General features: G+C 39.3%; 3 protein-coding genes across 29 annotated transcripts in view; 1 reads left to right on the top strand and 2 right to left on the bottom strand.

The window, feature by feature from the left end:
- Nucleotides 1–1,905: 1,905 nt before the first annotated feature.
- Nucleotides 1,906–20,219, top strand: col9a2 (procollagen, type IX, alpha 2). The gene is made up of 32 exons (XM_088404651.1): nt 1,906–2,054; nt 3,394–3,468; nt 4,201–4,236; nt 4,314–4,376; nt 6,285–6,338; nt 6,898–6,933; nt 8,009–8,032; nt 8,111–8,164; nt 8,247–8,300; nt 9,769–9,819; nt 9,889–9,945; nt 10,008–10,061; nt 11,391–11,444; nt 11,537–11,590; nt 12,030–12,083; nt 12,166–12,219; nt 13,129–13,182; nt 13,272–13,325; nt 13,412–13,465; nt 15,110–15,154; nt 15,238–15,291; nt 15,363–15,416; nt 15,689–15,742; nt 15,814–15,885; nt 16,117–16,152; nt 16,259–16,303; nt 16,552–16,584; nt 16,886–17,032; nt 17,118–17,172; nt 17,254–17,442; nt 17,519–17,596; nt 19,005–20,219. Exons 1-32 carry the CDS (start codon nt 1,983–1,985, stop codon nt 19,208–19,210), a joined length of 2,076 nt encoding a protein of 691 aa, XP_088260777.1. The 5' UTR covers nt 1,906–1,982; the 3' UTR covers nt 19,211–20,219.
- A 1,277-nt stretch (nt 20,220–21,496) lies between these two features.
- Nucleotides 21,497–104,736, bottom strand: col16a1 (collagen, type XVI, alpha 1). Of its 3 annotated transcripts, none has more exons than XM_088404649.1 (70): nt 104,718–104,736; nt 72,809–72,918; nt 62,451–62,519; nt 62,250–62,367; nt 57,936–58,059; nt 57,068–57,349; nt 55,119–55,199; nt 54,191–54,256; nt 53,272–53,304; nt 51,367–51,417; nt 51,194–51,226; nt 51,033–51,077; nt 49,855–49,893; nt 49,714–49,776; nt 48,099–48,143; nt 47,903–47,998; nt 47,744–47,782; nt 47,631–47,675; nt 46,935–46,970; nt 46,734–46,856; nt 46,235–46,270; nt 45,812–45,847; nt 45,006–45,134; nt 44,748–44,792; nt 44,379–44,414; nt 44,234–44,287; nt 43,441–43,491; nt 43,212–43,355; nt 43,079–43,114; nt 42,326–42,433; nt 42,063–42,185; nt 41,929–41,982; nt 41,811–41,852; nt 41,031–41,066; nt 40,906–40,959; nt 40,750–40,818; nt 40,622–40,675; nt 39,971–39,997; nt 38,071–38,127; nt 37,926–37,970; nt 37,784–37,855; nt 36,383–36,436; nt 35,481–35,531; nt 35,248–35,367; nt 35,110–35,142; nt 34,973–35,044; nt 34,851–34,895; nt 34,728–34,772; nt 32,611–32,665; nt 32,482–32,534; nt 32,232–32,285; nt 32,117–32,161; nt 31,967–32,020; nt 31,857–31,892; nt 30,978–31,040; nt 30,830–30,901; nt 30,692–30,745; nt 30,538–30,582; nt 29,200–29,244; nt 28,556–28,609; nt 28,404–28,457; nt 28,267–28,317; nt 28,062–28,151; nt 27,952–27,987; nt 27,839–27,883; nt 26,432–26,629; nt 26,276–26,339; nt 24,925–25,101; nt 24,765–24,842; nt 21,497–22,616 (listed from the first exon to the last, which is right to left on the bottom strand). In XM_088404649.1, exons 2-70 carry the CDS (start codon nt 72,882–72,884, stop codon nt 22,423–22,425), a joined length of 4,809 nt encoding a protein of 1,602 aa, XP_088260775.1. In that variant the 5' UTR covers nt 72,885–72,918; nt 104,718–104,736; the 3' UTR covers nt 21,497–22,422. The 3 variants fall into 3 exon arrangements, with proteins under 3 accessions (XP_088260775.1, XP_088260774.1, XP_088260776.1); XM_088404648.1 differs by lacking the exon at nt 104,718–104,736 and adding an exon at nt 80,289–80,438; XM_088404650.1 differs by lacking the exons at nt 36,383–36,436; nt 104,718–104,736 and adding an exon at nt 80,289–80,438.
- Nucleotides 104,737–117,959: 13,223 nt separating this feature from the next.
- adgrb2 (adhesion G protein-coupled receptor B2) overlaps nt 117,960–144,179 on the bottom strand; it is a 172,435-nt gene continuing 146,215 nt past the window's right edge. For 4 of the 25 annotated variants that reach the window (XM_088405480.1, XM_088405484.1, XM_088405478.1 and 1 more), the window contains 10 exons: nt 143,295–143,387; nt 142,000–142,230; nt 140,362–140,401; nt 139,972–139,986; nt 138,263–138,435; nt 136,656–137,354; nt 133,924–133,959; nt 132,523–132,636; nt 122,383–122,436; nt 117,960–118,504 (listed from right to left, as the gene is read on the bottom strand). In XM_088405480.1, the coding sequence (XP_088261606.1) occupies nt 118,328–118,504; nt 122,383–122,436; nt 132,523–132,636; nt 133,924–133,959; nt 136,656–137,354; nt 138,263–138,435; nt 139,972–139,986; nt 140,362–140,401; nt 142,000–142,230; nt 143,295–143,387 (1,632 nt within the window). In that variant the 3' untranslated portion in view covers nt 117,960–118,327. Of the gene's footprint in view, nt 118,505–122,382; nt 122,437–125,493; nt 125,546–130,518; nt 130,601–132,522; nt 132,637–133,803; nt 133,960–136,655; nt 137,355–138,262; nt 138,436–139,971; nt 139,987–140,361; nt 140,402–141,999; nt 142,231–143,294; nt 143,388–144,179 lie in introns of those variants that run through there. The other 21 variants (XR_015864051.1, XM_088405487.1, XM_088405488.1 and 18 more) reach the window with 21 other exon arrangements.

A 144,179-nucleotide genomic window follows, 5' to 3' on the forward strand; every position in this document is an offset into this window, starting at 1 on the left:
CTTATTGAGGAGTTGTCGGAATGTCAAACTCACAAGCTTTCATGTCAAGCTATATTCCTAGTTTCTTTCCAAATCTAGCTTCCGAGTCCAGTTTTCCTAATCTATTATCTTAGTCTGGGCTTCTGAGTCTAGTTTTCAACTCTAATTTTCTGAGTGTACTTTTAGAGTTTAGCTTCCAAGTCTATTTTTTTGTCCATTTCCCCATTATTAATTGCATGGGCCAAAACTTCCTAGTTTAGTTTTCAAGTTCGGTTTTATGAGTCTATATTCCAAGAATAGTTTCTGAGTCTAGTTTCAGAGCCTAATTTAATGAGTCCAGTTTCCCATTATTAATTGAATGGGCCAAACTTCCTAGTTTAGTTTTCAAGTCCGGTTTTATGAGTCATAGTTTTCTGAGTCTTATTTCAGAGCCTGAGTCCAGTTTTGGAGTCCAGTTTTCTGAGTCTGGCTCCGAATCTTTATCAAGGCTGGTTTTCCCGAGTCTATATTCCTTGGATAGTTTTCTGATTCTAGTTTTAGACTTTGGTTTATGACTGTAGTTTTCAGGTGCGTTTTTTTAAGTCTAGTTTTCCAGGTAAAACAAAGGGAGTCTGGTTAACATGTCAAGCCTGAAATGCAAACTCTACACAGAAAGCCCAGAGACAGATGGGATTAAACTCAGGTCCCCAAACTGTGAGGCAGACGTGCTTACCACTTTGTTACCGAACCGCATGACGGCATATACAAAGGAAAAATAAAACAATGCATGTACATGTGATCATGCATCAACTGGACTAATTATAAAAACAACTCGAAGTGTACTTAGACTCCTTCAAGCGTCATGACTGACAAGCTAATCATGTGTTTTCATCCGCTCAGTCCCCTATTGATTTTGCATGTCAAATAAGCCACAGCCCTCAACGGACAAAGTGATTTTCATGCCAGAATGGTAAGCGCCAATACCCCTGATGAATATTTCATATTTGACGGCCTAATATCCACAGCCTGGATGTCATCAGCCTGTCATTATGTGCCTCTTGACTGAGTGTAAAACGGCTCTTTGCTTTTGGGGCTTGACTTGGGGTCAGCGGGGTCGCGGATTTGTTTTTATGGCTTTGCCATTAGTTACTGCTTACGGCTGCACTTGAGAATCATTTTTACCTGATATTTCTTCAAGATGTACGTATATGTCCTACTTTTATCATGATATTGCTGACCAGTATTATTATTTAATTTTTTGGCATGTATATAACATATGACATGGCAAAAAAATGACAGTAAAAGGTAGCATTATATTACAATGACGTCATAATCTCAGCGGAAACGCATATGATCATCATCACGTCCTTCTCCACACAAAGAGCACCTTTAAAACTTTTGAAATTCAGCACTTTAATGATTGATGGCTTTTAATCATTTGAGTTTTAGGAGGGCAGTATTTCTGTCTCGCCTCAAGTCCAACTGGAATCGTGTGACTTTGCTGCACTCCAGTGGTTGCAAAAAGAACTTCATGTTATTTCGTGTGACAACTTTAGGGGTCACTATAAGGTCATTTCGACTTTCCATTTGCTTTGCTCTGTTTCCAAGGGAAAAAAAGAACTGTAATTAGAAATATGACCACTAGAGGTCGGTGTTTTTCTATTTAAAGAAAAACGAATGTGATAAATTGTCATTAGGTGAATTCACCCGTTTAACGGATATGGGAGGAGCTTGTGCTGCTCGGAGGGAAAAATGTGAACGATAAACATGAAGTAATCAATAAGATGCAAAATATGCGCTTGCTTCTTCTTAGAACGTCATTTTTACCCCCTCCTTCAAGCACCCCTTTGTACCCTCTCCTCCCAAGTTGGATTTTTTCCAACACACATACCCACCAGCACCCCTACCCCCACACCTACTCCGAGGCATTTTTTTTTTTTTTTCACCCCAGTCGCTCAGTGCTGGCCTGGAACGGAACAGGGGAGCAAGAAGATTGGATTTGGTGAGCCGAGGAGAGAAGGACCATGGCTTCTCTCTCGGTCGTGCTGAAGTCCTGGGTCTTACTGCAGACACTGTGCCTGGTTCTGGCCCAAGTGGTAAGTGGACACCTGCTAGAAGTTCTTTATTCTCAGGTGGGGGCGGCTTTGGTTGGATTTTGAGCTTTTTACAGTTGAAATGATGTCATGTGGGAATTTTATGGAGTTGAAAATATGAGCATGAAATGGATTTTTTGTTTTCCTGCAGTGGACGCAGAGTGAAGCGGCTTTTACTTTTTGGGGGCGGTTATTATTGCCATCTCATTTGATCTTTTTTTTCTATTCTGCGGTTTGAAGCGAAGAGCATTATGGATTTTGCGGTTTCATGGGTGACGTTTTCCCCCAAGTTTCTTTTTCAAACAAAGAAGATTTTTTATTTTTTTTCTCAAGGAAAAGCTTATGGCAATGGATGTAAATCTATGGGCAGACACACACACACACACACACACACACACACACTCACAAACAAAAGTCAATTTCACTCCCGAGTGTGAAAGGTCCCTATTTGAAATGACACCAACATGCCATTTTTTTGGATGCTTTTACACCGAAGGAATATACTTTTTGATTATTTTTTTTTTCCTTTTGAATATCTGAAGCATCGGAATTTTGGATTATAGAAAAGTCTCACCTGGAATGCTCGCATACATGAGGACAAAAATGGGGGGGGGGGTGCAGGGGGGCCACCTGAGTGACTCCTTTTGCCATAGTCCAATTAGTCATTTTTTATCTCTTGATTATTATTAATATTTATTGAAACGCGTTTATACATATCCTCCTGAGACCCCACTTTTTTTATTTGTGTCCACTGTCGTGTCCATTTGGTCTTGACGGGAAATTTGTCAATATGTATTGCATCCCGGCCAAACACATGAGAAATCATTGGACAACAATGTCTTCTAATAATAATTATTAAGGTATCTTATTTAATTAATAGTAATTTTGTGTTTTCAAAAAAATGAATGCATTATATAATTTGATCAATTATAATGTGCCATATTAATTGTAGTTTTTTTATTTTTAATATTTATATTACTATTGCAATTCTTTTTTATTTTAATGTCTCATTGAGCGTTTTTAATTGAAGATGGACAAACAAAGTATGATATTTTTCTTGCATTAGAAAATTTCATATAAGCATTTCCTCCTGAGACTCAACTTTTCATTTTTGTCCAATACTGTGTCCAATTTGTCCCAGCAAGACAGCAAAGCTCTACCTCCAAAGAGGACGCAAGGACATAGTAGCCTAGCTAGAATGAGTCAAACTATTTGGACCAAAAATAAATATTCTTTAATGTAGACTCAAATGGGTCTCATGAAGATATTTCATAAAAAAATTATAATACTGTATACAAATCCACATATCTAATGACTGTTTTCTACTTTTCTCCACTTTCAGAGAGGACCACCTGGACCTCAGGGCCAGCCAGGCCCGCCAGGCCCTTCAGGCACTCCTGGGTCGGATGGCATTGATGTGAGTATCTCCTGGGTCGCTACAAAGAGCATCATTGTGCCGGGGAAATACCAAGCTGGCGCTCCGGTGCAGTTCTAAAGTTTAACCAGTAGAGGGCTCTGTAAACGCAAACATTCGGTTTCCACAAAGGAGCCCTGTTCCCAAGCAGAGAGATGTCTTTGAGAAGGGACCCTTGGCAGACATGAGGAAACCAATTTTGGTTTGTGTCACAGTACTGTGATACATTTGAGATTTGGGGGGTTTTCTGAGGGAGGGGGGTTACAACAACTTCTGCAGCTGTCAAACAGTAGCTGTAAAAATAACGCAATTTTATAACATTTAGTAGATCTTCTAATATATATATATATATATATATATATATATATATATATATATATATATATATATATATATATATATATATATATATATATATATATATATATATATATATATTAGCACGTCCACCTCACAGTTCAGGGCGCCCACCTGTGTGGAGTTTGCATGTTCTCCCCAAGCCTGTGTGGGTTCTATCCAGGCATTCCGGCTTCCTCCCCCACTCCAAAAACATGCATGGAAGGTGTATTGGACGTACTAAATTGTCCCAGCCTTGATTGGATGTGTGAATGGTTGTGTGCCCTGCGATTGGCCGACTGCCTGAAACCAGCTGGGATAGGCACCAGCAAGCCTTCAACCCTCGCGGAGATAAATGGCGCTAGAAAATAAATGGCTCAAATGTTCTTTGTTTTGCAGGGAGACAAAGGTCCACCTGGTCCTCCCGGTCCACCAGTAAGCGTGATTATTTTACATTTTCAACATATGTCAAGTTATATCTTTATTTACTTAAATTTATTTCTTATTTGTAGGGACAAAAGGGAGAGCCAGGACAACCGGGTCCTGATGGTGCGCCAGGAGAGAACGGCATTGATGTGAGAAAATGGAATGTTTACTTCTTATTTTCTAGCCTTTAGAAGCCTTTCTAGCCCCCCCCCCCCCCCCCCCCCCCCCCCAGAAAGTCTTCTGGGGGGGGGGGGGGGGGGGGCATTTATGAGGACAATAGTTGCATTTATGACTAGTAAGACCGCAGAGCAACATTTTAATGGACGGTTGTATTTGTTGTTGACCTCGGCAGTAAAAAGATTGTAATGCGCACATAAAAAAAAGCTAGCAGTCATATATGAATACAAATGTTGTTTTATAAGGCATAACTACTGGATTTAATCGCTAATGAAAAGTTGAAATGATTCATTGCAATAGGGATGGTCAGTGGCTTTTGTGGAAGCCATTTTTGTGAGGTTTTAAGTATATTTAACATTTATTTACTCATTTCGGATTAATAGAAGCCTAGTAAACTGCATTTATTTGTTCAGTATTTACTGGGATTTGTGACATATTCAAGAAGGGGGAAAGAAAACACGGATTTTGGATTTCTATTGCTAGTGGAATTTCTGTAGTTGGTTGAATTCGTAATCTGAGTGCCACATGATCACATGCTGACTGATTTGTGCTCACACACACACTTATAACTGGTTTTTCAGAGGTAGTGGGGACATCTCAATGACAACACATTTATTTTTTGTCTTTAACCTTAAGCATTACAACAAATTATCTCACAGCGGTGCTTCTCAAATAGTGGGGCGGGACACACTTTGGGGGGGGGGGGGGGGGCGTGAAAAAAAAAACTCCTTTCAGGCACTGATACAATTATTTATGATATAAATTCATTTTTTATTTGTTTATCTTTTTTGTTTGTATTTGTTTTATTGCCTACCTTATTATTTGCTCAATTATGATATGTAGTCTGCTCGGGGAAGTGAAGAGAATAAGGATTCTATTGTGTGATATTTCTATGCATATGACAATAAAACTCTATCTATCTATCTATCTATCTATCTATCTATCTATCTATCTATCTATCTATCTATCTATCTATCTATCTATCTATCTATCTATCTATCTATCTATCTATCTATCTATCTATCTATCTATCTATCTATCTATCTATCTATCTATCTATCTGTCTATGCTAGCTAGCTAGCTAACTTTTTATCTATCTATCTATCTATCTATCTATCTATCTATCTATCTATCTATCTATCTATCTATCTATCTATCTATCTATCTATCTATCTATCTATCTATCTATCTGTCTATGCTAGCTAGCTAGCTAACTTTTTATCTATCTATCTATCTATCTATCTATCTATCTAGTAAGGTTATTTACTTATTTTTTTTCTACTTTAAACTAAGCTGTAAACCTGTAAATTAACAGTTGTTGAAAGTTGATTTATTATGCTACAGGTTTTGGCGTACTCATACATTATTTTTAATAGCTAATAATCTTATTTATAGTCATTGGAGTGGTGTTGGGGTGCAAAGGTTTTATTTTTCTCTTTATTAGGAGGGGTAAAATATAAAATATAATTGAGAAGCACTGCTGTAAGCTCAACCAAACCTCGATTCAAAGCTATGCTGTAAAAGCAAGTCTAGTCCCTCAAAACTTGCAGGGTCCACCAAAATGTTCCCCACAAAGTCAAGCTCAAGAGGTCCTCGCAAAGTCAGTCAAATCAGGGATTCGGCCCCCACCTTGTGGCAAAAACCAAGACTACACACACACACACACACACACACACACACACACACACACACACACACATCGTCTTTAGAGATTTTAGCCAGTAATCCTCTTTGGAATCTCAAATCTCTTGTTTGTTTCCTAATTACCAGGAAGAACCGTGTCAAGTTGAATCAGATGTTTGATTATTGCAATGTGAATTCGAGCCTCACGTGCCTTCCTCACCTTTGACCCCCACGCACATTCTCTTCTCCGTTTCCAGGGTTTGATTGGCGCAAAGGGTGACCGAGGTCCAGTTGGAAATCCAGGTCCAAAGGCAAGTGTTGCCATACAGATCTGTGAAAATACCATTAAAATATGCGCCTTTAAAATATTTATAACTTGGAAACTGAAGGATCCCCGTCGGGAGTATTTGATTATAACTACGGGTGTGATTTACAGGCACTACATTTAATAGTGCTCGTTAAGGTGTTGCAAAGTTTTTGCTGCTGGGTTATGGGATTTATAGCAGCTCATATCCATATATAACACCAATCTACAAAGTAACCCGAATAGATGACACATGAATCAGTTGGAGTACATTGTGAAACATTAAAAAAAAAAAAAAAAAAGCATCTGAAATGTAATGGAGTGGAAGTAGAAAGAGGCGTTCAAGTGAAATAGTGGGTACCGCATTGTACTTAAGTCATTCATTACCGGAAGGAAATTGAAAATGGTAATTGCCGCTTTTCATTTTCGGCAGGGTTGTATTATGAACGAGCCTCATTACCAATCGCTCATTAAAACCGCCGCGGTCTTGTTTTGTCCTCGTTTTCGCGGCATCTTATTTGTTGTTGATTCTTATCGTTATTTGTTTTGTTTTTTTTCACCGACAGGGTCGGCCTGGTTTAAGCGGTGAGCCGGGTAGACCTGTAAGTATCCAGAGATTATTATTATTATTCACATTGCTAATATGTGCAATGCTAATGAGTTCATCTTCAAATAAATTAGTAATCAACATTTTTAAGGGGTTAGTTTCTCGATAGGTTTCAATTAATGTAGCTTGAAATATGAGCAACACGTCGTTGTTTCTCATATAAAGTAATACTCAGGCTAATATATTACTAAAAGACTGTGTTTCCTAGTTTACATATGCTGAAAATGTAATAGCAACGTTTGAAAAATGGCAAAATGCTCATATTAGAGTTGACTCATGTTCCAATTAGTTTGCTCTTAGTTTGAAAAAAATAAAAGGTTCCTGTCCTAACATTAAAAAGCATTAAATTTGACTTGGCGTTACCTGCAGAAACTCTTTTAACATTTTATATATGACCACAGAGCTTGATCAGTGGCTCGCAAATGGGGCAACGAGGACCTCTAGGGGTACAGAAAGGTACTCCAGGGATATATGAGATTTTAGTATATGTTTTAGTGTATTTTACTCTTAAAGACTGCATTTAGCCTGATAATAAAATTGAATCGTGAGTTAATCCAATTTCATAGTATGGTGTTTTTAAAGTTAAAAAAAAAACACTTCTCTAGACGCATTTTTGGTTTTTTTTGTCTTTTCTGGTTGGATTGTAACACTGTTCATAGCCAGCAGGGGGAGCGCCGCCTCCATTTAACCGCCATCAGCCCGATATCACTTCCAGAGTTATTCAATGTCACGGTAGAAGAAAGTGGGAGTGGGTGATGAGTGGCGAACAAGATTTTGTGCCGTGGGCCGTCCTTCCCGCACCAAGGCTCATAGACTTAATTATATTGTTTATAATTAATTACAAAGCCAAATAAACTGCAAATGTACAGTCGATTGAAGCTTTTTTTCTTCATGAAAAATTATGAATCTCTCATGCTGACACTGCACAGGCATTGCTGATTTATTCAATTACAGCTGACTTCTGGTGGGAATTTCCTAGTTTGTTGTGCAAGGATAAAATGGATTTGATAAAAATGGGGTGCCACTTGTCGTGAAATGCTTTTGACTACTTGTCACTCTTTTTCAAACAGGGACCTGGCCTGCCAGGACTTGCGGTAAGTTTAGGTTTTAATAGATTGAGATATATGTTGTTTTGGCGGGGAGCATGGGATTTTATTGTGTTCATTTTTCAGGGAGCTCCGGGGCCAATTGGGCTTCCTGGGGAAATTGGACCAATGGGACCAAAGGTAAACAAACACTTGTTAGGATAAACACTTTTTTTCTATTTGGTATTTTTTTTTTTTTTTTTTTTAATTTTTATTTTGATAGGGTTTGATGGGACCACCTGGACCTCCAGGACTTCCTGGGGCACCCGGCAAGACAGTAAGTTCAAAACCTTTGTTTTTTGACTCCTATTCAATTTTTCTCTTTCAAGGGAAAATATTTGAGTCGATTTTACCCATGTAGATTCCAAATATATTGTATACCTGCACTATTTTGAGGTCAAGTCTTAATAAAAACGTTCTGTTATGTTGCGAACCAAACTGACCCATTTGGAAGTTATAAAGATTGATATGGTTCGGGTTTTTTTTTTTTTTTTTTCAGTATAATATTCCTCCTCGGTTTAATAAATATACCTTTTTTAAAATTAGAAACAAAATTAAAACCTTTTTGGTAAAGAAGCAAATCCTGGGTCAAAATGACCCAATAATTTATTGCTGTTTCTGAGCTGGAAAAAGGAAGTTGTAATACTTCTTAGTTAGCAAAATACAGTACACCCTAAAACATGTGTAAAATTACACATGACCCCGGGTCAAATTGACCCAGGATCTTACTATTCCAGAGAAACAGTCCCACGACTTTACGTGTGAATTTGTAATAGAAAAAATGAAAAAATATACAGTATTTTTTGACGTGTTTGGACAAATATTCACACCGGTTTATATTGAACTCGAGATATTTTTGCGATTATTGAGAAATTCACATCCATCACTGGTTAAAACAGAATATTAGATTTTGGTTTTAAACATTTCTGAGAATTGTTTTGTTACTTAATACACCACGGGTCAAATTGACCCAGGATCTTACTATTACAGAGAAACAATCCCACGACTTTATGTGTGAATTTGTAATAAAAAAATGAAAAAATGTACTGTATTTTTTGCCGTGTCTGGACAAATATTCACACCGGTTTATATTGAACTTGCGATTTTTTTGCGATTATTGAGAAATTCACATCCATCACTGGGTAAAACAGAATATTAGATTTTGGTTTTGAACATTTCTGAGAATTGTTTTGTTACTTAATACACCACGGGTCAAAATGACCCAGGTCCTTTTTACTGTTAAAGAGACACACTGCTATAACATTGACCCCAAATTCAACATATATTCCTCTATATTCAAGTTATTCTGTTTATCAGAATCACTGCGGCGTTCAAATGCACCACACAGGGAGAGCGCCATGAATCTTGCACGTGTCCCTGCGGAGCAAGCACTGAAATACCAACAGTTTTGAGTAGGAGTCTTTCAAGCCTATTTTCCAAGGGTAGACGTACTCTCCCGCATGCATCCGGGGGAGGAAAGGGGGAGGGGGAGGCCCTTCAATGAGAGTGATGTTTCCGGCTCAGGGGAGTGTATTTGTTTAGCTTCAGTGCTGTCTTTGGGTAAATACTCCATCCCCATTAGATATGTGCGCTGTCTCTTCTGACTGTAGCAAAAGTACAAAACCTCAGTGGAGACTTTTCCCTTCCTAAAGCAGTCTATAAACAACGAGGAAAAACGTTGCTTGAGCAACTGTTGCCAACTAACCGAGTGACTCGGTCTTTTCGTTGTCTGTTTTTCAATCTAGGGCCCACCGGGGAAGTTCATCGGAGGAGAAGAAGGAAGTGCCGACTTCCAGGTACAAAACTTTATTGTACATAATGTCATTGCTCAGTTTTACTCACAATTGTCCCTCTCTCTACAACAGTGTCCTCTTAACTGTCCAGCAGGACCTAAGGGCCCACAAGGACTTCAGGGAGTCAAAGTGAGTGTCCTTCAGATCAAAACATCCTAAACATGTCGGTCTGACGTAAACTTACTCCTTAGGGCCACAAAGGCCGTCCCGGCGTTCTCGGAGACCCCGGCAGCATTGGAAAACAGGTAAGCTGCGCAATCTCTCGTGTTCATACTGCACAGTCTCACATTCTCACACACTATTCAGAACCGGCAGAGGAAAGGATTAGTTCTAATGAAGACCCCCGAGGCGCTTGACTGGCGCTAATCTGGCTGTGGTAGTCGGGTCTGGCAGCGCAGACAGCGTAAGGGTAAAAAGACGGCCAGGAGAGAGGATGAGCTAATCATGTGCTCACCTCACCTTGCTGTTTTAAGCAGATCTAATGAGGAGGCTGCGAAATGTTGACCGGAAGAAAGTCAGACCCCAGGTAGCGGTATTCGTCCATTTTTTGGACTTGTATTGTTCAACCAGGGGTAAATAACTCAATATATGGACGGGTATCATCCCTCATTATTTATTATCATTTACAAAGAAAAAACAAAACAAAAAAAATCTTTAGGGTAGTGAAGCTAGCTGTCCTCAAAAATGTGCTTTTCAGGAGTTAGCACGATAAATATTGCCCAAAAACAAGTCTTACTGTTTAAATTCCTCTAACAAATAGTTTTCACAAGTATTACGAAACCATAATGTCGAAGTGGTACCAGCCAGGAGGTAAATACGACACTGTAGCATTTGCAAGTTGCGATGATGCATAAGCTAGCTCACCTTAGCTTAGCACAAAGAGGTTGTTCGTCACTTTTCAGACTTATCCGATCCCAGAAATTAGCCTGTGACATCATCTCACTGACGACAATTAGATAATCAAATTGTTAGACCCATTGGTAATTTTAGAAAATTTTTGGGACTTTTACTATCCAAAGAATATGCAAGAAAAACACAGTATATATAATTTAGTTGTGTCCATTTTAGTGGCGAAAGTTAGACATTTTATTCTTTCTTGTAAAAAATAAATGAAAATACTACTCATGGGCTAATGTAGCCGTTTTCAGGAGTCGTCCATGCTCCATTGTCGGACGGACTCCATTAATGACAAAAATAGCTTAGCATGCTAAAAACATACAAACAGAAGTCTTAAACAAAAGGTTTTAAAGAGTATTGCTAAATCATAATGGTGAAGTAGTACCAACTAATAGGTCAATAGGATTAGCAAACATATGCAAATTGCGAATGAAGATTGAGCTAGCGTGCCTTAGCTTAGCATAAACAGCTAGTCAATCTCTTTTCAGGACAATCTCATCTCTGAAATGCAGATAAATTTAAATTATTTTAGTCAGTTTGAGGAGTTTTAAAAAGTTGAAATGCTTGAGGTTCGTTTCTGGTGCCTGCATGCGTCTTTTCAAACATGCTAGCTACCTCGTTATGATTTAACCATTACAACAGCAGCCCTCAATTCAATCTTTTTGCTCATTCTCCAGGGAATCAAAGGAGAAGTGGGCATGTCTGGAGAGCAAGGCATCCCAGGACCATCGGTATGAATTTAATTGTATAATCCACTCAATTATTCAGACTCTGATTATTCTGATTCTAGAGGGTCTCTCTAACTTTTTTTTTTTCTTTAAAGGGTCCAATGGGCGTGAGAGGTTATCCAGGAATGATGGGTCCCAAAGGAGAGGCGGTGAGAGACACAACTTCTTCTCTCGTCTTCATCTAACTTTATTGTCCACTTTATCTTTCAAAGCGAGGCTGTTCTCATTTTTAGATGAGCTCCAAGTAGGCACAGTAGGACCTGCCCCCACTATACAAACATCATCCATTACCAGCAATGGGGACATATGGAAATGATGCCACCGCACATCTCTCGCCTCCTCTAATGAGTCGGGGTTATCTGGGTCCGCGGTGTCTCCATATGTAGTTAATGATCCTCTGCAGCAATCTGTCTTGGAGTTAACATTAGCTGCGTTAGCCAAGTTAGCGCCAAAGCTAAAATGGCCACTCGCTTTCTTTGTAACTCCCATTAGTAGGATGAGCCCAGCACTAATTGCCCCTTCATCACAATGAAGAGTAGGCGACCATGATCTCCAGCGATTAATAGCGCTTTTCGCGCTTCTCCGTAGGGACCTCGCGGTTACAAGGGCATCAACGGACCCGTAGGGATTCCCGGACCTCCAGTAAGAACCCACACAAGCACAGGTTTGTGTTGATGCAGAAAAAGAAGATGCACTCATTTTAGGTGATCCGTTTCACTCTCAGGGTGAGGAGGGACCTCGGGGTGCACCTGGAGAGGCGGGGGACAAGGGAGATAAGGTAAGTTACTGTAGCGGACAATTTTGCTTTAAAACCCTTGTGGCATTGTTACAATTATGGAAATTCTTTTGATTTCTTTATGATATCATAAAAGGAAAAAAATGCTAGGGAACTGAAAGCATGTATACGTTTAAAATGCAATGATTCTGACACTTCAATGTGATTTCGGCTGGACGTGCGAGATTTTGTGCACAAAAACAATTATTGTCCAAAATTTGGACCGTATCAAACTGTTATAATTCCAATTTTTGAGACGCATTTTAATAGGGTTTATGACAGATTTTCCTGTGATTTTTGCAACATTTCATTGAGCGCCGGTCAAACTGGAAAATTCTTTGTTGCCTCGTGTTTCACCTCAAGACAGAAGGTGGCGCTAGAGACCAGTTAATGGCTCTAAGTGTCATCATGTTACAGACTACAAAGACAGATAATAGCATTTTTCAAGTTTTTGCGGGTGTTAGTAAATTTAACCTACAATTATATGGATAGAACTGATTCCACTGAGCAATTTGAGTGGTTGAAGGAAAATAATATTCATTAATAACAAAACAAAAACAATTATTGTCCAAATTTTGAACCGTATAAAACTGTTATAATTCCAATTTTTGAGATGCATTTTAATAGGGTTTATGACACAGATTTTCCTGCGAATTTTGCAACATTTCGTTGAGCGCCGGTCAAACTGGAAAATTCTTTGTTGACTCGTGTTTCACCTCAAGACAGGAGGTGGCGCTAGAGACCAGTTAATGGCAATTTGAGTGGTTGAAGGAAAATAATATTCATCAATAACTTTAATTATCACGCCTTTAAATCGCATTTGCAAATGCGCACAAGGGTTAAAACGAATCAAAATGTTGATCCTGATGTGTGATTTGAATACGTTAACATTTGTTTGGTTTCCTCCCGCAGGGCAGCCGCGGCATCCAGGGCCCGCAGGGCGCAGTTGGCAAAAAAGGAGACAATGTGAGCTGTTTTTTGTTTTGTTTTTGTGCGTTGGGCTTATTTTGACCGTGCCAATTGAAATCCACCGGCTCATGCGTCTGCATTTTCAGGGCCTGCCCGGTATTGATGGAAAAGACGGCACACCTGGCATTCCTGGAATCAAAGTGAGGGCCGGCCTGCTGTTATCGCGATGGGAAGCTTTATGGTGCTGGGAAAGGACTTTTCTCGACTCATTTTTCTCTTTCCGCAGGGTGGGCCCGGCCAAGCTGGGATGCCGGGCCCCCCCGGGCCTCAGGGAACAGCGGTGAGTGATTCGTGACGGCAAAGTCATGAAAGACACATGCAAACCAGATTGTCCGCCAACGGCCATTGTCACGCAGGACACGTAGGCAATCGCGGCAAATGTTTCCTCCCCGAATCAACAGGGCCGGAACACACCGGCAGAAGGCAGCTGGTATATTTTGCTATTTTGTTTTCTGGGCTCTCCTCCAGGGGGGGGAAGTGACCCTATAACCCGAGTTGTTCTAGAATCTAAACTACCGCCAGGAAGCCTTCTCGCTCCCGTGACATAGTGATTTATCACAATAAAACCGGTAGCTAGTCGCATTTGTGCGCGTGCAGTTCTGACTCGGGGGTAATGGAGCATGAGATGCAAGCTTTGCTGGGTGGTCATTGCTGTGACACCGCTCCAAATACCGCCACGTAATGCCGTGATGCATATCATCATAATAAGCGGGATCATTACGAGGAACCTCCTTGAAGGTTTATGGCAATGCGAAAAAATAGCATTCGCCAAGTGCGTGAGGGGTATTTCATTTACTGACGTGACGACCGTCGCACCCGTGAAAAAGCCGAATTAACTCATTCAATTTCGTCGACGGGGAAAAATGGCAGCACGAGAGAGATTTGATTTAACCTTTTTCTAACCCTTGTGCGGTATTTTTTTTCCAATCCTTGGATCTTTACATCAAAGGCATTTCACATCAAAGGGAAAGCAGTAAAAAAAAAAGCACGAGGGAGCTGACATTTCACCCAGATGGTGACACGTCAAAGTGCAAAATTGTACGACCAATTAGCGATCACGCTACCAGGAGTGTGCAATCCCTGTGTTAGAATATGACCTAAAAAAGATCAAAATACTGCACAGGGGCTAATCTCACTTAAAAATCTTTGAGAAAAACCTCAACCAGTTTTTTTTCTTTTTATTATTATTTAATACACTATGTTATTGAATATAGATATACAATAACAAATAAGTGGATTTGGCTTTTAATTTGCGGTAAAAGTGTCATTCTAAAGAGTTTTGCTGTGTTTGGACCTAGTCCCGAGTTGCGGCTGCAATTTTTAGTTTCAACCATCATGAGGAATGGCGCCGCTTTCTTTTGTCAATCACCAAATACTTAGAAATTATCGTTGAAATAAAACATCGTCCATTCAATCTCGGTCAAATCCAGAATGTTCTTGAATTTTGTTTGGTGCACTGCTTTGCTAATGTTAGCACCATTGATACTATCGTTAGCCGTTGCTTCAGTCGCAACTGGATGCTTTGCATTGATGTGGTAAGCTAAACTTTCTGTGGTAAGCAAGTTCCTTCCTTAAGTTGTTGTTGGGGCGTTTTTCACTTAAAAACAACAACTTTAAATTGCTCGTCCATTTTCACGTCTTCCTTCTGCCCTCCCACCCACTACAGGAGCCTATTGGGTTGTGCCAAAACAAAACGACAGCCAATCAGGGTCCAATTCAGGGTGTGATTGACGTTTATTTTCCCAAGCACAATAATCCCTTTGCATGAAAACAGATTTAATCAGCATAAAGGCATATTAAAATAAATAATAGGATATTAAAAAAACAACCTTTAACTCTGATTGAAACGACTTAATGTAATGATATATAATTAAAAATAAATGTCAACATTTTCATCAATTTTTCTTCTCATTTCTTTCCGTAGGGATTGCCTGGTAGTCCCGGTACCAAAGGTGGCCCTGGAGCTAAAGTACGCCTTTTACAAAATTCCAATTTATATGCACTGTTCATTTCGTATGTTCAACATATGTCTTATTCTCTGGGCCTTATTAGGGCGAGCCCGGACCCAGGGGCCCCGCCGGCATGCCTGGTGCCCCTGGACCTCTGGTAACGCACAAGACAAATCACATTTTGAAGCATTACACTCTTATAGTGCACTTAAAATGACTTGTTGCCAGGGTGAGCCCGGCGTGCCCGGTGAGGCGGGTATGGCAGGAGTTCCTGGCCCCAAGGTGAATCTAAAAGTTTATCGTACCCTCCCGTGACCCCGCCTATTCATTTGCGTCCACTGCAGTTGACATTTGTCTTCGTTACGTTGTCTTTTGACTCGTTAGAGTTATGTAATAAGTCCAAGTGTGCTCAGTAGAGCACATCCTGGATTGTCCAGTGTCTCATGTGTTTGCTGTCTCGCTGAGACAAATGGACACAGCGGTGTGCACAAATAAATAGGATGGGTCTCATGAGGACATATCTGTCAGAGTCCTCACCTTATCTTCAATCACAGGGAGACAGAGGTCAACGCGGTCCAGTGGGCCCCCCGGGAATCGTCGGGAAACCGGTAAGCTGCAGTCTAGCTTTGCGTTATATGTTATAAATTGCCAAATAATTTTTTTCATACTTGACTTACAGGGAGGAAAAGGAGAAAGGGGACCAATGGGCGTTCCGGGTGCTCAGGGCTTAAGTGGAACCAAAGGAGACAAGGTGTGCTGAGAAATATATGCATCTCGTCCGTTAGGGGGCAGTGTTTACCCGTGTGTAAAGTCATAAATCCAGAGCATGAGGCAGCACTATTAATCACCTCAACATCCTCATTGTCCTTGTCTTAACGATAAGGTCACATCTTTTTTACCTTGGATTTCTGTAGCTAGGTTGATGCTCGCTTGAATCAATGCTAACAATTTACGCATTTAAATCCATAAACATCTCTCTCAGGGATTCCAAGGAAAAGGTGGGCCAAAGGGAGACATTGTGAGTATCAGTTTTACTTAATTAAACATAAAAAAAAACACCCAAATGCTTATTAGCGTGTTCGAATATTTCTTCTAACCTTCTTCACATTTTTTTTTCAATAAAGGGTGACCCAGGCGTCGAGGGCTTGGCTGGCGAGAAAGGCGAGAAGGTAAGAAAACAATTAGTGCCCAATTGAAAAATGCTTCAAGTCGAAAAAAGGATAAACATTGTGAAATACCAACACTTGTAGGAATTTGATAAAAAGGTCAGACGTGTCTCAAGGTAGCCGAGAGAAGTAAATATCAGATATTGCTACAACTTCACCAAAGTTGAGAAGAATAAAATCAGTAGTGGTGGAGGACTCACAAGTTTAAGTGGGAAAATGTCTCGCTTCAGTGCTTCATTTTGCTTTGGCAGGGTTTGTCTGGAGAACCTGGACCTAAAGGACAGGTGAGCTTTGTGGAATACATATTTTTAATATCCTCCTGGGACCCAGCCAACTCATTTGCGTCCATTTTGTCTCAGCAAGACAGCAAGCTTGTGACATCCTTGGAAAGGCCAGGATGTCCTCAAATAACCCTACTAGTAGGGTAGTAGACTCAAAATAAAAATGTCCACCACAGTGGACAAAAAAATAGGCTGGGTCTCAGGAAGATATGAAATAATATCACACTTACCTTACTTGCATTGTTTTATGTCTTTGTTCATTCATCTTGCATAAATTCACCCAAATTTGCTGATCTTCATCCAGCAAGGAGTGAGGGGAGACCCGGGACACAACGGTCCAACCGGAGACCCTGGTAAACTGGGTGACCAGGGACCTGCTGGACTGCCCGGTCCACGGGGACTGAATGGAGTGCGAGGTGTGCCTGGCATGCCGGGCATTCAGGGGGCGCCGGTGAGTTCAGTTTCTTCCTGATGCGTTTTGCGGATACCGCGCTCGCGTTTGGGAAGTTCGGACATTTTTGGGTTCTTCTCCACAGGGACGTGATGCATCCGACCAGCATATTATTGAAGTAGTGCTGAAGATGTTGCAGGGTGGGAAATTCACAGATTTTTTTTTTTTATCTGTCTCCGGCGATGGGATTGAAAGAGTAATAAATATTTTGTACGAAACAGAGAGGCTAGCAGCCGTGGCTGTGAGCGCAAAGAGGGCAGTGCTTGGTGGAGCCGGTGTAATGGGACCCCCAGGTCCTCCTGGACCCCCGGGACCACCTGGTCCCCAGGGAACACACGGCATACCTGGTTCTAGGGGAATTCCCGGCATGATCGGAGCTCCTGGCCAGATTGGAAACACGGGGCTTAAAGGTAAGAAAAATTCCAAAGATCCGACAATTGAATTAGATCGCATCGGAGGAACATGGATTTTCTTTCTTGTCGACAGGAAAGAGAGGACCAAAGGGTGAGAGAGGAGATCCTGGTAAACCCCATCAAGGACCACCAGGACCCCCAGGAATTCAAGGCAAGAGAGTGGGGGTCACCTGAGATGGTGGAGGACTTTAGGCATGAGTGTGAATATTAAACTGTTACACAGATTTTTTTTTTTTTTCTGGAAGGGGGGGGGGGTGCCACAGGAGAGCCTACTTAAAGGCATTTTAAAAGCATCATTAACTTCAGTCATTGAACAGATGCTCTTGAGTGATAGCGTAATAGGATTCCAACAGCAGAATCTAATTTAGACCGCCGTGAACACACACATACATCACACAATTTAACTATATGCGTCCATACAGGACAACCGTAATCGAAATTTCAAATGTAGTTCCGGGAAAATAGTCGATGAGCACCCAATAACTCATTCATCCGCAGCACGATTAACTCATTCAATCCCAGAGTCGCATTTCATCGTTTTTACACTGCCAGTTATTTACAGTTTTTTTAAAAATAATTAAATATTGTCCTCCTATTCAGCCAATTCAATTGTTGCGTCCATTTTGTCTCAGCCAGACAGAAAACCGAATTGCTTTCCAAATAAACTCGGGATATTATCGAAAGGACAGAATGTCCTCTACTGAGTACTTAATAGAGTAGCTCCAATGAGTCAAAAAGTATAGACTAATGTCCTCTACATTGGACAAAAATGAATAGGCTGTGTCTTGGGAGGATATTAGAATAGCGAAGTCTTTCTTTAAAGTGATGTCCTAAATTTCATGAGATTTTAAGAAAAATGCGTATTCACAGTCCTAACGAATGTTGTTAACATTGATTTTCGACTTGTATCCTCCTGAGACACAACCCTATTCATCTGCGTCCACTGTTGTGTCCATTTTGTCTCGGCAAGACAGAAAAGTGGATTGCATCCCAACTAAACACATAGGACATTATTGGAAAGGATAGAGTGTCTTCAACTAGTACACTAGGACTTTAAATAGTTCCAATGAGTCAAAATCTATAGACTAAAAACAAATGTCCACAACAGTGGACACAAATGTAAAGATGGCGTCTCTGTAAAAGATTAGAATAGGTCATTTTTTTTTTTAAATTAATTTGCCATTAATTTAATTAGAGTTTAAGGAAAGTAAAATATCCGCTTAGAAGTTCGTCCCCAGTCTCTTCATCTGTGTCCATTCTGTCCATTTTGTCTTAGCAAGACAGCGAAATGAACTGCATCCCGCCCATACACATGATACATCATCGGAAAGGCCTGGATGTCCACTACTGAGTACAGTAGAACCTAGTAGGCTAGTTAAAATGAGTCAAAAGATATAGACCAAAAACAAATGTCCACTAGCGTGGACACGGATGAATAGGTCTCAGTACATGTAGCTGTCAATTAATTTATTAAAAAATTAATGTAGATTTAAATTCGCCAATAGTTTTGAATAAATGCGCAATTTGGTTAGCTATCAATGTTTTATTGTTTTTTAAAGGTCCCCCTGGTGTTGACGGCGTGGCTCGAAACGGCAGGCCAGGCGAGAGAGGCCCTCAAGGATCAGCCGGTGAGCCGGGTCATCCCGGCAAGGCCGGTCCGCCGGGCCTGCCGGGCTTCTGCGAGGCGGCAATGTGTCTGGCCGCGTCGGCGTACACTTCCCCCAGACTACAGGAGGCGGGAACCATCAAAGGACCCAACGTTTAGAGTTACGTCTCCATTCACCAGTTCATGACAATGGAGAGAAGGACAGAGACCACTCTTCTCACTTGAACATCATGAGAAAGGGGGGAGGGAGTACACGGAGTGGATGTACAACGACTCCTCCCCCTCCCTTTTTTTTTTTTTTTGAGACAGACAACCCGATGGGATGTTCTCTCTTCCACCCGCATCCTTCCGAGTTCCGGTCCAGTATTCCCAAAATACCACAACAATATCCCCGCGAGACCCAGCCAAATCATTTGTGTCCACTCAATTTTGTCTCAGAAAGACATCCGAGTGAATCGTCATCCTAACCGGACATGTGAGATATCGTCGGAAATGCCGGGATGTCCTCACAAGTCCGAAAATATGAAACCAAAAACCAATGTCCACTACAGTGGACACAAATGAACAAGGGGGTCTCAGGAGGATTTTTATAAGCTGAGAGGACCTGACAGCAAAGTCGAAAGTATTTTGTCAGTAAGATCACGGCTGATGCCTTCAAAAATATGCAAAAGGACTAATAAATAAATCTGAAATGTGCTCTCAGTACAATATCGTTGTAACACGTATTCTTGCCAATTGTAAGCTTGAGTGAAATCTCTCATTCACCCGCCCCCCCCCATCCTTTCTCCATTACCCGCTTTCTGCCCAAGTCTCATTTTAGAAACTAACGACTACTTTATCTCTTCCTCTTGTTGCCTAGCAACGGCATATCCCAATGGGCACTCCCATCTCCCACAATGCAGTGCTGTAAATCTTTGTAAATGTGTGTTGATTATTATGTAGCGAAAAAGGAATGGCTTACGATACGCACCGACGCAAAAAATCCAGAGATTAATATTTCAGAAATAATTCTTATTTCTGAATGTGCTTCCTGTACCAATGTCAGCCTTCCATAGGGTGTCAGCAGTTCCATGAATGATTGATTTTCATTAACAGAAGTTATTTATTGTTCTTAATATAATCAAGTGTAAAAATAAAATAAAATAAAACTTTCTTTTGGGCTGTTCAAGTCAGAATAAATCAATAAAAGGAACCTTTTATAAAATCCACTGTTATTTTTTAATCGATAAAATCTTGTCCCTCCATTTTCCCTCCAATTTTTTGGGTGTATTTTTGGTATACACATTTGTTTGGCAAATTTCGCATACGTACCGTATATTCCCGAGACCCCGCCTACTCATTTGTGTCCACTGTAGTGGACATTTTCTGTCGATATTTTTTGACCCAATTGAGCTAGCCTAGGATATGATATCTTATCTTAAGATATCTTTCACCCGCACAAGTACAAGGCGACGATATTCAGTTAAAAGGCTCAAACTTTCCAAGAGACACACAAAAACAATAACTGGCCAATACAGAACAGTAAAGCCTGTTGGCATGCAGCCGCTGTGGGGCCCTCCGAAATCTTAGCTAAGAAAGAAAAACGCAAGGGATGAGGGGAAATTAAAAAAAGTTTTCTGCCATGTCCCGAGTGAAGGCTTTAGCATAAGCCTGAAAAAAAAACTACTACCGTACTTTCCGCTCTATAAGGCTCACCGAAAACTGTTTTCATATGTAAGGTGCACCACATTATACAGCGCATAGAATAGAAGCTACAATAGTGGCTGGGCTTGTGTTATGCATCCACTAGAGGGTGCTGCGCTAAAGCGAACTTTTCAATCAGAAATGAAGAATAAAGTTGATTTGTGGAAAGTACTATACTATCTGAATAAAGGCCAAAAAATACCTCAATTACATTAAAATAATTTTTAGATCACTCTTTTAAGAGTTTAAAAGAGTATAATTATGATTTAATTTCGGATTAAACTTTTTTTTTTAAACCAAATTGCAACCAAAAACCTTAAAATATATTGTTTTTTTGATTCGTCTCCAAATTTCTTTCCAAATTCCTCTTCCAAATTGGAGCATTTCAAACAGGGTGTTAGAAACATTTTATTGTAAAAAAAAAATACATTCATAAATGAAATGCACAGGTAAAACATGAAGTATTTACGTGGCAATTAAGTTATTTCATTTTTTCGTCCCCACAAATGAAATCTTGGTGGTTTATGCGCTGTATAAGGCGCACTGGATTATAAGGCACGCTGCTAGCTTTTGAGAAAATTCAAGGATTTTAGGTGCGCCTTATATTGCGGAAAATACGGTAAATCCTAGCACGCTCATTGGCTTTTCCAGTCAGTTTTCTTTTTGTAATTAACGGACATAAACGAAAAAGCTGGTTCTTAAGAGGCTATACGGTCATTTATAAACACGGGATATACCAAATAAAATGCAATGAAAACAACCTTGCTTTGCATGTTTTTTTTGTCTCGATTTATAAAACAACATATGGAAGAAACAAGAGTTGCACAGCAATGTCTTTCAACAACATATACACAGCAAGAATGTAGAGAGCGACATTGTACGGTCATTTCAAACACAGAAATTTAGTTCAAAGAAAGTGTGATGTGTTTTTCAAAGGTTGGACGATTGTTAGCAATAAGTGGTATATAAAAGCCTAATAATGCCCTGAAGCGCTGGAACGGCGTTTTGATGGCTTGTGAATTCAAAGCTCAAGATGACCGGCTTCAAAAATTCCAGCCGGCATCAAAGCGGGTCAAAAATGTTGAAGACGCGAGCTTACTTTTGAAACATAAAATCAAATCTTCGCTTCAAATAGCTCGATACAATTTTGGTATAATTTCTCTGTTATGGGGATATGTAACACATGGGATTATTTTTTTTTTCTCAAAATGTATAAAAAGCCGCTATATATAAATATAAATATTTACAAAACAGTAAGAGTCAAAACGGGAGCATATGCGTACAAAACCCAATTGGACTTTGGATAGCACCACGAGCACTGAAGGCTTTTTCAAGGCATGAGGGTGAAAAGGTGAAAAAATGAGATAAGAGGTGCAAGCCAAGTGCTACAGTACATGTTGCTGCATTCTAAACTAAAATAAAAAAAGAAATATAAACTAAAATAAAATAAAACAAACATCTTTTCACCCCGTGTTTTGGTTTCCGGAAGCAGAGAAACAACAACGAGCGATACGGAGAGAATTAAGCGATAAAAAAAATTCACCGTGTGAGTTCTGGAGAATGGTGGAATTTTGGAGAACATTACACAAACAAATGAGCGTGTGTGGCGTTTGTGAACAAAAGAAAGTTGCCAGCTTTTTGTCTTCTTTCGTTGCCCTACCTCTGTCCTCCTGGCCCTTCAAACTCATTTACCAGGGGCCCTTGACAGACGGTCCCTTGGGGCTATATTCCACTTGACGGCTCATGCAGTCTGAAGGGTTACAGCGGCCGTCGATTCCCTTTGAACCTGCTGGTCCGGGAGGACCCGGGATTCCGGGAACTCCTTGCTGGCCAACGGGACCAGGGGGTCCCATTTTACCATATCCTGGGGAACCTGGGATACCTAAAACGGAGCGGTATCATTTTTACAAACGTTTTTTTTTGTTTTAATCCATCTGATTTTAGAACGTACATCTGCTGAAACATTAACTTGTACAGTAATGAGTCCATTCTTGGACGTTTTAAAAAATTTGTTACATTCTAACTCTCTCATTTGGGTGAAATTTCAGCTCCCTAGTGTCTTCTTTCAATGCTATACTTTTTGATGTACAGAGAAAGGACAAAAATACTGCACAAGGTTAAATAAAAGTCTTTTTTCTGACTTTAGAGCGTACATCTGCTGAAACGTTGCATCATTAACTTGTACAGTAATGTGTCCATTCTTGGACAATTTTAAAATTTTGTTACATTCTACTTGCATTATTTTAGCCATTCTAGCGGCATTTGGGTGAAATTTCAGCTTCCTAGTGTCTCCTTTCAATGCTATACTTTTTGATGAACAGATCAGAGATTGGACAAGAATACTGCACAAGGTTAAATAAAGTCTTTAAAAAAAAAAAAACAGGTCTGAAATTTAATGTTGATTATTTTGAACAGATCTCTACTTATGTTGAATATTTTTCTATGAAAGAATATTTATTTATAATTACCGTATTTTCCTCACTATGAGGCACACCTAAAAGCCTTATTTTTTTTTCAGAAGCTAATGGTGCGCCTTATAATCTGGTGCGCCTTATAGTGCGGAAAATACGGTACATTAATCATTAATTTTTGTGAACAGATCTCTACTGTAATCCCAAAACAAGATGTTTTATATTTTTCTATGAACAAATATTTATTGATAATTATTTCTTTGGGGGTTTTAAGTACAGGGTTGAATAAAAAATCGTGTACACCCCTGCTGCATGTTTGAGAAGAAAAAAACAATGACTGGGACTAATTGTTGACAATTTTGTGCCACTTAACCGAAAACAGCAACCCGCACTTTCCGATGTTAAGGCTGCAAATGTTTGATGTGTAACTGATTAGAAATTGCCAGCGTGATTATGCTAGTCATCATTCTCTAACAGTTATAATTACCTTTGTGATTAAATCAGAGATCAACATCTGGGCTTCTTCGCAACTTCACAGAGCATTGGCTCCACTTACAAGTAGCCATCTGTACTCGCATATTTGTGTTGTCTTATCAATTTTCTGCCCATCATTTTGTTTTGCAATACGCTTTTAGCGCTAAGTGGATTGGACGTTCTACGGAAAATTCATTACTTTTTAGAATGTTTAACTAGTCTCAAGTTAGATCATCTGGAGCAGTCGTCAAACTTTTTTTTTTGAAGATGTGGTTCGTTTTTCAAGTATGCCAATTATTTGAGTAAAATGTACTTGAAATATTTACAGCGTACGTGCAGAAATGCTGTCAAAATCTCACATACCCTGAGGGACACTCATTTCCTTATTTGGGAGCTGCTGAGCTAGTCCGGCATTGCTCAAACGGTTTTACGTAAAGGGATTTCAGAGAGATTCTGCCGGGATCAGCAAGTCTATTTTTTTAACTCATTTGATGCCAGGGACGTTTTTTTTCACATCTTTCATATGAATCCAGGCATTTCAATCCCGGGTATGGATTTTTATTCCAATGTGTGTCTGAGGTGTTTGAAAATGTCTCTGAATGAATCAATGATTGTGCCAGGGACACTACTTTGTCCTTTTCAAATTAAGAGCAAATTAACTTGACTGTGAAGCAATTTACTGCTATAGTGGCTCCTTTCCAAAATGCTGTTTACTTAGTTTTTATACAAATATGTATTGCCCTTAATCCTTACACGATTTTGTCCAATCTTTTGATATTTTACCTCAATGGCATTTTACATCAAAGGAAAAGCATGGAAATTCTGAAATTTCACCCAGATGCTGACAACACATCAAAGTTCAACATTACCAGGAATGCGCCATCCCTTGGCTAAAATATTCCCAGAAAATGAACCAAAAATGGTCAAAAAAAAGCACAAGGGTTAAAAATGGGTGTGTTGACATTTTATAACCACAGTCCAAGTCCAGCCACACACATTTTCAACTATCTTTGTTCTCTGTGTCAAATGCTATTTAATTTTAGCATATGATGTATGAAATAAATGGATGGAGGGCCGTAAATGGCCCCCATGCCATAATTTGGACAACCCTGACATACGGTATGTGAACCAGTTCTATCCATTACCTGGTGCTCCTGGTGGTCCCGCATCTCCCATTTCACCTACGCCCTTATCTCCTTTGGCACCCATAGGTCCCCTTGGTCCTAAAAAGAACGGCGTTACTTCCAGCGCCTGATTTTTCAAATGCGAATGAAATCGAAGCCGGTCGACGATCGGTCCTCTCACCGGCTGGGCCTTGGGGTCCTTGCCGACCTATCCGACCGATCTGTCCCGGGATACCGGGAGCGCCGGGCGCCCCGGGATTACCGGGGATTCCGTCTTTCCCGGGGGGGCCGGGCCGTCCAGGAGATGACACCATTTCTACGGGCATCTGCATACGAGACATGTAGTAGGCCATTCTCTCTGGGGAGATGAGACGCATGAAATCGTTTCACATGATCAATATTCATCACCAAGGGGAACGGGAGTTCAGTAAAAGTCGATGTGCCTGAGACTGTCGCCGATTTTTTTTTTTTTCGATAGAGTTTCAGAACTGTAAAATGATGTTTAATCACCGAGGATAAAGAATATATGCCTAGGAGATATTGATGGTCTACAAGTGTTGCTTCACCATTTGTGATAAAAGTTATTTATGTGAGATTTTAAAATATAATGAAAAAGGTAGCATGCAAAAATCCTTTCAGAAATATTTTAAAATTGTGTAGATATTTCAAGGAAATATAGGTAAATTCATTAAAAAATATATATATTTCAGTCAGATTATAAATTTAATTATCCTGAAAATCTAGTCGCCCAGATCAGAAGTGTCAAATTGATAGTATCACCTGTAAATCACGAGAAAACTTTATTGAAAATATTTTTAAAACAGATCTTTAATATGATCCTGATGTAAAACACTTTTTTCCTGCATATATCTTTATTTAAAATGAATTCAGGACTCCATAACAATGTTGTTAGGATTCAACGCGGTAATGTCATTATTTCTTTTTTTGTTATATTTCCTAATAAATCAAGAGAGGCATAATTACAAAGAAAGTAAGAAAGTTTAATGAATCGGACAATGTTGGCGCAGCATTGTTTTATTTATTTATTTTTTTCAGATAGCATGTCGTAGTAGTTTTGCATAGTGACGTTAGCATTAGCCACTAGGGGGGACTCTCCGCTCGTAAACGCAACAGGCATGTTATTACACGTTTCTAAACATGCAGTGGGTTACTTTTAAACTGAACTTTTTTGTTAATTTTATTAATAAAAAAAAAAGAGATTGTTTTGTTGTTAAAAAAATATGTTGCGGTGCTAATCAACATATAACATTGGGTCAAATTGTCAGTCTTTTTTTGACCCATAACTGGGTTATTTTTTAATCAACTTTGTTATAGAAAACAATTTAATTTTTGAGATTTGAAAAAAAAGGCTTCTTTTGTGATTAAGAAAAAGGAAACAACAAAGCTTGGTCAAATTCATGCAAATATACAGTTGGTCCTTTTTTAACCCATTATTGGAATTTTTTCTACCCAATTATTTTCCCTTTTATTTAGTCGGTTAAGGCGTTCAACGGATTGTTGTCTTTCCTCACCGTCAAATATCTTGATGACCTGCTGCCGAATGAAGCTCTTGATTTCGTCGTAATTGACAACAGCCTGCCGAATGATGGACAGCATCGGTCAAGAAGTTCAAACAAAGGTTTTCTGATGATCTTAGTGAAAACCGAAGCAGGTGCGCTGGAACTCACATCGTGTCCGGGTGAGCCCGGAGTTCCAGGTAGTCCAGGAGGACCAGCTGCGCCAGGGCTTCCCCTCTCCCCTCTGGGTCCAGCTGGGCCAATCATTGGCTGCGCATCCTTGGAGTGATATCCCAGGCCTCCACCAGGGGGCCCCGGTCTGCCTCTCTCCCCTGGAGGGCCTCTTTCGCCAGCGGCCCCAGGCTCTCCCTTCGAAAGGTGAATCGACAGCCATTACGTTTCGCCGCAAAAATAAAATAATGAAAACAAACTTCAAAAGGCAAGCGACACATTTGGCGAAAAGTGGTACAGTGGTAGCTCTACCTACAAACATTACGCAAAATTCAGGTTATGAAACGCCTATTTGGAAAAATAGCCAAGTAACGAAAGAAAAATCCAAATCCGAAAGGCGAAAAAAAGTTGGTGTATAAAAATGAGATGCGATATTGCACCATTCATCTTTCTAGGCTTCATTCACACTTTTCACAAACACTTCACGTCGTAGAACTAACAAACACAATATTGACATTAGCTACAGCTATCAACGTACGTTAGCATCATTAGCATGTTTTTAGCACGTTGAGGGGGCTGAATAACATCACACAGGAGGCACTTTGCATGGCTGCAAACTTAATAAACGTACATAACTCAAAGTTATCCAGGATTAAATATCATTGTACCTGTAAATTATGGCTAGATCACTGGAAACGTGAAGTAAAAATGTACAAATAAAACGACCTAAAGTTGTCTCTGTATTCAAACACAACAACGCCATCAAATACATACAAGTTTGAAAGCTTCTAATGTAATGAAAAATTCCCAAAATGACTTCCGTAACGTCTTCATTTCCTAAACAGCCGTACCGCCGTCTATCAATCCCCTCTGACGCGCACCCTTCACGCCGATTGCATAAAAACACAGAAAAACGGACTCGCCGCATTATTGATAGTGATTTATGGAGGACAAAGCCGCCCGTAATGGACAAGCGATGTTTACGTGTCACAGGAAGACAAGCGTCTCTTGAAATAAAGAGCGTAGAGAAGAATCGAGGAGTCCGTTCTTGTCTTTTGCCCGCGCGCCGCTAAAACCCCGACAATGGCGTGCTGTCAGCGTGACAAATGGCCTCATCTGGCATCTCCTCTCATGCTTAATAGCATTATCCCCGAGACAGAGAATAGCTATATCACTGTACACACAGACCGGATTCCCGTGTCTAAGAAGAGATTGTTGGACGTAGGTGGCCGACTGCCAGCGGTGAAGAAGGGTAAAGCGAGGTCAGGTGTGAGGATGTGAGGAGGAGAGTAGGCAGAAATGGCGAGCCGACGCATGATCAGCGGCGCGGCGCGGCGGTTTGAAATCCGGTGAAAAAAGGAGCATCGTCTCATTTTTTTTCTGCTGAATTGCTGAGACGGCGCTTACCTTTTGACCCGGCTTGCCGTTTTCTCCGGGAAGGCCCGCCAACCCCTGAAGAAGAGAAAAAAAATGAGAGAGCCACCAAGGAACCGAACTTACGGACGTTGGTCATTACTCACGTCTTTACCGGCGGATCCGTCATTTCCTGGTTCTCCCTAAAGAAGGAGACAAATGAGGGAAAATGTTAGATGTCATATTTGTGTGTATCTGGATTTTGACAAGCGCTGACCATTAATCCTGGGTGACCAGGAGGACCTGGTGATCCGGGCATTCCTGGGAGACCTCTCTCTCCGTTTTGACCTTTATCTCCCTTTACGCCCTGCATCCAAAACAATTTATTGGAGGATTTCAGTAATATCTTTCCGAACGTCCTTTTATTTGCTTAAATCGAATCATCCGAGTCGTCACGGTAACAAGTTCCAAAAAAACCTCACCAATCCCGATGGACCGGGAGGTCCTGGGGGTCCAGCTGGACCTGGTGGACCCTGTTTGGATTAAAAAAAGGAACATCAAACACCGTAACAGCAGCGTCGTATAAACGTGGAGTCGAAATGATAAAAAAGGAACCAACAATGTGACCGGATGGTCCAGGTCGTCCCACGGCTCCTGGCGTTCCGGGATCACCCTGAAAACGCCACAGATTGCAATCACGGGCGTTACTATGGGTCTTTGTCCGCATAGTTCATGGATTGTTTTCTTTTTCAAAAAGAAAGAAAGGCTCACCTCATGTCCTGGTCTACCCGGAGGTCCAGGTGGACCTGAAGGTCCGATTTCGCCCTAGATAAGATCATAAAAAGTCAAAGTATGAGCGGCATTCACTGCTCAGGTTAGGGCTGCACGATTATGGCCGAAATAATTATCATGATTATTTTGGTCAAATATTGAAATTACGATTATTATTTATCATATTTGGTCAGACAAGTTTATTTATTACCCTTTTTAAAAACAAAACAAAAAAAGCAGTATATAAACAAGACTTCAAGGGTCTATCCTTACAAATGATAATAAAAAACTAAAATAAATAAAGTAAATAATGAAAATAAATGGCACACGGGGCAAAACAGATAACTTGCTGAGTGCAAAACAATGAAAAAAATCAGGTAAGAAACTCAACGCCATTTCACACTGGTAAATAATATATTATGCAAGTTTGAAACACTGCCCCCTGGTGATTTGTCTTTTTAAATGTTAATATCGCAGAGGATCATCTTACTTAATCCTGGCAGAACATATGAACTCCAGAGAAGTAAGATGGAGCCAGGAGGTGGTTAAGAACTCAGATCCCTGAGCTGCGTGGCAAACTTTCAAACCACTGCACCACCGTGTTTCCCACAATGCAAAGTAATACATTTTTTTTTTTTAATTACCTTTGGTCCTGGAAATCCAGTGTGGCCAGTTTTCCCTTTGAATCCCTAAGGAGAAGACAAAAAAATTTTTTTAAAGGTGTCTCCCATTGTGTTTTCTAAGTACAACAAAATAAATGACAACATCATCATAAGAGGCTTAAGACAAGCTTTATTGTTTTAATTGCACAAGGTATGCGTGACTGTCAGGAAAATGACAATAAAATGGGTTGGGCTAATCACAAATTGCTAGAAGCGCTTATGTTAGCATCTCTGTCACGGTCATACAATCTAACTATTAACATGCATATTGTATGCTAGGGAGATAATGGCGCACATGAAGATCATCTGAATTGAGTTTGCAACGCTTCGGATTGCTAATAAAAACACAATACCTTGAAGCTGATGCTGATGGAAATATCATTAGCTTGGAAAATATTTGCTGATAAAACATTGACTACGGAATTAAAAATATTAGATTCTTTCGCGAAGGGAAATATTTCAATGCTGGCCCAAAACTCGTTTCGAAAATGTTATTCCATAAGTCAATAAAAAACCTTGACGCGAAAAATAATAATAATGAGTTTCCTGGGCTATATTGTGTACATTTAACTCTAGTGTTGGTATTTTTGTCCAATTTGAGCTTTACATCAAAGGCATTTCAAATCAAAAGAAAACATTGAAAGAAGACACTAGGGAGCTGAAATTTCACCCAGAGGGTGATAACATGTCAAATTTCGACATGGCACGATCATTTATATGCCATCCCTTAACTAAAATTCCGTGAGAATGACGTGGAGGAAAATGAACAAAAATGGTCAAACTACCACACAAGGGTAAAAGTAAAACTAAAATTGAATGCCATTTCATTAATTATTCAGCAAATGTATGCAAGCTATGACTTGTGCGGAGGCCAATAAAGCAGCGCGTAATACATTTTTTAACAACTTTTCCTTTTAATGAGAATTACATCGTTTGCCATTCCAACCTAATTGTAAACATGGCACTAATCATCCCACCGCCCTTATTTGCATTTAGTACACAACAACTCAACATGCTTCATTTGTTTTGAGCGAGCAGGAAATTGAGCAGTGTTCTATGCATATTCAATTGGCATATACATATATATATATATATATATATATATATATATATATATATATATATATATATATATATTTATATATATATATATATATACATCTTTACTTTGATCAGGATTAACAGAATTTTTTAATCTTTAATTCAGATCACAAATGAGTCTTGGCTAGTATCAAACATTTAAAAAAAAAATCTATTTAAAATTTCATACAGATGTATAGACATTATTAATTTATGCAGATGTCTTAAGGTGCTACTCACTGGGATTCCTCGTAGGCCGGCTGGTCCTGGTGGGCCCATTTCTCCCTGACAAGAAATAAACAGTCAGCCAACAAATGTCAACAATAAAGAAAATCTTCCCAGAACAGCCCCCCCCCCCCCCCCCCCCCATAAAGTGTATATATATATAACTTACCCTAAGGCCCGGTTTCCCATCTTTTCCATCAACTCCCTCAATGCCGGGAGGACCCTTTGATGGCAAATACAAGAAGCTGACATCTCACAGAGGATTACAAAAAAATCAAATCTAAAACATGTTATTATCAGTTTCTACCATCAATCCCGGGGAGCCTGCCGGGCCTGGGGGTCCGGTTGGTCCTTGAGAACCTTGCGCACCATCATTTCCCTAGGAGAGAGAGAACAAGTACAAAATCAATTCATTCTTGGTGGGATGCATAATTAAATGGATGCGGTATGCTTACCTTTTCACCCTTGAGTCCTGGGGGTCCTTCTCTTCCAATTTTGCCAGCAAGGCCAGGTGGACCCTGAACATACATCACTTATTTAGTAGCTGCTCGGGAAGAATTAAATATCGATATCTATAGCATCCTGAGAGCCCGTCTATATTTTTGTGTCCACTGTAGTGGACGTTGGTTTTTGGTCGATACCCTTTGACACATTGGTGCTACCCAAGTCCGAGTGTGCTCAGTCGAGGACATCCTGAACTTTCCGATGATGTTGTATAAATTTGGGTGGGATGCAATACACTTTGGTGTCTTGCCGAGACAAAATGGACACAGCAGTGTCTACTGTAGTGGACTTTTTCTTTTTTTTGTCTTTATGGTTTGACTCATCGGAGCAACGCTACTAAGTTCTAGTGTGCTCAGTCAAGGACATCCTGACTTCCAAAGAGGTCTCATCATTTTCCGTGGAATGCAATACATTTCGGTGTCTTGCAGAGTCAAAATGGACACAATGGCGTCTACAGTAGTGGACACTTGTTTTTGGTCTTTATGGTTTGACTTATTGGAGCTACGCTACTAAGTCCTAGTGTGCTCAGTTGAGGACATCCTGACCTTTCCAATGATGTCTTGTAAATTTGGGTGGGATGCAATTTGCTTTGGTGTCTTTCTGAGACAAAATGGACACAACAGCGTCTACTGTCATGAACATTTATTTTTGGTCAGGATTTTTTGACTCATTTAGCTACTCTTTTACGTCCTAGTTTGCTCTGTCGAGTCAATCATGAATTTCCAATTATAGATAAATTAACTTTGCTGACTTGCTGAGACAAAATGGACAGAACTGTGGACACCCATGAATAGTCTTGGTGTTAGGAGAATATTGAAAAGAAATCATACTTGAGTTCCGGGGAATCCAGGTTGTCCTTGGAAGCCCTAAAAAAATGATATCACTTTTGTTAGAACTTATTTTTAATGCAGTTTTGTATACTGAAAGTTAGCACAGTTACCTGATCACCCTTTGGTCCAACTGGTCCCGCTGGTCCTGTGTCTCCTTTACCTCCCTAAACACAATGATATTGCAATTTTGATGCATTTTTGACAAGATATTCACATTTCTAAAATAAATAAATAAATAATAATCATAATGAATCACTGACTGATGCCCCCGCCTGTCCTGGGTACCCGGGAAGACCAGAAGGACCCTACAAGAGAGATAATGTCAACTACTTGCAAATACTCATTGTAAATATTATAAACAAAATTCTTCTGTACCAATTCTCCTTTCTCACCACTCGCCCCCGGGCTCCCGCGTTCACCCTTTAATCCCTTTAAACGAAAAGAAAACGGTTCAAATCTCCTTAGACCCTAAATGTGTCCACGGTAGTGGACATTGGTTTTCCGTCTAAACATTTTGACTTTTTTGAGCTACTGAAGTCCTTGTGTGATGTAGGATGTGGCTAAAATGGACACAACAGCGGACGCAAAGAAATCTGCGTCTCAGGAGGAAAAATCGGTCGCTTACCGGCATTCCGGGAGGCCCCATGGATCCTGGATAGCCTGGGGTCCCCGAAGGTCCCTGTGGGCAAGATCGGTGAAATCATTATTTTATTTCCAAGCGATGCCATCTGGGGACGTTTTTCGGAGATACTTTCCTGTTCACCCTTGAGACCGGGTAATCCGGCTGACCCTTGCTCACCCTGCGGACCCTGAGGGTGCAGGGGGAAAACATGTTGGATGAGGAAAATAAATACACAAAAAGAGGAATTATGTAAACATTTTCGCTTCGGGGCTTCAGGTCTGCTTTGGTTTTGTGCTATGATTGCCGTTGGTGGAACATTGTGTGCTCGGGTTCTTCAACAATTTGCACCCTTTTAAACAAAAACAAAAGAAAAACAAAAACGTTTGAAAAAACATACTCTAAGTAGTCGTAGTTTTAGGAAATTAAGTATTAAACAAATTGATTACCGTAGGTAATTAAGTACTAAAATAAATAATTACTTTGGATTACTTTACCTACTGCAGTATAGTAAAAAATTGATTAATTTTGTACAATATATTTTTTTTGTGATAGTCATAATCAGCTACTTAAAGTACTAAATGACTAAAGTATTTCTGGCCAAATATGATGAAAACCAAAATACAGTAAATACCTGGGATTGAATGTCTGAACTCTTCAGAAAATTGAAAAATATATTTTTACTATTATTTGAGAATCAATACCTCGTTCTGAAACTTATTCAAAATGAATACTGACCAAATCTTTGGAACATAAGCCTATTTGCCTGGAAATAGAAGAATATATGATATATTCTAATATATTCTTCTATTTCCAGGCAAAAATAAATATATATATATATATATATATATATATATATATATATATATATATATATATATATATATATATATACAGTATATATATATATATATATATATATATATATATATATATATATATATATATATATATATATATATATATATATATATATATATATATATATATATATATATATATATATATATATTTTTTTTTTTTTTTTTTTTTTTGCCTGGAAATAGAAGAATATATGATGATGATAGGCTTTTTATATATATATATATATATATATATATATATATATATATATATATATATATATGCAAATATTTGGTTTTACTTTTGTAAAAAAATAAAACGTGAAATATCTCTCTTTTTTAATGAAGTGATAAAAAAAGTCCTCTTAATTCCTTGCCCAAATAATTAGCAAATCAATCCATTTTTCAACTATTCATCTGTTGCAGCCCTAAAAGCTGAATTAAGCTTTTAGAGAGTCAGAGCTACGACTTTAAAAAGGAAAACATGCCTGTCGAAAAAAATACATAAAAAAAGAATATCCTGTATTTTATAATTGCCTTCATCAAAGTGCGATTACAGTTGGTTCCAAATTAGTGAATATAAATGAATGTCTATAGGGGAAATACTAATTGTCAGCTGGCCATTATGTTCAAATTTCCACAATGATGAGGGCTAATGTATTCAAATGCATCTTTTCCCATTGATGTACTAAAAGCCCAGAGCAACACTCAAGGCATGCAGGAAAATTTAGAATCTGCTGTAAAGTGCTGCCATAATCAACAAGTTCTTCCTTTTGTGTATGATAAACCTATGAAACTTCAGAGTATATTCACCATGACCAAAAATATACTAAATAATGGATGTTAACTCATGGCTTTTGTTTTTTTCAATGAAAAACAAAAGTGCCTCTTTTTTTAACCCCTTACGTCACAAGTGTGGAATTCCAGTCCTCGAGGGCCGGTATCCTACATGTTTTCAAACCTTTTCCCTCAAAAACACCTGATTCAAATGATTGGGATCATTTCGAAGCTCCCGCAGAGCTTGCTAATGAGCTAAATATTTGAATCAGGTGTGTTGGGGAAAGAAAACCGGAAAACATGCAGGATGCCGGCCCTCGAGGACTGGAGTTCGACACCTATGCCTTACGTGGTATTTTGACCATTTTTGTCCATTTTCCGCCACATCTTTCTCGCAGGATTTTAGCCAAGGGTTGACACATTCCTGGTAGTGTGATAACCAAGCGGTTGTGTCATGTTGAACTTTGACATGTTGTCACCATCTGGGTGAAATTTCAGCTCCCTACTGTCTTCTTTCAATGACTTTGATTTAAAAATCAACAGATTGGACAAAATACCGCACAAGGTTTAAGTGTATATATCTTAGCCAAGCTTTTAATTCTTTAAAAAAAAAAATACGACACGGAAACTTACAGGTGAACCAGATGGGCCGGGAGGACCTGGAAAGCCTGGAGGCCCCTGGGAACAAATGGTACAAAGAATATAAATCCATATAAAAACAAATACTTTCAAAGAGTACAATCTGTATTTCGTTACCAAGTTTCCTGGAAGTCCAGCGTGTCCCCTGTCACCCGGTAGACCCTGTAGTAAAAATTAAAGACACCTGTCTCTAAAAATCAAAACGCATACAAGCGTTTGGCTAGCAAACGAATACTTACAGGCTCCCCGCGCATTCCCTGTGATCCAGGCACTCCTGGAACTCCAGGTGATCCTGTACAGGTGCAAGGATCCTAAAACACATCAAAAATAAATACGACCAAACCTGCACACAATTCCGCCGTGTCAAATATCTGACCCTTGGGTCTGTCGCCTGTAGTTTCTCCAGACACTGCAAGCAGATGGAAAAATACGTGTTTACCCATCAACGACGCAAAAAAAAAAAAAAAAAAAACTTAATATTTCAATAGGTAAGCTAAAATTGGGTCTTTCTTACGGTGTCACAGTTATCCAAATTGGTTACACCGGGCTTGCCTTGGTCTCCCTTTTCACCTTTGGCGCCGGCCATACCGGGCACCCCTGGCATCCCTTGGGTACAGTCTCCGGCACAGTCTTTCTATAGGAAAAAAAAAAATATATATATATATATATATATATATATATATATATATATATATATATATATATATATATATATATATATATATCGGGATATAAAAGTGAACTCACATCACGAGCTTCATCCGAGGCTTCTTGAGGCAGCTGCTGCATGTCAGCCCTCTGCAAAAATTGAGTTTCAATGAGATTTTCTTTTAGAACCAAATAAGATGAAATACCACAGCAACTTATGATTATATTGCAATGTGAGGTTGATTCACTTTTTGGTGCAGTGATTGCAAGGTGTATATTTTGTGCAATGTACTACATTGAATGTGATTGAATAAAAATTAAAAATGATCTTTTATATGGGAAATTTCTTTTCAAGAATGGACATGTCACAAAAATATATATGTTTATAAACTTTTACTTATAAACATTTCTAAAGAAATGAGAAAAAAAAAACCCTATTTGCTCAGAAGTATAGCACAGCTTGGAAGATTTTTAAAAGCACAGGTGCATATGTTTTGATGCTTTCAGCAACATGAAGGTCAAACCGACCTTTTCAAACTTTCAGACTTTTTCTGTGAAATATGTCTTCTTTTTTTATGTAGGAGCTTTTTCTGTTCTCTGACGCACAAACAGAAATATGACTTTTGTTTAATGTGCCTAGCAGCAAGGTCTCCTTTCGCATTTTCTAAACTAAACTCCCAGGATTAAATATGAGTTCCTCAAACGACCTCCCTCACGATTACATATCCTCCTGAGAGCCAGCCTGTTCATTTGTGTCCACTGTTGTGTCCATTTTGTCTCAGCATGACAGCAAAGTTATTTGCATCCCAGTAAAACACGAGACATAACTCGAAAGGCCAAAATGTCCCCAAATGAGGACACTGGGACTTAGTTGAGTAAAATAGAATCAGAAGAAATTGGCCAAAAAACAAAGGTCCATCACAAAGGACACAAATGAAAAGACATGTTCTTAGCAAAGAAGAATTCCACCTCAAATTCCTTTTCTCTCTATATTTACTTACAAGGTATCCAGGCAAACCGGGTTTTCCTGGTATCCCGTCCTTTCCAGGGATACCCTGAAACAAGGAACTGAGGTTGAACTGAATTGTTGCCAATCGAGGGGTAACCGCTCCCATCTCCACCAGAGGTCAAGGTAGAGTCAAAGGGTGACTTGTTCCGTCCATGGGTTTGGAATCTTTTCCACAGCCCAATGACACTAATATATATATATATATATATATATATATATATATATATATATATATATATATATATATATATATATATATATATATATATATATATATATATACGTGTATGAAAAAATCCCAAAATCCATTTCCCTCCAATCACCATGTTTCTTTTTCCACCTTTGACTCTTGGAAGACTTTTATTTGAAGGTATTTTAGGAAGAAATCAAATACTGCAATGCACTTGCTAATCGAACAGAAGACCTTCAAATAACAGTTGATGTCTTGGCTGACATTTTCGGAAGCATGAAGCAATAGTGCAATTTTATAATTTAATCCTGATGACTTGGGTTTCAGGAGAATTTACTGAAGTAATTCCAGCATGCAATTTATAACCGTATTTTTCGCACGATAAGGCACACTTAAAAGCCCTTAATTTTCTCAAAAGCTGAAATTGCGATTTGTACAGAGCATAAACCACAATATTTCATTTTTGGGGGACAAAATAAATAAATAAATAAATAATTGCCATGTCACATTTATTTTATTTTTTTTACTTCATTTCGGTTATAATTGCATTTTTTACAATTAGTTTTTATGACAACCTGTTTGAAATTTTGATATACTACATATGCTCCAAATTTGGAAGGAATTTATATGGTGAAAAAGACACAAAAAACATGAGTTTTTGTGAAACGAAGCATTTTTAAAAAATTAAATTGTGTAATTGTTTTTAAATTAACAAACAATATTTAAGGTTTGGCTACATCTTGGCATAACAGTCATTTAATGTAATCAAAAGGTAGTTTTGCCCCATTCTTCAGAAAGTACTTTCCACAAAACATCATTTTTCTTAATTTCTGATTGTCTATTACTAAAGTTTGACTTATTTGACTGTTTTGTTGACATTCCCTTTAGCACAACTCCATCTAGAGGATGCATAACGCAACCCCAGCCACTATTGTGGCTTCTATTCTGTGCGCCTTATAATGCGGTGCAACTTATATATGAAAACAGTTTTAAAATAGGGCATTCATTGACAGTGCGCCTTATAGTGCGGAAAATACGGTAAATTCAAGTTTTGTTTATGTCAAATACTTAGAGAAGGTCCCCAAGCAAGCAAGCTGAAAGCCTCAAATTGAGCAGCCTGACATTCAATTCAGGCGAAAAGATCTAGCGCTGAATTGAACTTTCAAGAAAATCCCTCCACCACTTTATTCCCATGTGTCTTACTTGAGCTCCTTGAAGACCATTGGGACCGTGAGGCCCAGGAGGGCCAGGCGGGCCTGGTGGTCCAGGCGGGCCCTGTAATAAAATCAAAAGAACACATTGCACAATCAAAATCCAATGAACAGTTTTGGCATACACATCAGACCTGAGGCCCAGGCTGCCAGTTGCTAGTCACAGCCCCAGGAGCTCCCTGGAAGGAGAAATGCATCAAAATCAGGCGTTTGAAAAAAACGAAGACCGATTCGAATACCGTGTTAAAAATAAAAAATAATCATTCTGTCTATACTCACAGGTCCTCCTGCACCTGAGTGCATTGGCATTATGCAGTTGCACTCTCCGGGGTCACCCTGAAATGATAAATAAAAGATAAATATAAAAAAAACACAACAAAGCGAAATATAACCTTAAAAGAAAATAACGACAAGTATTTAATTTTCCAAATGTATGCATTAGATGACTCATTGCATGAATAAAAGCTCTGAAAAATGTTCACGCTGCATTCATTCAAAGAGTTGCGCTAGATGAAACTGTTGACCTCAAACGGTGATGTTGAAACATACAGTGAGTACACGGACGAGAAGATTCGCAAAGCAACGCAGGTGTAATTGTTGCGATATCAGTTGCTATGCAGTTGCTATGGTCACATATCATCTGGGTCGTGAACGTCATTTTTATGCTATTATAAACTTTGTCATATAAGGGTCCTTTTTATAGTTGTGAAAGGTTTGTTCCTTGATGTACTCGTATAAGGTGCTATGCAGTTGCTAAAATCAATTAGCTTGTTTTATTATGTCATGTAGAATTGATGTCCATTGGTATTAAATCTTTAGGTTCTCAGAAACTTTTTGTCAGAAGTCAAGCTTTCAAGGTGTCATATCAAGCTGTCTACTTTTCCAGTTTCCCAAGTTCCCAGAGTATTGTACCTCAAGTCTAGTTTCCTGAGTCCAGTTTCTCAGATTGTATTTCCCAGAATCCTTAGTTTCCCAGTTTCCTGAGCATACGTTCACACGTCCAATTGCCAAATCTACTTTCCAGAGTCTAGTTCCTGTTAGTCTAGTAACGCAAGTCTAGTTTACAGAGAGTCGAGTTTCATTGAGTCTAGCTCCCTGAATCTAGTTTTGTGAGTCTGGTTTCATAAGTCTAGTGTTCATGTCTACTTTCTCGAGTCTAGTTCCTTTTAGTCTAGTATCGCAAGACTAGTTTCCAGAGTCTTGTTTCACTGAGTCTAGTTCCTTGAATATAGTTTTTTTTTTTAAGCCTGGTTTCATGAGTTTACTTTGAAGCGTAGTTTTTTGAGTCTAGTTACTGTTAGTCTAGTATCACAAGTCTATTTTCCAGATTCTTGTTTCAGAGTCTAGCTTAATGAATCTAGTTTTGTTGAGTCTGGTTTCATAAATCTAGTTTTCAAGTCTGCTTTCATGACTCTAGTTCTTGTTAGTCTAGTATTCCAAGTCTAGTTTGACCGTGTCTAATTTTCTGTATCTAGTTTTGTTGAGTCTGGTGTAATGAATCTTGTTTTCAAGTCTACTTTCCAGAGTCTAGTTCCTGTTAGTATAGTTTCCTGAGATTGATATCACAAGTGTAATTTTCTGAGTCTAGTTTCCCAGAGTCCAGTTCCCTTGATCTGGTTTCCTGAGTTTAGTTTTATAACTCTAGTTTCCTGAATCTTTTTTTCCAGTGCCCACCGGAATTTTGTGTAAAAGTAATTTCTAGTCCTGTGTCCAAATTTTGCTCTTCATGTGACAGTAATACAAACTATTGCTTGTTTTTACCATACTTCATAGTATGTAACTGGAATGAATTGTAATAAATGAGATTGACTTAAATTTACCCTTCATTCTAGCTTTGTTTTTCCAACAGCTACTACTCTGCAAATTAAACCCATTTAACTTTGGATTACACCATCATGACTATTTTCTCATCTCACTCAACCCCACATACACCTTTGGTGGGGGGATCTAATGAATATGCTAAGTAACAGTTTTAGGCAACTGCTGACAAAAGACTCCAAAAGTACTCTTGTTTACCAGCCACAATGCACTTGTCACCTCTATTGCTTCTCTATCTATGCCCCATAGCCAGTGTGTGTGTGTGTGTAGGTGTGTGTGTGTGTGTGATTACCATCTGTTCCACCCTCTCATATTCTAACCCCACAGAGATCACTTCATCCAAACAAAATGGTAGACTTACCTTGTCCCCTTTAGCTCCATCAAGTCCCTGCAAGAGTACACACAGACGCACACACTTGTTTGTTAATCAAGAAGAAAGCTGAAGGCCGTGAGCTGAGCACAGATCAGGGGACCGTAGATGTGATGGCAGAAGACAATGCCTCTGTTCTACATCGAGGCAGATATCCTTGCTTATCAATGTTGCCTAAAATCAAGGGCATTTCTAAAATAAGCCAAAAGAACATGACACTCTCGGCAGATGCTAACGCAAGGAGGCATCAATTCAAATGAGCTAATTTAACTGTAAACTCGTTTCCTACAAGCCCATTCGAATGATTCTTTTTTTTACTTATAACCTCCTAAGATCCAGGCGATTCATTTGTGTCCACTGTTGTGTTCATGTAGTTAAAAGTTAATAGTGTATCACTCTAACACATGACATCCTTGTGAAGGCCACAATGTCCTCTACTAGGACTTAGTAGGGTACATGGTGGACACAAAGGAATAGGCCGTGTCTCAGGAAGTTATAGCTATCAATGGCAGTGAATGAATCCACTTACACACAGCCACTCTGTTAACAATGCATTGGTGACGATTATAGCCGTTAATGGCAATGAATGAGTTAACTTGGCAATTACATGAATAATAGTCATCATTCAGCAAGAAAACTCACAGGTCTACCATCAGCTCCAGGATATCCACGTGATCCGGGGGCTCCGTTTTTACCCTGTGGGTGAAAATTAAGAAGGGTTGACAACAACCACTGCGATGGTTATATTAATCATTTTTTTAATGTCATACTGGTGGCCCCGCAACGCCAAAGCCCGTCGGCCCTTGCGGTCCTGGAGGTCCAATATCTCCTCGAGGGCCCTACAATAGGAGAACACCAATTATGCTCGACTCATGTCCAAAAATAGACGATGGATAGCAGCCCATGTAGTGATCATGAAAGTTAACCTGTTCCCCAACAGGACCTGCTGGGCCAGGTGTTCCTCTAGATCCCGGAGGTCCCTGAACAGACCATCAATTTTAGACTTTAAACTATCAAAAAGTACAATTTTGGAAATGAAACTAAAACTTACAGCAATACCCGGAAGTCCTCTTGGTCCCTCAATGCCCTATGAGGTATAATGAGAAAAGTATTGGTCAAACATTTCCCTTCACTGCATCAAATAAAAAAAACATTAAATTATATCATCCTGAGAACCAGCCAAATCATTTGTGTCCGAAGTTGTGTCCATTTTTGTCTCACCAAGAGGGCAAAATGTATTGCGCCCCAACAAACAAGACATTATTGGAAAGGTCAGGATGTTCTCTACTGAGGACATCAGGACTTAGTATGGTAGCTTGAATGAATGAAAAGATATCAACTAAAAACAAATGTCCACTGGACAAAAGATTGGGCTGAGACTCAGGAGAATATGTGGCTGGTTTTCATTGAACGAGTAGAAATAAACCTAACCACTCTAATCCTAACCTTAACTCCAATATCGGTATGAAAGGATGAAGCAAATAACAGCATGTACTCTAAAACGCATTCCTCACCATCGTAAACCAATTGTTTACATTGTTGCCAAATGTCTCCCCCAATCCTTCAGTGCAAAAATGTCTTTTGTACCAAGGGCCCCCCTGAGCTAATAAAAAAAAGAATGCAGTAGAGTTGTACTTGTGCAGTCCTCCTTCGTTCTCATGCACGAGAAAGAAAAAACACATTTTCTCCTTCTTTGTGTATAGTTTCTCACAAATGTCTAACAGGTGATTCTGACACCAACCCTAACATTAAGATCAGCATCAGCTGTCGACAAAAATCAAAACATTATAATGACAATAATCCCCTTTTATATCAACCTACTCTGCCTTACCTGTGCACCTGGTAGACCAACACCTGCAAGTCCAGGTTCTCCCTGGATAGGGTACAACAACAAAATCCTTTAAAATGTTTCAAACATCATAGCAACCATCTCAAAGAAACATTCATACCTTGCTTCCTTTGAGACCAGGAGGACCTTGTATGCCAGGTAAGCCCGGTTTACCCTAAAAAACAGAAAGACAAACATCTGAGTGATGTAAAAATCTCATTGCTAGGTAGCAAGTCCATAACATGCTTGGCTTACATTTTTGCCTGCCTTGCCTACTCCTGAGGGTCCAGGCTCACCCCTCTCCCCTTTAGGCCCTGGCACAGCCACACCATCACCCACTGCAGTGCCCAAAGATGAACAGCTGGTACAAGCATCACCCTGGCAAAAAAACAAATAACAAAACATCAAATCAAACTTGGATCCGAAAAGCTTGAGGAACAAGTTGTTGTTCTTTGAGTATTTTAGACTCCGCATCACTCAAATATTGCATTCAATGGCACTTGCAAATTCACAAGCACCTTTTGTCCCTTGAGGCCCATGAGGCCATCTCGTCCAGGCTCTCCAGGCAGACCCGGGACTCCAGGCGCACCGTCATCTCCGTTATCCCCTTTATCACCTTGGTCACCCTGGTAACACACAGACACACACACACAAGTAAGAATGTAATGTTGGTGTATTATTTCTGCTGGATATTTTGTACTAAGTGGTTGTGAAATATTTTGCCCATTTTGGGTCATTTTCTTTCACGTCATTATTTAACTCATTTAGCCAAGAGATGGCACTCCTGTTAGAGCAATAACATTTAGTTATGTTGAAGTTTGACGTCCTCACCATCTGGGTGAAATTTCAGCTCCCTGGAGTCTTCTTTTAATGCTTTGCTTTGACGTAAAGATCAAAGCAGTATGCTCTATGAAAGGGTTTTAGAGGTCGCAGGAAAAAAACCCAAAAACTTTTCTTCGCCCCCTGACAATTAAACTTCACAAAAGGTTTTTGAAGAAGCTTTTAAAGGTAATTTAAGGCCGTCTTCCCCCAGATGATGGCTGATTTATTTACCACCTGATAATTTGGACCAGAGTTTCTGGAATTAATCACGTCTAATCAGTTACAATGGTCTAACGACCTACTTGGGGCTACATGGGCATTTGAAGGCTGCTTTATGAAGCTTGCGAGGAAGCAAGCTTATTTATGTATTTTCCTTTTTCTCTTTCAGCAGAGACAAGGGCTGCTTAATGTTGCGTGACATTGTTGATGGTACTTTTTCAGAATCTTACCTTATCTCCTTTCTCTCCAGCAGTACCCGGGGGGCCCTGTGTGGGTGTAGCACATGTACCGAGACATATTCTGAAAAGCTCTCAGATTTATCTTGCTGTTATTTGGATTAAATCCAGAAGTTAGCATCGGCACCTGTTTGCCTTCTGCTCCAAGGCCGGGAAGTCCAGGGATACCCGGGGGACCCGGTTCGCCAGGTTTGACAATTGTTCCGTCGGGGATCTTGATGCTGCCGGGTCCGCTGCCAACCTCGTACGGCTGGCATACACCGCACTCGCCCTTTAAAAGGGCGGAGGTTAAAGATGCTATGTTAGCAGGCCAAGCTAGCTTCAGCTCATGAATGAGCCTATATGTATTCTCTTACCGGCTCGCCTTTCTGGCCAGGAAGACTAAGACCAGGCAGTCCGATTTCTCCCTGGGCGTAAATATATGAAAGTCATTATTATTGTTATTATCATTATTATTATTTTCAACCAAAAATATGGGTAGAAAAAATTTATATTTTGTCAAGATGTTAACATACAACCAAGCACGCGATTCACAAATACCGTAATTCCCCAAATATAATTACCGTGACGGGCTAAGCTAGAGGGCAGACATAATTTGGCTTTTCGCAGCCAGTGCCTAACGGCAGCTCGTGTTAGCTGAGATTTTCAATGAAAGAAGCGAGCAGGCTGAACCATTGTCCGAGTCCATCCTTGTTCACACAAGAATATTTCGAAAACAGAGAGGATCATGTGAAGTTTATGACGTCTCCATCTTATTCAATTAAGAGTGCACCGGTTAGAGAACACGGAAAGGTTTTTCTTTGGACTTGTTTATTAGTTGCAGTATTTTTGGGCGCGATTTCACGGAATTTGGGGCAAAATTAACTGCTTCGAATGCATTCAGTGTTACACTGGCGCTGCAGTCACTGACTGCTGACAATGTGGGAAATCTGAAAAACTCTTAACCCACAACAAATGTATAACATAGATACAAACATAAGAAAATATGAAGAATTTACAAAGATTTATTCTGCTATGTTTTTGTCCCTAAACTGTTATAAAGAAAAGACGAGAAAATGACATCCTATACGCAGGTGTGCCCTATATTTGAGGAATTATGAGAAATAAGAATAAAGTTATTATCCAAGCAGCCGGCTGTACTTTTCATACCTTTTCACCTTTTTCTCCATCCTTTCCAGCAGAACCTTTCGCACCAGGTTTCCCCTGTTTTTGGGGATGATAATCTTTTCATGATTTGACAGGATCATGATGTGAATCAGAACATTCAGTTTCAAGGCGCTTAATCCAAACTCACCGGCTTACCGTCAGCTCCTCTTCTACCCGCGTTACCCTGCAGACAAGCATGAAAAAAAAAAACAGAATTTTTTCAAATTAATAAAAAGGGATGTGTCTTTTGAATTGGTAATTCACGGTTCATCCTTGGAGGCAAGCGTGTCAAATGCATTTATTTCATCTCTATCTGATTTTCACCCACAGGCTCCCCACCAACAAAAATTCCTTTTAATAGTGTAGAAAGAGAATTAGTGAAGCGCAGTGATTATATCGTTCTCGTAGTCCATTAAAAGACCCATTTAAAAAAAAAATTCCCTGCACAAAAGTCTTAAGCGTAGCCTGCTATTGAGGTCACCTACTCTGAGTCCCGTTTCTTATTTATGTTACGTACCTTCTCTCCTCTTGGGCCAGGTGGTCCTACATTTCCAGCATCTCCCTATGGGGGAGAAAAAGTGAAACAATGCATCATTTTAATGAAGGTCCTTATCGTAGCTCACACATGCACAGAAAAGCACTGATGCAAACAAAAACAAAAAATGCGCGTACGCTCAAAGAAAGACAATTACCCAATCTGTTTCATGCTTTCTTTTCTGGAAAGTTCTATAAACAAGCAAGAGTAATTATCCCGGAGTTCTCTGGAGAGACCTACTTGTTCTCCTTGAATTCCAATCCCAGGTTCTCCTTTTTGACCCTTTACTTGGAGAGTTTGAGCACCGACGCCAGAAAGCAGGTTTGGGTCTAGCTCGCCCAAGTTGGGGCACACAGAACAGGAGTCGCCCTGAAAATATAAACAAATATCATTTGTGGGTTATTTTGTGGCATGAGAAATATTTTTGACTTGCAAATGCATTTAAATATACTTGCAAATTGCTTTGAATGTATTTGCAGGCCAAATGCTTAATATTTTGCATTTTTTCGCATAATTCCATTGGTTTATGTGTTGCGATGCCTGTGGCATTATGGGAAGAAATGCTGAACGAGCATAATGCTAAAAACATTAAAAACAACAAAAAAAATCAAAATGTATTGGTATAATCTAGGGCGGGTATGAAGTAGATTTTTTTTTAACTGTGTAAGTCAATAATAAAAATGCAAAGTCTTTGCAGAATCTTTAGCCTGCAAACTAAAAAGTATTTTTTCTCGGAGGTTTTTCCAAATGTGTTCAGATGTACCTGTAGGCTAAATGCTAAAAACATAGCATTTTTTTCCCCGTAATGCTATTGATTTGTAAATATGCATTCTTTGTGGCATAACAGGAAGAAAATGCACCATTTTGGTGCGGTAAACTGGAAGCGGAATACGCCTGTGATACATGACTTTCAAAAAGTAGGATAGCAGGGTTAGCATCATTAGCATAATTTCCCACAAAAAATCCAACGTTTTTAGCATTTAACCAAAAAATGCATGCAAATTCTCAATTAGTTGGAAACTTACACGAACATAAGATAAACTGACCTTTTCTCCTTTAACACCATCTGATCCTGGTTCTCCCTGCAAAAAATATTGACACGTATATCAAAGTATTATTCACTATCACATCCTTCCCTGATGAGCATGATGTTTGGTTGGAGATGTCGTGTCTAGACACGGCTTGGGAAGCATACGGGTCACTGTAATTAGGCAGATGTGGGATTTGTGAGCATGACAAAGTGCTCGGGTGGGCTTGGCGCACATGTGGGCATAGATCTAGCAAATCGGCCATGTGTGAGAGCACTCAAAGGAAATGCATTCCTATTTCCATCTGCTTTCGACGAGACCCCTCTGCAACAGCCGCTGTGTATCTGAATGCGTTAGAATGCAGATCAGAGTGTTTGTGCCGCACTTCAGCTGAATATAGACGAGACCTAAGCGATAAATGAAGAAGTAGGAAGTCTATACCTTCTGTCCGCCCTTTCCATCCACACCTTGGAGTCCCTGGTGAACATCGAGATGAAGGAGATGGGTTACTTTTCAGATTGGCGGTGAGTGAGGTCATATCCCACTTTGTCGCTTTCTGCTGCTCCGATTTATCCATCTTAAATAACAGACTAAGTTGACAGGTACTTGCAACGTTGGAAATTGTTGCATGGTATTTTATATCCCCACACACTGATCATTTCTCATTTCATCTGAAAAGATACTAAATGAGCAGAATATGACAGTTTTTTTTTTTTGGGAACCTTGGCAAAACTTTCGGTAAGTTACAGTGACAGAAACCACCCCAAGGCCAATATACTTTCTGGGAAATCGAAAGAAAAACGCAATGCATATGCTGCAATGACATATCTTCAAGATCCAGTAGTTCAGATTAGGTGAATTAAAAAGTATAGCAAGGCTGTGTGTGTATATATATATAGATATATATATATAGATATATATTAGTCCCCCCCCAACTTACAGGCGGTCCTTGCTCTCCAATTCCTGGTAGCCCGGGTTCTCCTTTCTGGCCTCTCATACCTTGCAAAGCCACCGTGTTGCCGATATCAACGGGCAGTGATGGGCAAACTTCGCATGGGTCTCCCTGAAAATGAATGTGAAAATGCAAGAAGCAAAAATCACTCAGACATGTAAATAAAAAAATGTTTCATGAAGTCAATACCTTTTCTCCTTTATGCCCTGCTGGTCCTCTTGGTCCCTAAGAATTGAGCAAACATAATTCATGAATAATTTATTGAATCCAAACGTGTCATACTGTGCAGAAGTATTAGGCTACTAGTAACTATTTTCATTAAATGAGTAGTAGATTTTAAACAAAAATCCAGACAGGAGGGAAAAAAATGAAAAGTGTTTTTGTACAAAAATGCAAAGTAACAGCAGACCAGGGCTGGATGCAGATCACACAAATTACTAGCAAGAACCTAGAGCAATGCTGGATGCAGTACACACACACACACAAAGTGACAACTGAACGCAGGGAAGAATATAGAACACTACAAATGCAAAGTAACAAAACAAACTCACAGATACAAAGTAATAACATAAAGCAGGTCTGGATGCAAAATAAAAAAAACAAAGTAACAAATGAGGAGAGCTGGATGCAGAACACACACATAAAAAAAGGAAAAACAGAGAGCAGAGATGGATGCTTAACTCAAAACTACAGAGAAACAGAAATCCAAAGTAATAACAGAGAGCTTTGTTGGTTGCAGGACACAGAAAAAAAAATAACAACAAAGCAGGGTTGAAAGCAGAGCTCAAAAATACTAATTACAAAAAGCATGACGTTAAAGAACACATCTAATTGGCCTTTTGGCCCCTAAGATTTCCACATTATGAATGTTTAATTGTATCTCACTGGATCGCCAGGTAATCCATCAGTCCCTTGAGGTCCAGGGTCACCCTGTTGTGGAAAATTCCAAAAATAAATGGACGAAAACCAACAAAAACAAGCTATAAAAATAACCCTACCATGTCTCCTTTGGCGCCACCAGGCTGACCAGGAGGACCCTAAAGAAGAACACCATTTTTAAAAACATATTTATTTAAAGTTCAATCCATCTCATGTAGAAAACCCAAACATCAGTTGAATGCCACCTCCAGATTGGTGAATTTGCCTGATCTACTCACAGCTGGACCCGGCTTTCCAACTCCAGGTGGACCCGGGGGTCCGGGCAACCCCGGTTCCCCAGCCAAGCCTTCTGGACCCACCGATCCAGAGGTACCCTGTACAAAGGTCAACCCGGATGCGTTTCATGCTGATGCAGCAGTGGACATGTGACACACGCGTTGATAGGAAGCGAGCCAGAATTGAATGCACACGGACCTTCTGTCCCTTGGGGCCGACTACACAGATGGAGCCCGCTCGACCCTGGAAAATGATGACAGACAAAAAGAAATGTGACAGGTCGGCGACATCATTTTTGTCAGCCGGAGCGACGGAATGCAAAATTTTCGAAAGACGTATGTTAATATCCCACGTTTGCGTGAAATATTCCAGCGTATAAGCACGGCATTATCTTGAAGATTACCACCAATTCCTGCCTTCCTAATTCATGTCACATCAACAAGCGCATTTGTATTCGCTATGTCAGATGGATGGAGGCTTAAGAAGAATCTATCCTCGACCAAATCCATCTGTCGCAAAAACCACTTAGCCTGGTGAACGACCCAATGCGAATGTCTGATGCCGGAACCGGGGGAATATCTCAGAGCAGACGTACGCGTTGTAATTTGTTCCTCCGAACTTTCCATTGCGCCTGCAGGATCACCACTCTGAACGGGGAAGATTAAAAGGTTTAAATCTTTCTGAATAGGGAGCCGCCTGCGTGCCAGACGGAGAGCCCGGTCAATGAGGCGGCATTGATTGCGCAAGCTTTGTTGCTCTAGTCTAATCTAAGCGACATTACTTGACTGACTTCAAGCTGTGGCAAAAAAAAGGGGGGATAAGGTATCAATGGGAGTCTAGGCTTGAAGATTAATACCATCTAAGTTGAGTGACTATATGATCTTAGTCTGATAAAAGGCCCCGCGAGTACTGATATCTGCTCAGGAATCTGCTTTTTAGAGGCGGAGCTACATGGTGGCCAGGGGTGGAAACGGTCACCCCTTGCAACTCCGTTGCCCCCTAATGGATGTCATTTTTACATGTATGTACAGTGGACCCCCGTGTTATAGCGTCCCTGGCTTACGTTTTTTTTTATCGTCCCCTCTTGATGGTACTCTCTTGGTTTTGCGAGAAAAACAACTGTCATGACCCTCGGGGCTTGGCTGTATTTGTGTTATTTTGTCTTCATTTGCAGGGTGTTTATAGATAATTGCACTTATTTTCAATGCCACGCGTCACTACAATGTTGGTCTGCTATTGGTCGGTGTCTCCTCACTACAATGCTGGTCTGCTATTGGTTGGCCTCACTCATTTCAAAATGGCGGAAGGGTAAAGCGTTGTTCTATCGTGAGTGGTTACAAAAGCGTATTTATAGTGCATTTTACTGCTTAATTCAAAGTTGAATGGGTTAGTCATGGGTCCCTAGATTTCTAGTGATGTTAAAAAGAAAAGTAAGAAGACGATTTATATGGAAACAATGCTGGAGATAAGCAAGAAATACGAAGCTAGCCTAGCCTAGCCTAGGCTAGCCTTACTAGGGAATATGGGCTTAACAAGCTCGACTCAAAAGTAAATAAACCCTTTCTATATTTTTTATTTATGACGTTTTCTGATTGTATACATGTATATTAAATTTACGTAGCACTTAATATACTATTTGGTACCAATTTTTGATATGTATGTCCAATTTTGATTTTGAATGACTAAGAAAAATCTAAATGAATGGAGAATATGGAGGGGAAAAAAACAGTTTGAATGTATGGTAATATGGGCCGACTTCAAAACGGACATCTTCAAAATCTCAAGAGAACAAATTAGCGAACGAAACACTTACATCCTTCCCTGGAGTCCCCGTAAGGCCCTGTGGACCAATGTCCCCCTTCTGACCTTTTACTCCCTGGAGATAAAAAAAAAATAAAAATAATAAAATAAGAAGGACACATTCAGGTCTCCCTGCTTTCTTCCAACCTTTCACCTTGAAGTCAGCTGCTTCATCCCAGTTGGCAGGTAGCACCTGTGGAGGCAAGAAACACGCAGGGCTCAAATCAATGACCTGATTCGAAAAAGTGTGTAACACACACACCATTGGTGCAAAGCAAAACAACACTGCGGCTAGTCAGCCAGCAAGAGAGCCGCAAAAACAAGCTGAGAGGATGCATGCATAATGCAAAGCAAACGCAAGCATGACACTGAAGTATACTTTACAATTTAAATGCAGTAAATCTAAATCTTACTCAAGCCTAACTGGACTGACACACTGGGGACGGGCGAGTACTCTGGATCGTGCCGGATTTCAAGTTGACCGAAGCCCATATTGATAGTTTTCAGCATTTTTTTTTAAGGCTGAAAAGTATATATATATATATATATATATATATATATATATATATATATATATATATATATATATATATATATATATATATATATATATATATATATATATATATATATTTTTTTTAGTCTAAAAACTTTTTTTATTTTAGTTTTTATTTTTTAATGACTTTTTTTAGTTTAGTTTTTCATTTCCAGATGACAGAATACATTGTGTAGTGAAATTAATCAAGCGATAAGGACGTTAAATCTTGTCATGATTTTCTATTACTCATAATTGAATGGCTGATACATTTACGCTTTAATATTAGCACTATTTTATGTTTTTAAAAAAAAAAAAATTACTAAAGTAATCAATTACTTCAGGTACTAAAGTACTAAATAAATCAATTACTTTATACATTAAAGCAGTCAATACTGATTACGTTTTTCGTTCTTATTACCAAAAGCAATCGATTGTCTTAGTACCTAATTATCTTGATTATTTTTTAAATCTAAAGTAATCAATTACATGAGTACTTTAGTTCCTAAAGTAAGTTAATTAAGTACCTAATTTTCCTTAGCTCTCCAGCTATTTCAGAACATTATGGCAATATTTTTTTGGGTCGTGAGTATCAAAAGTATAAATACTATCTGTAATTTGTATTGGTATTGGTCCCACGTCAAGAGTTGAGTACTCATTTTGGTATCGGTTTGAAATAAATGGTATTGAATATGTCTGAGTATAAAAAAATAATAAAAAAAAAAAAGCTTGAGGGTGTGTTGCTGAATCGTTCACAGTTTCTTGGGTTCAAGTGAGAAGTGGCGTATGGCACTCACCATCTCTCCTTTCTCGCCTTTCTCACCCTTGGCTCCCCCCGCACACTGAGGACAGACACACACGAATTGGCATGATATATTATGAGACACTTTTGGCCAGATTTCAAACACAAAACACCAGCCACATCCACTAGCAAGCTACTGTGGGAAAAGTTTCCTACCGGACTTGAATGCAAGCCAGAACAGTCATCACCCTAGGAGAGAAAGACATAAATAATATTTTTTTTTTTCATTGCGGTACTATCTAGTTTTTTACAGCGCAAGGCACGTCGGGGCGTGTAATGACTCGACGAATTCCGCGAATATTAACCCTTCTGTATGCATTATGACTCACCCGGTTGCCTTTTTCCCCTTTGATCCCAGACATTCTCGCAAGATTTATAACCTGAAACACACGCAAAAACACCACACGGTTAAACGGACCAAAATGTGTCAATGTTGGGAATTTTAGAATTATATGTGATGGAAGTTATGGTTCTTACATCTGTGGATGAATTTGAAAAAAACTGAAATGCATAACACTTACAGAGAATATTGATATAAAACATTTGTAAAATGACAAGCAATCAATTTTAATAAGAGGATATGTTTCCTAAATTTTTCACAATCATATTTGGATGACATTTTTACACGATTTTAATCACACCTCAATATGGATGTTTCAGTTTCTGCTTTTACCAGATGGTGGCACTATTTCATAAAATAAACAGCCTGCTGTTTACAGTTAAAAAGGGGTGTGAGGTGTGCTTATGCCCTCACAAATGACCACGCAGCACCCATGGGAAACGCGATAAGTACGAATGTTTGATTTTCTCAGCACGCGACGGAGGACGGCAGATGCTCTGCAACAGGAGGTCCAACACAACCCAAAATGGAAAGTTATTTTTGAAAAATGCTCAAGAATAATAAATAACCCAATCAGTCTTTTCCACCTGCTGTCGGTGAGCACTTAGACATCATGAGATACTTCGGCAACTGTGTCTGTGCATGCAGACACATACTCCTGCGTGTCTCCTCCCATTGATGCTGTTTTTGATAGCTGAAGCGAAAGCCATCAGTGGGAGCGATGACTCACCGTTTCCAAGCTCTTGTCTCTGATAGTGGACTTAGCGCTTGCAGTTCAAACATCAGAAGCTTCTCCGGCTTTGTTTACAAGGAGTGATAGTGATGTCGCTTTTGTTGCATGTGATATGAATAGTAAAAAGTACTCTTGTGTCTCTTAAGCGTTTTTAAGTGATGAGTAGTTTAATTGTTTTTTTTTTATTTATTATTATTTACAGTGGGTTTTTTTGGCATGCTTATACTATAGTTAAATGTTTGAGATGTTGCTCAAAAACTTGCCTGTACTATATATATATATATATATATATATTTGTTTTTTTTATATATTTATATATATATTTAGTATATATATATTCTGTGTTAGTCTCCTTTATATCATTTGTTTCTAATTTAGGCCCTCACAGTTTCGAACCTCACAAGTTTCGCCTCACATAATGAAGTCAATTATTCCATTAAAAGTTAGCAGAACAAAAAGGATGCAATGAAAGCTGATTTCAGGCGTAGGTCTGGTTAAGGAGGCTGAACAGAAGCTAAATTGACCCTCAGATTTGATTTGTTCAAATAATCACATTATGCATTTTGCCTTTTATATAATCAAGTATGCCGTGGTGGGATTCCTTAGGGTGCAGTGCGGATTTTTGCCCTGAAAAACAGTTTCCTGTGCAATTTGTCCACATTTGTTCACTTTTGTGTCTTTGTAAGGATTTTCTCCCTTAGTGGCAAGGCCCCAACCCGAATAACCTACATTGAAGAAGGTGGCCAGGTGCACTGGTAAGCACACACAGGAGCGACATAATGAAGCATCTAGAGTTTTGTGTTCTATTTGTGAAAAGAACATGCCTATTGTAGGTGAATGACAAAATTTATCAAGCAGGCGCAACTCCCCAGTGAGCTGCATAATGAGGTGAAAAATCAGTCCTCAGTCAGTCAAAAAAGTGGGCGAGGGAGGAAGAGAGAAAGAGAAAGAAACACAAGTTTTTTTTTCCAACCACATGCATCGATGAGAGAAAAAAAACATCAAAGTAGAAACAAATACAAATGCATGACCCGCATATATTTAAAAAAAAAAGATCGCCGAAAGCCAGAAAAAGGGCTTAGTTTAAAATTGTGCCACAAGATCAACAATTTACCATAAAAAACATGAAGAGTTACAAGGCTGTGATAAACATAAGCTTACTTTTTCTGCCAGATCTTTGGATGTGAAGATCTCCTTTTGGTGAGGAAAAAGTCAAGTTTAGTGACCGGGACAACTACGGACCGACAATTATAATGTTTGACAAAGAAACAGTGAAGATGACGGAAACGGTGCATTGAGGACTGAAGAACCGTCCAAAAAAAAAAAAAAGTAAGTTATGCTTACCTCCGTGTATCGTATTTTTCGCACTAGGCCCACCTAAAACCTTTCAAATTTTTCAGAAGCTGACTGTGCGCCTTATAGTCTGCTGTGCCTTATAAAGCGCATGAACCTCAAGTAAATTCTTCCATTTTTACCCCTGTATTTAAGTTATAAATATTTAAGGTGTTTGTATATCAACCTGTTTGAAAAGTTGATGTTATTTATGCTTCAATTTTGAAGAAGCTTCTATTCTGTGCACCTTATACGGTGGTGCACCTTGTAAATGAAACATATTTTAACATAGGCCATCCATTGTAGCTGCGCCTTAAAATCCAGTGAGCCTTATAGTGCGAAAAATACAGCAATACAAAATAAAGCATGGTGTTGCGAATCATCTTTTACTACACTGTACTTTATCTTCCATTATTTACTACCAGCCCAGTAAAAAAAAACAATTTCAGCCGTGTTTGAACGACGTTAATCTGCCGGAAGATTAATGGGTAGGGCTCTAGAAAAAACACGTATCAACATTTGACTGGAATTAAATTAACCATAGAAATTAAAGTAGAAAAATAACTCCCATTGGTAGTAAGAGCCACATTTATGTTTTGACTTGACCTGAAGGTATTGAGCACTTGCTAATTGCGACTTAAATCCAATAAGAATTTCTTGGACAGAACTAAAGTGGAAAGGGACACGGGCCAGTGGGTAAGCCATTAAAAGTCTTATATTGGTCGAGGTTGTTTGTATTCTTTCTTACCTGGCCAAAAGTGTTTTCCAAGTCATTCTCTGCAGCCCGTCGACTCTTAGAGGCATCTGGTGGGCACTGTGACCACGCGAGACGAAATATTCATTACGGACAGCATGACTAGCAGAGACCATTCATTAAGATTGTCCAAGTAGCAACACAAACCCCATAAATCAAATCTTGCCAGACTGACTCTTTGGGAGTCCTGCTACATTACATTTCCTCAAGTTGTTTATTTCAGATTTGTTATATATTTTTTAACAATACTAAGTGGAAATACTAAGAAAGACACATAAAGCATGATTTAACCACCTGAGAGACAGCCTAATCATTTGTGAACACTGGTGTGTCCATTTTTTCTCAGCAAGAGAGTTAATTACATCCTATCGGATCATGGCACATAATAATAAATACATTGGAAGATATAGACCAAAAACGAATGTCCATTACAGTGGACACAAATGAAAATGCTAGGTCTCAGGAGGATAAAAAAAAGTGTTTAAAGTATCACTGAGGTCCTGACCAGAAATAATACATGATCCACACCGCTCCCCCCACAAAAAAAAACATATTTTGGATTTTGTCAGTTGTATTAAAGTAAGCACATAAAAGCTGGATAAACCTACTTGTCGGGACAACATGTGGATAGCCAGCAGGGGGCAGACATGTGACATGAGATTCTTATTAACATGTGTTATATATGTCATTTTCTTGGTTATAATCTGACGAAAACGAGTCCCCTATTTTTCAATCAACTCAGTCAATACTGTTAGGTTGAAGGACCGTCTTGATTACGGAAAATTGTGACACAAAATTTGTTTGTTTACTAAATGAAAAAATGAAACCACTTTAAACCGGTCAGCTAATCGCCTTGCGGGGAAGAATAACATTTTCGTTGACTAATATTTAACACCCACGTATGCAAAGTGATGAATCTTACCCGAGCTCCCGGTATTTCACAGCAGGTCTCCTGGCTGGCAAGGGATGGATCGCAATAGAGCGCCACCTGCTGAATGTCCATCTGAGAGCAACACAGAGAGCGAGATAAATAATCGAAGCGTAAATGAAGCGGTAAACAAAGTTGAGAGCCAATTAGGCGCTCATTTATATTAAGTGTTCGCAAAACACTTTGTCAGGAGCTTTTTCTCTTTGTGTGTGTGTGTGTATGAATACCCATTTCCTGTGTTAACCAAATACCCCGCATGCTTTCAGACTAATGAAGTTAATTGATCTTTAAACTAATATAAATGCCGGGATTACTGGATCTATTCTCCGTTAATAGGCCTGGCTCGCGGCAGGCTCATTCTCACAGGTAGTCCTGCTTACTTTTTAATCACGAGCGAACAAGATTGCTCCATCGGAAAACAGCACCCAGGAGCATAGGTTATGGTCCCGAGCACATACTCAAATTGTAATATACACTCATGCGAACAAAGATTTTTTTTTTGTCAAATGAATTCAAGCATGTTTTTCTTGAATCACTTATCAGAAGTCCAGTGGAGACTCTTCAAATAACCTAATCCACAGGTGTCAAACTCCAGTCCTCGAGGGCCGGTATCCTGCATGTTTTTGAAGCTTCTCTTTCAAACATACCAGATTCTGTTGAAGAGGATATTTTTCAAGTACCTGCAGAGCTAATGATAAGCTAATCAGGTGTGCTGGGCAGAGAAAACTGGAAAATACCGGCCCTCGAGGACTGGAGTCCGACACCTATGACCTAATGTGATCCTAAAAGAATATATTACGAGTGTAGTATTATTAAAAATTACCAAGTCACTTAAAACCAAATCCCGCTGAGGGGCGAGCGTTTGTGTTTACGAAGATAGCAAATGTACTATCCGTACTACATGTTCAAAATTGTACTCCTTGAACATGTTCCAAATTTCCTCGCGACAAGAGAAAACATTGGAATGGTTTGACAATGTCTTAGGAATGTCTTAAGAGTGTTTAGCTAACATTGGTGCCATTAAATGAACCCTGACAAAAATGCAACACTTGCAAACGATCAGCTATCAGTGGAGTCGACTCACATTCTGTTCAGCGAATCGCAAAGACGCAAATCGCAAAATCGTAAACAACTCTCTAAAACATTTTGGATTGACTGCTTTGACACAACTGCAGTTTAGTACAAAACAACTCAAATGTTTAGTTATTATCAAAGCACCAATATTAGGGGTTATTTTGTGCAAAACAACCTAGGCAAACTTAGTCATAATTATGTCATGGAACGCTCCAATTTTACCCAAATTGGGTTAATTTGACCCTCTTTTTTCGCAGATTGTAGAGTCATAGCAGTTTTGGCCCTTATGAACCGAAATTTGATTTGTGGCTCAATTGTCATTGGAGTCTGTTATTCTGACCCAACTTTTGGGGTTATTTTTTTTATAAAATACTTCAAAATTGGGTCATTTCATGCCAAACAAATTTAAAAAGTTGATTTGTATACAAACAACCCAGAAAGTTGGTCAAATTTACCCATGTCAATAATTGGTCTGGATTTTGATCCAAATTGGGTTATTTTTGACCAAACTATTGTGTCTTCCTTGTCATAAAGATAAATTAGATGTCTATGCAACCTGACGATTTCAGTCAAAGCCTGAAAAAACAAACAAAAAAAGCTGATGATGACCATATATAAACCAAAGTTTTGGGTTACATATTCCCTTTTTGAGCACGTTTTGACCAGTGTTTTTTTTTTTTTTTTGAGTCAGACCAAATTAAGAGCAAGGTGTTCAAGACGTATTGAAACAGAAGTCCATGGACAAACAGACGACCACCAAAAACCTTATGATGCACATTTCCTTGGGCAAAAAATTCCATTCATTCAACCAATGAAATAAATCTATTTAAAATTGCGAAGCTTTCAAGAGATTTAATGAGCAACCTCACCTGTACGGGCCCGGCGTCCGTGGCTCGAATTCCCAGCAATGTATGTCCATCAACGGGCAGTTTGCCACGAGGCTCCAGGGGCTGCACCCCGACGGGGATGCAGTCCACAAAAAGTGCGGCGGAATCTCGTCTCACGCTGAGGGCCACCTTGTGCCAACGTAAATCCAGCAGAGATTCCACACCCTCGTTGGCGAACACACAGCTCACAAGGTCATCCGTGACATCCGTCAGTCTGGCTCGAAGCGAAAGGGTGCCATCTCGGCCGTCGAGGTCCACGGAGAGCTACGTTCCAAGAACGGTAGAACGCGGGATTATGAATATTCGAAACTACTCGAGGCGACTGAATCCGACGGCGACAGGAATCAGTGTCAACAAAGAGTAATATGTACATGCGGCGGGCACTTGACGGAGGTGTAGAACACATACACGGGGATGATTTAAAAAGGAAGACATTAATTACACACACGAGCGGCGGAGCCAATAAATCATTCCTAATGAGGGGACCAGGCCTCCATTCATCATACATATTGAGTATTTAAATCTGGCTCCTAGTGATTATAGGTACTCCCGAGGAAGATGTGCTTCATCACGCAACACACATGCATGAATAACAATGAAGGGGAATACTGTAATACGGAAGATGAGAAAAAAGCGGAGAGAGCATTCCAACGAGGTGCCTGGAATGAAACTGGAATAAAATGTTTTTTCAAAGTGACGAAGCTAAAGATAGGTAGCTGAACCAGAAGTGATGGTCGTGAAAGAAAGACAAAAGGGAAACGACACGCAAGAGTAAATTGGAGGTATTCTCTCAAGGGAAAACAAAACGATAAAGAGCAACTATGAAGATTGGATTCTAAGAGGGAAAAACCTGAGGGTATCCCTGCGCATCAGATATCTGAAGGAGGTAGGTGGTGTCCCTCAGGGCAGCCTTTTTTAAATTCAGGGTGAAAATCAGAGTGAACTCCTCAGGAAGGCCATCAGGAAACACCTCACTGCAACAGAAAAGTTTATAATGCTTGAAGATATGCTGTCACGGGAGGCAAAATTATATCCCGGAGAGGGAAATTCATATGAATTCATTTTCGGTGGAATATAATTACTATTCAAGGAAGAAGTCATTATACGGAGCATAATACCTCGTGGCACAGATTTGCGGTATGAGACGGGGAGCGTTTAGCATTTGAGTTTTTATTTTAGCTAGGGAACAATTCTATTAAAAGGGCTGTAGACTCCGAGTCAAGTTTGAGTCACAGCGGTCTGAGTCCAAGTCAGGTCAGAGTCAGAAAGGTTCAGATAAAGTCAGTCACATGGGTCAGAGTCCAGGTCAAGCTCGAGTCAAAAAGATCTGAGTCCCAGTCAAGTCTGAGTCACAAAGGTCTGAGGCCAGGTAAATTCAGAATCAAAAAGTCGATAACATTAACGAGTCAGAGTCCCGGTCAAGTCCGAATCAAATATGTTCGAGTCCAAGCCGAATCAGATTCGCAAAGGTCCAAGTCAAGTCCAAATCAAAAATGACAACGTCCAAGTCAAGTCTCAGTCACAACTGTTCAAGTTCGAGTCAAGTCTGAGTCACCAAGGTCCGAGTCAAAGTCAAACCCAAGTCACAGACTGTCCAAGTCAAGTCTCATTCACAGCTGCTCAAGTTTGAGTCAAGTGTGCGTCACCAAGGTCCAAGTCAAAGTCAAACTCCAGTCACTGACTGTCCAAGTCAAGTCTGAGTCAGAAAGATCCAAGTCCAGATTAAATCAAGAGTAAACCTTAAGACAGAAAAATAAACAAAAATCAGAGATTTGTCATTTTGTATATTCTTAGCTAGCTTGTCTTAATTAGCAACGTTTTGCTCATCACACAGAAACTATTTCTCATATGAGCAGTTCTTTGACTCACTTTTCAGATTCAGTTCACATTTTCTTCCACAAGTGCATCGCCATTAACATTCCAGAGCGTTATTTGAACAGCGCCATTTTCAACTAAAATGTCAGATTTTTTTTTTCCCCTTTGGTGTGCAGACAGCTATGTCTTGCGTACCCAATAAAACAGAAAGTTGAAGGACATTGTTTCAAATATGTTGTATTTAGATTTTACATAACGCTAGGTATATTTACCAAATTAAATGATTTTCATGTTCAAATGTCCTCTGATAAGCTCGGGAGTAAAAATGATAAGGCCTGCGCCTGTGTGAGCTTTTTGATATGCAATGGTTGCTTTGTTATTTCTTTTTATTTCCCTCCAAATATCGAGGATGCATCCAGCATTACAATGCAAAGCACACAATACGTCAGTCACCCTTTGGCACTAATTTTCATAGTAGATACAGCCCAGCAAGCTCCATTTCTCGTTTTTGGTCAAGGGCATGGAAACACACAAATTCACACAATTATTTACTGCATGGAGGTGTATTGAGGAATGAAGGTTCACAAACAACCCCTGTGAAATGTATGCTCACTGAGATGGCAAATACTTTGGGATATTCCTATATCCCTTTCTTGCTTTGCACACATACACACTGAATGGCAAAAAATTGTCAGCTGGATTCACACCCCATGAAGTGATTTATGACTAAAGGAAGAACGGAAGTAGAAAGCAAAAGGGGAGAGGCAGAGAACAAGGATTTTGAAAACAGTTTGGTAAAAGTCTGAATTGGTATGGATTGGGTGGGTGCATGAAAAAAAAAAGCAGTGAATAGATAGTTCCTACTAAGTTCACAACTCTAAAGTCAGTAAGATGAAAACTAACCCAAGATGGGTCAAAAAGGCACCAATGAGGTCTCAAAATAACCTGACCCTAAAACCGTAGTTATACAAAACAATTCAAAACATTGTGAAGTTCTGTCGGTTCACCGTTGACCCATATTTCATTATTTTTGACCCATTTATTTTTAGGGTATTTACAAGGTCAGCCTGAAGTCTCTATACTTGAAAATTTTGCCATTTTAAGGCATCGGAAAATTAAGCATATGTTTTTTTCGTAAAAGGCCCCGAAAATTTACTGACCCACTTCCTGGGTCTATTTGTTTATGAAGTTGTTTTGTTTGAATAATTGCACAAATAACCCATGCTGATTTGACACATTTTTGACCAATTAAGGGTTGTCTTTGACCCAGCAATTTTGAAAGTGTCTGCTGACAATGAGTACAAATGAGGCTGATAATTTTTGTTTAAAAAAACACCACAATGTTCAAAACACCACCCTATCATTTTTACCAAACTTGAAACACAAACTCTTAATGAATTTCATCTTACATTTTGAGTCCAATTTGAGTATGATCAAGACAACAATCATAGCCATGAAATAATTGGACACTGGTTCCAGTATTGTGTGTTCTGTGCAACTATTTGGCTAAGATCACAGCATATATAACTGCTTCTGCGATATTTCCTCCAATCCTTTGATTTCACATCAAAGGAAAAGCAAGTAGATACCAGGGAGCTGAAATTTCACCCCGGTGGTGACAACATGTTCAACATGGCACAACCATTTCACACTACCAGGAACGTACCATCCCTCGGCAAAAATACAGAGAAGTAGATGTGAAGGAAAATGACCAAAAATGGTCAAAATACTGCACGGGGTTTCAATCTAAAATCTCTGCAGTATATCATGTTGCATTTGTGTGCATCTTTTGATACACCTCGCTTGCTCTTTCAGACATTTCAGAGACATTTTGGAACAAAAAAAAACACTTAAAAGACCAATTACTTCTGCTATTCAGTCGTTACTACCGACAAATACTGCAATCAGCCTCAGTTAACACATTTAACGCATAAACAAAGGTAATCCCGAGGCCCGGCAGTCGATGCTGTTTTAGATTTCCGAGGATGTTTCCCCTCGAGGCTTTTTTCCTCTCCTGAATTATATATGGGGCCGTATACGGCAGGACTAATAATACATATGAAATTCTTTGATTGCAATCTGGACTGCGAGCCATGATATCAGAAAATGACTTTTTTCCCTCCTTTGATGCACTCCGGCGACATAAAAGAAACAGGCCGAAAGCAATCAAATGGTGTTTTGCTGAGCGTTGCCCATTTCACTGACAACAGACAAATGAGACCGCCAAGAAACAAGTGGCTTCATTTGGCTGTCACTCACTCGCGAGTCGATTAGCCTCCGATACAAAGCAAACCATTAGTCTCCAATCACTGTACACGCATCTCGGCCTTTAGTCAGGCTCGTTGCCGACGAATTAAAAAGCCGCTTGAGTGACAGCGCGCCATGTTTTATACGGTTTCAGCATACCGAGACAGATTTAGCACATTAGCGCAATAGCATGCAATCACACTTATCGAATGAAAGCATAAAAAAAGCCTTAGGGTTTTCTTTTTAGCTCATTCACTCAAGCCTGGTTAAAATGGAACCTTGACTTCTATAGCCATCAGTAGAGGCCAATAACAATGGATTTCTGACAGCAGAAATCGGCAGTGGTGCAAAATAAAAACGCATGCGCGACCACTTTCTCAAGGTTAAACACCTGTGCAGTAATTTGAACATTTTTGGGCCATTTTATGCAACATCAATCTTTTGCAGAATTTTATTGAATGGATGGCACGCTCCTTGAAGTGTGATAACTAAGTGGGCGTGCCAGGTTGATATCTGACAAAGACAAACTCTAACCAGTCAAAAGTTATGCGTTGGGGACGCAGGGACGCAAGCAAACAAGAGCAGTGATATAATATTAGAAATATACAAAAGTATGTATAAATTTAATAAGAGCTCGTAGAAATTTACGTCAAGTGTAAATTTGATTTATATGTCCTTATATACATATATATGTATACATGTATATGATTGCGTTAATGAATTATGTTTGTTCAATAATAATCAATGAATCGAAGTTGATTTTGAGTTGAAACTGCCGGATTCTGTTGGTGTTATGTTGAAAATATGTTGCTACTAAACACGCAGGCATGTTCATTCTCTTGAAGGTAGGATGATGCTGTAAGCAGGAAGTGAAAAATAAAAAAAAACGTTTTGCATAAAAATAAAAAACATCGACCATTTCACTGCGAAAAAAAATGTGTTATGACCTTCGGTTTATGTGGCTTATCTCTGAGAAAATGTTTTTTTTTTCCCCCCCAATTTTTGCTTCTGCGACTTATGTGTGTGGCTTATAGTCCCAGATTTATGGTAGGTTATCCCCACAAAAATATACAACATGGTATAATTTCGGATATGTACTTACTCGGTAGGACGAATAAGGGGAGTCTTGCCCAAGCGGAGGATGACGGGCCCGCGGGGGTTTCGGATCTTTTTGACGTCTTGATTCTTGAGAAGGGAGAAGCGTCTCAGCAAATTAAAGCCTGCAAATGCCATTGGCCATCAAGATCCACACCGAAAAAACATAGTACAGAAATTCTAAAAAGATTTTGCGCGATGACATCACCTGTGATGTTATCCCTCGCTGAATTTGGAAACTTCCATTCTTCGACTTGTAACGGTGGGCACTGCACATCTGGGGAGACAAAAAGTATGCTGGGTGTTAGAATTTCGATTTACCGTATTTTCCGCACGATAAGGCACCCCTAAAAGCCTTAATATTTTTTTAAAAAAGCTGATGGTGTGCCTTATAATCAGTTGTGCCCTATATATGGATCAATATTGAAATTGGGATTCGTAGCTGGGGAATGAACTTATAAAGTACCGTATTTTCCGCTCTATAAGGCGCGCCGGATTATAAGGCGCACTATCAGCATTTTAAAAAAATTAAGGCTTTTAGGAGCGCCTTATAGTGCGGAAAATACGTTGAGCTTTACCTGTTTCTTTTGTGTGTTTACAGTTGAAGAAGGTAGGTCATATTGACATTGAGTTATTATGCTATTGAGAGTTTAGAGTTATTATTTGAGTTATTGTTATTACTCTGAGTTTTACTATATTGTGATTGAAAAAGTTTTCAAATATGTCATCAATTGAGGGTGCGCCTTATGATCCGGTGCGCCTTATATATGGGAAAAGTTTTCAAATATGTCATCAATTGAGGGTGCGCCTTATAATCCGGTGCGCCTTATAGTGCGGAAAATACGGTATACGTTTTCCGACGTATTGCATCTCAACACCACTTTTTCTCAAAAATGATGTACAGCACACTTGAGATTTACAAACAATATCGATCCAGAGAAAAGGCAATAAGGATTTTGGGGGAGGTGCAAAATAAAGTCCAAAAGAGAGTTTATGAAGCACAGTGAGCGATATGAAATGAGGTCAAAGCTGCTCCGAGAGAAACATAGCTCGATATGACAGCTTGTCTGGCACCGCGCTTGATAGACATGTTCTCACCTTGTCAAGGGGGGAGGTTACAGAAGAAAACCGGTGCCTGTCAATTCAGCCTGACAGACTAAAAGGGGTGGGAGGTTATGTGAGATGTGTGGAAAAACTGGGCTATTATACTGGGACACAGACCCTGTGAATCACTGGGATGCGCAGTTAATTGATCTCTTTGGGGCAGAGGATCATAGGACTGAGCAGGGAATTGTACTAGGCCCACTTTCATTTAAAAAAAAAATCTCTTTTTTCATTTTTAATCGTCTACCAGGGGAAATGTACCTCATATGCAAGACTTCTGTATAATTCAAGATAAACATGGAGTCAGGTCTAAATTTGTGCTAGTTAAAGCTGCTAACAAATTGGCACTCAAACACAAAGAGTTCAAGATTCAATAGATTTATTGTCATATGTATAGTTGCACCATACAATGAAATTCTTAATCTTATTCTCTACATCAAAGGGAAAGAAAGAAGACACTAGGGAGCTGAAATTTCACCCAACAGGTCAAAGTTCAACATGACATGAATACTTTATCACACTACCAGGAATGCGCCATCCCTAGAGTAAAATACTCCCTGAATATTATGGAAGAAAAATGACCAAAAATGATCAAAATACTGCACAAGGTGTGTACCATTTTTGGACCCGCGGAGTTAACGTGGTGCTGACCTCATCGGTGAATTTTGCTGCTTGATTTGTATTCAACAAATTTGATTTCATTAGACTGCTGCGTTGAGGCTAATGAGGGTGCGCGGAAAAAAAATATCGTAGTTTATTTTTTAAATGACTTCGTCAACCAAACAAAGGTAAATTTCTCTGAATGTTTTTGTCCTTATGATGCAAATTCAAATGCAAGGCTGAGACCAGAGCTTATTATTAGGAGACTAATAAACACAACAAGACAAAACGGAGCCTAAAGAAATTAACCTGCTCCATTAGACTTTTGCTTTTTTCAATTTCAATAGTTTGGGTGAAATACCAAGTGGAAACCACGGACGCTTTCAACATACCGGTTGCGTCTGGGGCAAAAAATTACGACAGAAATTATAGCATAATTAAGATTGAGGAATTTAATTTCACATAAGCCCGCCGGTGAGATAAAATATAATAAGTCGCGGCCTATTCATTTCGACGCCCTGCGGCATCTGCCGGAGTCGGCGCCAAGCCTTTAAGACGATGATTCAAAACGCGGCGCATCGCAGCCTGTCTGTTGGCTCCGCGTGTTGTTGTCGTCTACGTGCGCAAATCAAGGTGTGGATAAGAGATGTCGCATCGGGATGGATCGCTAAGCAGAACGGGGGGGAAAAGAGAATCAAAACATTGTATTTTAAACCCGCGCCAGAACTGCAATGTCAGCAGCGGCAATTGAAAATCGCTGCAGCCTTTCGAACCATCAAAGAAAATATTCTTTTATGTATTCTTTCAGTATCTCTATTTTCTGACGTTTTAATGTCAAGAAGTCTAAAGTTCTTTTCTGTTTATTCTTTTTTGGAGGTTTTTTTGTTTTTCATCACGAGCTCAAAGATGAAAGCTGGAGAGTGATGCGGCTAGAGGCGAGCGAGGCGGGCGGGAAGCAAAAAAGATGAATAACGGCGGAAGAGATAAGGTGATCTGTGATCGTAATAAAAAGTTGAAGGAGGTAAAGGATTTGGGGAGATGTGTGATATTTAAAGAGGCCATCATCTTTTTTTTTTTTTCAAATGCAAGCTTGAATTGTGTGATTGGCAAAAGATCATTTTGGAGAGAAATTTTGAAATTGTGTTGTGTTTTTGTCATGTCGGCTTTGAATTTGTGATCATTGTATCGTCTTGTTTTAGAAAATGCTTTGTGTACATAATGCGAATGTATTTTGTCAGTTTTTTTTAACGCTTTAGACGTTCTTGGCCTTTTATCCTGGATTAATGCTGTTAAATCGGTTTTATTTTGTAATATTTGTTTAGTATTCTACTTCCTGTACGTAAAATTAAATGTATATTTGATCTCATTTTTATATTCGCTCTATGGGTTCTCTCATGCATCGTGTTGTCGTTGAATTTCTTTGGTTTTTGTCTTGTTTTTAGGTGATTTGGGCTTTTATTTTGTAATACATGTTTTCTTTATTTACCCTGAATCGTTACTTCCTGTACAGGATGTAAATATCTACTCCATCTTTTTTTTAATTAACTTTGAAGTTTCTGTTATTCACCTTGTCGGTTTTTTTTTTTTTTTTTTGGTGTTCTTTTATTTTGAAGTAATTGTTACTCCAGAAACTTTTCTTCCTGCAGGTATGGTAAATGTCCAATTGAATTATTTTACAAAACGTCATAGTTTCCATCTATTTTTTTTTTTATTGTTGTTGAAGATATTGGCTTTTTACCCTGGTGTTATTGTTGTTTTTTTTTGTTATTTTTTTGTAAAGTAGTGTTACTGTTTTATTGTTTACTGTTACTCATCTCATTGCCATTTATATTTAGTTCTCTGATTTTTGTCCAATCTTTTACTGTTGTCATTCTGCATCTATTTTGTTTTTTTTCCTCTTCTCTGAAACTTTACTTCCTATATGTAATGTAAATATTGATTCCATCGGATTTTTTCTCTTTGAAGTTTCTATTATTTATCCTGCTGTTTCTTTTAAGTTCTCAAGTTTTCATGTTAGCTTTTAATTTGTAGTCATTGTTTCCTCTTGTTCCAGAAACTTTACTACCTCTAAGTAGCAAATACTAGTTTTTATATACTTATTTATTTTAACATTTATTTTAACATGATAGGTACATGCATGATTTTTGCATGAAAAATTGTCTATAACAGCACGGTTGATTAGTGTTAGTGTTAGTTACAGTTAGTTAGTTAGTGCTAGTACAATGTTTTAGAAATAAGTACAATGTTTTAGAAATAATTTCGAATTAAAACCTATGCCTTGTAACTTGTATTAAATGCCTTGTAATAATTTTTTGTCAACTTTCGAAGTTGCCAGAGGACATAGGGCCTAACTTTTGAATCTCGTCTCTATTCAAGCTGCAATCAAAGGAAAGCAGTTGCCAGTTGATGAGGTTATTATTGGAAATTAGGAAGGGCGCTCCCTTACAAGTATCAGCATGCGACTTTGAATAGATGACTCGGCTTGATTCTCTTCCTCTTTAAAAAGTTGCGGTTGAGTTCTGCCGAAGCAGGTAATGAAACACTCGCAATCATGCAACACGCAGCTGGGAAATACATTTGAGGTCTTTGAGGGGATGACATAATTCTTTCTCTGATTTTCACTGAACATGCAAGTTCTGACATTCACAAACACGAGAATATAAAGGTTCTCTAATGTAAACTTTTCGTGCCGTTTTGAACTACTTGTTTGGAAAATCTATCGAAAATTTTTAGCCTCCTAGTGTGTTTTTTTTTAACTCATTCAGTGCCATGGACGAGAATTCTTTTAAAATAGTATTAACAATAATAAATCATAAAATTCTGGTCAAATCTTTTTTTTTATAGAGAAGAGCTGACACCCTTGACTAATGCTTACCTAAAATAAGCCAAATGAGCACTGTAGTGCTAACTGTGACCATTGGATGGCGGTGTTTCCACACTTGTAACACAGCTATTACCTACATCAATTTTAACTGAAGAATGGAAGTCAATCTTTCATATGGCAGCACCCATTTACATAGACATAGAACACAATTTTCTGTTGGCCTTGAAAGGTGTGTGAAAATGCTAATTATGCTGACCTTGTAGAGGTTTCCCTTACCAATAACACTTGGCACTGGAAGAGTTCATACTTTTTTATATTAGATGTGTCTATGAATCGACACCAAGGGAGCATCTATGAAAAAAATGAAACTACATAACATTATGCATTTTGGTATTTGTTTTTGGGCGATATTTAACAACGGTTAATGTGCAAGTGGCCTTTCTCTTGGTTCTGTGAGCTTCCCTCTTGGTAAGTAGGTGTTCATTATGAAGATGGGGTCAGAGGTGTACTCACGCCGTGCGGTTTTTAATAAGGGGGGCTACGGTGTTATTGAATGTGCTTTACAGTGGCATTCACAGATAATTGGACCGGGCTGCTGATCAGCAAAACGTCTTTCTCTTTCGTAGCCTTCCGGTACCTCGGACCAATAAAGTAATCCCAAACATGCCTTGTTTGAAGCATGACGTGGAAGATTTAACGCAATGATTCAACATATTCCACATCAGGCTAAAAAGTCAGTGGAAATGAGCAAGGAGTTAATACCAATAGAGGAGGAAACAAGATCGAAGGGAGTCTCACTTGTGCTTCTAGGCAAATGAGAACGAGTGAACATTCCTGGTTCCTTTCCAGAGACAAAACTGCAGTACAAAGAAGTGGAAAAACATAAAACAGCCCTTTGGAGGACAAAGCTCCCCCTTTTGGGCCCCTGGCCTAATTTTATAATACGCCTGTTATTAGGACATGCAAACATTAGCCTTGAAAGCTTTGTAAACTTCTGAGGAGATTGGAAATGGAACAGTCGTTCTGAAAGATTTTTTTTGCTTTGTAGTCGATCATATTTTATGGACCGTAAAGAATATGGGATTAGAAGGCAACGTATCAATGAAAAGGTCAATTCTGGTCAATTTCAAAATGTCAGGCGCACAAGGATTTTAAGTGCGGAGAAATTTAACATCAATGCATATGGAGCTCCAGATAATAAGGTAAATTAAGGTATTAGTGCATACCATGTCACAAATCGCACGTCCCCGTTTGCATCATAAAATGTTTTTAAGTAATGCATGTCATTGAGCCTTTCTTCTTAGATGTCACCATTTGCATAATGAGATGTGAAATTTTTGTCAGATCCTCGCATACTCTCCTGGTAAACCGTCTCATGTTTCATCTACTTTTCTGGAACCTGTTACTCTCTGAACTTGCCTTGTTTTTATTAAATAACGGGTCTCAACTCCAATCTGCCTCAAGTGCTCTTGGGTCCTATCCCACACTGTGACACACCATAAAAAAAAGCTCTGCACAGTATCAAAGGCGGGTTATTTTTGAAAACATTTTTAAAATACACTACATGATATTTGGACATACTCTTAGTTTCTACATCTAAAGGAATATACAAAAATAAATTATACCGGGGAATAGTTTTGCCCTGAATTGGGTTTACAGCTTTTTTTGCGGGGCAAAATTCAAAGCTGGTTTCAGGTTTTCTCGCTAAAGTCATTTTTGAGCTGTAGAATCTCTGCTTTATTAAAATATACGAAATTAAAGTGTGTGTTTGTATACGGAAATAGGATGGAAGCTCAGAAAACTTTAAAAACAGATCCTAAAAAGTATTGCCTATGATCATAGAAATAAACTAGCGCGAATCCTCCTAACTGCTACTAGCTAGCTTTTTGTTTGCAGATTTTGATAGTCCTGACTTATTAGGAGCTGTACGCACCTCTCATGCACCACCTGAATTGTGTCTGCACAAATAAGTCGCCACCTAGCTGGAGATAAGTCCAATTGTAATTCTATTTACGGCTAATCCATTGCATTTTTTCGGGAGGGTAAGTTAAAAAAAAGACAAATTTGCAACTTTATTTCATAAAAATCTCACCAAAACACACCAGACATCACTCGTGAGGCCCGGATGTCCTCGACTGAGCACACTAGGACTTCATGGGGTAACTAACGTTTCTTAGGACCATACAAGTGAGATTGAACTAAAAGATACACACGTAAAAAAAAAAAACAAGTACAGTATGACTGTAATCATAAAGTCATACAGTACAGTAGGTTATAAAAATCGCGCATGAATCAACCAATCGCGCGCATTTTCTGATCTGCAATCTAGAGTTCACCACAGAGTCCAAAGTACCGGTCAGTGGTCAGGTTCAAGAATGGAAAAACCAGATTGGATTTGGCTTAATTTCCTTTTCATTTTTCAAATCACAATGACCTTGAACCAAAATGATAGGTAGAGAAAATTATGGAGAAGCTAATTCAAAATATGATTGGCTATTTATACCTGCCAATGGGCAATTTTATCCTATTGAGATGCAGATTTTTCATTGTTGTCCACAATAGTAGACATTTGTTTAAGGTCTATTATTCTCTGACTCATTGAAGCTACCCACCGAGTCCCGATGTGCAAAGTAGAGGACATCCTGTTTTTTTTCAATGGTGTCTAGGACGATATCACAGATTCTTATATAAAAATATGCTGGTTGAAGTAGAAGAATGAATAATGAAAATATCTAGGCCACGCCGTCAGCCAAATGCCGACAAACCGATAGCAAGACCGATAAGGATGGTAAAAATGCCGCCAAGTCAAACCCTCTCACGCACGGAAATTAAACATTCTTCTAATATCCTGAATCCAAACAAGCAGCTTTTCACTTTCCACCAGTCTGGAATCGGCAGTATGGAGCAGCTATTGAAAAGCCAAAACAAAAAAAGACAGCGGAGGCCCCCAAAAAGCACCTCGGGGGAGTCAATGCGCCACTTTTGTGAAGATCGCCACCGAGGCTTGAGTTTTATATCTATATCGGTAATGCAACGCTTGGCACGCGCGGCGGCGGAAAACAGTGCATCGCAGCTTAGACACTGACAAAAGGGATAATTCCGACATAAATCATAACTTGGGACCGCAGTCCGTGGTGCACAAAAAACAGATCACCGTAGCAAAGCAATTTGATTTGCCCGAGAGGACCGGTCTCTTAGGCGGTTCTGCAGCACGATTCCTCAACACCGGTTTTAATTAAACCTGCTCCCCAGATGTAATGTCAGCAAATTACCAGTAAATTGAGATTTGGATGAGTCAGAGGAACAGTTGGGATGATGCTTTTTTTTTTTTTTTCTTACCCTTTTTTGTGGAGCGTGCTGGAGGATAAATGTTCCAGCTGCACTTGAGGAAGTACTCTGGAGAAAGGCTCAAGGGAGATGCGAGCTGACTAGTCAATGATGAGAGGCTCCCAAGAGGGGTTCCTCAAAGAATATCATGGAGCTCCGTGCTAGCATGATTTTTAGAGCTAAATGTTTTTGTATTTGGTATTGTCTTATGTGATTGTTATGTTGGTATCACTGTGTGGTTTGTTTCTTCAGTGTCTGCTCGTATTTGAGCTAAGTTCGGAGTGAAACCGTGTGAGAACATCAAGTCACATCAACCTCAAGAGCAGTCATGTCTTCTTGCAATCCGAATTTAAGTCGGTCGCCCAAAATAACAAATCAAGTTTAGTTTCCGAGTCTAATCTTTCCAGTTGCGATTTAATATTTGGAGTTTGTGTGTAAAGACTTTCCACTTTTCAACTTTTGTGATCCGTCTCGCTCCTGGGTTTAAACTTTCTTCATTGTCTGCTCGTATTTGAGCTAAGTTCTGAGTGAATCCGTGTCAGAACATCAAGTCACATCGACCTCAAGAGCATTCATGCCTTCTTGCTATCCGAATTTAAGTCAGTTGCCCAAAATAACGATTCAAGTTTAGTTTCCGAGTCTAATCTTTCCAGTTGCGATTTAGTAATTGGACTTTGTGTATAAAGACTTTTTCCTTCCCAAATTTTGTGTCACGTCTCGCTCCTGGGTTCAAACTTTCTTCATTGTCTGCTCGTATCTGAGCTAAGTTCTGAGTGATAATGTGTCAGAACATCAAGTCACATCGACCTCAAGAGCAGTCGATGTCTTCTTGCTATCCGAAGTTAAGTCAGTTGCCCTAAATAACAAATCAAGTTTAGTTTCCGAGTCTAATCTCTCCAGTTGCGATTTAGTAATTGGACTTTGTGTATAAAGACTTTCTCCTTCACAACTTTTGTGTTCCATCTCGCTCCTGGGTTCAAATTTTCCTCCTCGCGTCAAAATTGGAGCCCGTCCGATGTTGATTTTTTCAGGTAAATCCTAAATACCGATTATTTTGCAGTTAATTAAAAAAATATATATATTTGTGAGCTGGCATGGTACCTCTGTAGTTCCCGCTGATATATATGAATATGAATTATATACAAAGCTAGTAAATACGACAAATATTCACGTAATATTAACAGAAAAATGTATATATATATATATATATATATATATATATATATATATATATATATATATATATCTCCATCAATCACACTGTGGGAATGATTGAGGGCTCCCCGAAGTGAAATGCAGCCGCATAGCTCAGCCACAGACTGACCGCCCTGCCACTAAGAGTGAGCTGCTGAAACAAAGTAAGCCATAATTATGCTCCATATAACAGGAAGCACCGAGCCGCATCGGCTCAGGCATCATAAAGATCAACCAGTTGTTCAAGCGATACTTTTGTTGAAAACTTGTGAGTTGGTTTTTTTAAATGAAGTTAGCAGGGATGCAATAGTTTGTGATGGTATATTATGATATTTCCTGATTGCTACTGCCAAAATTATGGAAAAAGACCACTTGGGGTATTGGGTCTTGCGCAATGATAGGGTGACCTCAAACAAGGCGTTAAAATTGTGGGTGATACTCGGAAACGTATTTAAATTCAAATGGCTCCAACATATCAAGAGTCAATATTTTTTTTCAAATTGTTTGCCATTTTTTTTATTCCCGTGTGAAGCTGGTTGTTTGTGTTTTTGTGCATTTAGACTCAGCAAGAGAGCAAAGTTAATTACATCTCACCGACACACCCAAACATCATTGCAGCTCAAATGGGTTGAAAGATAAGAGACAAAAAAATGTCACCTGGAGGGGACACAAATGAATAGGCTGAATTCAGGAAACTATAAGAAAAATAGTAAACTGGAAAGGATTGTACTATAGCAACGATCTGCTGAAAGGTCAAAGGTCAAAAAGCGGCAATCTTTCTGGTTTGCACCCCTGCCTGAAAAAAAGCAAGAAAAAAAACTAATTCATAAAACAAACTTAAAAAAAAAAAAAAAACGAAGAAAATTGGATAAAATCGACCCAAATATTGAGTCAACCCTGTTTTGTAATTGGACTATTTTAACCCTGAAATTTTTAAAATGTGGGTTGAGAAAAAACACTAAACATGCTCAAAAAAAGAATAACTGACCAAATATTTGTATTTATTTTTATTTAGACAGTTCTTGGCTATTTTTTTTTGTATTAAAAAAGGTAAAAAAAAAAAAAAGAAATCTCACTATTTTAACCCAGTTGTTTTCATAGTGTGGGTTAAGAAGAAAAAAAAAGTATGAAAACAAAGAAGAAAGTTGGGTCAAACTGACCCAAAAATTGTGTCAGTTCTCCTATGATCAATATTTGAGTAATTTCTACCATAACTGTTTATATTAGGTATGTTAAAAAATAACCCAAATACAGGTTAAAACAACAATGCTTTTTGACCCACTATTTTAACCATTTTTATAGCGTTGTTAAAGAAAAAAAAAGATTGACCCTAATATGTGGTTATTTCTTTTATAATTGCGTGTGTGTTTAAAAAAAACATAAACAAAACAATTATGGGTCAAACTGGGTCAATTTGACCCAACCTTCTTTTCATATCCAAAAAAAAATGGCCCTTTTTGACCAAACAATTTTTCCGAGGGCCTTAGCACATTTCAAAGAAATAACACGAGGCTCACCTTGCTGTGATGCGAACGTTTCACACCACGTGTGTCCCAAAGCCAGCAGAAGCAGGCAGAAGTGAAGAAGCCACATAGTTCTAAGCGCCTGGCCACACCTCAGCCACCACCTGATGGATGAACGCACAAAAAAAAACGTCAAACTCCACAGCTGCAAAATGACGTTGTACTGTCAGTCCTGAATATATGTTGATACTTATTTATGAGGCAGTCATATTCGATGCGTTAATGATGGCTTTGTTGGAAGCATACGAATTAGCCGCAACGTGGCTAATTAAGGAGAGTAAGTCTATCAAGTCTGATCATCATCGTAATCCCATCCATCTGGTTGGCCTTTTACTGGGCGACATAAAAACACACATGCATGTAAATGTCCCCCTGAGACCCAGTTTTCGTATTTATGTCCATTGTAGTGATTAATGTTGCTCCCTGAGAGACTGTTTTTTGTGTCCGTTGTAGTGAAGATGAGTTTTTGGTCTGTAGCCTTTGACTCGTTGGAAAGATCTTGCTAATTCCTTGTGTGCTCATCTGAGGACATTGTGGCCTTTCAAATGACATCTCACATGATTAGGTGGGGCAATTCAAGTCGCTCTGAGACAAAAATGGACAAAAAAGTGTCCAATGTAGGTAAGATTTGTTTTTTGTCTTTATGTTTTGATTCCTTCAAGCTACTCTACTAAATCCAAGGTGGGTTTACCCAAAGACAATCTGTCCTTTCACTGGTCTCATATATTCAGGTAGAAAGAAATTCACCTTCTCCTGCTGAGACAAAATAGGACACAACAGTGTCCACTGTGGTGGAAATGTCTTTTTGTCTTTATCTTTTGACTAATTCAAGCATCCCTACTAAATCCAAGTGGACTCAATGGAGGACAATCTGGTCTTTCCAATTGTGTCTCAACTGCCCTTGTCTTCTTGAGACAAAATGGACACAACTGTGCTCACTGCAGTCTTTTCTTGTCGTAATCTTTTGAGTCCCTCGAGCTACCCGGCCAAATCCCAGTGGGCTCAGTCAAGGACATTCTGGTCTTTCTAACGATGTCTCACATGTGAGAGTGGGATACAATTCACCGCGCGATCTTTTTGAGACAGAATGGACACAACAGTGGACACAAATGCTGGGTCTCAGGAGAGTATGGCATAGGTGTGCCGCCATGGAAGTTGAACATTTTAAAGTAAGCACGTTTGCTGTTTTTTTGTTGTTGTTGTTTTAGTCTCGGAGAAATCATACTCAAAACACATATAAAGAAATATCTGGAAGAGGCATTAACATGCTCCAGCAGATGCTTGCCTGTGACCCAACAACACGGTCCAGAGGCACTCATGCAATTTCTGCAAAAGCATTCATATTCAGAATCTGTCGTCCCTTTACCCTTTTCTTGCATATAAACATGACAATGCATTCCCGTTCACGCAGCATCCATCCATGCTGACTCACGTTAACAAATCAGCGCCTGACCCAGATTTGCCCTCAGCATGTGTGAGAGGCTCACAGGCCTGCCGTGCGCGCGGATACAGCGCTACCCTCGAGCCAAATATCTCCCGTCGACGCACGCGTTCCGTCTTCCCGGAGCAACGACCTCCACCTCTGTGGCCCCCCCGAGGGTTGCGCAGTGTGGCCCCGCATGGTCGAAAATACACTTAGCGTGACCTGTTTGCTTACTGCAATGCGGCGAAGTGATGCTGTGTTTCTTTTCAAAATAAGAGCAAATTAATTGGCACATGAAGCAACTAATACATTAAACATAATTTAAAGAGTAAGAATTTTTCTGTCATTTATATAAACTCTTTTAATGCTTCTGAACATTGTGAGAAATGCTTTTTTATCGACGTTGGAATCCTTAGAGAAGTTCATGCCCAAAATGTTCTTCATTTTTATCAATGTTTGTGGGATATGAATTAAACAATAAAATCAGTTTCATTTATCTCGTGGAGTTGGTCATGTGATATTCACCAGCAGAATGCCTTGATTGTTACACTAGCCAATTCTGGTCATGTGACATTCACAAGTTGAGCCGTGATTGGTGGTTACCTGAACTCTGAGCTACTGTGATGACATTTTTTGGGTCGACAGCAAGTAGCAAAATGGCCGCCCCCTGAGAAAGACATCACAGTTGCTCAAGGCTCAAAAAACAACCAATCACAGCCCAGCTTGTGAACAACTCAGAAAACAGGAACGCAATGATTGGTCCTTACCAGAGCCGTGAGCTACTGTGACGTCATTTGTGACAAAATGGCCGCCACTGAGATAAAAATGGGTGGATTTTGCTGCTTAGTTTACATTCAATAAACAATATCAATCATAATACTGTTTAGTTGTATTGTATAGAACATATTAGTGAACGTTATTGTTTATTAATATTATCATTGTCATATTTAATATTAGTAAGGAGCAAAATTCACCTTTTTTAATCCATTTTTAGGGTACGCCCATCACACAGCAACTCAGGTAATGGCCAATCATTGCTTACCTGTTTTCTGTGTTTGTCATGTGACATCCACAAGCTGAGCCGTGATTGGTCAGGACAAACACATGATGTGCTGTGATGTCATTTTCAGTCGACGGCAAGTGACAAAAGTGATGAATAAAAGTAGGCGGAGTTTGATGATTAAATTCCGCAAAAGGAATATTAATCAGAATAGAATTTACCTAGTGGTGTTTCATGGAATTTTTTTTCAATTTAATGACTTTTATTGATGTATTTTTGACCCGTGAAAAACATATACACAACAGTAATATGCATCAGTCATTCATATCTTGTCTCGGCCCACATTTTGAATTATTTATTCCGTTTTCCCTGCCGTTAACTCCGGTGTACTTTATGGCGTTAAAAAGGGCAACTTTCCATTTTTAAAGCCGAATGAAATATTCGGTCGCGGTACTTTATTTCCACTGTCATCCTGAGGCGTAAATCATTATTTTGCAAAACAATTTTATTGTAAAATAACAATGAGCGGGAAACATCATGAAACAAGATTTCCCCCCGCGGCTGGACGGGCAGCAGGTTAATCAAAGTCTCAGGTGGCTGTTTGAGCACTCCAAACCTGCAAGCATTATCGGCGGCCTGATTCCGCATCATCATAATAATAAGTAACTCCGCACCATACATTATGCATCGTGTTCCAAAGAACTGAGACCGATGCATACAAAGCAGCTCGTCGCTATGATTTGCTGGCCGTAATCCAATTAATTTTTCTAAGTTTCCTGATATGTTGCAAAGTGCATTTTGTTTCTGAGCGACGTGGACGCAATTTCCGCGCCGCAAAGCTGGCTCCACGAGATAAAGCTGGACTTTGCCGCCGCAAGTGTGTTTCAGAATATTAACTCGTTCGCCGCCGTTGACGGCTGTGGACGTAAATGATCCATTTTTACTGGGTTGGTAGTCATGTAAACTCATTGACAATTTTTTGCTTTTATTCCCCATATTCCTTTCGTCATTTATTCCTATATTTAAACCTTGTGCAGTATTTTGACCATTTTGGTACATTTTCTACAACGTCATTCTCACAGTTTTTTAGCAAAGAGATGGTAGTGTGATAACTACCGTATTTTCCGCACTATAAGGCACACCTAAAAGCCTTATTTATTTTAAAAAGCCGATGGTGCGCCTTATAATCCGGTGCGCCTTATATATGGATCAATATTGAGATTTCGATCTGTAGATGGGGAATGTACTGATGAAGTAAGCTTTACCTGTTTCTTTTGTTTGTTTACAGTTGAACAAGGTTGGTCAAATTGACATTGAGTTATTAACCATTGAGAGTTTAGAGTTTTTATTTGAGTTATTAGTGTTATTACTTTGAGTATTACTATATTGTGAATGAAAAAGTTTTCAAATATGTCATTAATTGAGGGTGCGCCTTATAATCCAGTGCGCCTTATATATGGGAAAAGTTTTAAAATATGTCATCAATTGAGGGTGCGCCTTATAATCTGGTGCGCCTTATAGTGCGGAAAATGTGGTATATGTTTTCCGATGTATTGCATCTCAACACCACTGTTTGCTATATTGTGAATGAAAAAGTTTTCAAATATGTCATTAATTGAGGGTGCGCCTTATAATCCGGTGCGCCTTATATGTGGAAAATGTTTTAAAATATGTCATTAATTGAGAGTGCACCCTATAATCCAGTGTGCCTTATAGTGCGGAAAATTTGGTAATTGGTCATGCCATGTTGATATGTAGCATGTTGTCACCATCTGGGTGAAATTTCAGCTCCCTAGTGTGTTTTCAAAGCTCTCTCTTTAATGTAAAGGTCAAAGATTGATTACTGTGCAAGAGTTGCCAATATTATTTATTGGCATGTTTATGAACTTGAAAGTGAAACAAAATTGTACGTTTTATTTAAATGACAAATGATTTCAGACACCTGATTTTTTTTATGAATCTAAAATAACTTGGTATCTGTGATATCGACCGATACTGAAATTTCAAATATTACACAGCAACTCAGGTAATGGCCAATCTTTGCTTACCTGTTTTCTGTGTTTGTCATGTGACATCCACTAGCTGAGCCGTGATTGGTCAGGACAAACTTATGATGTGCTGTGATGTCATTTTGACAGTGATGAATACAAATAGGCGGAGTTTGATGATTAAATTCCGCAAAAGGAATATTAATCAGAATAGTATTTACTATTAGTGCATCGTGTTGTGGGTTTTTATGAAAATAAGTTGTCACTACAGCTTGTGGGAAAAAAATAACAGCGAGCCTCCAAAAACTACATGCCATGGCAAGCTGCTGTGAAAACATTTGCACTAGGTTCATCAGGTCAACATTTTTTTTTTTTCGCTACCTCTCTACTCCCGCAGTAAAACAAACTTCCCGCTCATCAGATTTTCCATCGCATCGATTGCAAGCCTCCACAATTCCTTGCGCGGCCCCACAGAGGAATCGAATTTTACGGGCCGACATTCTTTTAAACAGTCCCACAAAACCTGCGAAGCACGCTTTACCATTCCACCGCATTGCAGTTTGAATAAACCGACGTGGATCCCTCCGAGCTATGATAGATCTTCCACATAAGCAATAATTGCGGGCGATAGAAAGTTACAAACTAGCTGAGGCAATACACCAAAGTGTGCTGCGCTCAGGATAAGCTGAGGCAAGTTTTCACCAGTCTTACATTCTGGCCAGTGTCCAAGAGCTTGAATATTCAGTAATGAGAAACAGGCCGAGGAAGAGGGGAAAGAAGAAGAAAAAAAAAAAAGGCAGAACAGTTAATCGCAAGCAATCCTCAGAGGGAGCCTACTCCATACCGTCTCAAGTTACCAAAGGCATGGACACGTTCACTATGTCCGCTTACAATACGAAAGGGAAAAAAAATACTCTCATGACATAAGCTGTTTGGCCCAGAGCCTAAAATATGCATGGCTGGGTCAGTATTTGGAGATTTCTGATGATGTATTCACTACTGACCCGGATAAACAAAGAGTCAACGGGAGGTAATAGACTTTTTGCTGCGAGCCCCAAACCGAAGCTGGCGAAGCGGTTTCTGCTTCTGCCCGCAGCTTTACCGCAGCACGGGCGGCCGGCAGCGAAAAACTTGAAATTGAACACTACAAATGTGTCGCGTTCTCACCGCTGTGGAACTTTGGGGCGAAGGTTCCTCGGGGATACCGAGACAAAGCGTTTTTTTTTTTTGTTTTCATAATTTTGCAGGAGAAAATGCAAATGCTGCAAAAGGAAGATCTAGAAGTTGAAGTGAGGGGTGCCTCATGGTGAAAGCAGATGTGACGTTTAGGAACATCAGTAAGTTTTAGTTCGGATCCTCAGTTTTCTTTTTTTTAATTGGGATGGTTCACGCAGACTGGCGCTACTACGCCACGGTGTGAGTGCGTCATTTTTCCATGCTCGCAAGCCTTAGTCAGCAGCAGCCACATGCATCTTGGCTAAATGAACTTTGTCTTTCATGAAAGGGGAGGAGAAGGAGAAAGCAGCAGAGCTACAAACCACAATGTCACAATTAGAGTACGAAATGACTCAATTTAAATGCTAGTAAAACGCAAGAGATTATATTTTAAAGTAATAAAGAACTTTCTTTTGATCAGTAAGTTTTCAAGTTGCAAAAGCAGTGTACTTGTTTTGATGACGAAAGGAACAATACATGTTTCCTTTCAAATTAAGAACAAATGAACTAGAACATGAATATTTCCTTAGAATGACTCATATAATACGTCTGTTTTTGATTTTGTTTTTTAATTCTGCAACAAGAAGAGTAGAGTTTCCTTTTCAATTCAAGAACAAATTAATGGGAACATGAAGTTAGGTTGGATTTCCCTATATTATCAAATCTTATATATCACTGTTTTAAATGCAGTGACAGGAACAAATCATGTTTCTGTTCAAATTAAAAACAAATCAATGGGAGCATGTAGAATTAAGTAGGACATCAGATGTTTTTATCCTTCTTATGCCGTGACAGGAGCAATACGTGTTTCTTTTCAAATTAAGAACAAATTAACTAGAACATGATTATTTTGGCGTAATTTATTTTGTCAGCAAACCTAATTTTTTTTTTTTTTCCCTGACAGGACCAGTCATTTTTTTTCAAATTAAGAAGAAATGAATTAAAACATCGATCATTATGAAGAATGTCTGATGCCAGCAAATTTAATGTAATGTTTTCAGTGTTGTGACAGGAACGGTGGATTTTCCTTTTCAAATTAAGAACAAATCAGTTGGAAGTTGCAAATCTATCCATCCATCCATCCATCATCCTAATCGCTTATCCTCACAAGGGTCACGGACATGCTGGAATCTATCCCAGCTCTTTTCATGCAGTAGGCTGAGGAAACCCGCACAGTGGTGCCAGCCAATCAGAAGGCACACAAACAAATGACCATATGCACTCAGAAACGCACCTAATGGACAATGCGAAACCCAGTTTTTGATATTTCGGGAGGAAACCAGAGTATCTGGAGAAAACCCACACAGGCATGGGGAGAACATGCAAAACCCATGCATGAGGGTGCAAGCTGGAAGCGAATACTTGAACTCTGCACAAATCAGTTTTTACCATGCTGCATCAGCAAATATATTATCACGTGACGTATCAAACCGTGACAGAAACTGTGCAGTTTTCTTTTCAAATTAATTGCAAATTAAGTGGAACATGAACAAAAGTATTGTGAAATGCTGCTAAAGTAAATTTTTCGTAATATTGTGTATTCCTTTGTTTTACACAGTGTCAATAGTGGCAGATGAGCCAAAATTAAAACAGATGTTACCCGAACGAGCTTCTGAATAAAGTACGTGTAAAATTACCACCACGATTGTTTTTTTTGTTTTTTTTTCCACATGGAAAAACGCTTTGAAAAGCACCGCCTTATTCGGTCGCACCGATTTGAAAAGCCTCTAAATTTACAACGCAACCATGAACTGCAAAAAATTTTATTCATAGCAATTTTTACAACTTTTCTATCACGCTCGAAAATTCCAAACCAGCTGCAAGAGTCACATGACAACGGGTACGTACCTTGAATTTATGATGAAATCCACAAATTTTCAGTTACATGAATCCGCTAATAATCACAAACATTTGCATAGAAAAATCCAATGCAAACCCAAAGTAATCCAGAGTTAAGTTTGCCTGATCTGGTTTTTTTTTTTTTTTTGTGTCTTGAGGCGTCTCGCATGGAGAAAGGGAAGAAGAGGAAAAGTCACGGCGTGAGTGGGTGTCCAAACTTTTCCCCTCCCCTCTCTTCCCGCTGCTAATTCCCAAGTCTCTGCCTCCGCCCCCCCCCCTTGAAAATCTGCCTCCGCCCCCCCCACCCTTGAAAATCTTCCTCTGCGTGGCTGTTTCTTTTCTTCTGACTTTTTTTTCAAACAGGAGATCCCTTGATGACATCATCACGTCCGTGCAAAGTTTTCCTCCCGGCCTGTGCCCCCCCCCCCCCCACCCCCCATTATTAACCCTTGTGCACACGCTTGATTTTCCCAAAATTTCATGCTTTTAAAGGCATAACCACTCAATTTCCTCAGTTATAATCCATAAATATGTATTAATTTATTAACACCCACAGAATTATAATTATTACAAGTTAGAATACAACTGATATAAAAATGCACATCCATGCAATAGTGTTGAATTAAAATTTTTTAAAAAATAAAACTACATTTTAAAGCAGTTAAAGTGACCCTTGTAAGGATAAGCGATTAGGATGATGGATGGTTGAATGGATAGATTTGCAACTTCCAACTGATTTGTTCTTAATTTGAAAAGGAAAATACACCGTTCCTGTCACAACACTAAAAACATTACATTAAATTTGCTGGCATCAGACATTCTTACAAATGATCCATGTTCTAATTAATTTCTTCTTAATTTGAAAAGAAATTACTGGTCCTGTCAGGAAAAAAAAAAAAAAAACGTATTAGGTTTGCTGACAAAATAAATTACGCCAAAGTAATCATGTTCTAGTTAATTTGTTCTTAATTTGAAAAGAAACACGTATTGTTCCACCGTTCCTGTCACAACAACAAAAACATTACATTAAATTTGGTGGCATCAGACATTCTTCCTAATGATCGATGTTCTAATTCATTTCTTCTTAATTTGAAAAGAAATTACTGGTCCTGTCAGGGAAAAAAAAAAAAAAAACGTATTAGGTTTGCTGTCAAAATAAATTACGCCGAAGTAATCATGTTCTAGTTAATTTGTTCTTAATTTGAAAAGAAACACGTATTGTTCCACCGTTCCTGTCACAACACTAAAAACATTACATTAAATTTGCTGGCATCAGACATTCTTACAAATGATCGATGTTCTAATTAATTTCTTCTTAATTTGAAAAGAAATTACTGGTCCTGTCGGAGAAAAAAAAAAACGTATTAGGTTTGCTGACAAAATAAATTACGCCAAAGTAATCATGTTCTAGTTAATTTGTTCTTAATTTGAAAAGAAACACGTATTGTTCCTGTCACGGCATAAGAAGGATAAAAACATCTGACGTCCTCCTTAATTCTAGGAAATCCAACCTAACTTCATAGGACGCACTCATATTTTTGTGGAAAAAAAATTGTGTTTTATATTAGGAGAATTACGGTACTACTTATACATCATTGCTACTTTTGATTGATGGCAGAGTCCTCTGCTTCCATATAGTTTATAGCTGGAATTTATTCAAACAATCCATAGAGGGCCCAATTGCAGCCTCATGACCATAGAGACCTCTTAGCTTAATAGCCACATCAATTGCATCTGGTAAAATTGTTTAATAGGCAAATATCACCTTGGCATTTATATTGTTACCGCCCCACCGGTACTTCATGTTTACAAATAAAGGGTGATCGTATTAGATTTATTCAAGTTCTGTTCAGAGGAGTTTACTTTGCTAGTACCGCTAACCCTTGGCCCTGGAAATACGTCAATTATAGTTAAGGGTGTCAGTATTTGATATTGATATTCTATGGAACATATACAGTATCGAATTATATTGATCTGCAGTGTTCTTTCGCACTTCATATTTCGCGGCCTCGAAGGTTCGCGTTTTTGTTCCATGGATAGTAAAAACGGCTATAATGCAGTTAAGGTTCCCTGCATGCCAGAAAAACAAGTTAACAGATGGCTAACTACTGCAGTATGCATACTGACTTAAATCTTAAATTTTCTCAAATATTGAACCTTATACAGTAGCTGTAATGTTATCCCTTCCGTTTTCCATCCCTTGGCAGCAGTCAGGATAACCGAGACCTGCGTTTTATCTCGCATTGACGGCGATTTGGACGTGGAATTAAAGTGAAGCCCGTAGCTGACCAAACATGCTAAGAATGAGTTTACACTTCAAATTCCAATGTATTCGAAAATAAATCTAGGTAAGCCCCTTTTCGTGGTCACCGCTCTGCTGCTGCTCCCTTCGCATCTCACACACACAGCGTGTGAGCTTCATGAGGAAGATGGCACAGCCAATCATCATGAAACATAGTGAATATTTGCTTTTTCTACTGTATATATATATATATATATATATATATATATATATATATATATATATATATATATATATATATATAGACAATCTGTCAGTCAACACACAGGCATTCCTACAAGACACGTGATTGGCTCCTGGTGCGACCATTGAGAGCTGAGATTAGGAGCCAATCACGTGTCTTGTAGGAGTGCCTGTGTGTTGATTGACAGAATATATATATATATATATATATATATATATATATATATATATATATATATATATATATATATATATATATATATATATATATACAGTATAAAAAGCAAATATTCATCATGTTTTATGAATTATTCAGGGAGAATTGAAGTACGGGGTTGGATAATGCCATACAATAGCATATTCATTCAACCCATGCCCAGTCCCTCCCCCAAGTTGAAGAAAAAAAAGAGCGCTAATGTTTTTCTTCTCAACTTCTCGCCTCTTCCAATCATCTGTCTCATTTGTCTCCTCCCAAGTGGACTCCTCCATCAGTCCACCCTTCTCCTCGCGGTCTCCCATCCGTGGCATTCGTTATATCAAGGGGTCTCCCCCCGTGCGCCGTCGCTCAACATCCGTACCCGCTCGTTTCATTAGTAACTATCTGAAGCGCGGGGAGTGGATGGATTCTGGCATTGTCTTTATTGGCTCCGTTATTTCCACTGCATGCACTCGTGCCCCACTAAGAGGATGAGGGATGAGAGAGCAAGAGAGCGGTGAAAAAGGGCAGGGGACATTATCCCAGGGCCAAACGCTGCCAAGGTTCGCTGACGGGAGATTTGTGTTACCATTACCGAAAAAAAAGAGCAGCGTTTTTGTTACTTGTTTTTATCTCCTCTGTTCTTTTACGTTTACATGATATTTCATGAAAAGTGGCGCTAAATGTTTGACTGATAAACTCATTCGAATGTACTGTATTTTCCGCACTATAAGGTGCACCTAAAAGCCTTATTTTGTTTTAAAAGCTGATGGTGCGCCTTATAATCAGGTGCGCCTTATATATGGATCAGTATTGGGATTGGGATTCGTAGATGGGGAATAAGTAAGCTTTACCTGTTTCTTTTGTGGGTTTACAGTTGAACAAGTTTGCTCATATTGACATTGAGTTATTATGCTATTTTAGCATTAGCATTTTTGGAGAGTTTAGTTATTATTTGAGTTATTATTGTTATTACTTTGAGTATTACGATATTGTGATTGAAAACGTTTTCAAATATGTCATTAATTGAGGGTGCGCCTTATAATCCGGTGCGCCTTATATATGGAAAATGTTTTAAAATATTTCATTAATTGAGGGTGCGCCTTATAGTGCAGAAAATACGGTACTTGTGAATACGTTTAAACGTGTTTGGGTAATATGTATTTTTACGTCGAAGGCACAAGTCAATATCCCATGGCATTGTTGGAAAAATGTTTTGCCATTTGCCTGCTTAAGTTTGAACATATTTAAATGCATTCAAATATATTTTAATACATGCAAATAGCACATGCACGAGGATGTTTCAATCTATTTAAATATGTTCACACCGCCTTGTAGGCTAAATGAAAAAAACACAAAATGAGTTCTCCCATAATGCCAAAGGGTTTCTCCTATCCTTTGATGATTATATCAAATGCATTTCACATCTAATGAAAAGCATTGAAAGAAGACATAGGGAGCTGAAATTTCACCCGGATGGTGACAACATGTCAAAATTCAACATGACACAACCGCTTAGCTATCACATCACCAAGACCGTGCCACCACTTAGCTAAAACACTGTAAGAATGACGTGGAAGAAAATGACCCCAAAATTATCCAAATACGACCCAAGGGTTAATAACATGCTTAGATACCTTTAATGAACTTGCAAATACGTTTGAAAATAAGCACCACTGAAACAACAAATGAAGATGTTCCTTTTTCAAAGACAAACGTCGATAAAAATCAGTCATCAAAAATGAAAACAGATTCCCAAACCTGCAACTCATCTTGCCCTTGAAATAGTGCCAGAAACCTCCGAATTTATCACCGCCGGCGTAAAATATACGCACCGATAAACTGTCTTAATTTCCTCATCAACCCTCGTTGACTGAGTGTAAGCAAAACCTCTACCGATAAAAATGTGTTTGTCTCCCCGCTGCTGCTGGTCTCCATTATTACGGCAATAAGACACGGAATAAAGTTTAAAATGCCAAACGGTGAACCGAAAGACTCCCATTGCAGCAGCAAAGCCGCATTTTAAACGACAACATGATCACGCGCACATTCGCAAACGCACGCTTTGGATTTAAGGCCGATTGGAGACGGCGTATTATGTTCCCAAAGTCTGATTTGCTTGTGTTGACACGGGGATGGTGGGAGTACAAAAAACAGAGCTCTGTAAAGAAAAAGGAAGAGAAGCATCGAAATCGAGTTCATGTGGGTGAAAGGCAACAAAGACAGATGAACAAAAAAAGCTAAATTAGTTGAAGCTAAGTACACATTGTAGACCTGGACCATGTGGACCAGCATGTGGAGCCTATTTTGCCAACTGACACATATTCCCAAACACGGCATTAACGTCTCCCCTCCTCTCATTCTTTCCAACCACAGAAAACATTTGAAAGGCGAAGAAAAAGGTGGGTGGGTGCACGGAACATGCTGAGTGAATATGACTAAGAAGACCAATGAAACAAAAGACTCATGGAAATACAGTAGCAGTATTTTTCCATTTCAAGACAAGGAAGTGTTGTAGGATCGTTTTTTACTGTACATTCTAATACAGTGGACCCCCGGGTTACAGTGTCCCTGGCTTACATTTTTTTTTGTCCCCTATTTAAGGTATTTTCCCCAACTGGTAGTTGACATGGACTTTGACCTTTGTGACATGGACATGGCTCGGTTGCGGACCTTTGCGACTGACTTACGTTGGACTTGGATCTTTGTGATCTGGACTGTGTTTGAATTCTGACCTTTTCTACTCAGCTCACAGGTACACCTACAAGATTTCCAGAAATGTGGACTCTGACATTTGTGACTCGGACTTGACTCGGTTGCAGACTTTGCGACTGACTTACATTGGACTTGGATCTTTGTGATCCGGACTGTGTTTGGATTCTGACCTTTTCTACAGCTCACAGGTACACCTACAAGATTTCCAGAAATGTGGACTCTGACATTTGTGACTCGGACTTGACTCGGTTGCAGACCTTTGCGACTGACTTACATTGGACTTGGATCTTTGTGATCCGGACTGTGTTTGGATTCTGACCTTTTCTACTCAGCTCACGGGTACACCTACAAGATTTCCAGAAATATGGACTCTGACCTTTGTGACTCGGACTTCACTCGGTTGCGGACCTTTGCGACTGACTTACGTTGGACTTGGATCTTTGTGATTCAAATTGTGCTTGGATTCTGGCCTTTTTTACTCAGCTCACGGGCACACCTACAAGATTTCCAGAAATGTGGACTCTGACCTTTGTGACTTGAACTTGTAGTCCGACCTTTATGACTCGGACTTCACTTGGACTCTGTAAGTCAAGGTGCAGCTGATAATTATACAATTATAATCATAACCTCTGCAAATTGACATTTCTTGTTATTATTTCAAGATAGTAGTAACTATCCAATCAAAGTAGCACTATCAAAAACTGTATCAATACGGCTGAGTAAAGAAGCCAAGCCACTATGAAAAAAAAATAAAATAAAAATCTGTCCCTTCTCACTCGGTTCTCTTTGCGGGTTAGAGAAGTGATGTATTTAATTCAAAAGGCTCCAGACAGCCAGAAGAGTATTAAGAAAGACTCCTTTGGCCTTAATTGCATCTGCATGGGAAAGCAGAATGCTTTCAAATGTAAAACTGCACTTTAGGAGATTGCTAAAACCCACATGAAAAATATGCACTGATGACATAACAGCAAAATAAGATGTTTGCGCATGAACACACCACTATGACAAGGAGCTTTATAAGTCAGTATAAAGAGAATATAAAAAGCACTCTCATGTCCTCAAGTGGCTCCGCAGCTAATTCCCTCAGTACATAAAACCCTTACCGAACATAACTGAATAAAACTCAACATCGGACTACGAGCGCACGCTCAAGAATCAAATCGATAGGAGCAGAATCACAGCCGTGCATCACGTTAGCGCAACTTCACCGTCGGCTTTGTCATTAACCCAGTCGCAGCGGTCGTCTAATAGCTTGCCGGTAAATAAAATGGCGGGGGCGGTCTTTTAGCTAAAACTCAAACATATCAACGCGGGACACGTATGAATTTTACAACCGTATCGATTGCAAAACTAAACCGGCATGCTAGCTAGAGTGGTTTTAATCTCGGCGTATATCCCCAAACACACCTTTAGGCTAATCAAACAGGGATGCCACAGGGATGCCAAGGTGCACGAGGAGTTCACAGCACCTCTCGCAATTGATGCTGGAGGCTTTAATGAAATCAATGGCTCGTTTACATTAGCCTCATGAAGGGCAACTGTGTTGTTCTCCGTTGGAGTCCGCCGCTAACTGACTTGAAAACTTTGGAGTTTTCGTACCTGGACTTTGCAAACGTGTTGTCAGCAAGTCTATCGGAGCAAAGGCCATCCCCGCAGAGCTATATAAGTGTGTGTAAACGCCGCTCTAAAACCTGCAATTTGCTGCATTGTCACTTGCGAAGTTAGGTGGCCATTTGAGAGAATTCTGGAATCGACTCAGCATAAGTCAACGTTTCCAAAAGCCGTTTTTATGACTAAAGTCAAAGTGTGTTATATCGCCCACTTTTTTTTCTATTTTGTCTCAGCAAGACAGCAAAGTTGAAAAAGTAAATGATACCGGGCTCAAAAAAGTCGGAAGCTATTAACTCATTCAGTGCCGTGAATGAGAATTTTCCTCTTTTAAAATCGTAACAATAATTAATCATAAAATTCTGGTCAAATACGTTTTTTGTGGAGAAGAGCTGACACCCTTGACTAATTCTTGCCTAATATAGGCTAATTGAGCACTGTAGCGCTAACTGTGACCATTGGATGGCAGTATTTCCACACTTACAACACAGCTATTACCTACATCAATTCTAACTGAAGAATGGAAGTCAATCTTTCATACGGCAGCACTCACATTTACATAGTGAAAAAGGTAAACATACCGGCCCTCTAGAGGGTTTCCTTTTCCAATAATGCTTGGCGCTGAAAGAGTTAACACCCTAAATAACAACAAAACAAATACACATGGAAATTAACATGTTTCTTTTTCTATTTAGTCTTTATTTATATATTATTAATTATGAGTAACATGGACCAGAGTAGCACAGTTTCATTGTTATTTATGTACAATGACAATAAAGGCATTCTATTCTATTCTATTCTATTCTATTCTATTCTATTCTATTCTATTCTATTCCATTGCACCCAAATATGAGGATGTCATCTACCGAGCAAACTTGGGACGCGGTTCAGTAGCTGGAATGAGTTTAAAGATGCAGACCAAAAAAAATTTTCTATGGATATATAAATTGGACTGCAATACATTATTCCAGCAAAGTGTGAGGTGAAATTCCCCTTGAAGGATTATGATGAGTAAATCTATTACATCAGAACATTTAATTAAAATAAAATTTAAAAAATGACCAGAGCAATCAGCGTCGGTTCAGGAGATTAATGGCGCAGCAATGTGTGTCTATTGATTGTGTTTTATTAGAATTGGACAACAGCCATCCATTGGGTTTTTTTACGGCTTGTTCTCATTCGGGTCCCAGGTGAGCTGGAGCTGACCTCAGTTGACTTGGAGAAATAAAAAGCATGCAACCAAGACCGGGGTTTCTTCAACTTTTTGCATTGTTGTTTCCTCTGTGATTGTCCAAATTTTGGACCATATAAAACCATTATAATTACAATTTTTGAGATGCATTTTAAGAGGATTCAGAACATTGATTTTCCTGCGATTTTTGCAACATTCTGTTGAGCGGCGGTCAAACTATGTCAGCAAACAGAAAATTCTTTGTTGACTCATGTTTCACCTCAAGACAGTAGGTGGCGGTAAAGACCAGTTAATGGCTAAATCTTAAAAGTGTCATGTCACAGAAGATTTTTTTTTTTCTGGTGTTAATAAATTTAACCTTCATATTTATGAATAAAACTGATAAATTTGAGTGAACGAAAAAAAACGGAAAAAAAACTAATTATGAGGGGCCTTTAAAAGCATTTACAAAAATAGGGTTAAAACCAAATGTGGATAGCTTGCAAAGTGCATGAACGAGAATTAATGCATTTCATTTCTATATTGAATTCAAATGAAAAGGAATTTGCTCAAGTATACATCGCTGTACAGTTTTCTTTTCAAATTAAGAGCAAATAAATTCACCATGGAGCAACCCGTGCCAATTTGTTTATTGTAACTTCCAACTAGTCATCAGTCCCTACAATTTTACACATTATATCCTCCTGATACACAGCTTAATCATTGATGTAAACTTTTGTCTCCATTTTGTCTCAGCAAGACAGCAAAGTGAATCACGTCTTTCCCAAACACATGACAAATCACAGGAAACGCCAGGATGCCCTCTGCTGATCACACTAGGACCTACTAGAAGGATAAGATATAGACCAAAAACAAATGTCCACTACAGTGGACACAATATATATATATATATATATATATATATATATATATATATATATATATATATATATATATATATATATATATATATATATATATATGGAAATGCCTTGGCCACCTAATTTGGCGCGGATAAACGGCTCAACCGGATTCATGACATATTGATCCGAGTGGATATTTCCAATGGTGTGAAAGGGTAGGAAAAAAAACTAGAAAATCGGGCCGCTGGCCAACATTCAATCGGGTCCAAAGAAAACATTTATTTCAAGGTAATCAACATATTGACTTGGGGAAGAAAACGACGGACAAGGAGAATTGTAAACTGGCAAGCTTAAGCCAAAGCCAATTGCCTTCTCAAACAATAAACAACAACAACAAAAAAACCCAGCAGAGATTCTGATTCAATTTAAATATAACAGGTCGTCGTGCCGCCCTTCCATCCAAAATCATTCCGCTAACAGAAAAGGCAAACCACATCGAAAACAAAACCTCCTTGGAACTAATTTATTTGCGGGAACACGCCGAGGAACGTTTCTTTGGGAAATCACTTTTTTTACAGAAATATCTCCAGACTTGGGGGGGGACATTTGAGGTAAGGTGTTTACATGCAGGTTAGATCCCAAAGCAGCTCTGCTCCATTTAAGCAACCTCGGAGGTAATGCAAAATCATAAATAACTATATGTGAGCACGAGGCGACCTAGTGAGTTGAAGAGAACCTTTCAAGGGAGGCTTTTTTTTTTTTTGTGACGGGAAAACCAAATGTGACAATTGGCATGGTTTACAGCAGTGGAGATTTTTGTTTTTTTTTCAAGCCAAGTATCCCAATACAAGCATTTTTGGATGCAATAAATAAATAAATAAATAAAGGTAGGGTTTGTTAAGGAAAACACAAGCAATCAGTTGCTTGATGTTCCAATTAATTTACCGTTAATTTGAAAAGAAGCAAATAACTCCAGCAGAGCATTTAAAAGCTTTGAATTAAATTTGCTGAGAGTTGCAGAAACTTTTTACCCTCCCCCCCCACCCCTTGAGCAACAAAAAGCTATGGGCCGATGGACTCTAAAAGTCGTTGGATTAATAATAACACATAAAAGGGCCAAAATAAAGGACCAAACATCAATTTGATCCAACATTCCGTGTTGATTTGCACAAGGCAATCCCAACAATTGAGTTGTTTTATAAAACAACCCAGAAATTAGGGTCAAACTTTAGGTCAACCCTTTTTTGGATTGGGAACTGCGTTTTGGAGTTTGAGGTATTATTTGCCATTTTCCTTCTTTTTTTGGCCCAAAACACCAGCTAACACTCCAATTATTTGAGTCCAAATATTTGAGGTACCCCGCTAAATCCTAGTGTCCTCAATAGAGGACATCCCGGTGTCTTGCTAAGAGAGAATGGACGCAACAATGGACACAAATGGATTGGACATTATCAAATAAATTGAGCTAAGCGAAAAAAATGCAAATTTGGTGTGAAAAACCGAGATTTTCACACAAAAAATGTGACAAGCAAATATGATTCCTTAAAAAGTTACCCTTGAATTTTCTTTTTTTGACATAAAATGTACAGTACATACGCTGTGTATGTCAGCCATCTGTCGGTGCAAGCTCTGGGAGCATCCGCTGTTTTGCATCTCTGGCTTGCCAGTGCGAATTAGAGAGAAGGCTGCTCTGCCTCCTCTAAATGTTTCATGATGTTTACCAGCCTGTTTGTTCTGAGAGCAGATCAAGGGCAGACCACTCCCACTGGCACGCATTGGTGGGGGAGGGGGGGGGGGGCAGAAGAGACGGGGGGGTAGGAAACATGGCGGGATGAATGGGTTGATATAAAGCTAGGGGGGGGCGATTGCTGATGGATGCACGGATAGATGGATACGGGCATGACAACAAAACCTTAATGCATACATGTTGCCTTATTACACGGCGCCATTGAAATATATAATCAAATAACATGCACGTATCAATCATATTTGCGACAAATATATCTTCATATATACCCAGGGAGAGGAAGAACGAGTAAGTAACGCATTACCATTCATATAGCTCCACCAAAACAATTGTTAGAGCTTCAATATAAGTGCACACTAAGAATTCAAAGCATACGTCAAAGATGACGCGGATCGGGAGTTGATGTCGCGCGTCAAGGCAACGAGGTAAACCCCCGTGAAAAAGAAGGAAGGGAATGAATAAAAGGAGCATAAAAGAAACGGCTAATTCATTTAGACTAAATTGCGCTGGGAAAATATGGAGTCATGTAGGCGCATAAATGAAGCAGATGAATTCATTCAATATGTATGCTGGCATTGGCAACCAGTTCAAGGTGCATCTCACTTCCCTCGTTAAGTCAGCTGGGATTGGCCGAAGCTCACAGGGAGACTCGGGAGAAAAGTGTACAGAAAATGAAAATGCACATATTAAGGTCTGCATTGTCTTTTACGGCGAATGTAGCCGCGCTAATAAATCTAAAGGTTTTCGTTTTTCATTTCAAATCAAGGGAGGTTTTCCGCTTTGGGTTTTCCATCCACGTAGGCCATACTAACTAGCTTAGCGCTATGCTAACAAAGCTGAGATTCTCGACGCCTTCTCCCGTTAGCATAGTGCAGTGCTTCTTATTTTTGCCTCCAACTTGCCACAATTAGATTATTATCTATACAAATTGTAAAAGTATACCTAAAACTGTTTCCTATTTAACATTAACAAAATTAAAAAAGCAATATAAATCAACTTTTAACAAATGTTAACGGATTTATATGCTTTATACGGGTTACAGGTTAGTCTGAAACTGAAAAAAGTACCTGAAATTTTAAAAATATATGTCTATATATATTCAAAGGAATAAAAAATATATAATAATACATGAACAAATATTGTAAACAAATACAGTTTAACCTGAAGGAAAATGTATAAAACATTAATGTAGCCCTTAATTTAGCCGTGCTAATAAATCTAAAGGTTTTCGTTTTTCATTTCAAATCAGAAGCGGTTAACGTTTTAGGTTTAGGTTTAGGTTTTCCATCCACGTCTCGTAGGCCGTACTAGCTATCTTAGCGCTATGCTAACAAAGCTGAGATTCTCAAAGCCTTTTCCCGTTAGCATAGTGCAGTACTTCTTATTTTTGCCTCCAACTTACCACAATTAGATCATTATCTATAAAATTGTAAAAGTATACCTAAAACATTAACAAAATTAAAAAAGCAATATAAATCAACTTTTAACAAATGTTAACAGATTTATATGCTTTATACGGGTTACAGGTTAGTCTGAAACTGAAAAAAGTACCTGAAATTTTACAAATATATAATATGTCTATATATATTCAAAGGAACAAAAAATAATAATAATACATTAACAAATACCGTAAACAAATACAGTTTAACCTGAAGAAAAATGTATGACAGAAAACGTTTGACAGATGTTTTTTTCTAAAAAATGGTGAAAATCCTTTAAAAGGTTTATAACTTCTGCATTTTGACAAAAATATTACTCAGCGAAATTGGACCGTTGGACTTTTTGCCGTCGATACAGGTACGTAATAGAAGGAACACATGCAGTACGTACGCTAGCAATGCTAAACCAATCAGCGAACATTACGGAATATCCAGTACGTACGCTAGCAGCGATAAAACAATTAGAGAAAATCATGTGCAGTACATACACTGGCAGAAATATAACATTCATGGAACATTACGTGTTACGTAAAATCGGTGCGTTACGTTATGTGTGGCAGAAGCAATAAACTAATTAGAGAACATTGCGTAATATTTGTAGTACATCCACCTGAAGCAATATAATACTCAAAAAACATTTTATTTTTTCTTTTATCTTTGATTAACGAGTGTATTCTTTCGAATTCACTGCTCAATTTGAGTGAGCGCCCATTTCATCCACGCTCTCGAACATACCGTATGCATACGATGTCATTAAAGCAAAGTTAATTTAGCATATCCCAAATGTAATGTATTCTCTTGACTCTTAGGTTCCGATATGAGATAAAAATGTGAAAAGGGAAGAGGATTTTCTTTCTTTGATCGCTGTTTCTGAAATATCCTGTGTTGGAAAGCAATTACAACAAGAATGCAGAAAGCATGAATTGTGCTTTCTGTTCATTCTTCACTTCAAACTACTGGGACGCCAGGAGACCCATGAGGTACTTTTTTTTTTTTTAATCTTCACAAGATAAAAGATAACAGTGGGGAACAAGCAGAGAATGAAAATCCCCCTACAGTAATACACAAGTAACAAGCATGCAACTAAATTGAATAAATAATCTTGAGAATACAAGATCACTAGTTTCGCGGGATGTTTTACAAAAGTTGGATTTTATTACACGTGTGCAGTAGTTTGACCATTTTGGGGTCATTTTCTTTGACATATTTCCTGTAGGATTTTAGGCAAGGGATGGCACACTTCTGGTAGTGTTAATATTAGGGTGAAATTTCAGCTCCCTGGTATATTATTTCAATGCTTTCCCTTTGACGTGAAATGCATTTGAAGGATTGGACAAAACACGGCACAGGCCGTTTTTGACGCAACCAGAAAATAAGAGCGCCTGAAGAGGGAGGCAAAGCAACATAAGCACAGCCAACCCCACAGGTCATGACTGCTGTTAATGCTGTAAAGTGGGAAAAACGCTGTAAAGCGGGGATGAAAAAACTTTGTCTTCCACTTTGTCAAAAAGGTGAATTCCTGACATTTTACGCCTACTGACGTATTCGATACGTTTACGAAAGCATTTACGAAGACTTTGTGATCCGTCCTAATCCTTTTGCTTTGTTTCTTCAAGGTGCGATGTCAGCCATGTCTATCTCGCGTAATTTGCCATTTTGAAAAATTCACTGGCTAACCCCTACTTGCCGCCACCCTCCCTCTCATCTCTCCCTGACGGGCTGTAAGTTGGTAATTGACATTTTCACATGAGATCAGAGCTGACCTGGAAGCGAGCAGGGGAGCGTTTAGACGGCGGCAAAACTCACAATGCCCCCGCTGTTCTGCTGGTAATTACACTCGGGCGCACGGCTCAGCCATCGCTTATTGAATTCATATCAAATAAAACGGGAGTGAAAGTGCCAGATGGACATGTAGTAATCCTACTTCCTCTTCTTATTCATTTCATCCCTCATTTTGTCCTGCTTATTGAAAGTTCACTTTTTTTTTTTTTTTGGGTGCATACACACTACTGAAATGTCCTCATAGACCAAACGGAAACCCTCTCATATGCATAACTAACTTATACATACAACTGAAAGTCTGATATATGTGCTCAAACAATTGAAAGTCACTCACACACAATATCAGAATGCTCTCATACACATAAGTGAAACTCTCACATATGTATGTTGAAATGTGCTTATACACTCTTACGTATAGATAAAAAAAAACTCTCATCTCACTCTGAAACTCTCATACTGATTACTGTTGTTTTGCGCATCACCACAACTGAAAAGTGCTCATACACCATATTCAAATAATCTCATACATTCAAATGAAACACTCTCTTAATCACAACTGAAGCTCTCTCATTCACATTACTGACATTTTTTTTTCATTATTACCACAACTGAAATGTGCTCATACACCAAACATACAGGAAGCTGAAATGTTCTCATAGACAAATGATTTTTGCCAGTATTTAAAATCCTGAAAAATTCTCGTGCACAGTACTGAAACCCTCTCACATACAGATGAAATGCTCTCATACATAGGTTTTTGCTGAAACCTGTGTGCCCCTACGCCTTACTGAAACATTTTTGCACAGAGCTGAATGAATCTCTCACGCAACTGAAACACACTCATGCGGAAAGCTGAAATGCTCTCACACACAGAGATTTTTGCCCGACTAAAATATTGAATCAATCTGATAAAAACAGCTGACATTTTTTTGCACAAAACCGAAACACTCTCACACACAGCTGAAATGCTCTCATAGACACGTTTTTGCTGAAACTTATGTGCCCATACCCCTTTCTGAAACATTTTCGTACACACAGCTGATTCAGTCTCATACACACAACTGAAAAGCTCTCATGCAGAAAGTTGAAATGCTCTCATACACAACAGGGATTTTTGCCAGTCATTAAAATGCTGAAACATTCTCATGAACACAGCTGAAATTCTCATGCGCAGTACTGAAACCATCTCACACACAAATGAAATGCTCTCATACATAGGTTTTTCCTCAAACCTGTGTGCCCCTACGCTTTATTGAAACATTTATGCAAAGAGCTGAATCAATCTCACACACAACTGAAACACACTTATGCAGAAAGCTGAAATGCTCTCACACACACACAACTTTTGGCCAGTTACTAAAATACTGAATCAATCTGCTTAAAAACAGCTGATATTCTTTTGCACAAACCCGAAACACTCTCACACAGTTGAAATCCTCTCATACACAAGTTTTTGCTGAAACTTTTGTGCCTGTTCACCTTACTGAAACACTGCACACACAACTGAAACATACATTTGTTTTTTTTTTTTTTGCTCAAAAACAACTGAAATGTGATCACACACTATAATGGATCCCTCCCATGACGCTGCCCATGTTGCATTTCTACCCGGGCTTTGCCTTTGTCCTCTCGCTCCATCACTTTCTATTTTCCTCACACTACATTCTCCAGCTCATTTCTCCCATAATTGCCTCTGCATCCAACATTCTCATTACCTCTTTTTTATTATTTCTATTAGGTTTTTATTAATCCTCGCAAAGGTCATGTTTGAGCCAAGCGGAATACAGATTGCTCCTTGTTTTTTTTTTTTTGCGCTACCCACGCATTTCTACCTCATTCCAAAGCACTGCATTAACAAACGCTCTTTTATTTTCTCTGTTGCATCGCTGCAGTCTAGTTTTAGTTCTAAGAGTTCATTAACCTGCCACTTGGGGGCGTCGTGACCATATGCTTCCATTCAGAGTCTTCCACGCAACAGCAAACAGGTTCTTTTGCCACACGCGTTCCTCCACAATCTCCAGCGAGGAGCATCTCACGAGGAGCGTATCCACCTTCACCATCCCTCCCATTCCTTAAATCAGCTGCGATAAAACAGATGCCAGATTGAAATGTCACCAGCATATCTCAAACTGCCAGAACGTTAACCTGGTCCACCTCAGGTGCCTTCGATGCATCTGCAAGGGCCGGAGCGGAGAGAAAGACGTGCGGGTTGGCAGAGGGCTAGCGGAGGGAAAATGTGCAAGGGGGGGTGACTCGCTATTGATTAAGGGGCCTCCTGGGTTTCGGAGGGCAGGCGGATAAACGGACGAGAGAGAAAGTGTTTACACAATAGCGTGGGGCAAAACACAGGCGGAAGATATTTAAAATATAATGTAGGGGTTGTTGTTACATGAAGGAATGAGATTATACGTGAAATTACCCACATAATATTCAACACACCCGCGTAGAGGACGGGGGGGGTATAATGAGGGGCGCCGGCGACCCCAGGGAAAAGGCTTTGTTTTTGCGATGTGGTGTGATTGCAATTAAAATGCAAAATGCACACCGTGATGGGAACAGTGATTATCGCCACCTATGGCACGGAGGCGAACTACATCAAAAGCACGCACAGAAGATACATAACAGATGGCCTTGCGACAATATGTTCACGGTGATTTTTTTGAACCGAGGCCAACGGCGCAGGGGACCACGACGACAATTATCGGGTTGGTGTGTAGTTGACCTCACGCCGTCTGTAGGTCACCGTAGCAGAATAACGTTTTGAATGATCTTGAATAGTGTTGTGGAGCCTTTTCATATCCGGTATCAAAAAGCATGAATCGAGGTCGACTTGAGCAAAAGGATATACGGCGTAAATAGATAGAATTCACAGAAATCTGAGGTATGGCCGAGTTAGTTTACAAACGGTGATCTGAAAAGTTGGGGGCGGGATTCAGATCCGAGAGGAGATCACAGCTACATCTCAGTGGGGCCGATTTGGTTGATAATAGGCTAATAAAGAAGCCCCTGGCTCTCGACGCCCGTCATAAATCTTTCATCGTTACTCTGGTCTCCTCCACCGCCATATTTTTTTTCACCTGTCATTTTTACCCGCGTGGCCATCTCATGTGCCGTTAGCTGCAGAATAGAATAGTCCAGTGATGCATTTTTGAGTAGATAGGCGGTTCAGGTTGGATAATGGGTGAAGCTATGTCAGAGCACAGTGCACTTTCAATGCTTTTCGTTGATGTAACTCTTAAAAGGAACAGCGGGGGATATTTAAAAGCTGTTGGAAATAGGCGATGGAAACAAATGGCTTTGGATGTATGATAGATGCAAAAGTAGTTCTTTAAACATACAACCAAACCGAGACTCTTTATTCACGTTCCTCAGATTTCTTTTTCATCGAGTTCTTCAGATTACTTGGTGGATTTTTAGATTGACACAAAATGTTTGGGGACCAACTATGGGGAGGGGTCGCCACAAGGAAACGTCACTGAAGTAAACACGGGTGTGCTTGAGGTAAAGTCAATCCTGAGCTGCTTCTTTTTACACCCGGCAATTCTCACGGCCACGTTGATGGCCAAAGGTGAGGCTTGCAACGTGTGAATAGATTTAAGCGAAGGTTAAGGCGCTTTTTAGTGCTGCGAGAGGAAAACTAGTTTTCATTTCAAATTAAGAGTAAATTAATTGGAACATGAAGCAACTTGTTGCTAAATTGTGTTATGACTCCTTTACAAAATGTTGGATTATATATATATATATATATATATATATATATATATATATATATATATATATATATATATATATATATATATATATATATATATATATATATATATATATTTTTTTTTTTTTTTTTTTTTTTTTTTTTTTTTTTTGCTCTGGTTAGGTGGTACTTATTAAAAGGTGGTACATTATAGAAAGAAGAACCACTGTCAGGGCGGGTATCACAGTTCTTAAAAAAAAAATATTGCCCTATAAATATTTTGATTACCCTAATAAGAACAGTACATATTTTGTTTTTCAAATTAAAAGCAAGCTAATTAGTACACGAAACATTTTATTGCTACATTGTGTTATAGTTACTTATTTGTAAAACATTTACGTATTTATTTTGTTTAGTTTTATACAGCTGTTCATCGTCATTAGACACACCATTTTTCAGCCAATGGGAATTAAAAGACCATAGTACACAAGTTATCTTCTGGCATTGCTGAATAAATCATTTTTTTCTTTAATTAAAAAATGCTTTGTGCTGGTTAGAGGTGACTTAAGCTGTAAAAAAATTCTGAATGGGTACGTCAGTGAAAAAGCTTGACAACCACTGGCTAAATAATCAGTTAATAGTCAAATTTGATTAAAGGGTTAATATGATATTTATGCTATGTGAACAGATTAAAAGTAGTGTACAGCTATTATTCTTATAGCTATTGCAAAGAATGTATTGAAGGTAGGCACCATTTTGCAAATTAGTCTCCACATGTTCCCATCAATTTGCTCTCAATTCGAAAATACAGCGTTCCTGTCAATGTATTAAAAAGTCAGATTTGCTGATACCTGCAGAAAACCTTTTAATACTTAATATCTGTAACCCCATGTAGCTTATGTACTCTCAAATGCCTTCACGTACCCTCTGGGGTAGTTGGACCCCCATTTTGGAACCGCTGAAATATAAATTCAGTGCCCAGATAGATGCAAAATCTAAAGAAAGGATGAAGACGTGACACAATCCCAATGTTTTTCTTTCCAACAAGGATATGGCTGTAAAAAAAAAAAAAAGAATGCATGTGATTGGATTCCCTGAGCCTGGCTCAAAAAGTGGATTAAAATCCAATACGTTTCTGCCACCAGGGATAGACCCTGCCAACGTGAGCCAAACAACAAAATTACGCCACGCAGGGCAGTCCAACAACACACCCACGGGGAAGAAAAGCAAACACACTCAAATCAAACTGACAACTTCTTTTGTTTTGGGGGGCTTGTTTGTTAATCCAATTATTACTGTGATTTCGTTTGACGGCAAAAACAGGAAATTAAACGGCAAAAATGTTGGCGTAGCCCTCGAGTAAAGTACTTTTTCATTCGGGGGGTACCCACACTTTGTTGCCCCGAGATTTACATCAGCCAATGTATCTATACAAATACGGTACACAGCGCAAAAGCAAAGCGCATTTCCACACGTTTCCACCACAGTGTTCCTTTTTTATACTACTGTACCTTCTATTCTATGCGCCTTATAATGCAGTGCACCTTATATATAAAAAATGTTTTAAAATAGGCAATATTCTGAAGGTGCGCCTTATAATCCGGTGCACCTCATAAGTACGGAAAATACGGGACACAGCGCAAAAGCAAAGCGCATTTCCACACGTTTCCACCACAGTGTTCCTTTTTTATACTACTGTAGCTTCTATTCTATGCGCCTTATAATGCAGTGCACCTCATATATGAAAATTGTTTTAAAATAGGCCATTTTCTCAAGGTGCCCTTTATAATCCGGTGCACCTCATAAATGCGGAAAATACGGTACACAGCGCAAAAGCAAAGCGCATTTCCACACGTTTCCACCACAGTGTTCCTTTTTTATACTACTGTACCTTCTATTCTATGCGCCTTATAATGCAGTGCACCTTATATATAAAAAATGTTTTAAAATAGGCAATATTCTGAAGGTGCGCCTTATAATCCGGTGCACCTCATAAGTACGGAAAATACGGGACACAGCGCAAAAACAAAGCGCATTTCCACACGTTTCTACCACAGTGTTCTTTTTTAAAACTACTGTAGCTTCTATTCTATGCGCCTTATAATGCAGTGCACCTTATATATAAAAAATGTTTTAAAATAGGCAATATTCTGAAGGTGCGCCTTATAATCCGGTGCACCTCATAAGTACGGAAAATACGGGACACAGCGCAAAAACAAAGCGCATTTCCACACGTTTCTACCACAGTGTTCTTTTTTAAAACTACTGTAGCTTCTATTCTATGCGCCTTATAATGCAGTGCACCTTATATATGAAAATTGTTTTAAAATAGGCCATTTACTGATGGTGTGCCTTATAATCCGGTGCACCTCATAAGTGCGGAAAATACGGTACACAGCGCAAAAGCAAAGCGCATTTCCACACGTTTCCACCACAGTGTTCCTTTTATATACTACTGTAGCTTCTATTCTATGCGCCTTATAATGCAGTGCACCTTATATATGAAAATTGTTTTAAAATAGGCCATTTACTGATGGTGTGCCTTATAATCCGGTGCACCTCATAAGTGCGGAAAATACGGTACACAGCGCAAAAGCAAAGCGCATTTCCACACGTTTCCACCACAGTGTTCCTTTTATATACTACTGTAGCTTCTATTCTATGCGTCTTATAATGCAGTGCGCCTTATATACGAACATTGTTTTAAAATAGGCCATTTACTGAAGGTGCGCCTTATAATCCGCTGCGCGTTATATGTGCGGAAAATACGGTACACAGCGCAAAAGCAAAGCGCATTTCCACACGTTTCCCTCACAGTGTTCCTTTTTTACAAAATACATTCTTTTTTCAGCGGACTTTTTCTTCCTAAACCAAATCTACTTCAGCGAGCGACCAGTCGAGCGTGTTTGCCACAATTTTACACCCCTGCTTTTATTCAACCTGTTGGGAAACTACTTGAGATTAAAGCACAGAGCATTGAGAGGTCCGCCAATTTGGATGAACCCTCCTCGCCATATGTAATGTAAATAAGGGTTTCTCTTCCTTTATAGCATTTTCTTCCCGTCTCATTGGCACGCCACGTCTCTCTCAGTGGAGGTATGTGTGCACCCAGCTGGTGTGTGTCATGCTCTGCTGCTCGGTAGCGCTCATTAATAGCCACGGCGGCCGGGAGAGCAGCTGGACACACACACACTCCAAATATTCACTTGGCTTATTAGCATATTGCTTGTCTATCAGAAAGAACGTGGACAGGTGGGAAAGGAGGGGTCGGCTTGCTGTTGTTTCACCCCAGAGCGCCGTGCGAGCATCTTGGAATGCTTTTTCATGCTGATGACCAATGGCAGCTTTCCATTTGCAGCAAACGGGAAAATGCCACAGGGGGAAAGGTTTGAGCCGCGCCGCACAATTGCCAGGTTTTCGCCGCGAGTGGCGGTAAACAATGCGGAGTCAATAGGCATGGAAATGAATGGATTGTTGCAAAGTGGCAAATAAGATGGAAAACTCACAAAGGGCCGTTGAAGTCATTCACTGCCAATGACGGCTATGGACGTCAAATCTATTTTTACTGGGCTGGCAGGGAATGTGCTAATACACTATAGAATAAACGCACAAAAAAGGTATTTGGTTCCATATATATATATATATATATATATATATATATATATATATATATATATATATATATATATATATATATATATATATATATATATAAACCCATTTCTTTAGCACTTAACTACCCAAAATAATGGATTGAGTATTCAAGTTACTAATTTTGTCTATGTCCTCTGTGAATCTGACATTTTTTTTTTCTTGCTTTACAGGATCAACCTCTTGTCGAAAACTTGACAAAAACACACAGGGATTTAACTCATTCACTGCCAGGGACGTATATTTACGTTTTTTTAAGAGTCCAGACATTCACTTCCAGATATTAAAACATTGATTTAGTACTTAGATATCTGGAAATTAATTACCTTAATGTAGTTAAGTATTTAATACTTACTTTAATACTAATTTGTGATTTAATGTCCGCATTTTTTTTTTTTAAAACGTGAAAATACATCCCTGGCATTGAATGAAGTAATGTCCGGATTCTTAAAACAACCAAAAAAAAGGTATATTTGAAATATTCCTTTCTTCAATACTTGAATGACTGCTCAATCCACATGCAATACAATGGTAACAAGAAAAATTATACATTTTTGGGTGGGGCAAGTCAATCATTTAAATGTTTATTTTATTTATTTATTCATATTTTTTGTAGCATTTTCCTCACTAGATGTCAAAAGGTTTTTTTTGGGTCCCGCTTTTTTATCCAACCTTGTTGAGGGACATTCAGAATGGCTTTTTTGTGTGTCCTGAAGGTTGCCGACCCCTGACCTAGTGGGCGGAGCTACACGTTAACCTCAAAGACTGCTGATTAGCCAAAGAACCTTAAACTTTCTGATAACCAGAAGATTGACATATTTTTGAGTGGATTATGACACCAACCTAATGAACAGAGAAGCCATTTTGCGCCGGGAAAATGTCAGTGAGCAGCACTCAACTATGTGTAAATAAACCTTCTGGAAGTGCGTTTTTAAGTTCCATGCTTTATTAAGTCTAAATTGCAGCATTCATCTTGCTGGGTGATTGTGAAAACCAACAGTTTTTAGGCAACATTTTCTCTGCTGGCGCAGTTTCTTTCGGGGGGTAGTAAGTGTTCGGCAACTGGGAAAAGGAAGCGCCGTAATGGCGCCATTTAGCTAATGCTGTCGAAGGCAGCACTTTCGGGGCCATTGAGATTTCGTGCGGCAACAGCTGTGTCAGTGAACAATCTCTTCTCTAATCTGTGTTTACCGAGTGAAAAATATACGTCGTCGCTGTTATTTTAACGTGAATATTTTTGTCCAAAAAGATAATAGGATACATGGTAGACTGGGGAATGCAAATCAGTCAGTTTTTCTTTATTTGTGTAAGTAAGTCGAGATAAAATGTTTTTATCTGGTTATTGTGCTTGTGGGGTTTTAATTAATACTCCTGTTACGTTGTGGGTCAATCCGACCCATTTGAAAGTGAATGTTCATCGTAGTTTTTTATTATAAGACTTCTGCTTGGCTTATATGTACTAAACATACCCATTTAGAAAGGCATTCATATGAATTTTTTTTTTTTTTAATTTGATGAATAAGTAGAACACGGGTCAAAATGACCCAAAAATATTCTTGCTGTTTTCTGAGGAGGGGAAAAAAAAACTGTCACAAGATTTGTTGGCTAGCAAGATTACGTGCAGTAATTCTAAAATTTTTGAGTCATTTAAAATGATCCTGGGTCAGATTGACCTGGGTTGTTATTACGATATCCAATAAATAAACGTGAACACATTGGCATAATTAAATATTATCTATTATAGAAGACTTCTGCTTGGGTCATGTGAAACAAACATATCAATTTATAATTTATAAAATCTTTGCCACTTTTTTTGACAAAAAATGTAAAACGAGTCAAAATGACCCAAGAATATTATTGCTTTTTGTGAGGAGGGGAATATATTTGTGTATTAATCAAGATTGCAACCAAAAAAATGTTTATGATACCTTTGGGTAAATACAGAGTATCCTGGGTCAAATTGACCCAGGATGTTAGACTATACTATCTCCAATAATCAAGCATAACACATGGCTATAAATCAAGTATTGCCTTTGTTGCTTCATGAGTGTTTTTTCTTTTTTTTAAAGGGTTTTGCATAGTATTGGAAATTAACCTACATCAGTGGTTAAAACTAAATTATTGGATTTGGCTTTTCTGCATTTCTGACAAGTTTGGGTGACCAAATACATCACGGGTCAAAATGACCCAGGGAGATTATTGCAGTTTATTTTGTCCCCCAAAAACATAACATGGTGGTTAAAGTGTTTTTGACTTGACTTCCTTCCAAAAGCGTTATGCTTGAAGATGTGCATTATTTTTGTTTAAAAAAAAAACAAATACATAAAAACACCATTCACCGGCATTTTTCCCTATCACAATTTGAACAGAATACTTTTAGAGAACTATTTGTCTTTGCTCCCTTCGAAACAGTCACGCATGAAGATCTGATATGTTGGCGATGGTGCATTATTCTACATCAAAATTGGATTACGTTCATTTTCACGAGCATGATTTCATAAACTTGGTGACGAAAAACGTGCGACTCACACAGCAGGCAAATAGAAAACTCTCATTTGGCTTAGCTTCCAAATATCTTTCCCTTTCCATTTCACCCTAGCTTATTTTTTTCACAACATAAATAGCTATGAATTTTCTTTCCTCTTTTCCTCATCATTCTCCCCCGACCTATCTTTCTCCTCGCCACGCTTGACGGACTTTGTTCCCCGTCATTTTTTCCCGTAAGTCCCCCTTCCGTCTTTTCTCCCGGTATGACTTTGTCCCACTGTATTATTTCGTTGTTTCTCTCCACCCCTCCCCTTCTCGCACCCTCCCCACTCTTGTCCCCTCTCCCTGGCTATGTATGAGGTGATGTATGGTCCCTGTCAACGCTAGAATCAATGAGACGCCGGTTGTTTTAATTTAGCCCGGGAGCCCAGCGGATCCAGATCCTGAGCATCGAGGGAAGAGCGATGGCAGTGGCCTTTCTCTCCCGTCTGGCTCCCTTCCCTCTGTCCTCCCACACCGGCTCGTTGCATTGATCAACACTTAGCTCCCGCGGGACAAGGCTGGGCGCGTCCCGGCGAGGATTTAGAGATCGAGTGGACTCACCTGTTGTCGGTAAACACGTTGCGGAGTGGCGCGGGAGGCGAGTGATGAGCTGCCTCGTGGCCTGCGGTGTCAGTGAGCCTGAGGACAGCAAAGTCAAACGCGTACGTTTAAATAAAGGGCGGTTGGTGTTTACAGGCTGTCAACACTTGAATTGCTTGTCTCTGTATCGTTACTGGAGGGGTGACCGTCGTATATGCCCTCATTTGGGGTATTGATGGTAGATGACTGTGATTTTGGCAAATGTTTCCAGCAAATTGGTATAATAAAGCAAATTAAGTTATGTGGCATGTGTTTTTTTTTTTTCCAGGCTTATGCTACGGCCACCCATTCTGGACATGGCCTGAAGCACAGCTTACATCGAGCCGGGGTTGTTGCAAATGGGCGGTAAATGTGTCCAGTTTGCCCTATCTGCTATATATGTCAATTGAATTGTCAATAGCTAAATGTGCTATAGTCAACTGAACGCACCACTAAAATGAGCAAAAATTATACGCATTTTTACAGTCATCGGAAATAAAGTGGTTAAAATTGTCTTTGTTGTTAAATAATCATGTTAAGTTTTTACAAATTCAAAACTATCATGGAAGAAAATAGGATGTGAGCATAGCATAGTTGCATATACCGTAAGGTGCCAGTGTGCAAAAACCTGCTGAACATATAAACAAATTCAAACAGCCCAAAAGGTAAAAAGGTTGGATGACCGTCGTTGGTGCCATATCCTGAGGCTTATCAGCCACCATTTTTTTTTCTTCCAGGCAGCTCTACCTCTCCTTCTGTCTCAGATCATTTTCTGCCCTTTCGTCTGTTCCCCTTGATCGCCTCCCATCATTATCACTATTCATCTCAAAGCGCGATCCCCGATAGCTGCCTTGAGTGAAAGCCGTAATGCCAAGCTCACAATACGGGCTAAAGTAATTAACTAGGTCGCTTTGAAACAAGAGGTTGAATGGAAACGAGCGACAGAGAAAATTAAATGCCAGGATGGCTCTGTTGATGAGCTTTGGTGAGCACGGGCGAGGTATTATTACAAAGGTATTTATTTTTATTATTATAACTGGTTTCTGTAGTTGGCCGGTTACATTTTGTGTCAGTGTGAAATAAGAAGTCTAAAACTTAGGGTTCGTTATGTATTTAGCCATTTTCATTATTAAAACGTTTTAATTGAAACAGACTTATTTTTCAAATACAATTAGTACATTAAAAACTCTGTTTTCCACTTGCGGGTGACTGAAAATGACCACGTTTGCACAAGGTTTGGTTACGACCAATCATAAGCCACGATTTCTGGGCGCCGCTAGGGGAGGGTGATGCTACTTTGTGGTTTTTCACTTACCGCAGGGGATTCCGCAAAAAACGAGGGATCACTGTACACTATATCTATATATACAGTGGACCCCCGTGTTACAGCATCCCTGCCTTACGTTATTTTCATGTCGCGACGTGGAATACTGAGTTTTTTCATCCCCTCTTTACTGTATTTTCACGGCTTTGCGACAAAAACAACTGTCATGACCCTAGGTGGTTGGCTGTAGATAGATAGATAGATAGATAGATAGATAGATAGATAGATAGATAGATAGATAGATAGATAGATAGATAGATAGATAGATAGATAGATAGATAGATAGTCCAGTCACATAACAGAGAAAGTGCAGTTATAGAACTGAGTAATGTTCAGTCTGACATTTTGAGTTAGGTTCTTACATCCTTGTGGATGACACACTGTATCAGTGGTAAGACATTTATATTAAAGGCGGGACATGTCTTCACAAGTGGACACGGCAGACTTGTCACAGTCTGTGTATTTTTCAATTTGAATCTTGTATTTATTTTTCCATTTACAAGTATTCAATTTGTGAGGTGCGTTGTTGCGCTTTGGGGAAAATGACAAAGAGCCCTCAATGCCTCGGATTGGGTGCAAGATGTCAGAAATTTCACTCTTTTCCCGTAGCAGACACACACACACACACACACACACACACACACACCAAGATCTTACACCCTCCGGATAACATTAAATGTCATGAAACAGCGCATGCTGCCAGTCACTCTCAAATCGAAATGTACCGTATGGAACAGAAATCCTCGACTTGCAAAAAAAAACCGTTCCACCAAAGGACACACATTGAGAGCCAAGCGGTGCCCCCACTGACAAAAGTCATTACCGAGCAGAGCTGCGGGCCTTGAGTCCTTCCCTCAATTGTACATCACCCACAGCGCCATCCTTCTGTCCTGTTTACTCCCTCGCTTGAAGGCAATGTGGAATTATTGCAGAAGAATTGTGGACCGAAAAAAAAAAAAATCACGAGCATATTTGGTGAACTGACCCTCCAGTGCGGTGATAAAGCAGAGAAAGAAAATACGTCCCGCAGATCCGTTGCAATTCGGACTTTCTGTCTTGTTTGATCTTTACCGCGGCCTCGCGCTTCGCTTTATGCCGCCGGGTCGCCGAGGGAAGACTTTCGGGTTTCAATTAGATGAAACTAGAAGCTGTCTTGCCCTCAATATGGTGTTGCGGGATGATGTGTGGTTTACGTCTCCTCCAGCCGTCTATTTTTTGATGAAGGACACCGGCACGTAACCCAGTGTCTTCTGTTGGTAGCCTTTACGGTTTAATCCCAATCAAAAGGAGCAAAAAATCCATCTTGCTTTTCCAGTCAAGTTGATATTTGTTTTTAGTTTACACCTTGAGCCATATTTTCATATTTACATCAATAATAATATCCAAGTCCAAAACGGATTAAACTGGCAGGACTTTTCACTATTCCTGCGCACGTATTTCACCGATTTTCAATGTTCATAAGTCAAAAGGCATGCGCGTGTCTCAGCGGGGCTTCAATGAATTCACTGATCATTTGTTTGTTCGGGCGAGAAAATCAAGAGGCAGCTTATGGATGTTGGATAGGTTGAAAGATTGATCATGAATAAACAATACTGATCTTTCAAGCTTGAAATAACGTAGACTGTCGATAAAGCTTTGGGAAAAACTGAAAGGATTCCTTGCGTTCCTTGCTTGTTGTCCACACAGGACTGAGGCAGCCATCTTGCTTGTAAATCTTGACCCAAGCAAGAATTGCACACCTTTAAATGCAGTAACCGTACCTGGCCACTGGGGGCAGACTAATTTTAACATTTATTGATCACATTCATTTTACCAAATGCCGTAACTTTGCGCAGTTATACGTGATAAACATAAATACACAACTCTAAATGCAGTAACCATACCTGGCCACTGGGGGCAGACTCATTTCAACATTTATTTATCGCATTCATATTATCCAATGGCTTAATTGCGCACGGTAATAAATGATAAACATAAAAACACAACTCACTTGAGAGATAGTGGCGCCAACACCGTACTTCCTCCTTCTGCATGGTTGCGCAACACTTGGCCCCAGGGCTTACTTCATTGTAACCGACTAGGCAGCACTCCACATGACATTCCCATTTGCAAGATGTGCCCTTCCCCTAGACGCAAAAAAAAAAAAAAAAACTCGGGGAACAAATGAGTCAGACATCTTTCTTCATATATATATATATATAAAAAGAACAATATAAATGTGATTCATGAGTGATAGAAAACAAAACAGTGGCCCTCAAGTTTGAGTTTCTGACTCTCTGGGTGTCTTCAGATGTGTAGTAAGGTTTTAGAGCCTCATAACATTCAAGCGTTTATAGCTTTGTGACCTTAGGGACAGCTTCTGCATTAATAGGACATAGGGGACAGGTGAGCTATATATACTGCAACATATTCCGTTCTCGGCTTGTAACAACATTATCCACTCAACTACCCAGGGCATCGTTTTGGAGAGTAGATATAATTGAGGAAAGAACGATTAAATGAGTCAAAGACTTTTTTTTTTTCAATATGAGTTGTGCAAAGCTGTTGAAAGTTCTCCTAATTAACTTGCCACACTGATTAAGATTAAGCTGCATTTTTATTTTTATGCAAACAATGAACTGTGAATAAATTGCGTTGCAAAACATTGGATTATTTTTTTTTCACAATTTTTTTCATGAATCATCAAAAATACATTGGTAATGGAAATAACGCTGCAGGACCAAATTTTAGCACGGATTGGAGGATTTCTATAGCAGCTACACACATTCTGACACTCTATCACCTGACTGAAACCAACCAATCAGGAGCGAGCAAAAAAAAAAAAAAAAAATTAAATTAAAAAAATTACTTTTAGTGCTTCAATACCTAAATAGTTGAGTACTTTCGTACTGAACAACCAAAAAATATGTATTACTTACTACAAGAGATTTTGAGACCCTTCTTTAGCAAAATACATATATATACAGTATATATATACAGTATATATATATATATATATATATATATATATATATATATATATATATATATATATATATATATATATATATATATATAAAAAAATCACATATGTCACATTTTCAAGTGTTTTGCAAAAGAAGGTTCTTAAAAATTCCTGGTATTAAAAAAAAAAAGTATTAATGTAATCGATTACTTAAAGTACTCAAGTAATTAATTACTTTTGAATTAAGTACAAAAACAATATATTAATTAAGCTACAAAAGGAATAATTTTCTTCAGAAACTTCTTAAGTACCGATTTAATTTAGCACAAGCCATTTGTACATTATCCAATCATTTGAAATTGTTTTTTACAATATAAGTACCAGTGATTGAATTGAAAAAAAATGTGCTTGGGATTGAATGAGTTCAAAATAGATTAATTAAACTTTTGAGATTATTATACGAGTGAACCTGAAATTTCTAAGAAAATAAATGACTTACCTCGGCTTTTCCTCAGCAAAAACCTGATTGTCAGGTTCATTTGTAAGAAATTGTACACAAAAAAGGAGACAAGGCAATCTTCCCAACTCATGCATGAGGGGAGCGAAGAGGAACCGGCCAAGGACAATTCTACTGCGCTCTGCCAATCTCTCCGACTCCCCTTACTTTTATTTGTTACAGAGATCCCTAACTACATGAAGGTCCCGGCCCTCAAGGGGCAGGAAAAAACGCAAGTCTATGGCCGGGACCTTGTGTACTTGTCCTTCTATGTGTGAGCATGTGGGTGAGAAACTAATGCATGTATGAAAAAATACGTAGCCAAACATTCTGATAATGCATAGCAAAAACATCGATAAGAGTCACAGGTGTGGGAACGCTCCGACTGGCGGGCTTGAGCGGCCTTCCTTCTGCTTGAAAGAAAACAATGACGAGACAGTTCTTTTCCCACAAACAGTGCACTCATTCTCCCAGCGTAGCATCAACATCATCATCATCATCATCATCATATCATTCAGTATGTGTTTATTCATTCACGCAGCAAAGCATTTCTTCATTGCGAGCATTATTATCATTCAGTATGTGTTTATTCATTCACGCAGCAAAGCATTTCTTCATTGCGAGCATTAATATTTTGTAGCAAATGTATAATCACTATATCTATAATTATTCTAACAATAATTATTCTAACACTGATAAAATCAGCAATATATATACAGTATATATATATATTTTTTTTTTTACTTTTTTTATATATATATATACATACATATACATATATATATATATATATATATATATATATACATATATATACATATACATATATATATATATATATATATATATATATATATATACATATACATACATATATATACATACATATATATATATATATATATATATATATATATATATATATATATATATATATATATACACATATATATATATTAGATATAAATATATATATTATATATAAATATATGTGTGTACACACACACACACACACACACAACACAAAAAACGTATCCATTATCTTAATTCAATAGTGTGACTATTTTTTAGATTGTTCTGCACAGTGTAGGCAATTAAATCCATAAAGTATATGGAAACATGCCCCCTGGTTCAAATGAATGGCTAATAATCATCAAATGAACCCAAATCCCGCCTACTTTCGCAGATAGCTAAACTCCCGGCACCGCATGACAATGGCACACTCGGGAGGGTAGAATAATTTTTGTACTGATTTCCATTTTTTGCCCCTTGAATGCATATTCATGAAATGTGTCCTCTGCATTTAACCTAGCGCACTAGGGAACGGCGATTTATAGCACATGGCTGTGCAAGTGTGTGCGTGTGGCGGTAATAATAACAAACGATAACATAAAAGAACAAAACATGTTCCCGCAAACGGGCAGGGTTGAAGTTGACCTTTGGGAAATGAAAATCTCGCCTTTTAAATAATGGTTGGTATACGTTTTGTTTATGAAGTTACCTACTGAGTTTGGAGCACGGGAATAAATGAACGCGCGGCGTTCGTCTCACGCGTTAATTTGTTGGGGGGGGTGGGGGAACGCGTTGCGCTGTATTGCGATCGGAACCTATTTTCCCAGTTGATGCGTTTCATGAGTAAGGATGCTTGAAAGGGAAGCAGAAAAAGGAGATGAAGCAATCTATTCCTGTCTTGCCATAGGCCGCCTTGACTTGGCACACGGAGGTTCTTTGAGTGGGATGAAATAATATTTCCATTCCCTCAGGAGTGAAACGGGGTCCCTGAACACATCCTCCTTATATCCGCGGCCACACTTCAAGGCTTTGGGCGTCATCAAGTGGGAAGAGAAAGATGACATGGTGATGAGGTGAGACTGAACTTCACCGTATGGCTCCTATATGATGCCTAGTGATATTAGCTGTAAATGTGTTAGCATTGTTTCAGATAGGAAAAAAAAAAAACATATCAATTATGGAAGACAATTTTGAATAATAGTCATAAAGAAACGTTTGAGAACTTGAAAATCTCAGAGTGTTAGACCTGGAAATAGTGAAAAGAGTGTTAGCCATTAGCTATATGAGGCCTAAAGTTTTATGTAATTGCTATGTTAGACTAAAAATCTCGAAGATTGTAAGCCTGTATATTCGGCAACAAAAATCTCCAAAATAGTATTAGCCATTTACTATATTAAACCTAAAAATCTCCAAAAATGTTGGCCATTATCGACATCAGAGACCCAAAAATCTTGAAGGGTCAGCCATTAGCTATATTAGCCCAAAAGATCTCAAAATGTTAGCCATCATCTATATTGAACTAAAAATCTCAAAGAGTGTAACCCATTAGCTACCCATATTGTAGATAATTTAAGAATCTCGATGATTGTAAGCCGTTAGCTACCTGTAATTTATAGAATTTAAGAATCTCGAAAAGAGCGTTAGCCATTAGCTGTATTAGAAGAAAATCTCGAATAGTGCAAGCCCTTAGCTACCCGTATTTTAGATGATTTAAGAATCTCGAAAAGAGCGTTAGCCATTAGCTGTATTAGAATAAAAATCTCAAAGAGTGTAAGTCATTAGCTACCCGTATTTTAGATTTAAGAATCTCGAAGATTGTAAGCCATTAGCTACCTGTAATTTAGAGAATTTAAGTATTCCAAAAAAGCGTTAGCCATTAGCTGTATTAGAATAAAAATCTCAAAAAGTGCAAGCCATTAGCTACCCCTATTTTAGATTAAGAATCTCGACGATTCTAAGCCATTAGCTACTTGTAATTTAGAGACTATAAGAATCTCGAAAAGAGCGTTAGAGCTGTATTGGAATACAAATCTCGAAGAGTGCAAGCCATTAGCTACCTTTACGTTAACTAACTTAAAAATCTCAAACATTGTTGGTCATTAGCTTATATTAAACCTAAAAATCTCCAAAGTGTTAGCCACTAGCTATATCAGAGACATAAAAATCTTGAAATGTTCGTCAAAAGCTACATTAAACATAAAAATCTGAAAAGAACACAAAATCTTTAAGCAATGGCCAGGAACGAGGCCACAATTTGGATTGTTAGCATTTTTTAAAAATGTGCTTGGCTCTTACATCACAAGCATACAGTACGTGGGTGGTATCACCTTCTTGACACTTTTAGTTTCTCCAACGTGCTTCTCTGTTACAAAATACCCTGAAGATTTAAAACCACCTGTGCATCCTGGTCCTGTTGTCTCCATTCTCTTTTTTTTTGGTCTGGTAAGACATTAGAAGGCTAAATATCTGTAAAAGATCGAGCAAGTCCTGGGCATTTCTGGGTCGCTTGGCATCCGAGGGAGCCTGTAGTGGATTACATTAGACTAAGCCTACCAGTAAATTATGCCAGTATTTCGAGAGGCCCCTTGGCACTTTGGAGAGGCAATTCATCCTGACAAAAAGTAGGTTGCTATGATATGTGAAGAGCGCTTTGTTGAGAGAGCTTGCCGGAGCCAAAAGAAGCATCAATGGGGCCTTTACCTCATTTTGGACCGTCAGTGTCAAATACCGCACGGGTGATATTCTGTTTATATGATGCAGACTATGACATTTAGCGGATGACTTTGGCCGGCGTTCGTACGAGGGAGAGTTTATGCGTTTGGCGTGGACAGACATCTAACGCTATTGTGGGGATGGATCCTCCGCGGACCGGTGTGGAGCTTCAATCGGAAGCAAATAACATTGGATTTGAGACAAAAATTGGCAGGCAAAAACTTGGGAATCTAGAGCAGAATGAATTAGAATAAATGAAATGTTTGGATGACTATTGTGTTATAAACTCAAGGGATGTCCTATTATGTATTCTGCTCCATTCCAAGCGGCCTTTTTCAGCGGCGAGGCGTAGTCGGCTGTCCTTCAGACCGTTCTGCCTGTCACATGCTCGAACAAGACTTGGCTCTATCCCGGTGTCAAAGTGAGACATGTCAAATCCTCACAGGTTGTCTCACGCGTCCCCAAATGACCTCACAAAGTCACGTCACTCAATTTCCTGATGTTGTTTTGAATGTCTCTCAGTTACCTCTCCATCATGATGTCCGAAAAGTTGTAAACAAGACTCAGTAATCTAGAAATAACATGTAAATGACATCTAATAACGGCTGGTATTAATCAATCAATTACCGTATTTTTCAGACCAGAAGACAAAACTTTTTTCTCATGATTTGAGCCCTGCGGATCAATTATTTTTTTTGCGGCTGCAGCTTACATACTTGTGCGTCTTATAGTCTGGAAAATATGTTTTTTTTTTAGTAATTCATTAGTTTTACCTCAATCTACCTGAAATAATCAATTTCTTCAGTGCTTTCACACCTAATGTAAAAGTAACTGTTACTTTTAGTGCTTCAATACCTAAATAGTTGAGTACTTTCGTACTTAACAACCAAAAGTAATGTATTACTTACTACAAGAGATTTTTAGTAAAATTTAAGAGATTCAAGTAAAATACATTACTTGGAAAAAACAAACAAACATTGAAAATCTACTGATTGCATTGAAATTGAATGCCTGCACCGATATATATATATATATATATATATATATATATTTATATATATATATATATATATATTAGAGTCAGAACCACAAATAGACAAATAAAATCCATCATATGACTGAAGTTCTAGAGAAGACTTAATTTGCGAACGGAGCAGCGTTCAACTTTCAGGAGTGGAGTCTGTAATTGTAGTCCTGTCTTTGTTTGCAACACAAAGACATGACGGAGCGTCTTAATTATAGTATACGCATCGTTCCTCTTCTCGTCTGTCCACTCTTCACTTTGACTGCCTGTTATTTGTCAACGCATTTTCTCCTTCAGCTACCAGTGACAAATCACTACCAAAATGATCACCCACAATCCTCTGCGGGGAAAAAAAAAAACAACAACCAAGAGGCACTGTAATCACTGTGACTGTTACTGTGAGATGTGAAGAGCCCCTGCTTGCTTTTTCTCTGTCACTATGTATTTGGTCCTTGGGGCTAGCTAGCATTTGTGTTTTTGTTTCCTCCTCTGACCTCTGTTGCCCCCCTTGAGAAAGTTCCAGTTGGTGGCCTCACTCCAGGGTGACTGATGGCAGCACCGCAGGCCGACTCATCCGCACTTAATTACTCACAAGCCTCTCACAGAGCGAAAGGCGGAGTGATGCTTCAGTTCGAATTCCATCGCTCATTGACAGCAATGGCGACGCGTCCCTTCGTTACATAATGAAGCCAATTTGAATGGATTCCATTTTTTTGCAGTGATATTACTATTAGACCGCTTTCGTTTGAAAACAGACCAGCAGCTCCACTGATTAGTTCCAGTTAAGCTTCATTGCTTCTGGGTAACAGGCTTTGTCGTGCCTAACACAGAATTGTGAGTACACTGCAAATCATTCATAGATGACCTTGAGGCAAAGTACACTAATGTGAAAAAGAAGGGAAAAAAATGCTCAGTTCACTTGAAAAGTTATATTGAAGTCATAGTGCAAACAGCTTCTAGGAAAAAAAAAAATACGGATGGCCGAAATGAGAACGCTGCTGAAAATGCAAATTTGCTTGTCTGTGAACCATTGTTATTATTTTTAACCCTTGTGGCATTATGTTACAAATGATAGAAATTCCTTTGATTTTTTTTTTTTTATGATATCATCAAAGTATCAATGGGGAAATAAAACACTAGGGAGCTGAAATTTCCAGCAGATGAGTAAAACATGTAAAATTTAAAAATGCAACGATTGACATTTCTATGTGATTGTAGCTGGACGTGCGAGATTTTGTGTACGAAAATAATTATTGTTCAAGTTTTGGACTGTATAAAACCATAATTACAGTTTTTAAGATGCATTTTTTTGCAGTTTTTTCAACATTCCATAGAGCAGCGGTCAAACTGTGTCAGCAAACAGAAAATTCTTTGACTTGTGTTTCACCTCAAGACAGTAGGTGGCGTTAGAGACCAGTTAGATCATCACTTCACAGACTAAAAGGAGAAAGCAGACCATTTTTCAAATTTTTGTGGGTGTTAATAAATTTAACTTACATACGTGTGGAAACTGACACCACTGAACAATTTGAGTGGTTGAAAGAAAAGTAATATTCATAAATAACTAATTATTACACCTTCAAAAATTTTAAGCGTGATGGGATTTTACGGATGGATTCATGAGCAAAAATGGGCTAGAAACTCCGAAGCAGATATTAAAAGGACATCTAAAAAAGAAACCTCACAATTATGTCTATTATCCGTTCATATTTTAACATGCTTTCTCACTGAACATAACATATTGAAGTTGCCATGGGAACAAGTAGCAAGTTGGTCTTTTATCTAGAAGTAAATTTGATTTATTTTTTTTTCCACGTGAAGGTCGAAACCCACTTGGATGTTCTTTTCTGTAGGACTGTATGCAGCAGAAAGAAATCTGTTCAGACAACAAACTTGAGCCGCGGACCTCAGAGAAGGTCAGAAGAATGTCACCTTAAGCAGTGTCGACTCGGGGCCGATCCTCCGAGAGGAAACGAGTGGAAGAGTTGCCTATCGGCTGCTTGGATTAAAAGGTTAAAGGAGCCGCACTCGTGTCTCAACCATCTGCGATGCGCCGCACTCCGACCACATTAGGGATTCTTTAAACAGATGGTTATGGGGCTGCATTGGAAAATGTCAGGACAAATCTCTAGCTATGTAATTACTGTTTTGAGTCTTGATCTGAATTCACTGAAAACAGTGAACTGTTAAAACCTCCTTTTTTGCCCTTTGGGTATGCACCTAAGCATCCCTCGTCATTACCAGCACACGCTCAGATGAACTGAAACCCTTTTTTAAAATAGAATGAAGTAAGGATGCAGTTCAATCAGTGTTTATAAAGTCCAGTTAGAGTCACAAAGAATTGTCAATTCAGAGTCACAGAGCAGAGATAAAGGTTCGAGTCAAGACAGAGTCAAAAAGTGCCGAGACCAGGTGGAGTATAAGTCACAAAGCTTCGAGTCCAGCTCAGATAATAGGCAACAAGGTTTGAGTCAGAGTAAAGTCCGAGTCACAGGCATATAGGTCAAGTTAGAATTATAATGGTCATAATCGAATTCCAATCACAAAGGTCTGAGTCCAGGTCAAATCTGTGCCAAAAAGATACGAATCTGAATCTTAAAGGTCCTAGTCAAGTCAGAGTTAGAAAGGTACGAGTCCACGTCAAGTCAGAGGTAAAGGTCTGAGTCAAGACCGAGTCACAAATGTACGAGACCAGGTGAAGTATGAGTCACAAAGCTTCGAGTGCAGGTCAGATATGAGGCAAAAAGGTTTGAGTCCAAGTAAAGTCCAAGTCACAAACATACAGGTCAAGTCAGAATTACAACGGTCAGAATCAAGTCCCAATCGCAAAGGTCTGAGTCCAGGTCAAATCTGTGCCAAAAAGATACAAGCCAAAATCACAAAGGTCCGAGTCAAGTCAGAGTTACAAAGGTTCGAGTCCACGTCAAGTCAGAGGTAAAGGTACTTTGTACTTTCCTCGGATGGACCTTTTTTTAACTCTTGTATGCAGCAAATGGTTAGCATTAAACCTGATTCGTCTTCTTGGTCAAAGGTTAAGGTCTGAGTCAAGACCGAGTCACAAATGTACGAGACCAGATGAAGTATGAGTCACAAAGATTCGAGTCCAGGTCAGATATGAGGCAGAAAGGTTTGAGTCCAAGTGAAGTCAGAGTCACAAAGGTCCGATTCAAGTCAGTCACAAAGGTTCCAGTCCACGTCAAGTCAGAGGTAAAGGTACTTTGTACTTTCCTCGGATGGACCTTTTTTTTAACTCTTGTATGCAGCAAATCGTTAGCATCAAACCTGATTTGTCTTCTCCATTTAGCTGGAATGAATTCAAAATTCATAAGAGGGTTTTCAAAATATCTTTCTTGTTCAGGAAAATTGTCAGGTGGGACACATTAGCTCAGTGGGGGCTGGGGGTGTCCCACACGGGCTAATTCTCACAAGAATTTAAAGAAAAATCATGAAAAGCATCGGCAAATTCTGCTAATTCTTCTCAAGGAGACCAAACAAGACATTTGTTTCAATCAGTTTCTTTTTTTTTTTTTTTCATCAAAATTTTCAAACAATGTGGGAGGACATTTATTTAATCAAGCCATAGAAAATACAAAAAGAAAAAAAAAAACATAGAATGCAATGTTAACACAGAGGATGTGTGCGGGGTGTCAAGATGGGACTTTTGAACTTGAACCTGAAGAAAAGGATGGCACATAATTGTGGCAGCTTATTTTGTGCCCCCCCCCCCCCCACGCCCCCCACCCACCCGCCCACCAAGCCGTCCAAACGAAAGAGCCACAAGAGAAACATTAGAAAATAAAAGTGGAAACTCGAATATTTGTCATTCATCAGCGGGGCGAAGGGAATTAAATGAAAGCAGAGTGGATAGGGATATGTCCAGGGAAGGGGGGGGGCATTTTCCCCCTCCCCTTGCTATAAAAAGAGCCAAACGGTGCACAAAGTCCTCATTTACTTTTCTCCCCACTGAAAATCAAACATTTGTTTTTTTTGTACTCCGCAATAAACATTTTTTCTCAAATACATTTTCGTAGTTTCTTAGTTCACTTAAAAACGGCCTTCAGTCACAGACGCGTCAAAGTTCTGTTCTGTCTTTTTAATAGTCTCTGTGAAAATATAGATTAGAACAGTCTTTTTCTTCATCTGTCCACTGCAGCGGTAAACAAAGTGAGCCCGGAATCCAACGGAGCACGTTTCAGAAGAAGTGTGTTTGTGTGTGTATTTTCCAGTGTGCGTTGAAGTAAATCACTTCTGAAGTTCGCCGTCTTTGTGTGTGTGTGTTTGTGTGTACATGGGCGTGTGATCACACTTCAGTCTGGAAGTCACCCTCGGATGATTCCGGTGTATTTGCGGAGGATGAGTCCCAGTTCTTATTGTGAAGCTCCATGCGGTCTTTCTGCTCCCCCGGCATGATGGTCAACTCAGGGGTCATGGTCTTAAAACTGTCCCACGAGCTTCTGTCCTCGGGGGTTGACTTGTCCTGAGAGAGACAGAGAGAAACTAACAAATAGAGCCGAGGTAGCGTCACAAATGAAAAAAAAAAATGGCAGATGGATCAGTCTAATCCCCGGGGAGGCAATCTTGTCTTACTGAATACACTTCTTGTTTTCGTTGCGTTTTAGAGCTCTTTCATCCTATAAAGCGTTGACAGTGTTCAAAAGTTGTCTCACAAGAAGGGAACAGGAGCATTTAGTGGATCAGAGACTTTTTTGTTCAAACCATCTGCTTAGTCACATTTACTTGGAAGAGAAAACGAAGCGGGCAGCTGTCCAGCCGCCTTTGAGACTCAAATATTCCAAAGTCCCACTTGCGTGAGCCACAAATAGATGTTCTAATTTAAATACTACTATGGCCAGCTTTTGGAAATGCAAATTAAGCTTTCAAGTCAAATAATTCAAGAAAATAATCTTGCGATATTATGGTAATGACCGTAGATGATTAAAGAGGTGACCGATATAAACTTTGAGTACAATATAGAGCGGATTCACTCCGTACGAAATTAATCCGTTCCGGGGTTGGGATCGTAAGTCGAAATTGTCGTATGGCGGGCAATAGAAACCTATGCTAATTAGCTAATGTGAAACCCCAGGTAAAAACATCAAAACTGTAAATACGTATTTAAAATTGGTAACAAAATAGTTTAGTAAATGCTATTCGTATAAATATACATGTATACAATTGAATTACATCCTAAATAAATAATATATAAAGAAAAAATGGAATTTTAATTACCTTTGAGTGATTTTGACTCGAGCTACTTACGGCCATAATTCTAGCTTAGCCTAGCTTAGCCTTCTTCGTATTTCTTGATTATCTTCGGCTTGGTTTCTATACTAATCATCTTCTTACGTCTGCTTTCAACATCACTTGCAATCTTGGGACGCATGGCTAACCAACTTAAGTTTGAATTAAGCACGAAAATGCACAATAAATACAATGTTGTAAGCACGAGATCAAGTCTTTAGCATGTCGGGATCTTAGTGATGCGGAACAATAGTAGACCAGCATCTGAGGGACGCGTTGCAGCGCAGGTGGTTTGGCGTGAACAGAAAATAAGAGCAATTATCTAAAAACACCTGAAGAGGGAGGCAAAACAACATAAACACAGCCAACTCCACAGGTCATGAAAATTCTTGATGCCGTAAAGCGGGAACCCTAACCTTAAACGTTTACGAACCGTAAACCAACCGGATGCACATTTCCAATCTTTCCAACATCAACCTATTTTTGTGTCTTTACCAACTGAACAGCAAACCTCCTACTCCTACCAATCGTTTCACATGGACTAATCGTGACACGAAAGCCTTCGGGCTTCACGCCTGTGATCACCGCATGCGGTCCTCAGAAGTGCCCCCCACACATGTAAAATGCATGTCGCGGGATTATCTATAGGCAAAATTAAAGGTAAAATTATACACCAGATAAGGACCATTATTCAAATGTAACATGTGCTTGTGGAGATAATGATTCGCAGATCCATGCTGTGATGACTTGTGGAACAGTTGCTAAGATACGAAAACCAGGAGATGCCGATACGGGGTAAACACTTTTACCAGCAACCAAGTTTTGTATTTGTGAGTACATTTGAGCGTATGGTATGTATAAGCAAAATCAGATGTATATTCTTTGTACATTTTTAGCATTTAGCCTCTCAATTAGATTTGAACGTTTTTGCAAAGGCGTTCAAATAGTTTTGCAAACACGTCCAGATGTTGAGTATACGTATGTGTTCGAAAGTACTTGCGTATACGTTTGGACGTATTTGAGTAAATATTTGTATGTAGACTTGTAAATATGCTTGAACATATGTGCGTACTCATAAACCTTCTAACATACTTGCAAATGTTTGAACGTACAATTTTAAAGATTTGGGCCCACATCATGACATAATAAAAAAATGTCAGTAAACATTATTTAGTATTTTAATGGTTTATTTCTCATGTCCACATTTGAAATAATTAGCAAAGGCTTTTGAATGTATTTGCAAATATGTTCAAATTTAGCACATGCATTTGAATGTACTTGTAAAAATGCCGCAACATACATGCTTATTTATTCAAAGGTATTTGGATATATGTAGTTTCACATATATATGAATGTACTTGCAAATTTTATTCAAAAGTGATTGAATATATAATGAAATCTACTTGCGTATAATGTATGTTCGAAATTACTTGCATTAACATTCAAACAATTGAATATACGTTGACGTGTGTTTGCATACAAGGATAAATGTACTTAGCTATAATCTATGTACATGCATGCATTTATATACAAATGTATATGCATACTACATTTGAATCTACTTGTTTGCTAAATGCTAAAAGTGGTATTTGTCCCATAATGCCATTTTATGGCATTATGCCTACATTATAAAAAAGTTTTTTCATTTATGCAAGGATTTTTTTTTTACAGATATTTTTTATGGTTTAAATATAATGTTCGGTCATCTTTTTTTGGTCAATACTCAATGGGTGGTGCTATATTTTTAGCATTTAGCCTAAACTACTACTTGAAAGTATACTTCAACCAAAATTGGACGTATAAAACGATGTGGTGTAGTACCTAACCCTAACCCAAGCCTTTTATTTTGTTTAGTATATAAATTGAATTCTTTCTGCAAAATCTTTGTTGGATTATAACAAGTACTCACCTAGACCTCATCCATTATCCACGAGTAAGTCGAAATAATTCCGCCTTATTATTAGACCTGCAAAACTACCTTTTACCGCTCCTGTATTTCACACACTTAACGCCAGTCTATCCGGTCACCTGAGACCCCGAAAATAAGTTAGTCCTCATCCTTTATCCACGAGTAAGACGAAATAATTCCGCCTTATTATTAGACCTGCAAAACATCCTTTTACCGCTTGTGTAAGTCGAAATAACTCCGCCTTATTATTAGACCTGCAAAACTACCTTTTACCGCTCGTGTAATTCACACACTTAACGCCAGTCTATCCGGTCACCTGAGACCACGAAAATAAGTTAGTCCTCATCCTTTATCCACGAGTAAGACGAAATAATTCCGCCTTATTATTAGACCAGCAAAACTACCTTTTACCGCTCGTGTAATTCACACACTTAACGCCAGTCTATCCGGTCACCTGAGACCCCGAAAATAAGTTAGTCCTCATCCTTTATCCACAAGTAAGTCGAAATAATTCCGCCTTATTATTAGACCAGCAAAACTACCTTTTACCGCTCGTGTAAGTCGAAATAATTCCGCCTTATTATTAGACCTGCAAAACTACCTTTTACCGCTCGGGTATTTCACACACTTAACTCCAGTCTTTCCGGTCACCTGAGACCGCGAAAATAAGTTAGTCCTCATCCATTATCCACAAGTAAGTCGAAATAATTCCGCCTTATTATTAGACCAGCAAAACTACCTTTTACCGCTCGTGTAATTCACACACTTAACGCCAGTCTATCCGGTCACCTGAGACCGCGAAAATACAATACCGAAATGTGCAGTCACACAAAATCCCCCACCCAGGCGGTACGATGATCATCTCCAGAGCTCTAGAGGGCGATATCTGCCTTATTATCATTCTTAGCGCGTCAAATTCTGACAGTTGGCAAAATGAATACAAAAGGCATAATCTGGGAGCCAATTTGCATGCTAACTGCTGGCGAAGGAGCATTTTGTAACGCAGGAGTGTGCGTAATGCAGCCGTTAAGCCCCGACACGATCCCCGGGAGAGCGGGCTAACGCGATTGTGTTGCTTCTGCATGTCTATCCATTGCCTGTCGCCATCTATGCGGGCCCCTGTTCCTCCGTGCCCAAAAGCGCCGGCTCATCCCGGTCCTCCCCCTCACCCCATCTACAACTCTGCCAGAAACCCCTCTACTTACACTGGATGAGTTCTTTTCACCTCCAGCAGACGAAATGCTCCATCGCTTTTCCCTCTGCGGCCGTGGAAAGGGAGGACGCATGCAAGGAGTGGCGACCAGAGAGAGAAAGAGAAAAAAAAAAAGGAGGGGGAAATCAAAATTACGCAATTTTGCTATTAAACCTTGTGCGGTGTTTTGGCCAATCCTTTGATCTGTACAACAATTACCACAGGGTTGAAAGAAGACACTTGGGAAGCTGAAATTTCACCCACATCGTGTGAACATGTCAAAGTTCAACATGGCGCAGCCACTTAGTTATCACACTATCAGAAGGGCGCCATCTCTTGGTTAAAATACAGGGTGTTCCAAAATGTGTGACCCCATTTTGCAGGCCAATCGCTTTGAAAATTTTCGTTGGAATGGCCTCAAATTTTCACAGCTTGTGTAGAAACGTTTCATGTTTTTGTGTGTGCCGTTTGGCAGTTCCATCTTCTCAGGTTAAGAAATGCCGTTCACTTCAAAAGAAAAGAAATTTTGCGTGTTAGCGTATGCTCGGACTCAGCCACCGAAGACAGTGCAGCCTGCCTTCTTATGGGACCATAAATTTCAAGAAAAGGGCTGCTTATGCATACCTAAATCGCCAGGGCGGCCATCAACATCAGCAGAAAGAGGGGAACAGCGTGCAGGGCGGCCATCAACATCAGCAGAAAAAGGGGAACAGCGTGCAGAGTCGCAGGCGGCGCTCATATTGACCATTTATGAAAATCTGTCATAGAACCAGCAAATATTTGTACAGTGGACTCCCGTGTTACAGTGTCCCTGGCTTATGTTTTTTTCACGTTGCAATGTGGAATACTGAGTTTTTTCGTCCCCTCTTTATGGTATTTTCCCGGCTTTGCGACAAAATCAACTGTCATGACCCTAGGGGGTTGGCTGTATTTGTGTTGTTTTTAGGTAATTGCACTTATTTACTAATACCATCAAACTGCTTCCATGCAACGCGTCACTACAATGCTGGTCTGCTATTGGTCGGCCTCACTCGTTTCAAAATGGCGGAACGGTAAAGCTTTGTTCGATTGCGAGTGGTTACAAAACCGTATTTATAGTGCATTTTACTGCTTAATTCAAAGTTGAAGGGGTCCCAAGATTGCTAATGATGTTAAAGACAGAAGTAAGAAGATGATTTACATGGAAACGAAGTTGGAGATAAGAAATACGAAGCTACTAGGGAATATGGGCGTAACAAGCGCCACTCAAAGGTTAATAAATCATTTCTATATTTTTTATTTATGATGTTTTCTGATTGTATACATATATGTTATATATTCGTAGCACTTACCCGACTATTTTTGTACCAATTTTTATTATATATGAAACAGGGGTTTGGATTGTCTGCCATACAGTCAATTCGCCTGACAAGCCCAACCGTGGAACGGATTAATTTTTTAACATAGGGACCTACTGTACTTCTCTTTGTAAATTTAACCAATAAAACTTATGACCTTCAACATGAAGTGTATTTAATTTCATTAAGATCCATCAAGTAGTTTCCGAGATATGGGCATTTAGAATGGGGTCAACCATTTTGGAACACCCTGTACTACAAGAAAGACGTGGAACAAAATGACCCAAAAATGGTCAAAATACTGCACAAAGGTAAAATAAACAACATGGTTCTTGCCACTCCAAAGTCAACCGGTAGCTGTTATTGGCTCTCTCTCTTTCTCTCTCTGCTCATCGCTCGAAAGCCCTCAACAACGACCTAACGCACACATCTCGGACTACCAGATACAAGAACGCTTGAATGGCAAAATTTCCATTAGTTTCATGAACATTAACTTGTGGATGTCTACACAAATACTTGGATCCATAAGATGCATTTTTTTTCTCCGATATGCCACCAAAGAAGAGCATCTGATTACTGCTTGTAAACAATTGGTTTTAGTTATCGTTGGCAATTCATGAAAACCTCCCATCCTCTTGCCTACAAGCCTTATTTATAATTCTGCAATTTACCACGTTACTTCAGTCATTCTGACAAAGAAATTGGGACATAAAAATCACTGGAATCAGACTGGTTCTGAGTACTTTTCTCATGTGTATTACTGTGAGAGTGTATGCAGAATTTCACCATGGATTCTTTTAGGACAATGTACTGACAGGAAATAAGAAAGAACATGGCGAATAGTAGTTGCTACGTATTATGTAAATATTCTGCTGTAGCATATATTATGGTGGGATTTTTTTTTACTTATTTTTTTAATGGCAATGCTTTTCATTTAGGTTATATGTCTAATAACAATTAAAGTTAGCTGCAATAATATCCCTTGTGCAGTATTTTGAGCAATCTTTTGATCTTTATATCAAATTCATTTTTCATCAAAGGCAAAACATTAAAAGAAGACTCTAGGGAGCTGAAATTTCACAGAGATGGTGACAACATGTCAAAGTTCAACATGGCACGACTACTTAGTAACCTTACAACCAGGAGTGTGCCATTCCTTGCATAAAATAGTGCCAGAATGATGTGGAAGAAATTACCCAAAAATGGTCAAAATACTGCACAATGGTTAAAAAAATAGTCCTCTTTATAAATGTGTAAAAAAAAAAAAATACATTGCATTTTTGCATCTTATCTTTTTCAATAACATCCAGTCATAAAAAGGGACACCTTGAAAAGATACACACTTTTGCCACCTGGTGGTTATAAGCTGCAGGGCTCAAATAATGAGAAAAAAGTTATAATCGGGTTATAATCCAAAATTTACGGCAAATAAAAATCGCAGCTACTGGCCCAAACCTCAATAACGTCAACCGTTTTTTTTTTATAACACAACGTTCCGCACCGTATGGTAAACGGTGAAAAATAAAGCATCAGTAGGTACGACTAAGAACTAGCCGAACTAAAAATAGCAACTTCTAACATATCAAAAAGCCAAACGGAAATATTTTCCACTAGTTTTTTTTTTTTTGTTAGTAAGCTACAAGTGACACAACACAAACATCTACTTGGCAATCTGGAATCGACCACCCTGCGATCCTCTTTGGAGCACGGGATGTTAATTAGGAGTTTGGGAGATAATTGGGGGAGGATGGGGGGGGGGGGTGACAGATGAGTGGGTTAAACGTTACCTTTGTTGACTTGGTTGCCCATGGATCTGCTGACTGTGTGGCTACACTCAAACTGAGAAGCGACAATAAGCAACGCAAAGACCCCCGTCAGCCAACAAAGGACATGAAACAGGGGGGGAAAAAAAAGCAAAAGAAAAATCAATAAAGGCAAAATATAGCAAAGTAAAAATACATATGGAGTGTTAGGCTCACATAGAAAAGTCATAACAAATGGCAAAAACAAATAAAAAAGCAACAGCGGATTGAGTGGATACCAGAAATGTAATTTTGGATGACTTCCCCTTCTGTATTTTTACATTAGCGTCAATAGAGGGATTTAGCGTCATTTGCCCTTTAGTTGAAAAAAAAAAAAAGTGGGTTCTGCAAGTAACAAGGCCCTTCAAAGGAGCCAAATTAGGAGAATGTAGGGCGAATAAATTCCATTAGTACAACACATTGCAAACAAACGAGCAATCAGACGCACGCTGCCGAGGCCGTAATGAGAAGCGATGTGATCCACAGCCGGCGCCGCCGCACTCAAAACAGTCCCCTCACGAGTGAATCAGCCTTTTACGCCTCTCTTTAATTGGCCCAAAGACACTAAGTGAGGCGAAACGGCATTATGTCACTTGGTGCGTGAAACCGGCGTTAAGCTAGCGCCCAAGTACGGCTGCGCTATTTTCAAGGGGGCATTTCAAAGTGACCATGCGACCCTGTGCGTATAGCGCCAAACAGTAGGGCGGGGTATTTTTACGTTGAACTCATTCAATGCCAAAGATGTATTTTTACGTTTGTTTGTTTTTTTTTTTTTGTCCATATAAGCACGAATAGATTACTAAGTACTAAACGTTCTAAATTGACTGCGTTTGATATTTAGGTACTAAAGTAAAAATACTAAACCGAGCTATTTAAGTACTGAAGTAATTGGTTGGATAAAAGGTACTAAATTAATTGATGATTTTTAGGTACTAAAAATGTACTTGAAAGTAATTGATTACTGAGTGCGAAAAAGTCTGAAGGAATTGATTGCATTAGATACTTAATTAGTAAAGTACCATTAGGTACAAGGTATGCTCGAACAAATTAAAGGCGCAAAAAACGTTTTGCATAGAAGTCACTATTTAATTTAGTGATGTTCCAGTCACTATTTAATTTAGTAGTGTACCATGTTCCATTTAATTTGCTCTTAAATTGAAAAGGAAATTGGTCATGTACAAGCAAAAAAGGCACAAAAGTATCTTGCAGAGAAGTCACTATTTGATTTTGAAATGTTGAATGTTGAATCATGTGCCAATTAATTTGCTCTTAAATTGAAAAGGAACTTTTACTAGTCCCAGCAAAAAAAAAAAAAAGAAGAAAAGAAGAAGAAAAAAAAGAATTGCAGCAGAATACTTAGAGATACTACCATATAGAATCTGCCATATAGTATATTTAAGTATGTTTGTATTTTTTTTTTTTTGGGAAAACCTCTGGTCTGCACCACAATACATGTCTGCACTAAAAGTGGCCTTCCATATCTGATAATGCAGTCCGAAATCCCGCTGTGACATCGCAAGAGAGCACAAGTTTCTCTTTCACCGTCTATTTGCATTCTGCACAGACACGCTGTGACTATCTGCAAAGGGAAGCCAAGCACACTTCATTTAATCAGGAACACAGCAGGCAACAGGAGGAAAATACTGTATACACCTTCGGAGAGTCACAAAATGTCTCAGCCATATCATTAGGCGCTGCAAACTCTCCTTCTGTTCCACCCGCACACGCACACCTGCTTGCAGTATCCATCCTTTCACGGTATAAGGAAGACATGCTAAGTACCATATGCAAATGCGTATCATGACTTTTTGACCCCTGAAAAGACAAAAGACTAGCACTCGGGTTTTCTTGCTAAGACACAGGTCTGAAGCCAAACAATAAAGCGGTGTCATTTAACACCACACGTGGACCACAATATTGGTTTGGGGACATTTTAACTCATTCAGTGCCATGGACGAGAATTCTCGTCTTTTAAAATAGTGATAACAATAATACAATTCTGGTCAAATACGTTTTTTTTATGGAGAGGAGCTGTCACCCTTGACTAATGGTTACCTAAAAGAAGCCAGTTGAGCACCGTAGTGACAACTGTGACCATATGATGGCAGTGTTTCCACACTTAAAACACAGCTATACCTACATGCAATTCAGATTAAGGAATGGAAGTCAATCTTTCATATGATACCATCCATATCGAGTAAAAATGCTTAATATACGGGCCCTCTAGAGGTTTCCTTTTTTAATAAACTGAAAGAGTTAAATCTATTCTGAACCATGGGAATACTGATTCTTTTTTTGAATCCGTTTTTTGGCACAGCCCTAATCACACACACGCAAGGACTGTATTTACAGTATGTATTTCATTCTTCATTCTAATTAAGTCCTGCATCAAGATTAAAAACTAAGACTGGTTACGCAAGTAATCAACAGCTTAACAGAAAAGCCTGTGATTGATTTTCATCATTTGGGGTTAATGGGGAGCTTTGTGATGAAGTATCTGCCTGCCTTCTTCCAGGTTCTTTCCACTTGCTCTAATTGAGCGTAACGATGAGTCATTACATCACAGCCCGTAGCTATCAATTTTGTAAATATTAGCATAACCAACTAGGTAGCCAAAAAAAGAAACGACATGACAAAATGTGTGTATGTTCTAAATTAGGGATGAGGAAAGACTTCAAGCCGGGTGCACTTAGTTGGAAAAACGTATTAAAGGTGGTGAGGTTGAAAAATGTGTCTCCGTTGGACATTTTCTGGTATCCACTCATCCCCGTAACAAAGTCAACACATGGATCCAACCTTAGCAGAGATGGAAAAGGGATCAAGCCTCCTTAACCCCATAAGCCTTTGTGATATTTCAGAGAGGCTCATCAGCAACCAAACACATCGCAGTGTTTAGCCCTATTTGGTGCCAATGGCCGGGTTTATGGTGGGAATGTAGTGCTTTATGAGGTGATTAGAAGTCTGTTTGGATGGGTCATTGTCTTTATGATTTATTGCTAAGTCATAGTGGTTAGGAGGCTTTAATTCAGGCTTGGGAAGAGACGCCACGGCTTCACGGTTGGGCACTCCATGCATATTGATGCCACAGTAATAAAAGCACAAAACAAAGAGCTTATGAGCACCAAAAGAAAAAAATTAACCTTGCATTCTTTTTTTTTTTTTAAATAAGTAAGAAAGGTGAAAAATAGATGCAAATATGTTTCAATGGAAGTCGATATGGCAAGATGACCTAATCCTTAAGACACAAACTCAAAAGGGCACAATAATGTTACGTGTGTAGTATTTGACTATGTTTACATGCAGTTAAACGCCCTTTAAAAAACAAACAATGGCGACATTTAGGTTTCCAAAAGCCATATGAATGTGCTAGGACCCGAATAAGACCCCTGGGGTACGCCTTTTTTAACCTGAATATTTTGATTGTTTACTGCACATGCTCAATTTATAAGGAGTTTGTTTTTGTTTAGGTTTTTTTTTCAGTACAGCGAATACTTGTACGCATGGCAGTGGCACTCATTCAAAATAATTGGCAGCCATTTTATGTAGCCAATTACTAAGCAAGCCTAGCAAATACATGTAATTTTTGTTGTTGTCTCTATGGCGAAAATGCCAAAGTGTGTGTGTGTGTGTATATATATATATATATATATATATATATATATATATATATATATATATATATATATATATATATATATATATATATATTATAAACACACAATGTCGAGAAACTGTTCATTAGCGGTTTTAAAGAATTTATCCCAAATGTTTTCAGATACACGACCTTAACCTAAGTATTAACTGCATGTAAAATTGGTCTTGCAACAGATTACTGGGGAGGCACAGCGTATACGTCTATACCACGTCACCATAAGACACAAGTCACGGGCATATTCACAGCTAAAGAATGACACTGACTAGCTGCCATGATCACAAACTGATTGAAACAGAACGAATTGTGGGAGTCATGTAGACATGGACACTTGATATTACACATATAACGGTCGGAATTTGTGCTTATTATTCCAAACGGTTATGGAATTATTGTTATTTTTTACATGAACACTGCTAGCCAAAATATGAGTCGTGTATAGTTTAGATGGAGCTTGACCATTTTTTTTTTTTTTAGGGCCGATACTGAATAGAAGTAGTGAAGGAGGCTGATAAAAGGGAACAAATAATGTAAAGATATACTTTTATATAATTCAAAATTCCAGAAGTTTTTTCATACAATAACTTTGCTTGAATTTCAAACATAAACAAAAGGTGCAGCGAGCTAACAGGTACAGCATCATCTTCAAGGAAGTTAATTGAAAACATACGTATTTAGTACTCCCTGGGGTTATCTGGTTTAAATATGACGTTGATCCATCGTATGAAAACTTTAAAAAGCGTAATACCGATATTCTATAACAATGATTATCGCGCCAGTAATTGTTTTGGCCAACAATTGGTCCCTTTCTAATTTTAGGTTCTTCAATACAACGAGGAAGGGCAAAGCTGTAGTTTCATGTCACAAATTATGTATCTGATATTTCTGATATGTCGGTCCGCTCTGCATCAAGTGTTTGAGTTCAGTTCATCTCATCTTGACAGTTTGTTATTCTGGCTTCTGTTTCTATGGCTGCGTCGGGATGGCGCCAATAGTTGCATCAGCGACATGAACCGCTTCACACCACACTATTGCAACCTAGTGATGATGACAGTGTAACCTAAAAATAAATTCAGCATTGCTTGTACCTTTATCTCAGATTGCACTTTGTTTAGCCCCGCCTCTTTTGGAATCAGCAATTGGACATTAGCTTTGGAACGATAACACAATTTGTGTGTAATATTACTACTGAACCTTACCGCATGGTGAAAAAGGGACGAGTGACTTCAACACAGACACTATACAGTACATCCATGTATGAGATGTAGATGAGTGTTGATCATCTAGAGGGACTACTTTATTGTGACTTAGAGGGGTTCTAGGGCACAAGGTTTACGCTGGGTTTTAGCATTCCTTACGTTGACTTTCTTTGTAAACCAAAGAAGCTCTGCGCACGAGCGATGGTTCTGTGTTGTGCCTTGGTGGTGGGGGTGGGGGAACCTGTTTTAGAAAAGGTTAAAACATAGATGTCTAAGTCCAGTCCTCCAGGGTCGGTATCATGCAGGCAGAAAATGTCAACGCGACGAAGACTTGTGTCGTTGTGTCCACTCAGTGTGCCGATGTCAGTAAAATTCCCTATTTTTTGGGTTCTGCTGACTCACATTACTGATCGCTACAATGTTAGTTGTTTCCAACATAGTGGTCAGCTTTAGAATGACTTGGGAACGACAACAAGTCCTTTCATTTTTTTTTACCACGAATCGATACTACCACCAATCGATCGGTCCTCCCTCACCTCGTCTAATTCATACACAAATTTAACCAATTTAAAGCGGTTCCACCCTTTTGGTGACATCTTTAAGATGTGAAGCCTTGTAAAAATACACGGACTGAGAAGATTCATCTGTACTGACCCAAATTGATGGATGTAAACCCGCTTCAGTCATTGTTCAAGTCATTTATATTTTCTAAAAATCACGTCATCACATATCGAATCACCTATATATATATATATATATATATATATATATATATATATATATATATATATATATATATATATATATATATATATATATATATATAAATGTCATTTTTCTTCACCTTCTTTAGTGATTTCCTTGACGACACAGGTAACAAATGAGCAGCCGTCCAGAACTTGTGACAGTTTTCATCAAGGTATTGAACAAATTTGAGAGCGGGGCAAAAGGCATGGTGTTTCCTGGTGTGAGTTTTCTACGAATGTGTGCGGGTGCATGGCGTGGCCAATATGAGATATGTCAGGCTGCATTCCTCCACTGGTGATGGTAAATGGATGTGAATCAGTGCGGCGCCAACGCCCGGGGAAAGCACACCTATCGTGGCTCCCTGAGTCTCCACGGCTGTTCCCTCCACAGATGAGAAGAGTGCGAGTATGTGGTTAAATCTTAATGAAAGTGTCCCTCTGAAGGTTAGCATAGAGTGAGCAGGGACTGGCTTTCATCTGCTGCTAATGGTCTTTTAATGAGTCAAAGACGCCTTGGTATTATGCGCTCATAGGCGCCCACCCCGGAGCCCCCTCTCTGCATGCACACACGCAGTCACACAAAATACACCAACTATGGCTTCGACTACCACATGTTACCTAATTGGACACAGAGACAATGCGTCTTTGGTAAAAAGACGCACATGTTGTCTTCACTAGCATTGCACAACTAATGAACTTGCAAGTGGGGGTTTCAAGTATATATATATATATATATATATATATATATATATATATATATACACATATATACACATATATACACCGTATTTTCCGCACTATAAGGGACACCTAAAAGCCTTATTTTTTTAAAAAAAGCTAATGATGCGCCTTATAATCAGGTGCACCTTAGATATGGATCAATATTGAGATTGGGATTCATAGATGGGGAATGACCTGATAAAGTAAGCTTCACCTGTTTCTTTTGTGTGTTTACAGTTGAACAAGGTTGGTCATATTGACATTGAGTTATTATGCTATTGAGAGTTAGTATTGTTATTACTTTGAGTATCACTATATTGTGATTGGAAAAGTTTTATAATATGTCATTAATTGAGGATGCGCCTTATAATCTGGTGCGCCTTATATATGGAAAAAGTTTTACAATATGTCATTAATTGGGGGTGCGCCTTATAATCCGGTGCGCCTTGTATATGGAAAAAGTTTTACAATATGTCATTAATTGGGGGTGTGCCTTATAATCCTGTGCGCCTTATAGTGCGGAAAATACGGTATAGATATATATAAATGAATATTCGTGTGTATATGCAGTATGGACTTGTTTGCTTTGCCATGTCAGGGGGCGCAGTGTGAAGGTGTGACAAAGCGCAGGGACTAAGGGTACGGTTGAATTGGTGCAGGGAGGCTCCCAACCTATATTTTAGGCAGGTGGTCTTACCTTGAATGTGGACATGGCTGGGTCCCTGCTATACCTGTCTATGGTGTGGAACTTGGAGGAGTGGTTGAGCTCATGGTACAGCTCAGAGTGTCTTTTGCGAGTGTGCATCACTTTCTGGAAGGGAAGAAAGGAAGGGGACAGCAAAAATGAACCAAAGAGAAAACAAAATAAGCGGAAAGGGAGGGGGTGAGTAAAAACGGGGCTGCCGGGGGTTGGGGGTTGCTGGAGGAGGGTGTGGGTAAAAATATGAGGGGACTAAAGTGATGCTTTTCATTCAAGGGATTAAAGATGCCTGCTAACTTGTTGGCTGATTTTTTTACCTATTTATCTGGAGTTTGGCATTTGGAGGGGTAATTTAGCTAATGATATTAGCATACGCTTGGATCATATCGAGACCTATTCATTTGCGTCCACTGTGGTATCCATTTTTCTGTCAGCAAGATCACATCTTTGGAAAGGCCACAATGTCCTCTGGTGAGCACACTGGGACTTTGGGTGGGTAGGGTAGCTTATTTGAGTCAAAAGATGCAGATCAAAAACAAATGTCCACTACAGGAGACACAAATGAGGATGGAATGTTGGATGATTCTGATGTTTCTGAGTAAATTCCATTTTCAAAAGTCTGTCCCTGACTTTTCTTGGACCCATAACAAGTGTGGCCCATTAAAATATCATACCATACAACAACAAACAAAAAACAAAAAGCTAATTCCTAACCGTGTTCATGCAACAGCCATTTGTGAATCCAGTTAAATTGCCAGAAACGGTTAGTAGCTTGCCACAAGTCATACATTCGCTATCAAATGAAGTTTTTCTAAAAAGCTCAAAAGTGAATGTCCAGTCTTTAAAACAATCTGATTATAAACCAAAAACCCTCAGGAAAACCAAGGGAAATTCTTTACTCTGGATATTTTGGGTAAGAATGAAAAGACTGGAAATTCACAACAAACCAAGGTCGTTCTACAGAGACCGTGACTAACACACAGACACACACACAGCCAAACTATGTTGTTCCAGCAAAAAAAACAACCAGCCAGTCAACCAAATGCAGTGACCCAAAACTCAACTTCTCGTAATCATCCAGACACACGGAGCACTCGACATTGCTGTTTCTTAAACCAGAACCCCCGCAGCAACATTGCAACATAATCTCTCTTAATTGTACAAGACAGTGGGGTGCGTTACCCATCATGTTATCATTTATCACCGCATTAATTTGTGAAGGCAGAAAAAAGGGCATTTGTTGGAGAAACAGCATACGATGGAAGTCTGTTCTGGTACCGTTATTTGCACTTCATGCAAGGGGGAGGGGATTAAGCGATGCTCCTACGTGTACTCAAGTCCTGGCAGAAGCACAAAGCAGCAAAGACAAGCAAAAGGTTAGGACGTCCAAGACCTTACCTCGAAATCCAGCTCAGAGTATCGTACTCTTTTCCTCTGGAAGAGGAGGGGGCCGAGGGGGAGAGAAGAAAGCATCAGTCCACCCCCTTGTATTGATCTGTAGCCCTGACCCCCGCCTTGGGGTCCGTTTGGTTAAAAGGGAGCTAATTCGTTCCGGATCCCCAATAAGAGACAAATATTCTTACAGTCCACAAGAAGAACGGGCTAATTATTCCGTCTATTTCAACATAATGAGATCAGTGAAGTCTAATAACCTAGAATTAGCGAGCACAGCCTCCAATGCAACAGCATAATCGTCAGCATGGATCATTCTTTGAGACTTTGCCACAGAAATTACGGAGGAAAAAATAGAACACTTGATCAAACACAGTCAAAATGTTTTAATCCTCAAATCCGTCCTTGCCGTACTATTCCGCAAACGCTGTGTAGCGAGCGGCTCGCAAGCCGCCAATTTAGCAGCTGCAGATGTTTCCAACTCATCTGGCCATGACACAGAGTGGCGCCGCGTCCCATCTCCCACTCGGGGCACGTGGCGCCTGCCAAATTTACATTTGGCACCGAGCGGAGCTTCTCCCCACAGCGAGTTAAAAGCCGTGTTTACTCTGCAAAAGGGCAGAGTTGCTGATCGAAGGCAAAGGCGGCCAAGTTTTTTCAAAGGTAAAGACATTAAAACGGTTTGAAGAGTTAATCACATAAAAGTCCTGACTTTCATTCTTTCTTATCCTAGCTTGAGAAGAAAGCGAAGCTCACTTAGAGAGATGGCAAGAATGCGGCGGAATGCTCCTTAAGGGGGCAAAATGGCCTCGCAAGAACTTTGTAAGAAATGGGAAGCACCGTATTTGGTGCACCGGATTATAAGGCACACCTTCAATGAATGGCCTATTTTAAAACGGTTTCATATATAAGGCGCACCGCATTATAAGGCGCGTAGAATAGAAGCTACAATAGTGGCTGGGGTTGCGTTATGCACCCATGAATTGGAGCTGTGCCAAAGATCAAACAAAATCAGATAAGTCAGACAAACTTTAAAGAGACGATCCTAAAATTAAGAATAAAAATGATTTGTGGAAAGTACTAGGAAAAATTTCTCTTGATTACGTTAAAATATTGTATGGACCAAAGCCAAGACTAATCAAAAGTTTAAAAGAACATGATGTTTTATAAAATCGCTTTTCCTTTTACAAAAAATTGTGGGTTTTGTCCCAACGTAAATTACGAGGATTACGGTATCTTAATTTTCCACACAAACAATTATACATAGGAAATATGCTCATTGTTATACTTAATTTAGTTTAGGGTTTAGATTAGAGGATGAAATTTCTTCGGATATATTTCTGCTAAATAATAAATGCTTCCTCAGTTTTCTTGTTTCTTGGTTAAAAAAAAAAAAAAAAAAACATCAACAGCAAAATGAGCCTTGTAGTGTCAGCCCGCCGTAAAATGGCAATATTATTTACGTAGTGTTATGGCATGATGTAATTTCGATAGATCCCCTCACAACATTTACCGAGGATTCAAACGCATCTTAAAAAGAGACCCTATTTTGTTGTGAACGTGACGCTCCTGACTGAGTCGCCATTATCATCATCGACTCTGAACGAAGCCTCTTCACTGATGGGGAAAGTGTCCTTTTCGTCGTTTTGATAAACCTTATGAGTCAACGTGATCTCTGTGTGTCACTGCTGCTGGAAATGTTGCATGCAGGATTTTCTTAGAATCTGACTCACTGACTCGCTCGCAGCCATATGCGCGTTCACCAGAACAAACTCAACGTTTTAGTGATAGTGATTTAGAGATAGATGTCCCATTTTGCTACTGTATTCATATATATATATATATATATATATATATATATATATATATATATATATATATTCTAGAAAAAAAACAACACTACATCGTTTACATCGAATGCTGCTCTCACTGGGAGGTAACCACAATCAAGTTTTCAAAAGAAAAGCATTCAAAGTCCGTTCATTTCATACATTCCCTAACATACCACATTTAGACTCCGTTTCTCACTGCCGTTGGAATCTAAGCCCAAAAATGTATTTTCATTCATACCGGTTACTAAACTGTGTTTACTGAACTGTATCATGGCTAAAACGTTGTTTGGTGATATCACTGCAAAAGAAAACATAATTGAATACATTTTGGAGTCTTTTGATCACTGTCGAAAGGGTTCGAGTATTAGGTTCAATAATAACCGATCACAGCTCATCCGTTTTCACCGTGGTCATAGCTGAGCCACGATTGGTCATTACCTGCGCCCTGAGCAACTGTGAATAATCATCAGGCAACAGCAAGTGGCAAAATGGCCGCCCCCAGAGATGGGGAAATGGGTGGATTCAGCTGCCTAATTTATATTCCGTAATTACCGAATTATTAATGAGAATTTGGTGTTTAGACGAGTAGGGACGCATAAAACATCAGAGCGGCGTAATCCATTGCATAATCGATCCGTCGCTTATGGAAAGCCCACGCGAAAAAAGTGCACGGACTGAGTACTGACTGAAGCGGGTTTCCCTCCGTTGATCAAGGTAAGAACTGAGAGACTTGGTCTGTATTTTAAGGAGGCTTCCTAAAGTGCGGAAGCCCTCACCAAAGGTGAGCTTTCCGTCATTCCGTATCGTTTCGTAAGTATCGTCAAGAAACATTTTGGCGCGATACCAGCTTTAACAAGTCGGAGCACCACAGGGCTCCCTTCTCCGATTTCCTAAAAGCGCACCCACCTCCAGGGATCCCGCTGAGAGGCTAGCATTGGCATTGTTGCTGCCCAGGTTGCGCGGCAGGGTTCTGGTTCTCTCCACCGTCGTTCCCCCGGTCAGGATTTGTCTGACCGACGGCCTCTGGCCCGGCTTCAGTTGGAGCGAATGCCCATGAGGATGCATGTGCCCCCCGTGGGAGCGTACCAGACCCCCCGGCGCCATCACGTGGCTGTGTCCGTGGGGCAGCGTTTTGATTGTTCCGTAGGAGCGGTTCAGATTTATGTTGATGTTCATGTCGCCCACACTGGACGGCACAAAATCGGCCGGGTAGGCCTCGCTCTCGGCAGGATGGAGGGTCAGCGGGGAGGGGGGAGGAGGGAAGGGCGGGTCCTCCACGGCGATGTTGAGAGGCTTGTCTTCGCTTGCCAGTCCCAGGCCGCCGCCTTGAGAGGACGGCGTCGGAGGTTGGATGCTGACCGTCCGTCGAGGTAAGACCATGTAGTCCCCTTCCCCGCCGCTGCCTCCTCCGCCGCCGCTCCCCCCACTTCCGTCCTGGGAGGTGTTGGAGGACCCGGGCGGTCGAGCCCACCCGAGGCCGCTTTCCGTGCACAGATAGATGGGCGCCCCGCAACGCTGTTGCGCCTGTTGTCTCTGCTGGTCCACATTCATCTCCTTCTTCAATGACGTCTCGCTCAGCTCATTGAGCCCCCCAAGCGGCGGAACCTTGCGGAAGTACAAGCGTACTTAGACAAATATTCTTTTAAATGCAACACCATTCATAGCCCGAGTTCATATTTCATCTGGTATTAATGCTGTCGGGCTTCCAAAAGTGAGAGAAAAACTTTTACTTTCATGTTTTGACTTGATTTGCGTCACAGTTTTACAGCCTCAATGGAAATCAATTTCAGCGATGTTAGCATTTCAAAAACTTATCTGCTGGCATATTTTTGCACTTTGAGAGAAATGAATTTATTTCTTGGGAAAAGTAAGGAAAGTATCCCCATAGGATGAATGCAAATTATAACACCGTGTTTTCTTGGCTATAAAAAACTTGAAAAATCATTTGATTTCCTCAAAAATTGACACTGGGCCTTAAAATCAGGTGTGCCTCCGGTATGGATGTCGACTTTTCAGTTCGTTCAATTCAAATTCCTTTGAATATCTTATGGTTTGTATGGTAATAATATGGTACTTTACATCCATCTACAAATGATTACATACAAGCAAAACTACAAAAGCACTCTGGCCAAATGGAGAATTAAAGTGACTGACTTATTTGCTGCCTTAGTTTGTTTCCTTTAAACCCTGGGGGGAACTTTGGCCCAACTCTGGCTTTTGGATGTGATAGCAAAGGAAAAGCATACAAAAAAAACACACACTGGGAGGCTAAAATATTGCATAGATTGTCAAAACATGACAACTTTCAATATACAATGCTGACATCCCTTCTGAATGCCTGCAAATGGGAGGTGAAGAGGTACACTGCATAGGTGTCAAATTTAGCCCATGTCAGGCTCATTTACTGCCATTCAAAATTGGAAATATTTTGGACATATTGAAAACCCAATTAATTTATCATGCACTTCCCCTGATTTTTGCATTAATCCCCCCCAATGTTTTGATTTTCATACCTGCACAATAAGGTTTGGAGGTGGTATGTTCCCAGGGAGGGAACTGAAATTGACCCCGACTCCCCCATCCTGATGGGCGGCAAGTTTGGGGTCATCGTCATCATCCAGGGATATCCGGGACAAGGTGCCAGTGATGGTGGCTGGGTTACAGGTGTTCACCTCCTTGAAAATGACTGAGGGGACACGAGGTACGGATGGTTCCCATCGGGAAAGCGAAGGGGCAGAGGGTGGAGGACAATCGGGATGAAGCATTAGGTTGTCAAAAAAAGAGGAGCAGGCCAGGGGCAAGGAGGATTTATGAAGGAAGTGGAATGAGACGTTTGGTTTAGAACAGTCAGGGATGATGTACATGAGGCTAAATTGGGGACTGCAGCCTTCAATACAGTAAGCAATTTGAAAAATAACAGTAAATGGCAATAGCTCATTTTCCACGTATGTCGTTCTAATTCTCAGTAATTTTGAGCTTTGCCTTTTTGACCTCAAGTCTTTTTCCAAAGACACAACTTTTGAATAATTTAGAGAATGAGCATTAGTGCAAAAATGCTTTGTCCCTAAAATAAAACAGGCAAAATCCTTTTATGGGCCTAACATCATTTCAACAGTCAGCGATTGATGGTGAGCTGTTTTATTTTCCTGTTTACTGCAATGATGAATAAAAATCAACTGATAGTCGCTTGAGGTAAATTAACATGCATATTATTTAAGAGAAATTGGACATTTTTTTCAGCCTGTCTAAATTGCATGCTCGGCTTTGTCCACACATACACAGGTATATTTAAAATGGCGATTCTTTGCTATAAAATCAAATTATATGAGAAGGCCGTTAACGCAAAGCACCGAAACGAAAAATGCTGTTTAACACAAAATCCATGTTTTCAAGTGCCTGTGTTTGTGTGGATATTGCCTATCTTCAAATTGTATCATTCCTCACACATAAGGCGAAAGAAATCATGCTAGACACCATGCTCATTAACCGCCTGGCCCCAAACTAAGCGCGAGTCTGAAGTATAAACTTGAGTTTTGCTCATATTTACATTCCGGTTCAAACACTTGCAAATACACACTTTCAGTTGCTTTCAAACTTACTTGACAGTCAAAAATGTTTAACTTTACTACGCACAAAAAGGTTTCTGACAATTCTAAGCCCAGCCTATATACTGTATGTCACCGTCTATGGCATAGGTACGAACTCCAGTCCTCGAAGGCCGGTATCCTGCATGTTTTTGAACTCTCTCTCAAACACACCTGACTCAAGTGATTAGGATAATTTTCAAGCTCCTGTTAATGAACTGATCATTTGACTCAGGTGTGTTGGGGAGAGAAAACCGGAAAACATGCAGGATACCGGCCCTCGAGGACTGGAGTTTGATACCTATGGTCTATGCACACTCCAAAGACATTTATTATATAATCTACCACCCTTGTGCGGTATTTTGTCCAATCCTTTGAAATTCGCATCAAAGGCTTTTCATAGCATGGGAAAGGTAGAGAGTAGGGAGCTGAAATTTCACCCAGATGGTGACAACTTGGCACAACCACCAATTTATCACACTACAAATGAGCGTGTCATCCCTTGGTTAAATCCTGTGATGTGCGGGGGGAAAAAAAATACCCAAAATGGTCAATATACCGCATAAGGGTTAAAAAGTCAAGTTATTGCAAGTTCTAAGTTGGGGACCAGGCAGGGTTAGTTCAGGTGGGCAACTTACATGGGTGTCCTCTCTCTGCAAGGGTGTAGGAGGAGGGGAGAGTGACTCTGTGTTAATGTTTCAAATGTACAACTGTATACATCCGAAAACATTCAGGCACACGCGCCATTGATTGCACACACTCGTGACCAGTGCGTACCAACCAGTACCAGGAATACAGAGCGGCGCTATCTTCACGCGCGATTGAACCGCCACATAAATGCACACGCTTTGCAAACACACACTGGGCACAATGAGTCTGATTGATAAGCAAGAGTAATTTGTTCACGGCGGTTGCAACGCATAATCCGTCATTTCATCATCGCAAAACCAAAACGGTTACATTTACTCGTCTGCAATACTAATCGTGCCGAACAAAAGAGAGATGAGAGGAAAACAAGAAGAGCTCACCTGTTTGGCATGCCAAGTCCACGTCCTTCTCAAAATCGGTCTGAGAAAGGGAGGCAAGGTAAGTAGAGAAAGGAAAATGTGACTGGCTACGATATATGCAAATTAACATTAGGAGAAGGTCCTGTTAGATGACTGATGACAATCTGGAGTGGCCCCACGAATGTGATTTGTTGCCATGGTGACTCGACTGTAGCGTATTGGATTAGTTGGTTGAAATCCTTAAAGCGACGTTTTAACATTTAATAATAAAAGGTACAGTGGGGCCCGAGATTAATCCCTTCCGCGGTTGGGCTCCGTATGGCGGGCGATCCAAAGCTAATGCGTTTCGAACCCCAGGTAAAAACTTCAAAATTGTATGTTCATATTAAGAACTGGTTTCAAAATAGTATTGTAAGGGCTACGTGTATTTAATATACATGTATACAATCAGAAAACATCATAAATTAAAAATATAGAAAGGATTTATTTACCTTTGAGTGGCGCTTGTTATGCCCATATTCGCCTAGGCTAGGCTAGCTTCGTATCTCTTGATTATCTCCAGCTTCCTTTCTAGATAAATCATCTAACTTCTCTCTTTAACATCACTAGCAATCTTGGGACCCATTCAACTTTGAACTAAGCAGTAAAATGCACTATAAATACGTTTTTGTAACCAGGAGGACGCCGTTGGATTATACTGCTTAAGCGTTTAGTCTATGAGTATTTTTGTTGTTACTTTGCATTCCTATATATTGCTTTAGTTTATTGTTCACACATAGCGTGTTTTTTCTGTTAATACATTTGTTTATAGGACTTTATCGGGTGTGTCCAGTCTGTGTTGAGTCCACCTCTCGTAATCTCGGTGCTAACCCTAACCCTAGCCCTAACCCTAACCCTACGTAACAAAGAAATTCCAGTTTATAGGCAGGACAGATGAAAAACAGACTTGTGATATTCTCATTCCCGCCATTTGTTGGTCCGTCTGCAAAAAAAAGTGTCCTACCTACAGGTATACAGCAATATAGAACTCTTGCTCACCAAATAATTTACATTCCAATTGTCTACCACAACCAAACACAATCTAGAATCATGAATAAACTCAACAACCACAAAATCAGGTATGCATCCAAAAGTACGTAAATTTTGAACCGCCAATGTGGAGTAAACATTTTTCAGTGGCAAATACTTTCCATTGCATTTGCAAATATGATTGAACATACATGAAAAATTACAATTATGTCCCAATATACCCATATGCTAAATGCTAATGGGGTATTGATATGATCATGCACATAGCCCAAGGCACTATGGCAGAAAACGCTAAATTTTTCGTGTGTTGCCGACAAGTACATTCACATATTTGTAATTATTTAAAAAAAAAAACATCAACACAAGTTGTAAATATAATCGTAAAATACTACCGAATATTGTGTCGGCTGAGTTTATTTATGAACCTTCAGTTGGACCTATCTCTATTTTTTCTATACATCACAGCCTGCCTTACTGAGACCCAAAGAAAGGTGCAATGTGTAATTGAAGCATATCACAAATTGAGAAATTGGTTCCTTTGAAAATTTCACCAATACGTTGATTTGACAGATTGCAACTTTCCCCTTTTACCTATTTTACCGATTCCATCTTTTCTACCGTGTGACATACTGTTTGGCTGGAAGCGAGGTTGCAATTGTGGGTATTGTTGGGAACTGGGCTTTGCTCGTGCGGATAGTCGAGAACGTGTCTGCGGTCGTTGCGGGGGAGACTGCGGTAACAGGTCTGCTGCTGCTGGCGCGCCGGCGGGAGCGAGTGTGGGTGGCAGCCAGTCACGCATGGTCCTGCGCCGTAATGCAGGCAGCCAGACGGCTGCCCGCAATAGGCCGCATTTGGACCCTTCTGATGGTGAGACCACATTTGTAGAGTTTTAACAGTTGATTAGCTTTTGGCATAATGTGGCCAAACAGTACATTTTAATCAACTTTAACAAAGTAGCAAAAGGGACAATGTGCCTGTAAATTTCAAGGGATTAACATTGTAATGAGGTTCACTGTGAATGTTGCAGGAAGGATCTCGAAAACGTTGAAGCAAATATACAGTAATTACTGGGGGCTCTGCCTCATTTTTTTTTTTAAATAATAAAGTTTTTTCTTTATGAACAAATTACACCAAGGAAATCGAGGGAACAAAAGTTATTCATATGCTTCCCTAATTGGACATAAATTGCATGGTAACCACATACACTATAATAAAATCCCATTTATCACTAAATTAAAATGGCACCATTCGTCTGCAAATGCTCGTAGAAAACAATGGGGAAAAAATGCCGTAAAAGTTTCCCCCATGAGTGAGCCGGACTGCAAGATTAAACCTCGGAGGGGCATTCCGAAACCCATAATTTTTACGGCACAGAGATTTGAGGGAGAAATGAAGGACCGGGGGACGTAAGGATTGCTTAAAAACCCGTGGGACTTTCCTGTAATTGGCCAAGCAGTGAAAGAGAGACTTGACACAACACTAATATATATATATATATATATATATATATATATATATATATATATATACAGTTACTATAGCAACTATACTGTACTATACTACAGTATATACAAAATATATCATCCTGAGAGCCAGCCTATTCATTCATGTCCACTGTTGTGTCCATTTCGTCCCAGCAGGCCAGCAAAGTTAATTGCAACCCGCCTGAACACATGAGACATCATTGGAAAGGCCAGGATGTCCTCAAATGAGGACACCGTGACTTATTAGGGTAATTCCTAGGAGTTAAAAGATATAGACCAAAAGATACATGTCCCATACAGTGGACACAAATTAAAAGGCTGGGCCGTTGTGTGTGCGTGTGCGAGTTGTACGAGCTCCTAAATTTTCATACCAACTAAAACAGTTTAATAGGAGTGAATTTGGGGTGAATTCAAAGTGGAATGAAATGGATTGCTATTCACCATGATCTGCACCTGTCCATTCTTGCAGGAGTCTGGGGAGTTCTCGCTGTCATCTTTACATCCGCCCATCCGACAACGCATTGCATCTTGTACCTGGATCGAGGGGCAGTGATGTGGAAAAGGGTGCACGGAGTGGAATATAGGAAGAAGAGCGGTAAGGGGACATAGAAAACAACAGTCAGCAGAGGAAATAACTTGTCTCTTGGACATCAGAATTTGAAGCATCTTAATTGGACGAATATGGTAAAAAAAAAAAAAAACACAATGTGTCTTCTGATACAAGCCTGGAAAAAAAAAAGACACCGCAATACAGCGAGATTTAAAACGACAGGTTTATGAATCCATATATGCGAATGTTAAATTATGTCCCTGAAAGACGCATGGGGTGTTTTGGCTATTCGGGATGTCCAACCAGAGTGTCCTAAACGTTCAATGTGATACATTTGAATTAAGAGGGAGCTGCGGAGCTTCATGGAATTTTTTTTTAGTAGTGTTGCACAAATATCATAATGAGATCCCACCGAGTCATTTATGTCCTCATTTGTGTCCGGTTTGTCTGCGCGAGAAAGCAGTTAACTGCAACGTGCAAAAACATGAGACATTATTGGATCGAAGGATGTCAAAAGATGTAGACCAAGAACAAACGTCCACTATAATGGACCTAAATGAAACCATTTAGTATCAGGTGTAGTAACCCTTGTGTGGTATTTTGTCCAATACATTGATCTTTACATGAAAGGAATTTCACATCAAATGAAAAGTCGACTGAATGAAGACTGTAGGGAGCTGAAATTTCACCCAGATGGTGACAACTGTTAAATTTCATCATAGCACAACCACTTAGTTATCACATTACCAGGAGTGTGCCCCCCTCCCTTGACCAAA

This window comes from Hippichthys cyanospilos, chromosome 21 (assembly GCF_059441005.1).
Source record: "Hippichthys cyanospilos isolate Australia breed blue-spotted pipefish chromosome 21, RoL_Hcya_1.0, whole genome shotgun sequence".
Lineage (NCBI taxonomy): Eukaryota > Metazoa > Chordata > Actinopteri > Syngnathiformes > Syngnathidae > Hippichthys > Hippichthys cyanospilos.

Coding starts and splice junctions, on each gene's coding strand:
- col16a1 (XM_088404649.1), bottom strand. CDS start 72,884: ATGTGGCTTCTTCACTTCTGCCTGCTTCTGCTGGCTTTGGGACACACG. Junction 40,819..40,905: donor CAGGTCCTGTTGGGGAACAG/GTTAACTTTCAT, acceptor CTCCTATTGTAG/GGCCCTCGAGGAGATATTGG. Junction 38,128..39,970: donor ATGGAGCTAAAGGGGACAAG/GTAAGTCTACCA, acceptor TTATCATTTCAG/GGTGACCCCGGAGAGTGCAA.
- col9a2 (XM_088404651.1), top strand. CDS start 1,983: ATGGCTTCTCTCTCGGTCGTGCTGAAGTCCTGGGTCTTACTGCAGACA. Junction 6,934..8,008: donor GCGGTGAGCCGGGTAGACCT/GTAAGTATCCAG, acceptor TTTTTCAAACAG/GGACCTGGCCTGCCAGGACT. Junction 15,417..15,688: donor CAGGAGTTCCTGGCCCCAAG/GTGAATCTAAAA, acceptor CTTCAATCACAG/GGAGACAGAGGTCAACGCGG.